This window comes from Crassostrea angulata, chromosome 9 (assembly GCF_025612915.1).
Source record: "Crassostrea angulata isolate pt1a10 chromosome 9, ASM2561291v2, whole genome shotgun sequence".
Classification (NCBI taxonomy): Eukaryota; Metazoa; Mollusca; class Bivalvia; order Ostreida; family Ostreidae; genus Magallana; species Magallana angulata.
Genome location: NC_069119.1, coordinates 20,578,303 through 20,705,038, shown reverse-complemented (window position 1 = coordinate 20,705,038; position 126,736 = coordinate 20,578,303). Strand labels below are relative to the sequence as shown.

General features: G+C 32.8%; 5 protein-coding genes, 2 long non-coding RNA genes and 1 pseudogene across 11 annotated transcripts in view; 4 read left to right on the top strand and 4 right to left on the bottom strand.

Moving 5' to 3' along the window:
* Positions 1-17,525: 17,525 nt before the first annotated feature.
* Positions 17,526-19,171, top strand: LOC128164037 (uncharacterized). Its single transcript, XR_008240891.1, has 2 exons — positions 17,526-18,467; positions 19,055-19,171. It is a non-coding gene; the product is annotated as an uncharacterized LOC128164037 (long non-coding RNA).
* Positions 19,172-20,149: 978 nt separating this feature from the next.
* On the bottom strand, positions 20,150-24,561 carry LOC128164036 (carboxylesterase 1C-like). 3 transcript variants are annotated; one of them, XM_052827749.1, is made up of 4 exons: positions 24,439-24,543; positions 24,094-24,184; positions 20,744-22,323; positions 20,150-20,475 (listed from the first exon to the last, which is right to left on the bottom strand). In XM_052827749.1, the coding sequence occupies exons 3-4, from the start codon at positions 22,288-22,290 to the stop codon at positions 20,301-20,303; spliced, it is 1,722 nt and encodes a 573-aa protein (XP_052683709.1). In that variant the 5' UTR covers positions 22,291-22,323; positions 24,094-24,184; positions 24,439-24,543; the 3' UTR covers positions 20,150-20,300. The 3 variants fall into 3 exon arrangements, with proteins under 3 accessions (XP_052683709.1, XP_052683711.1, XP_052683708.1); XM_052827751.1 differs by lacking the exon at positions 24,094-24,184 and having other exon boundaries at positions 24,439-24,561; XM_052827748.1 differs by lacking the exons at positions 24,094-24,184; positions 24,439-24,543 and adding an exon at positions 23,659-23,678.
* A 12,187-nt stretch (positions 24,562-36,748) lies between these two features.
* Positions 36,749-54,724, bottom strand: LOC128163485 (carboxylesterase 1C-like). Of its 2 annotated transcripts, none has more exons than XM_052827101.1 (4): positions 54,638-54,724; positions 49,941-51,304; positions 37,955-38,139; positions 36,749-37,069 (listed from the first exon to the last, which is right to left on the bottom strand). In XM_052827101.1, the coding sequence occupies exons 2-4, from the start codon at positions 51,300-51,302 to the stop codon at positions 36,895-36,897; spliced, it is 1,722 nt and encodes a 573-aa protein (XP_052683061.1). In that variant the 5' UTR covers positions 51,303-51,304; positions 54,638-54,724; the 3' UTR covers positions 36,749-36,894. The 2 variants fall into 2 exon arrangements, with proteins under 2 accessions (XP_052683061.1, XP_052683060.1); XM_052827100.1 differs by having other exon boundaries at positions 49,941-51,334; positions 54,638-54,713.
* On the top strand, positions 44,640-46,621 carry LOC128163486 (uncharacterized). The gene is made up of 3 exons (XR_008240808.1): positions 44,640-44,725; positions 44,937-45,636; positions 45,750-46,621. It is a non-coding gene; the product is annotated as an uncharacterized LOC128163486 (long non-coding RNA).
* Positions 54,725-70,967: 16,243 nt separating the features above from the next.
* Positions 70,968-93,745, top strand: LOC128163896 (uncharacterized; annotated as a pseudogene).
* On the bottom strand, positions 73,721-85,499 carry LOC128163895 (uncharacterized). The gene is made up of 2 exons (XM_052827578.1): positions 82,866-85,499; positions 73,721-78,268 (listed from the first exon to the last, which is right to left on the bottom strand). The coding sequence occupies exons 1-2, from the start codon at positions 83,773-83,775 to the stop codon at positions 75,855-75,857; spliced, it is 3,324 nt and encodes a 1,107-aa protein (XP_052683538.1). The 5' UTR covers positions 83,776-85,499; the 3' UTR covers positions 73,721-75,854.
* A 19,484-nt stretch (positions 93,746-113,229) lies between the features above and the next one.
* LOC128164044 (carboxylesterase 1C-like) lies at positions 113,230-118,496 on the top strand. 2 transcript variants are annotated; one of them, XM_052827761.1, is made up of 4 exons: positions 113,230-113,340; positions 113,596-113,686; positions 115,892-117,471; positions 117,725-118,496. In XM_052827761.1, exons 3-4 carry the CDS (start codon positions 115,925-115,927, stop codon positions 117,897-117,899), a joined length of 1,722 nt encoding a protein of 573 aa, XP_052683721.1. In that variant the 5' UTR covers positions 113,230-113,340; positions 113,596-113,686; positions 115,892-115,924; the 3' UTR covers positions 117,900-118,496. The 2 variants fall into 2 exon arrangements, with proteins under 2 accessions (XP_052683721.1, XP_052683722.1); XM_052827762.1 differs by lacking the exon at positions 113,596-113,686 and having other exon boundaries at positions 113,256-113,340.
* Positions 118,497-123,995: 5,499 nt separating this feature from the next.
* Positions 123,996-126,736, bottom strand: part of LOC128164047 (ficolin-2-like) — a 13,751-nt gene continuing 11,010 nt past the window's right edge. The window contains exon 5 of the mRNA XM_052827765.1: positions 123,996-125,140. Within this exon, the coding sequence (XP_052683725.1) occupies positions 124,881-125,140 (260 nt within the window). The 3' untranslated portion in view covers positions 123,996-124,880. The remainder of the gene's footprint in view (positions 125,141-126,736) is intronic.

The following is a 126,736-nucleotide window of genomic DNA, read 5'->3' as shown; positions in this document are numbered from 1 at the left end:
TTGTTAAAACGTATAACTTGAACTTGAATTGATCAATTACTTTTTAACAAGATAATGTATATAAGTGAATATGTGTTCTCAGTTTTAAAAAAAAATATATATACCCTAAAATCAGGAGACCATGGTGTAGAAACAGGGATTGTTGTTGTAAAACAGGAAAAAAGCAATCCAGAAGCAAACTATATATCATATCAAAATAAGATTATTTAGACCAATTAATAGAATGAAAAAAAATCAATGGCTATATACATAGCATTTATCAATTTGACACCCTGCCCTAATACATGTACATGAAAAAGGCAAGGCAAATTAAATAGAAACCTCCCTCCATGATCAGGTTTTTATTGCTAGTTTGAATATAAACAACCATAGATGTTTAAAATTAATAGAGAAATTTGAAAGCATATCAAAGATTATACGTTTTTAAAATATAAACAATATTAGGGGCAGATAGGCATTTAACAAAACTAAGTAAAATTATTATAGGTTACATATTGTATTCAGTTCTTTTAAATGTTAAATGTTTTTAAAACCCGTTTTACGACTTTGCAGAAACGTACAACGTGTACTCTAGAATTCAAAACTGTTGCTTTGTTAAAAATGTGGAAACTTTGTGGCTTTTCATATCCGCAACGAATTCTTAACACAGTGGGAAAGACATCTATCTTACAGGTTGATTTTGTTTCATAAATATATCCAGCCCCAATAATTTTACACTTGGGTCATAGTAATTGAATTATTTCACAAAAGAAAGAAAAATCTGAAATTTGATCTGAAGTAAGAATAGACTGAAGTAAATTAATTATTGTACAGGTAGACTTGTAGATCATAGTGCAGCGTTAGTGTTTGTATGAAGTTTGTGAAGTCCTTTAGATGATTACCTGATCATCTAAAATGTCATTAATTAATTTTTTTCTATTGATTTTTTTTATCTCTTTAAAATATGCATTCATTGACAGAATTTTCGTTTCATGTCATTTCATTTCATAATTCTTTAGAACATAAAAAAAATCACTCGGTTAAAAAATCAATTGTTTGTTTGTTTCTTTGGGAAGACAACATGGGAACAGCATTTTGCTGCCTTATTACAGAACTGCATTTACTGACAAATATATATATTTACAAAAAGCTTGAAATGACCAGAAAAAAGCATAGGATAAATCTGGATAATATGAACATTGTTGAATGATTTTGAAAATATAAAATAAAAGACTTTAAATATTACCAAGCTATATATTACCTTAACCAGAGAAAAACAGCTTTATATCGTATGATAATACGTGTATCTATGTAGGTCCACCCTAGTAGTTATCATGTTACCATGAGATGGATGAAGATCCATTCACTGGTTTTTATCCTTGCGAGATTACACCGTGACATTTTTGATACTACATGTATAGATTAGTTCCTCCCAGTTATTATAGGTTCATTAATCTACAGTATCTTGATTTATATTTAAAAAGTGTATATTATCCTTCATTAAACATTAGGGACTTATATGGCGGCGGGTTGGTTTATAGAATGAATTTTAATCTAAAAAGCATTATGTATATTTAAGGAAAATAAAATAATTTAAAACATTTCATATCATTAAAAATTTATTGTAAGTTTTCCTTGAAAATATATCAATTTTACACCCAGCCCTGGTAAATGAAAAGCAATTTTAGTGACAGTGACTAAAAAACCCCTAACCATTAATAAAAAAATTAAAAATAAGTTAGGATATTTTTTAGTTCATTTAGTTTATTTCAACAAATGTTTAATGCTCAAAACCCGTTTTTAGCACTAAAAGTTAACTTTTGCTTTAGTAATTAAAAGGGAAAACTACTAAGATTTTCATACATTGTATTAACTATATATTTTAAAGATGGTGGGAAAGACAATTATCCAACTTGTTGTTTTCGTGTTTTAAAAATATTCAGCCTCTGTTACGGGCTTAAGATCCAACGTAAATATTTCCTCGGTAACGTTATGGCGTTTGGAAGGATAACGTAAAGCGTTTTTTGAAAAACTGTGAAGATCGTCTATCAAATTTCAGTTTCCCTAACTCCATTATCATTTACAACTCGAGTTATTTTCGTGAGTTGTTTTTCCTACTAAAGATTTGCCTTTTTGGTAAAAAATAACTTTGTTGAAGACTGGATGCCGTAATAAGTTTTCTTCTTCTATAAAACGAATGATTGATCATAGATTACATGTGTATTATGTTGTGTTTAGTACGTTATTGCATTATCTTGTTTCTGCTTCATAGTCCTTATTTTTGTTTATTTTGTTTTTTAAAATGAGTTGAATTCATTAAATTTGAAGAAAATACGAACATTTTATGGATCTTTAAACTGTGAATCTACGAATCTTAAACCCTTATTCGTTTATTTTTTAGAATTAATATAACAGATGGTTTTCCAGCAAGGCAAGTGATTAAAATTAAATTGAAACCATTTATCTGAGATGAACGGTAAACTATTAATTATATTGCCCTGGCGATCTTTTGACTCAAACCTTTTCTGAAAACTCGTTCTAGTATGACATCATCATGACTACTTTCTGATATGATTATCGGTATTTATATTCCACTAGTCAATAAGAGTAGTCATTACAGTTATATATTTTATATGTCGTATTCTTTCCGGAGTTTTATACTAATTTGCATGTTTGCCCATTTTACCTGATTAACCATACTCTTAATGAAATGCGGTGAGAACGAACAATATTGCGGAGACGGATTCATGTGTACTTGTCAATTATACTGCTTCTGTTACAAATTTATACCCTTTTTTTTTTTTTTTACAATAAATCAATGAAAACAACTTGTGTTCTGCTTTCTGAACGATATTTATTCAAATATAACACAGGAGGGGTAGGTCTCTCCCTATACATGTAGTTGTACTTTTTCAGCAATAGAGCGTTTGTCGGCTTCTATATCTAAAACAGAAATAAATAAGTGCTTAACAATTTAAAGCATCACATAGACCTCAACACACACAGTAGAATTATTAGAATTTGTGTTGGTTCAACATCAGGGCGTTCAAGAACGAACGTCTCAAGAATTTTTAAACGCAATCGTTATAAATTACCAATAAAATCCATTGAAATACATCCTTACAAAGCGTTAGAAAATTTTAAGTCAACAAAATTCAAATTATTCATCGGTACTTATAAATGAATTCATACACTTTATGAAATAATATAAATCCGATTTCGTATTAAGTTATACTAAAAAAAACCTTGTTAATGCAAACAAAGGCCCTCGAATCATCATAAAATGTAAGTACAATATTTTAACTAGTGAAACGTACCTTTGACTTTCTTTACAAACTCTTTTGCTTCATCCTTCATCTTAGAGCCAAAACTTTTGGCCATGTCTTTCACTTTCTTCACATTCCCATCGCTGAACAGCTTGACTGCTGATGTGGTCATACACAGCTGACATAGCACCAATACAATCAGCACACATGTAATCGGTTTCATGTTTTCGTATAGTATGTAAAATTCTATTTGCTCTCTTTGAAATGGACAAAACAGTCCTTTCCATAGCCCTATTTATACAAATAGATAGTGCAACCGGTTTCAGATTACAATCACTTTTGTCGATAAAAATGTTAGATGCTGTCAACAGCTTTAGTATGGGCGTGCCAAAAAGTATCTATATTTCGATAATACCTCTCCAGATGAGTCAAGGGGCGAACATTTACTAAATAATTGATATTTTTGTATATAAAAACAAAAAACGTTTGGTATTCCATCTAAATGTATACAGATATTTTATCAAAACTCCAAGTTAAATGCATCGAAACTAAAGTAAGGAGAAACTTATAACAACATTTAGTTCAAATTATGTTGAATGCATCTATTGTACCCACAGTGTAGATTTGTTTTACAATATCATCCAAACCTATCGTTTTTTATTACTATAGTGCGTTGCATGTGGAAGGACATGTACACTGTAATAAGTTTTAATCCCGCAATTATGATAGGTCGTTTTGTGCTATCATTTGATTGAATATTACCGCATGAATTCATATATGCAATCATTATATTTTAACTTTATCTTATTAATAGAGTGTTATAGAGAATAGCGATCAATATGCAATTAAACAATTTTGAGACAAATCTATTTATGAAAAAATGAATCATCTTGTACAATGTCATATCATTTTTGAGCATGTGTGTCCAATGTTCAAATTGAGTAAATCTGCCTTACCAGTTTTTTTGCTTTTGTAGCTAGAGTGCGTTTTATGCGATCTTTCATTTTCTTTATCAGATTAATCAGAGCTTTAGATATTAAACAATACATTTATGTTCTTAGAAACTAGATTCATTTTTATCATATCCATGTTTTTCAGCAAAAGTAAAGTAGATCTTGCCTTGAATTTACCTGTGTGAAGCAACCAATACAAGTTGGGTATGTAGGACACCGCTTCTACCTGTATTTACAAAGCACTGTTCAAACTTTCATATTGCGATCTAAATATTGAACCATTATCACATGTGTTCAACATGCACTATTTTTTTATCTTTTGGTTCCTGTTAATACATATCAGGCCGATCCATGTAGATACTATCAATCAACGGATGCTTACACACCAATGACCGTCTTAGTGTTTGCTTAAATCCTTTGATTATGCATCATTTTATTCCACTGTGCTTGAATATTGAAAATAATTCAGTTACTTAATAAAATGTATAACTTGAAATTTTAATGAATTGATTAATTACTCTGTCAGCAAGATAATTTATATTAATAAACATGTGTACTCATTTTTTTAAAATATGTAATTTTTGGTAATTTTTAACGCTGTTTAATTTATTTACCAAGGTCATATTAATTTTGACCGTGCAACACATTTTCACTAGATATTTGTAAAATACATTTATGTATAGCATATTTATAAGTTCATTTTTGAATAAGATATCGATGATGAACATGATAGGAAGGAAAATTACGTGTAAAGCTATCAAATTCTTATCTTTACTTCACTCTAAAATCAGGAAACCATGGTGTAAAAACAGGGATTGTTTTGGTTAAACAGAAAAAATAGCAATCCAAAAAGCAAACTCTAAATCATAATAAAGTTCTTTAAGAAATGAACTCAATGTCTTCCCAAGTTATACTCGTATAACCTGGGTTGGGGCAATTTACGCTGTATAATCCGCGAAGCGGATTATAAAAAAGCGTAAATTGCCCCAACCCAGGTTATACGAGTATAACTTGGGTAGATATTGAGTTCATTCCTTATAATTTAATTTTCTGGAATTTGCTGTACAAATTGAGTCCGTTTTACTTTTAAAAATGATATAAATCTGTTCAAAATTCAAACGTAACGTCATGTGAATTAGTACGTTGGTGCATTGTGACGTGTCTTGTGACGTGCAAACCAGGTTATACAAATTTAACTTAATTTTTCTATCCAATCAAATGCCGTGTTACAACCAGAATTAAATTATATTAAATTATTTAGACCAATTTCATATAATGAAAAAAAAATCAGTGGCTTTGTGTATAGTGTAAGATTTTCATAGCATTTATCAATAAGAAGGTACAGTTTCTTTCAATATTTGCCCTAAAATTCAAGAGTTGTTTAAATCTCATAAAAATACACATATACCATCTTGAACATGCGTGTATATTAAGTACATAAAGTACCAATGTTTCCAAAAAAAATAATGACTTAGATATTTTGGCATATTTCTATGATTTAGTCAAAAATGATGAAAATGGCGCATTTTCTCATAGTTTTTCGAAGAGGAAAATGTGACCGCAGCCGTTGGAATATTTAATGTGATAACACATAATAGAGTTATAATATGAGTTTCATAGTGGGCAACGGCTGCGGACATATTTTTCTTTTAAAAAACCCCCACTAAGAAACTAGTGTCTTTTGCTCAGTTTTATGAAAATTACAGGAAAATGCACTGTTTATGACGTCACAATAAACCTTGTGAAAGTCTAATTACGTAACTAATTATAGATTCTAAATTTATGGGTATTTTTCTGTAAACAAACGTAACATTTCAATTTTTGGTGATATTTTTTAAATTCACTCTAAAACAGGGCAAAATATGTTTGAAATTGTACGTAGTTCTTTGACACCCTGCCCTAATACATGTAAAATGCAAGACAAATTCAATAGAAACCACACTCCATGATCAATGTCAAAAGATTTAGAAATAAATTACTACTTACTGCTAGTTTGAAAACAAAATATAAATAACCATAAATGTTTAAATTTAAGAGAGAAATTTGAGAACACATCAAATATTATACGTTTTTAAAATATTGACAATTTTAGGGCCAGAAAGACATTTGATGAAAATAAAAAATAAGTACGATTATTATAGGTTACATATTTTATTCAGTTCATTAAAATGTTTAATGTTTTTTAACACCCGTTTTACGACTTTGCAGAAATGTACGACGTGTACTCTAGAATTCAAAACTATTGCTTTGTTAGAATTGTACAAACTATGAGACTTTTCATATTCACTATGAATTCTTAACAAAGTGGGAAAGACAGCTTTTTTACACGTTAATTCGTTTCTTATCTAGCCCCATTAATTTTTTATTTTGGGTCATTTCACACTTAAGGTCATAGTAATTGAATTATTTCGCAAAAGAAAAAATATCTGAAATTTGGCCTTGAGTAAGAATAGGCTGATAAAACCAATTATTGTACAGGTAGACTTGTAGATCATAGTGAAGTGTTAGTGTTTGTATGGAGTTTGAGATGTCTTGTGAGATCACGTGATCATGTAGAAGGTCATAAGACTCTTTTTTTCTATTGATTTTTTTTTATCTTTTTAAAAATATGCATTCATTGGAAGAGTTTTTGTTTCATTTCATTTTAATTCATCATTCTATAGAACATAAAAAATCACTCAATTATATAATCAATTGTTTCTTTTGGAAGACAGCATGGGAACAGCATTTTGCTGCCTTATTTCAGAGCTACATTTACTTTCAAATATATATTTACAGAAAATCTTAAAGGTCCAGAAAAAGCATAGGAAAATTCGGGGTTATATGACATGAACATTGTTAATTGATTTTGAAAATATGAAATCAGCATTGGAAAAATTCGGGGTAATATGAACATTGTTAAATGATTTTGAAAATATAAAACCAAAGACTTAAATATTACCAAGCTAAATACTACTTTAACCCGAGCAAAAACAACTTTATATCGTATGATAATAGGTGTTCCACCCTAGCACATGTTACAATGAGATGGACGAAGATCCATTCACTGTTTTTTTTTATCCTTGAGAGATTACACCGAAGCATTTTTGATACTATAGATTAGATCCTCCCAGCTATAGGTTCATTAATATACATTATCTTGATTAATATGAAAAAAGTGCATATTATCCTCCATTAGACATTAAGAACTTATATGGCGGCGGGTTGGTTAAAAAAATGAAATGCAGTAATTGCTGCGAATAAATGCAAAGAACTTTGCGTTTAAACGCATTAATTCGCATTTAATTTACTGTGTTTAAATAAAATATACAATGTGATATATTAACGCAAAACATTGCATTTAACGCAATACTAGTAATTTTAAGGTGCCAGTGACAAAAAACTAAAACTAAACAAAACAAAGCAAAACAAAACAAAACAAAAACGAAAAAACACACTTACTATTGGAAACGTTTTATTTCGAAAAATAATTAAGGATATTTTTTAGTTTGTTAAGTCTATTTCAACAAATGTTAAATGATGGCTTTCTTAAAACCACTTTTTACCACTTTAAGTTAAATATGTTGCATTGGTAAAAGGTGAAAATTAATGAGCGTTTCACTTTTAAGGTGTTGGGAAAGAAAATTATCCAACTTTTTGTTTTCGTGTTTTAAAAATATTCAGCCCCTGTTACAGGCTTATGTTCCAACGTAAATTTTTCCTCGGTAACGTTTTGGCGTTTGGAAAGATAACGTAAGGCGTTTTTGAAAAACTGTGATGATCATGTATCAAATTTCAGTTTCCCTAACTCCATTATCATTTACAACTCGAGTTATTTTCGTGAGTTGTTTTTCCTACTAAAGATTTGCCTTTTTGATAAAAAATAACTTTGTTGAAGACTGGATGCCGTAATAAGTTTTCTTCTTCTATAAAACGAATGATTGATCATAGATTACATGTGTATTATGTTGTGTTTAGTACGTTATTGCATTATCTTGTTTCTGCTTCATAGTCCTTATTTTTGTTTATTTTGTTTTTTAAAATGAGTTGAATTCATTAAATTTGAAGAAAATACGAACATTTTATGGATCTTTAAACTGTGAATCTACGAATCTTAAACCCTTATTCGTTTATTTTTTAGAATTAATATAACAGATGGTTTTCCAGCAAGGCAAGTGATTAAAATTAAATTGAAACCATTTATCTTAGATGAACGGTAAACTATTAATTATATTGCCCTGGCGATCTTTTGACTCAAACCTTTTCTGAAAACTCGTTCTAGTATGACATCATCATGACTACTTTCTGATATGATTATCGGTATTTATATTCCACTAGTCAATAAGAGTAGTCATTACAGTTATATATTTTATATGTCGTATTCTTTCCGGAGTTTTATACTAATTTGCATGTTTGCCCATTTTACCTGATTAACCATACTCTTAATGAAATGCGGTGAGAACGAACAATATTGCGGAGACGGATTCATGGGTACTTGTCAATTATACTGCTTCTGTTACAAATCGATACCTTTTTTTTTTTTTAACAGTAAATCAATGAAAACAACTTGTGTTCTGCTTTCTGAACGATATTTAATCAAATATAACACAGGAAGGGTAGGTCTCTCCCTATACACGTAGTTGTACTTTTTCAGCAATAGAGCGTTTGTCGTTGTCGGCTTCTATATCTAAAACAGAAATAAATAAGTGCTTAACAATTTAAAGCATCACATAGACCTCAACACACACAGTAGAATTATTAGAATTTGTGTTGGTTCAACATCAGGGCGTTCAAGAACGAACGTCTCAAGAATTTTTAAACGCAATCGTTATAAATTACCAATAAAATCCATTGAAATACATCCTTACAAAGCGTTAGAAAATTTTAAGTTAACAAAATTCAAATTATTCATCGGTACTTATAAATGAATTCATACACTTTATGAAATAATATAAATCCGATTTCGTATTAAGTTATACTAAAAAAAAAAACCTTGTTAATGCAAACAAAGGCCCTCGAATCGTCATAAAATGCAAGTACAATTTTTTAACTAGTGAAACGTACCTTTGACTTTCTTTACAAACTCCTTTGCTTCATCCTTCATCTTAGAGCCAAAACTTTTTGCCATGTCTTTCACTTTCTTCACATTCCCATCGCTGAACAGCTTGACTGCTGATGTGGTCATACACAGCTGACATAGCACCAATACAATCAGCACACATGTAACCGGTTTCATGTTTTCGTATAGTATGTAAAATTCTATTTGCTCTCTTTGAAATGGACAAAACAGTCCTTTCCATAGCCCTATTTATACAAATAGATAGTGCAACCGGTTTCAGATTACAATCACTCGTGTCGATAAAAATATTAGATGCTGTCAACAGCTTTAGTATGAGCGTGCCAAAAAGTATCTATATTTCGATAATACCTCTCCAGATGAGTCAAGGGGCAAACATTTACTAAATAATTGATATTTTTGTATATAAAAACAAAAAAACGTTTGGTATTCCATCTAAATGTATACAGATATTTTATCAAAACCCCAAGTTAAATGCAACGAAATTAAATTAAGGAGAAACTTACAACAACATTTAGTTCAAATTATGTTGAATGCATCTTTTGTACCCACAGTGTAGATTTGTTTTACAATATCATCCAAACCTATCGTTTTTAATTACTATAGTGCGTTGCATGTGGAAGGACATGTACAATGTAATAAGTTTTTAACCCGCAATTATGATAGGTCGTTTTGTGCTATCATTTGATTGAATATTACCGCATGAATTCATATATGCAATCATTATATTCTAACTTTATCTTATTAATAGAGTGTTATAGAGAATAGCAATCAATATGCAATTAAACAATTTTGAGACATATCTATTTATGAAAAAATGAATCATCTTGTACAATGTCATATCATTTTTGAGCATGTGTGTCCAATGTTCAAATTGGGTAAATCTGCCTTACCAGTTTTTTTGCTTTTGTAGCTAGAGTGCGTTTTATGCGATCTTTCATTTTCTTTATCAGATTAATCAGAGCTTTAGATACTAAACAATACATTTATGTTCTTCGAAACTAGATTCATTTTTATCATATCCATGTTTTTCAGCAAAAGTAAAGTAGATCTTGCCTTGAATTTACCTGTGTGGAGCAACCAATACAAGTTGGGTATGTAGGACACCGCTTCTACCTGTATTTACAAAGCACTGTTCAAACTTTCATATTGCGATCTAAATATTGAACCATTATCACATGTGTTCAACATGCACTATTTTTTTTATCTTTTGGTTCCTGTTAATCAGGCTTGGGGTAATGCTAAATGTAATGGTAATGCATTGCAATGCATTACATGTTTTCAAAGTAATGCTAGTAATGTGTAATGCCTCAAAATTAGCATTACAAGTAATGCTAATGTAATGCATTACTTTTCAAAATCTAGTGTAATGCTGGCATTACATGGCATTACTTTGCATTACTATGCATATTTATGCATGTTCACTTTTAAAAATGTGATGAATAAATGAATAGTTGAAATTGAATTTGATTAAATTTATTTTTAAAGAAGAAAGAAATAATTCTAATAAAGAAAAAAATGTTTTAATTGTACATGTCTTATTAAAAAAGGTTTTTTAAAATTCATTTTTGAATTGTTTATATTACTAAAAATAACAGCACAATTTCATAACATTTTAAAGAGTGTTGTTATTAAGAGTTTTTATTCATTTAAACAATTTACTCCAATTAGTTTGCACTTCAATAAGAAATGTGTCAACAACACACTATGCCCCCAGGATAATCTAAGTATCAAAACAATCTATTGTTATAAGAAGTGCTAAATACCCCAATCCCCTTCCCTTCGCTATGTCACAATAGAATAGGAGACAGACATGCACCTTTAAAAGCTTCATTGCTCTAGTTAAAATTATAGAATTTTTTTTTTCTATTACAATTGGTAAATCATAATTTTAGTATTATATATATATCTATTGTATCTCACAATATCTTATATGATGTAAACATATATGAAAGCTGTATGTTGTTCTCCATAGCGAGAGTGCACGCTCTGCAGAGACTCTGAAGCCAACTGGCTTCGCATTTTGCGTGCCTCGCATATGTTTATAAATGTTATTAATATGTTTAATGCTGATGAGCTTATTGCTCATGCAAAGTTGAAATAAATAATAAAAGCAAAATGAATGCACTGTCCATCCATGATGAAAATCAATATCACTTCCAATATTATATATTTATTTAGTATAGGCCGGAAGATGGATGCATTTAAAAGATGAACCCTTTATAAAATTATAAAGATTTGTGTAATCTGGGGATATATCTAAATTTAGCTTTTAAAAACCGCAACATTATTTCATAAATTGTTTTTTGTTACGCATGTTATCCTGTGTCTCTATTTCATAACTGATATTGTATCATGCCAAATGTCCATAAATATCATTTTACTTATGTAATATGTTTGTTCATATTGCCACAATATGATTATATATTGAGCAAATAAAGAATGACTCTTGTTTATTCATTAAATTTGAACCTGATACTGAGCATGAAGCTGTAGATATGTTAAAGAGTGTTGTATATTTGAAACATTTGCAAAAACTCTTTATTAGCTTTACTTTAAAAAAAAAAGTAATGGTAATGGTAATGCATTACTTTACTCATGTAATGGTAATGTAATGCATTACTTCAAGAAAATCAAGTAATGGTAATGGTAATTTAATGCCCAAATTAATGAAGTAATGGTAATGTAATGCATTACTTTACAATGTAATTTGCCCCAAGCCTGCTGTTAATACATATCAGGCCGATCCATGTAGATACTATCAATCAACGGATGCTTACACACCAATGACCGTCTTAGTGTTTGCTTAAATCCTTTGATTATGCATCATTTTATTCCACTGTGCTTGAATATTGAAAATAATTCAGTTACTTAATAAAATGTATAACTTGAAATTTTAATGAATTTATTATTTAATAACGCTGTTTAATTTATTTACCAAGGTCATATTAATTTTGACCGTGCAACACATTTTCACTAGATATTTGTAAAATACATTTATGTATAGCATATTTATAAGTTCATTTTTGAATAAGATATCGATGATGAACATGATAGGAAAGAAAATTACGTGTAAAGCTATCAGATTCTACTCTTTACTTCACTTTAAAATCAGGAGACCATGGTGTAGAAACAGGGATTGTTTTTGTTAAACAGAAAAAATAGCAATCCAAAAAACAAACTATAAATCATAATCATGTTATATTAAATTATTTAAACCAATTTCATATAATGAAAAAAGAATCAGTGGCTTTGTGTATAGTGTAAGATTTTCATAGCATTTATCAATAAGAAGGTACAGTTTCTTTCAATATTTGCCCTAAAATTCAAGAGTTGTTTAAATCTCATAAAAATACACATATAACATCTTGAACATGCATGTATATAAAGTACCAGTTTAAAAACTTTAATCTTGTTTTAAAAAAAATTATGACTTTGATATTTTGGCATATTTCTATGATTTAGTCAAAAATGATGAAAAATGGCACATTTTCTCATAGTTTTTTGATGAGGTAAATGTGACCGCAGCCGTCGCCCAAAACAAAATTGGAATATTAAATGTGATAACACATAATAGAGTTATGATATGAGTTTTATAGTTGGCGACGGCTGCGGAAATATTTTTCTATTTAAAAAACCCATAAGAAACTTGTGTCTAATGCTCAGTTTTACGAAAATTACGGGAAAATTCACTGTTTATTACGTCACAATAAACTTTGTGAAAGTCTAATCACGTAACTATTTATAGATTCTTAATTTAAGGGTATTTTTCTGTAAATAAACGTTACATTTCAATTTTGGTGATATTTTTAAAATTCACTTTAAAACAGGGCAAAATATGTTTGAAATTGTACGTAGTTCTTTGACACCCTGCCCTAATACATGTAAAATACAAGAGACAAATTCAATAGAAACCACCCTCCATGATCAATGTCAAAAGATTTAGAAATAAATTACAACTTACTGCTAGTTTGAAAACAAAATTTAAATAACCATAGATGTTTAAATTTAATAGAGAAATTTGAGAACACATCAAATATTATACGTTTTTAAAATATTGACAATTTTAGGGCCAGATAGACATTTAACAAAAATGAAAAATAAGTAAGATTATTATAGAATACATATTTTATTCAGTTCATTGAAATGTTTTAAATTGTTTTTAACACCCGTTTTACGACTTTGCAGAAATGTACGACGTGTACTCTAGAATTCAAAACTATTGCTTTGTTAAAATTGTACAAACTATAAGACTTTTCATATTCACTATGAATTCTTAACAAAGTGGGAAAGACAGCTATCTTACATGTTGATTCGTTTCATAATATATCCAGCTCAATTTTTTGGGGGGTCATTTCATACTTAAGGTCATAGTAATTGAATTATTTCGCAAAAGAAAAGATATCTGAAATTTGACATGGAGTAAGAATAGGCTGATAAAATCAATTATTGTACAGGTAGACTTGTAGATCATAGTGCAGCGTTAATGTTTGTATGGAGTTTGAGATGTCTTGTGAGTTCATGTGATCATGTGGAATGTCATCAGACTGGTTTTTTTCTATTGAATTTTTAAAATCTTTTTAAAAATATGCATTCATCGGCAGAATTTTTGTTTCATGTCATTTCATTCATCATTCTTTAGAACATAAAAAAATCACTCTGTTATATAATCAATTGTTTGATTGTTTCGTTTGGAAGACAACATGGGAACAGCATTTTGCTGCCTCATTTCACAACTACATTTAATGTCAAATATATATTTACAGAAAGTCTTAAAGGTTCAGAAAAAGCATAGGAAAATGCGGGGAAATATGAACAATGTTAAATGATTTTGAAAATATAAAATCAGCATGAGAAAAATTCGGGGTAATATGAACATTGTTAAATGATTTTGAAAATATAAAACCAAAGACTTTAAATATTACCAAGCTAAATGATACTTTTACCATAGCAAAAACAACTTTATATCGTATGATAATACGTGTTCCATCCTAGCACATGTTATAATGAGATGGACGAAGATCCTCCCAGTTACAGGTTCATTAATCTACATTATCTTGATTAATATGAAAAAAGTGCATATTATCCTCCACTAGACATTAAGGACTTATATGGCGGCGGGTTGGTTAAAAAAATGAAATTCAGTAATTGCTGCGAATAAACGCAAAGAACTTTGGGTTTAAACGCTTTTATTCGCTTTTAATTTATTTTGTTTAAATAAAATATACAATGTGATATATTAAAGCAAAACATTGCATTTAACGCAATACTGATAATTTTGAGGTGCCAGTGACAAAAAACAAAAACAAAACAAAGCAAAACAAAACAAAAACGAAAAAAACACACTTACTATTGGAAACGTTTTATTTCGAAAAATAATTAAGGATATTTTTTAGTTTATTAAGTCTATTTCAACAAATGTTAAATGATGGTTTCCTTAAAACCACTCTTTACCACTTTAAGTTAAATCTGTTGCTTTGGTAAAAGGTGAAAACTAATGAGCGTTTCATTTTTAAGAGGTTGGGAAAGAAAATTATCCAACTTTTTGTTTTCGTGTTTTAAAAATATTCAGCCCCTGTTACGGGCTTATGTTCTAACGCAAATTTTTCCTCGTTAACGTTTTGGCGTTTGGAAAGATAACGTAAGGCGTTTTTGAAAAACTGTGATGATCATGTATCAAATTTCAGTTTTCCTAACCCCATTATTATTTGCAACTCGATTTTTTTGTGAGTTTTTTTCCTACTAAATCTTTGCCTTTTTGGTAAAAAAAGATTTTTTGTTGAAGATCGAATGACGTAATAAGTTTTCTTTCTTCTTCCATAAAATGAATTATTGTTCACAGATTACATGTGTATTATGTGTTTAGTGCGTTATTGTATTATCTTGTTTCTGCTCCATAGTCCTTATTTTTTGTATATTTTGTTTTTTAAAGTAAGTTGAATTAATTAAAGAACAAGTGCACTTAAGCTATAGAGAATGGACCCTTTTTCAGTGCCGTTTTTATGAAGAAAATATCAACAAATTGCTTTTTTTCTCGTAATAGTTAAGCACTGATTGATACTTCTGATTTATACGCACGCTTAAATTTACCAAAATTAGCATACAGTTTAAAAAATTGAGGATTTTTAAATGCCTATAAGTAATCTAAATCCGGAAAAATCGAACCGAACCTACCTCGATTGTGTCTATTTAGTTTATTAACTTTTATTGTATTTTTTTAAACGTCGATCTACATTTAATCTTTTAAAACTACACCTTAAATTGTTTTTGTACATGCATATCAATTTTTTTTATTTGAATTTGCCATTTCTTGTTGTTATAAACACAAATATATCTATAATATCCATTTTTATCCCTTTTAAAATATTTACAAATGTTCTAAGAACATTTAAAATTTTATCACTTTGTTTATAAACTTGTTACATGTATTGAGGAATTTTAAAATATTACAGCATATGATTAAGTAATTGATATATTGTAGTTTGACTTAGTTTTTTTTTAAATTTTGTTATGCGTATCTTTTAGACCTATACTATATGAAAGGCACTTGAAATAAGTGGAAGATAAGATATATGTACATTAATGATATTAACATGTTGAGGAATTTTTAATTTTTAGCAATGGCTAGTGTTTTATAACTTAACAGTAGTTAACAGAAAAACATCAATGATGTAGACTGCTTACCCATTAGAAATTGTTACTGAAAACCACTCTCAGGGAATAGAAAGCAAACAAACAATAACTACAACAAAAGTCTGTATATTTAATCACATCACTGAAGTAGCACTGTTTGTGTGGAGAGGAGAACGCGATTAAAAGGTCCAAAAAACAACAGTCTTCCATTTTGTTTTTGTACAAGACTGTATATGTGCAACAACCATGCAAATGCTTTTTGTTACAGTCCATACATATGTTGTTACGGACTTGAGTGTAGAAAATCCATCATGGTTTCATATGTATGTCTTTTATAATTCTTGTTTTAATGAAGGTTATTGTTACTAGAGGGAAAAAAGTGTTTCGTGTTTTGGGTCAATTCTTACTGAAGGTCATAGTACTCGTGTGCATGCTTACTGTAATAGAGGTCAAATCATGGGTTGTCAAATTGGTTGGGACCAGAATTGAATTATTTCATAAACGAAAAAAAAAAGATCTGAAAATTGACCTGAAGTAAGAATTGGCTGAAGTAAATCAATTATTGTACAGGTAGACTTGTAGATCATAGTGCAGCGTTAGTGTTTGTATGGAGTTTGAAAAGTCTTGTGAGATCATGTGATCATATAGAATGTCATTAATCTGTTTTTTGTATTGATACACAAAAATTTTTGTCTTTTTTTTTTTTTAATTTGCATTCATTGGTAGAATTTTAATTTCATGTCGAATCATGTCATCATTCATTAGAAAATAAAAAAAATCACTTGGTTGATTAAATCAATTGTTTTTTATTTTCTTTGGGAAGACAACATGGGGAAAGTAATTTGCTGCCTTATCTCAGAACTACATTTACCGTCAAAATTTACAGAAAGTCACAAAGGATCGGTAAAAAAACACAAGGAAAATTCGGGATAATATGAATAATGTTCAATGATTTTAAAAATATAAAGCAATTTTTTTTAAAAATTTAACCCAGCTATATACCGTTTTAACGAGAACAGACAACATTTTATCCTATGATTATATATAATTGCACCTTAACTTTGTGTTAACATGTATTGGACGAAGTTCCATTCACGGTGGTTTTTATCCTTGCCTGCAGATAACAGCATGGCACCTTAGAAACTAGATTGGGTCCTCCCAGTTAAATTGCGGAAACATCATTGTTCGTGGTGGACCATTCTTTCATTTGATAACCATTGCCGACGAATTTACATCCCCACGAAGGTATAAGCAAGCATATGTCTCATATTCCCTTGCTACCAACGAGACTTCGTCTTCACGAACCAAGAAAATTTTAGCTACCAACGGATATTGACCCGCACGAATAAAGATGATTCCACAGTAGGTATCTTTCATATGAAACAAAAACGAATGCATGAAATCCTCCGTTAGATATTAAGGACTTAAATGGCAGCAGGTTGGTTAAAAAAAATTAAAAAAAAAAAACTAATAGATTTCAGTGGGCCTAAATATGTTTTGAATTTTCGTATATTTGATTTTGTAAAACAAGTTTATTTTGTATGAACATCTTTCAACTATTTTCAGTACAGATTTAGAAAACTATTTGATTAGAATAAGGTGCAACAAAAGAGTAAAAAAAAAACACAAAATGTTTTTTTTTAAGGTTTATTTTAAGCAAATTCAATGTATTTCTTATAAGATACCTCCCAAATACATGTTTTACAACTAATAGGTTCATTGACATTCTGTGTACACGTGTAAACTTGTAATATATATTAAAAGATGCATATGGTAAAAAACTACGGTTAGCGAATGGAAATCTACGCCACAGATATTTCAAATGGAAGAGGGGGAATTGGATGGCAAAGTTTCTACCCAATCCTTTTGTGTTTTGATACAAAGTAAACCTTGTTCAAACAATTACACTGTATTACAGTGAAGGTTTATTTTTGACTCTCTATATAAATGAAAATATGTATGTTCGTTAGTGTTAATAGAAGGTATGGACTTAATTCAACCTCCCGACATATTCCGTAAACGGTCAGTTACAAACCTAGCCAATAAGTACATGTAATAGTAGCGATTCGGCAATATATTATATATTTTTGTGAAAAAAAATCCATATATTTCAAATATAGCCATACCCTTGAAAACGTCAGGATGAAAATGTTAAAGTGCCGAATTCTGGACGGATAGATATTAATCTTCAGTCAATGGAAATTTTTATTTTTTTATTTTTTTGGGCGCGCCAAAAACAAAAGCTGTTGACAGAAATAAGAATTTTATCTATACGCGAATGATCGCAATCTACATGTATATTGTACCAGCAGTTGCTCTATGTGTATAAATAGGATCAAGAAAAGGAATGCGTTGTAAACACCTTAAAGAGAGCGGATCGAGTTCGAAGCTTCTTTACATTACTTACCATGAAACCCATTACATGTTTACTGATTGTATTGGTGCTATGTCAGCTGTGTATGACCACATCAGCAGCCAAGTTGTTCAGCAATGAGAATGTGAAGAAAGTGAAAGACATGGCCAAAGATCTGGGCTCGAAGATGAAGGACGAAGTAAAGGACTTTGTAAAGAAAGTCAAAGGTACGTTTAGCATACATACATACATACATACATACATACATACATACATACATACATACATACATACATACATACATACATACATACATACATACATACATACATACATACATACATATATGTATATATATATAACTTTTGCATTAATATGACATTTAATAAAATTTCTTTACTTCGTTCAAATATTGAACGATTGTCGTGAGAGTTACTGAAAATGGTATATGGTTTATATAAAAATGATTTTAAACAACAAATTATCCCTTAGATCTACATTAAAATAAAACTTTTATTCAGTAAAACCCTCAGATAAAAGTATTTTGATTAGACATTTGTTTTTACATTGTAATACTATTTTTTTATAGAGAGCTTTTTGTTTTTAGGAGGTTCATGTAATCTAAAAATAGCCATTATCACCAAACCTCCTAGAAGTGATAAAGAATCAACAATATAGATAAATAGAAAGATAAATATGTATAATTATCATCACTTTTGTTGATATGTACATTGTATGTATGTTGATGTTGAGTATCTTTTATTTTCATTTCCTAATGATATTTTTTTTTAATATTTGTTTTACTGTGTTGTAGACATAGATGAAAAACGCTCTATAGCTGACAAAGTACACCTGTAAAGAAAAGCCTTCAACTGTATGAAAAAAAGACTTATTGAATAAAGATTGACAAAATATTGATAGCATCCGATAATGTAGTTAATGAGTTTTATTAATAATCCTGTACCGGTAAAACTAGAAGGACTGTTCAGGACCAGTAATCGGATTTACCGAGAGTTCGGATATCGGTACTTAGCCTATGTTTATAAACTATACGAATTTTGCATTAAAATTGCAAATTTTAAAACAAAATTTGTGTATAATAATATGAAGTAGTTATAATAACCTAAGTAAACTTAAATTAAATTATACTTTTATTCACAAAAAAGGTAAACAGCAAAAAGACAAATCATTTTTTAAAAAAATTAAGAGTGTTTATTTGGTCTTGTGAAATAAATCATCATATGATACTTTAACTTACCTCACTTAAATGCGACACGAACGATTGAATATTGTCAAACGTTTTGGAGAAACCTTTTGTTCTTTAGTACACAGCAAGTACAGAGAGATTCATAGAATAAAAAAGAATTTAAAAAACCCACTTGAATAATAACTACATGTTAGTTATAAAACACTTAGTTATTCGTATTGACCACTTCGCTATTCTTTACACTTAGATTATTATGTAAAAAGGTGGTATGCGACATCTGTCGATATTAATGTGGATTAAAGTTCATTATAATTGAAATACTTTCATCGGTTTAGAATTTTCAAACTTTACAATATCTAACCAAAAAAAAAATAGCTTTTAAAAATATTTTGAAAGGTAAAAATTGTAAAACCCACAGTGGGATTCGAACTCATGACTTACAGATTCGTAATAAACCCTCTAACTCACTGCGCTAGGCTGTTAAATGACAATATTGAGAAAGAAACTACTAATATAACTGCACTTAATTTTATTGTTTATTTCGATAAACAATACGTCACAACATGGAAGTGTCCCATACCACCTTAATGTATACCCATTTCTTCTCAGTTACTGACAATATACACTATACTTCAAGGGTTAAATGTCATACTAGATGTATTAGCAAACAAAATACTGAGAAAAGAGAGGTCTAAAACAGCGTTGTTACAATTATATTTTATTTATAAAGTAAAAAAAAAATTGGACAAAAATTTGATCTATATTCAAATCTAACATAAAATAAGCACTGTATGTATACCCGCAATTCTTTAGAACTGCATGTTGGTCACTCCATAACAACTCCATCCAACTTTTATAACTCATCCCGAATTAAGCGACGACGGCCATTTTCCAATATTCTACTAAGAAGAGCAGTTGCTCCGGACTTTAGATTTTCCCCTGTTCTAATTGGTTCATCGAGGATAATGTATTGCTTGCTATTGGCGTCATATGGTGGCCACTTTGGAATGCTCTCTCCATTTGGATTACTTAAAAAGTGACGAAAAAAATAATCTATAATAAATCTAATACATCTATGATAAATTAAAAGTAAGATACAATTACATGTAAAGGTCGTCCAAAAAAGCAAGTCAACCTCTATCGTTCATCTTTACCGATTAAATTAGAAATCTTATATTTTATGGTAAAATATTATAGATACATGAAAAAAAAATGTATAAACCATGTTCGTTAACGAAGGTCTACAAGCAAAATAATTTTTGGATCTGAAAGATCTAAAACGAAGACAAATCTTACCCAAACTTTGCAAAGTTAGTCCAGTATTTGATGATTTTTTCAGATAAGCCTTGATCTTCCTCAACTACTTTCCTTTTTTCCTCCGGAATTTCCAGAATGTCCGAAAAGTCGAAGAAAAAACGTATGTCATCTCCATGTCCGGCTCCTTTTAACCAAGATGGCGGATTTCCTCCAAAAGGCAAGGGACTCGGTTTGGTTACAAGAAATTGATAGGTGTTTGACAGTGTATTGTCTCTGGCGTGAATTGACAGCATTATGTTGCTTGGCACGACGAAGGCCGAATCGCCAGAAAACTCGCAGACTTTATTACTTTGGGCATCTATACTTTCAGTGGTGGTGTAGAAATCACAGATTTCTTGAACTAATTCTGGAACATTTCCCACTGCGTTATTGATAAAGACAGGAGCTGTCATCTCACATAAAACACTTTTTGGTATTTTTTCTGTGACATTAAAGTTATATTTTTCTTGAACTTCAGGTGACAAGCCCATGTACAGCATATTGCCTTCACCGTCTAGAGTACCGGACATAAAATCCAGGGAGCGGAAAAATGTATAGCTTTTATCTTCAGGAGATTTCGGATAAGCCATCTGTTCATCTATTAGCTTGCCATCTGCAGCTGGATATAGTCCCCCAGCTTGAAAAGTCGCATTTTGGGAATCTGTTATATCGAGCATTGTCATAGCATTTGTTATATTTTCAACGGGTAGTTCTTGTAAACAATGTAGAGTTTCTGCCACATCTCCTTTGTCGTTGCAATTTGTTCTTTCTAAAAAAAGATCTTTTGTTCTTATTTCCCATTCCTTCTTTGCAACGGCATAGGTGGACACTACCCCACTTTGAGATATAGCTCGTTGAAACAAACCTTCGTTGGATGGAATCAGAGTTAGCAAACTAACAGCCATACCACCTGCTGACTCCCCAAAGATGGTCACTGAGTTCGGATTTCCACCGAAAGAAGCAATGTTGTTATGAATCCAACGGAGAGCCTCAATTTGGTCCATTATTCCGTAATTTCCCGACAACAGAGGATCATGCATTGTAAAGAAGCCTAAGAGACCAAGTCTGTAGTTGATGGTAACGACTATGACGTCCCCTTTTAAAACCATTGGTTGTGGCTTGTACTGATTAGCAGCTCCAAAAATGAAGCCGCCCCCATGGATCCATACCATCACTGAAAGGTTTCGTGCTGTCGAAAGTTTACCAGGAACATAGATATTGAGATACAGACAATCTTCCTCTGTCTGTGAACTATTAAATCCAGGAAAAGGAAAGTACCACTGAGGACAACTCGGTGATTTCGCTCCAGAAATTCCTTGAACGTTTTCCCATTCTCCAATAGGCTGAGGTGGCCTGAAACGGAGCTCTCCGATTGGAGGTTTGGCAAACGGTATTTTTACAAATCTAAATACTTTTCCATCGTCAAAGTTTTCCTCATAACCTCTAACCCAACCTGACGTTGTTTTGACTTCAACGGCATTAACCACGTCATCTCCTTTCACCAAAGATACTACCAAAATTATCGTAAAAATGTAGAACTTTATCATATTTTTATTGCAAAGATAGACACTTTTCTGAACCTGAAATAAAAGAAGAACCAGAATTATGAACATTAAAGACATAAAGAGTCCAATCGGCATGTTAACAGGGTACGACAAAAATTGTTTAGTCATGGCAGGTAGAATGAGATGCCTTAAATATTTAAAAGGCTTCCTGATCGCCACAGTAAAAATCATAATTATTTGGTTTTTATAATAGTTTGTCAAGATATTTCAAGATAGCCTCCTCCCCTTCTCGTCGTCCATCCTGATTGAAAAACATCGGCAAATTTATGGTTTAAAAAACTAATTTTTATGAAGTATAAAAACAATTTTTGTTCAAAGTTGCTCGGCCCGAATTTTTGGTTATGGCAGTCTCAAATAATTTCCATACAAACTAATTATCTGAGAAAGTGTCTTTTACTAATTAACAATTTTTTTTATTGTCAATGAGTCATGGACTCATTGACAATAAAAAAATTGTTAATTAGTAAAAGACAAAAGTTATGGACTATTTACATCAGCAGAATCGGTATCCTTTCAAAATTAGATATACTCAAAGTAAATAAAAATAATTCCTATGGGCCAACGAAAAAACCAACGAAAATGCTTCATGAATTTAGGAATTTCAGAAATTTTAATATAATTATATATTAAACACGTACATGTACTTAGCATAACCATCGTTTAAAAACGTTCTAAGCAGCCTTCAACACCACCGACACCGTGAAGTAGATCTATGAATTTTAACGACTACAAAACGTTCCCTCGCCATGTATGTTACATATTTGATTGTTTAGAAATGGGAAAACCGTTTGGTGTGTTCACCGAATGATTGAATTTATTCACCCCGCATTTTATGCATCAATTGTAAACAAAGTAAACTTAAAAAAAAATTTGCAAACAAAATGTCCACAGGTTTAGTTTTAATTTGTCTGAACATTATCAATGAACTTTATTTAAAGCGATGTCAAAGTCGTTATTACAAGCATACAGGTGTCCACGCCAGGCGAATTAACGTGATACTGTTTATAATGTTTACATTATTATTTTGCATTGAATTTTTTGGCTTAATTGACCGGATAAACAAATGCAATGTTTATAATTATTAATCACATTCTTAACATAACCATCGTTAAAAAGCGTACACAAAATTTGATACATGACTAAGCTGCAGTGAGCCTTCAACACCGCCGACACCGTGAAGATCTATGAATTTTAACAGCATTTTACCGGTCCGTCGCCTCGTATGTTACATTTTTGATTGCACAAATATATAACCGGAAATAACCCTAGAAAAACAAAATTTAGTTTGACGGTTTGTATGATCTTATCGAGCTGACTAATACTATTAAGGAATTGTTTACAGTGACTTACTGTCATCTTTCCAAACATAAAACGGTGTAACATTCATTTTTGTCTATAGTAATTTGCACCCAGATAATAAATAGTCCATGTGTCCACCGTAAACAAATACTGAACAACAGAAAAAATTATTTATTGGTCAACATTTCAAACTTATGGGTTTCGTTAAAAGCTTTAAATTTAGTCATTTATGTGCGGTACAAGACCTTCCCATTGCCATGATATTTTTCACGTAAAAATAAGGTCTCATTAAATTCTGTTTTTGGAAGGAGCCAACACAAAGTGCTACGATGATTTGATTATTAATAAAAAATTACAGTATACAGTACAGTTTTTTGTTAAACCACATTCACCATACAAACGCTGAGTGCAAGTACAGTCTTTCATATATAGAGTGCACTGAGATGCAAACAACATGAGAAATGTAAAACATGTATAAACTCGCACCTACAATTATATGAACATATATCCTTCAATCCTTCTTGACGCAGCTACATGTAATAAAGACTCTGAAACCGTTTCTGCCTTATATACCAATCTATATGCAATTAAACAATTTTGAGACATATCTTTTTATGGAAATATGAATCATCTTGTACATATCATCTTTGAGAATGTGGGTTCAAAGTTCAATTTTTTTTTGTTTTTTGTTGGATGCATTTTCAGCGATCTATAATTTTGTGCATCGGATTAATCAGAGCTTTAGATATTAAACAATACATTTGTGTTCTTATAAACTATATTCATTTTTATCAAACCCTTGTATGTAAGCAAAAGTAAAGCAGATCTTACCTTGAATTTACCTGTGTGAAACAAGAAATACAAGTTGTGATTGTAGGACGCCGCTTCACCCGTATTTACAAAGCACTGTTCAAACTTTCATAGTGCGATCTAAATATTGAACCATTATCACATGTGTGTTCAACATGCACTTTTATTTTTAGCTTTTCCTTCCTGTTAACACTGATAGGGCCTTTATTGCATCCTTATAAATAATGTCAATCAACTGATACCTGTACATCAATGACTGTCCATAATTTGCTCAATTCCGTTGTTTTTGAATCGTTTGATTTAATTGTACTTGAATATTGAAAATTTGAAATAATATTATATTAAATAATTCAATTATTAGTTAAAACGTATAACTTGAACTTGAATTGATCAATTACTTTTTCAACAAGATAATGTATTTAAGTGAATATGTGTTCTCAGTTTTTAAAAAAATATATATACCCTAAAATCAGGAGACCATGGTGTAGTCACAGGGATTGTTGTTGTAAAACAGAAAAAAGCAATCCAGAAGCAAACTATATATCATATCAAAATAAGATTATTTACACCAATTTAATAGAATGAAAAAAATCAATGGCTATGTATATAGTCTAAATTTTCATAGCATTTATCAATTTGACACCCTGCCCTAATACATGTAAAAAGCAAGGCCAATTAAATAGAAACCACCCTCCATGATCAGGTTTTTATTGCTAGTTTGAATATAAATAACCATAGATGTTTAAAATTAATAGAGAAATTTGAAAGCATATCAAAGATTTTACGTTTTTAAAATATAAACAATTTTAGGGACAGATAGGCATTTAACAAAAATAAGTAAAACTAGACACGATCTCGTTGCGAGCAACGAGGAGGTCTTTTGTGCGATTTTTTGAAGGTTATATGACCTTGACTTTGATATTTGACCCTTTATCTCCTTATCGGGGCAACAAAAAAAAATTGATGGTTGAATTTTGTTAGGAACATCATTCTCAGCATTTAATATTGATTTTCAAAATGATGCTTTTAAAAATATTTGTTCTGTTTGAGGTATGTTATCAACGTTTTGTACTTCTGGCCCCTTAAAACCCATTAAAAACCCCTAAATACGGAACACATGATAAAATAATTATAATATATTGTTAAAAGATGTAAGATGAACATTATTGCTTCCTAAACATATAACAAAGTATTTTTCAGTAAAGTGCTATGGAAGAAAGACTTTAGAGCCCTTTTGGTCCCTACATTGAAGGGCCAGCCCCTTTTTCTTGGCATCATACGAAAGTTCTTTTGATATTTAACATATTTTGTTCAACAAGTGTTTAGAAATTCTTTGCCGTTTTTGAGCTATCTGGGATAGGACGTTCAAGGGGCCGACCCCTAATCTCTATATTGTGGCCAGATAACGAAACTTTTATGATTGAATATTGTTTAAAACATCATTCTTAGCATCTTTTATTCTATATTGCTTTTCAAAATATTTGTCCTTTTTGAGATATATTCGATCGAAGTTTTGGACTTTTGGCCTCTTGAAACCCCTAATTACGTAACGCATGATGAATTTTTTTTATAATGTATAGTTTTATTAGTAAAAGATGAACATTTTTGCTTCTTAAACATATTACAAAATATTTCTCAGTAAAGTGCTATGGAAGAAAGACTTTAGAGCCCTTTTGGCCCCTAATTTGAGGGACCAGCCCATTTTTCTTGTTATCAAACGAAAGCTCTTGTAAATATAAATTTTATTTGCTCTATATTTTATGGTAAAATATTTTCAGGAAAGGAGATAAAGAACGAAACCATTAAAAATTACGTCGTTTTTTTCAAACTTGATTTTCGGGTCCAGGCGAGCTTCGACGCCTTTGAAGCCAGACAACCATAAATGCCATTAAACACATCTACAATCTTTTGTTTACAATCCCTGAAAATTTAAATTCAATAGCTTTTTTCGTTTAGGAGGAGAAAGCAGGACAAAATGACCCTCTAAAAATCACTAAAACGTCAATATCTCCCGAACGGAAATGAAGTTATGAAAATAAAAAATTACATATAAGGTTTTAATCAATATCTACAAGATCTAAAATTTTCACGAAAATCGGTCAAGCCGTTTTCAAGAAATCGCTTGTACAAAAAAGCGTAAGAAAAAAAAAAACTAGACACGATCTCGTTGCGAGCGACATGATTGAGAATAGAAAAATAGAGGCTAGATTCTAAGGGCCAGATACTATTTTGTTACAGGTGTAAGAGCTTTGTTCAACAAGTGTTTAGAAATTCGTCACTGTCCTCGAGATATCTTAGGAAAAAAATGTTTTAGGGGTCGGTCCCTTATCTCCTTATTCAAGCCGCTGAACCAAATTTTAAAGATTGCATGTTCTTAAGTACATCATTTTTAGCATTTTTTCTTCTATACTGCATTTCAAAATATTTCCGTTTTTGAGATATGGGTGGTCATATTTTTGGACTCTTGACCCCTAAAAAACTTTCATTACATAACACATGATAAAATCACTACATTGCTTGGATACATAATTGTAAGATAAACATATCTGCTTCTATTGCCTTTCACAAAGAGCCACAAATGAAAAACTTTAGAGCCCTCTGGTCCCTTAATTTGAGGGACCAGCCCCTTTTTCTTGATATCAAATAAAAGGTCATTATAATCTCAACACATTTTGTTCAACAACTGTTTAGAAATTCGTTACCGTTCTTGAAGTATATGGAAAAGAACGTTTAAGGGGCCGATCCCAAAACTCCTTGTAGGGGCCATTTAACAAAATTTTGAAAATTGCATGTTATTAAGTACATCAATTTGACTATCTTTACTTCAATATTGCATTTCGAAATATTTTTCTTTTCTGAGATATTGTTGATCAAAATTCTTGACTTTTGTCCCCTAAAAGCCCCTAATTACGTAACACATGATAAAATCCTTACATTGCTTGGATACATAACTGTAAGATAAACATATTTGCTTCTACAACCATTCACAAAATATCCCTCAGTAAAAAGCTATAGATGAAAGAATTTAGTGCCCTTTGGTCCCTTAAATTGAGGGGCCGGCCCCTTTTTCTTGATATGAAATAAAAGGTCTTTTAAATATCAACGCATTTTGTTCAACAAGTGTTTAGAAATTCGTTACCGTTCTTGAGATCTATGGGAAAGAACGTTTTAGGGGCCGATCCCTTAACTCCTTATAGGAGCCGTTTAATGAAATTTTGAAAATTGCATATTTTTAAGTACATCATTTTGACTATCTTTACTTCAATACTGCATTTCAAAATATTTTTCCTTTCTGAGTTATGGGTGATCAAAATTCTGGACTTTTGGCCCCTTAAATCCCCTAATTGCGTAACACATGACAAAATCCTTACATTTCTTGGATACATAACTGTAAGTTAAACATATTTGCTTCTATAACTGTTCACAAAATATCCCTCAGTAAAGGGCTATAGATGAAAGACTTTAGAGCCCTTTTGTCCCTTAATTTGAGTGGCCAGTCCCTTTTTCTTGATATCAAATGAAATGTTTTGTAAATATAAACTTTTTTTGCTGGACACGTGTTAACAAAATATTTTTCAGAAAAGAGATCAACTGAGAAAACCATAAAAAAATTACAACTTTTTTTGTTTCAATTTTCGGGACCAGGCGAGCTTTAACGCCTTTTGAGCTAGACAAATATGAATGCCAAATAGCACATCTACAATCTCTTGTCTACAATCCCTGAAAGTTTGAACTCAATATCTTTTACCGTTTAGGAGGAGATCCCTGGACAAGCCGACCCTCTGAAAATCGTTAAAACGTCATTTTCTCAAGAACAGAAATGATGTCATCAAAATAAAAAAAATGTATATTAAGTTCGGATTAATATCTATTAGATCTGAAAGTTTCACGAAAATCGGCTGAGCCATTTCCGAGAAATCGCCTGCACAAATTTTGTAAGAAAAAAAATAATAATAGGGAAAAAGAAACCGAACGAAAACAATAAGGTCTTCCGTTGGAAAACGGAAGACCTTAATAAAAGGGAAAAAGAAACAAAGCAATAACAATAAGGTCTTCCGTTGGAAACGGATGACCTTAATTATTATAGGTTACATATTGTATTCAGTTCTTTAAAATGTTAAATGTTTTTTAAACCTGTTTTACAACGTTGCAGAAACGTACAACGTGTACTCTAGAATTCAAAATTATTGCTTTGTTAAAAATATGGAAACTTTGTGGCTTTTCATATCCGCAATGAATTCTTAACACAGTGGGAAAGACATCTATCTTACAGGTTGATTTTGTTTCATAAATATATCCAGCCCCATTAATTTTACACTTGGGTCATAGTAATTGAATTATTTCTCAAAAGAAAAAAATATATCTGAAATTTGATCTGAAGTAAGAATAGACTGAAGTAAATTAATTATTGTACAGGTAGACTTGTAGATCATAGTGCAGCGTTAGTGTTTGTATGGAGTTTGTGAAGTCCTTTAAATGATCACGTGATCATCTAAAATGTCATTAATTAATTTTTACTATTGATTGTTTTTATCTCTTTAAAAATATGCATTCATTGACAGAATTTTCGTTTCATGTCATTTCATTTCATAATTCTTTAGAACATAAAAAAATCACTCGGTTATAAAATCAATTGTTTGTTTGTTTCTTTGGGAAGACAACATGGGAACAGCATTTTCTGCCTTATTTCAGAGCTACATTTACTGACAAATATATATATTTACAAAAAAGCGTTAAATGACCAAAAAGCATAGAAAAAATCGGGGTAATATGAACGTTGTTAATGATTTTGAAAATATAAAATAAAAGACTTTAAATATGACCAAGATAAATATTACTTTAACCAGATCAAAACAACTTTATATCGTATGATAATACGTGTATCTACATGTATATAGTTCCACCTTAGCACATGTTACCATGAGATGGATGAAGATCCATTCACTGGTTTTTATCCTTGCGAGATTACACCGTGGTATATTTGATACGTCATGTATAGAATGGTTCCTCCCAGTTCTATATAGGTTCATTAATCTACAGTATCTTGATTAATATGAAAAAAGTTCATATTATCCTTCATTAGACATTAGGGACTTATATGGCGGCAGGTTGGTTTATCGAATGAATTTTAATCTAAAAAGCATTATGTACATTTAAGGAAGTTAATTTAAAACATTTCATATCATTAAAAATTTATTGTAAGTTTTTCTTGAAAATAAATCAATTTTACACCCAGCCATGGTAAATGACAAGCAATTTTAGTGACAGTGACTAAAATACCTCTAACCATTAGAAACATATTATTTAAAAAAAAAATAAATTAGGATATTTTTTAAGTTCATTCAGTTTATTTCAACAAATGTTTAATGCTCAAAACCCGTTTTTACCACTAAAAGTTAACTTTTGCTTTGGTAATTAAAAGGTGATAACTATTAAGATTTTCATATTAACTATATATTTTAAAGATGATGGGAAAGGCAATTATCCAACTTGTTGTTTTCGTGTTTTAAAAATATGAAGCCCCTGTTACGGGCTTATGATCCAACGTAATTTTTTCCTCGGTAACGTTATGGTGTTTGGAAAGATAACGTAAAGCGTTTTTTGAAAAACTGTGAAGATCGTCTATCAAATTTCAGTTTCCCTAACTCCATTACCATTTACAACTCGAGTTATTTTCGTGAGTTGATTTTCCTACTAAAGATTTGCCTTTTTGGTAAAAAAAAACTTTGTTGAAGACTGGATGCCGTAATAAGTTTTCTTCTTCTATAAAACGAAATATTGATCATAGATTACATGTGTATTCATGTTTTGTTTGTGTTTAGTACGTTATGGCATTATCTTGTTTCTGCTTCATAGTTCTTATTTTTGTATATTTTGTTTTTTAAAATGAGTTGAATTCATTAAATTTTAAGAAAATACGAACATTTTAAGTATCTTTAAACATAGAATCTAGGAATCTTAAAACCTTATTCGTTTATTTCTTAGAATTAATATAAAAGATGGTCTTCCAGCAAGGCAGGTGATAAAAATTAAATTGAAACCATTTATCTAAGATGAATGGTAAACTATTAACGATATTGCCCTGGCGATCTTTTGACTCAAACCTTTGGTGAAAACTCGTACTAATATGACAACATCTTCATTAATTTTTGAAGTGCTTATCTCTATTCATATTCCACTAGTCAATAAAAATAGTCATTACAGTTATATATTTGTCGTATTCTTTCCTGAGTTTTATACTTATTTGCATGTCGGTCCATTTTACTTGATTAGCCAAACTCATAATGAAATGTGATGTGAACGAACAATATTGCGGCGTCGGGTTCATGTGTACTTGTAAATACTGCTTATGTTACAAAATTATATCATTTGTTGAACAACAAATCAGTGATCGAAGACAACTTGTGTTCTGCTTCCTGAACGATATCTAATCAAATATAACACAGGAAAGGTAGGTTTCTCCCTATCCATGAAGTTGTATTTTTTCAGCAATAGAGCGTTTGTCAGCTTCTATATCTGAAACAGAAATAAATAATTGCTGAACAATTTAAACCATTACATACTGTAAAATTTTTTTAATTCGAGGGGTTATGGGTGTTTTGCCTATTCGTGGGGATGTAATGTCGTGGATGCATCAGCTTCCAGTTTCAGTAAGAAAAGTTACTCTTTCATAATTTGTTATCGTCGATGATGTAAATTCGTGGGTGAGGACTACCCACAAACACCACGAAAATTGAGGAACCACGAATTCTAATGATTTCACAGTAGACCTCAACACACAAAGAATCATTAGTATGTGTGTTGGTTCTATATCAGGGCGTTCAAGAACGAACGTCTCAAGAATTGTTAAACGCAATTGTTATAATCTACCAATAAAATCCATTGAAATATATCCTTACAACGCGATTGAAAAATTTAAGTCATCAAAATTCAAACTATTCCTCAGTACTTATAAATGAGTTCATACACATACGAAATAATAAAAATCCGATATCATATTAAGTTATGCAAAAAAAAACCAACATTGTTAATATAAGCAAAGGCGCTTGCAACGTCATAAAATTCAAGTACAATATTTACTAGTTAAACGTACCTTTCACATTCTTTACAAACTCTTTTGCTTCATCCTTCATTTTAGAGCCAAACTTTTTCGTCATGTCTTTCACTTTCTTTACATTCTCATCGTTGAACAACTTGGTTGCTGATGTGGTCATACACAGCTGACATAGCACCAATACAATCAGTACACATGTAATCGGTTTCATGTTTTAGTAATAGTACGTCAAATTCTATTCGCTCTCTTTGAAATGTACAATGCAGTCCTTTCCATAGACCTATTTATACAAACAGATAGTGCAACCGGTTACCGATAACAATCACTTGTGTCGATAAAATGTTTGATGCTGTGAACAGCTTTAGTATGGGCGTGTCAAAAAGTATCTTTATTTCGGTAAGGCTGTTCAAAATAATTCTATGTTTAACATAACCCACGCGCGAAAGTTTCGACAAAATCGTCGTTTTGAAAAAACAAACAAATCCGGATTTGAAAAAGTCGTTCCGGTTTGGGGTTTCATTTAGCGACTGAATTTTACATTCTGTATGAGAGAAAAACATGCTCAAAGACAGCATTGAGGTATTCAGTTTTCACAATACGAAGAAAATGAGAGTCTATTCCACTATCAAAGTAAAAAAACATTTAAGAACGAACAATAATGGATCGGACAAACACATGATCAAATGTGTCAGTAAAAATCTTATTTCGAGATTGTTTAATGTCAGTTGTCAAGTTACAGAGCCTGAACCATGCTGAACTAACTTCCGCCCAAAAAGGCATAAACGAGGTTTGTTGTATATATTTATTTAAGTAATCCATCAATAACTAAAATGACTACCCATCTTATTTAACAAAAACTTAAAATGTGTACGGTAATTGTTAAGTTATTTTGCATTTTTTAAGAAGGGGAAAGATTAAGCAATTTCTTACCACCACTGTACTAAAAAGATATAAAAAGACTTAAAAATTTTACCTTTCTCCATAGACTTCAATGTTAGCTTCGTGATGTGATAAATCTGTTCCTTTTTAACTTCTGTTCAATTTCAAAGGTGAATGACTCTTTATAATCATACTAATATTTTAGTGTTTGAACTACCAATATTTGGTTTTAACATAATTATGGCTGTAATACCTTGAAGTGAAGCTATCCATTAAGTCAGCATAATTTACTGATTAAGATAAGAGTTTTGACACATTAATGACTGCAAATCCCTTTCATTTGATATGTATCTACATTTTTAATAACATGTTCAGGAATAATAATTCATTCATTCATAATATAAAAAAGGAAGAAACTAACAGGTGGCCAAGCTAAAGTGGAACGGAAAGAAGTGGAATACACTTGTAGGGTGGCAGTTTTTTCAAGAACCCTGTCTTGAGTTCTTAGAAGTAGGTACAGTGAATCTTACAACACAACTCTGATATGAAAAATTTTAAAATGTGTCATTATGAAAATGTATGAAATAATGTCATTATTTCGTAGATAATCTGTGAATCACATGTGTTGCGCAACATTTTCCTTGAAAAGAATAAGTTTTCCCTTCGGTTGCTATGTTTATGTTGATGTAAATCTATTGGATGTACGACTTGATGTGCTTGCAAGTCACTCCACTCCTCGTCCAGTATACATGATGTACCCACAGAAAGGAATAAACATAAATTACACAAAAGTATTTGCTTTGAAAATGCAAAAACTAACATGTACTGAATCCTACCATATGTATTATATGACAGTGTTGATGTATTGATAACTGAATAGGTGACTTTCAAGAAATACACACTTGTTTGAAATTTTTGTTTGTTTATTTTTTTCCTCCCTCCCTCGTAGGTTTTAAATTTTTATGTGACGTTAAACGTAGAATTAATTTTAAAATCCTAATACCTCTCAGGATGAGTCGAGACGCGAACATTTTCTAAATTAATGATATTTTTGTATATGAAATCAATAAACGTTTGGTATTCGATTTACATTACATTTAACATCCAAATATTCTATAAAAACTCAAATGAAGTAAAATAGAACGACACATAGCTTACCAAAACTCAAATAAAGAAAAAACGTATTACAACATTCATTTCAAATTATGCTGATGTTGTATGTTTTATGTTTCCCGCAACGTACAGTGTAGATTTATTTTACAATATCATCCAATTCTATCGTTTATTAATATACTACAGTACGTTGCATGTGAAAGGACATGCACAATGTAATCAGTTTTCATTCAACAATCATGGTAAGTCGTTTGTGCTATTATTTCAAATTGATTGAATATTACCGCATGAAATTGATATATGCAGTCAAAATATTATAATTTTATTTTCTTAGTAGAGTGTAAGTAAAAAACACCTATTTCTGTAGTGTTTGATATGTCGTTCAACTCTGTTGATATATCAGTGAATAAATATTTTTGGGCGAGGCCAAATAAAATCTGTTGACAAAAAAATGGGAGATTAGATAGCGCAAATGCTCTTTGGTAAGGCGTAACATACAATTTCAAAAATTTATTTTTTTCCAATTTAATCTCTTTGATAATGTTACAATACAAGTTTGCAAAAGCACAATTTCTAACTATACATGCATTCCGTTTTGAATATTTTAACAAACGATAAGAAAAAAAATGAAAGTGATGGTGGTATCGGACCAACAACCTTTAAACCCCTAGCTCCATAATGTTACCAATTGTCTGGAGCTATAATCAATAAGCCATAAAAGTCTGAACTAACTCCAGTGCATTTTTAAATGCTATATTAGACTTCGACCACGAATTTAGGGACTTGTAATATTTTTTCTAAAAGGTTCAATTGTTGGGATACAAAATGACATTTTTAAAGTATTATGGGTCATCTCCCCACATTTTTGTTGATTGAAATTGGTTTGATTTCTTTTAAACATTATATAGACTATGACAAAAATTTGGAGCTCAGGCCAACTCTTTGAAAGAAAAGGCATTGAAGTTCTAAATATGACACTATTTGGGGGTTTTTGATACGCATACGCCGGTTTAAATTAACCTATTCCAAATATTTAACATATTTAAGGATTATAAATCGATGTTATGGTAACTATACATTGTTTTCAATAATTTAGAAAAAAAATTATGAGATTTATTAATATTTTAATTTTAGGGTATCTTATCTACCCTCATATAGGCAGTTTACTCGCCTTGTTCACTGTTCTCCTTTGATAATAATCTTCAAAGATTACCTGTAACGGTGGAATGGAAAAAGGTCATAAAGGGGAAAATTCATTCTGTTTAGACAGCATTGATATACCTTTCAATACACATGAAATTAATTGTCAGCTGATTGTCTTGGTACTTCGTCAGCATTATTTTAGCACATTGGCTTCAAAAGAGAATTTAAAGGAAGTAAATACGTGGCCGAAGAAATGAAGAACATAGTTATAGTTAAATGGAAAGATACAATAAAGATAATCAAGTTTGTTTATGTTTAATGACAATGAGAAGTTAAATTGGGTATATCTCATCTGCCTAAAGGTTTGTTACATGTAGTATTATTTTATTTATATAAATATCTAGCCTATTTCTTTTGAAATCAGATTATATCCATACATGTACGGACAAAACCGATAAACAGCACACTAACCGCACACTTGTTTTAGATCAATTTTAGGTATAAGAGGGATCTGCCATCTGATATAATATTGAAATAACTGCAATCTGCTACACCAAGTGTATTTTATTTTTCCTTTATAACGATTGTCATTGAATAGTAGTTTCTTCTCTAAAGGTGTTTCCTGAAAGAAAATGACAAATGCATTTTGTAGAAACTGAGCTTGATATCCTATAAATTCACACCATTTTGCGATATATTCTTACACCAGAGTACAAAGAGTAAGCTTTTTAAAACTTGTTTTGCACAATGTAAAAGTTACGGAACAGGGAACAGAACTACTCGAATAAGAGAGGCCAACTTATTCTGTTTTTATTGTGCATATAAGGAATAAAAAAAAAGTTCCAATTTTATAACTGTGTTCAATATACACTTGTTCTTTAAAATGTATTGCTTGGTTATTTAAAGTAGCATATAGAAATACATGCACGGTTATCATTCTTATTGCATTTCACTACAATTTATTATTGTGCTACTAGCTAAAATTTCGGGGTTTTTTTTACCATAAAGGTAGAAAAAGAATTTTTTGAAAAATTGTGATGATTTTCAGAATTTGATTTTACTGGGTCCATCACTTTAGTACCAAAGTTTTGTTGCTATTATATCAAAACTGCAGTAGAAAAAAATTTCACAAATTTACTTATAATATATATAATTTACTGTATCTGCATAGCAACAATTTATTAATTTATATGCCAAAATCTTATTTTATTGTTATCGGAAGAAATAATTAAGGCAAGATGTACTTATCATCTGGGGTATGATTTAACGTATTTTGAAGAAACCTAATTTCACAATTTATTCCAGTTTATTTATCTAACGTAAAAGTAAAAAGGTATCGTGAATAATTCAAACTGTTGCAAACTCAAAAATTTTCTTCAGATTAAAAAAACAGTTTTTTTCTGAACCATTGTATTATAACAAAAGACATTAATTAGCACAAATACAAGATTGTTTTGATTCTTTGAAATTATTAGCCATTAAGTACACCAACCTATAAATGAGAAGGAATAAACTACTTATAAGTACGTACATAAATAAGAACGTTTAGGCTTCAAATTTGAGTCTTCAATGAAATGAAAGTTTTTACGGAAAGTAAGGTAAAATTGATGCTTGAGGTGAACTCCTATTTATTCATGAACTATTGCAAATAAATTGTACTTGGACAAAGATAATAAAAAATCTTGTCAATCTTGTCAGAGACAAAATTAAAGCCTAGACAATGATTGACCGTTTTGACAAGGCAAGGCAGCTAGACATTGGAGGGTGGGGGTGTTCAGTGCTTTTTCAGACCTCAGAAATGGAGAGAGCTACAGGCGGAAAAACATTTGACGAGCAATCGAACTTACTAATTAATAACTTATGAAAACACAATGTTTAGCCGTGTTAACTACTTAATCATTTTGTGATTTTATAATTAGGTTTTTTTATTGACGGCTGCCCTATTGCAATAGGTCGTGGTGAATTCGAAAATAAGATATGGGATAGATACAAGTAGAATGTTAAACCAATATTTGAATATTATTTCATCTATAAAGTATCCAAATCTGCGTCATTGCGAAAAGCCTTCATAATGATTGAAATGTTATGCATTTATAAATGAAAACATTAAGCATATTATAGATACATTCAAAACTCAAAACAGTATTTTTAAAATTTTTATTTATCTACAAAAGTATACAAAATGAAAAAAACACCTCTAGATCTATCTTTATAATATCTAAAACAATAAAAACATAGTACCCATATTTGTTTTGAGACATAATCTATATCATTCATTCTTAAATTTTTTACAACTCATCACGAGTCAAGTGACGACGGCCGGTTTCCAATATTCTACTAAGAAGATCCGTGGCTTCAGATTTTAAATTTTCTGCCGTTTCAATTGGTGTGTCGAAGATGATGTATTGCTTTCTGTTTATTTCATAGGAAGGCCACAGAGGAATATTCTCTCCATTTGGGTTTCTAAAGGAAAAGACAGGGAAAAAATATTTTAAATATCAAGCAGTTTTCAAGTTATCTCGTTTGTTCTTAGATATTTTGAGTTAAAAATACTCTTCAGATACCAGTTATATTACAGGAAAAATCACGATCAGTCATGGATACTAAATACATCTTGTTTGATTGAAGAATGAGTATCAAGGAGACAAGCTCAAGATTTGAGTTTAAAATAATCAAGTTTTATTAATCCAATTTAAATGTTTTAGTTGCATGATTAACTACATTTTGAGTATTTCAAACTGTCTACCAAAATTGAACGTTGGCTGTCAAGTGATGATCGAGCGTGTTATAAGACTTAGCTTACAATTCTTTGTTTTCTGGACAAGGCTCGTGCCCTTTTTAACCAAAATGCTGGATAAAATTTGTTTTTACCAGAATTGGTCTATTTACATCTACTAATTAGTCTTAAAACAAGTAGTGGACGAAAGTGTTTAATTTCATTCAAATTTGTTTTCAATCTAGTATAATATTTTAGATACTTGGTATGTAAACAGACCTTTGTTTACAAAACAAACACTTGTTAGCTTGTTATCTTTCGTAGAACTCGTCAACTGACTTTTAACTTTTTGTGACAATAGGAAACACCTAAATAAAACATTTTAAAGATCAAATATAAAAAAAAATATTCAGCTTAAACTGAAAAAAGTTTCTTTTCCAGATACTATGTATATACAATTCTCACTTTAATCGACAAAATAATTTACAAAAATACTAGATTATTTACAGTGTTGGATCAAGTACACAATAGTAGATTGATGTACACATTAAGAACAATATGTAAACCCTTGTTAATTTTCGAAGAAGATCTGCAAAATAATAACAATTACGATTATTGGAGACATATCTTACCTAAACTTGGCAAAGTTAGTCCAGTATTGGATGATTTTTTTAGATAAGCCTTGATCTTCATCATATTCTTTCCTTTTCTCATCGGGAATTTCGAATATATCTGAAAAGTTGAAGAAAAAACGCAAATCATCTGCGTGCCCAGCTCCTTTAAACCAAGATGGTGGATCTCCTCCAATAGGAAAGGGCGCAGCTATGTTAAGGCTGTCCACAATGACAAAGCACCCTATATTACATCGGATATTTACACTAAAATTAAATATAAATAACGATAGAAAGGAGAAACAACATGCAGTGTCGTGTTAAGCACATGTTGGGCTTCTGAGGAAATCCCCTGTAAAACGTCACGTGACCATATTAATCACGTGATTCGATATTAATAGGTTTCAATATGCCAATTGTAAATACCCTATTACAGTTGAAAGATGACATTAAACACGTCAAAGAAAAACAGTTTCAGAAAGAACGCAGGCGCATCTACCTGAAAATTGCTGGGGTCAGCTCACCAACTGAGCTGCATTTATGTATAACAGAAAACAATTGGTATCCTCGTATGAGTGGGGGGGGGGGGTTTCCGAATTAAATAGCAATTATTTTGTATGTCCGCCAACTAGGCACCTGACCCCAACATTTTATGAAATCCTTACCATTTAAGCCAACATATTAACGTTTTCCCAACAAGATCCTGCATCATCTTTCAACTGTAATACTTATTTAAAACCAGTGTTTATAATTCTCTCCATTTTTATTTCAGATCCCAAACGCTCAAAGGACTCGGAAGCAGGGGCGACAACTCCCTTTGTTTACTTACTGAGGCGCGCAATTCAAAGTCTAAATGTATTGATATACTGAATTAAACTCTAGAAATTCACACTGCTGTTTTCTTTCTTTGTTCCTCCTTGGATATTTTAAGAGTTTAAATTCTTTCAACTTCTTGGAAATTCTTTTTAATTCACAAATCTTTCAACAGAGATAAAAATACTGAAAGGTTTATAAATATGTCCACTATACTGTACACACCACGTCCATGTTCACATCCACATTTTAAAAAAATACAAGAAGCATTATATCTATATTTTTATTTTGATCAAAATACATTTGAAATTTATAATAACAACTGGTTTCAATCAATTACACATGTAAAATATCTGCTCATCTGCAAATCACGCAACAACCCCCCCCCCCCCCTTCAAAAAAAAAATACAAAACTGGGACAAAGTAAATTCAATTATTAAATATTATCAAAATATAATAAATTTCGAATTTTCTATAGGTATATAATCAGAATATTTATTTTAAAAAAAATTCACGATATTATAATATATTTTTAAATTAAATAAATAAATATGTTATTGGCTATTTTCTTACAAAAATTTCCCAAAAAATATAAAAAATTAATACAATTAAATTTTTTATTTAAAAAAACACTTTTTGGTGCAGAACTTTAATGCAATGGAGGTATATATATATGCAATGGACGTTTTCAAGGGCATCAGTGAAAAATGACAAAATGAACAATCATGGTGAGAAATAGTCATGTGCAAGTTTTTTTAATATCATGTAAATTTGACAGTATCTATGTTTTGAACCAAACAGACCTTTTAATGCAATCATGAACTATTGTAATTTTGCAAAAGTGATTATTGCACGATCCACCAAGGACAAAAATTTGTTGACTTGGTGGGAAAATCATGAAAAAAATGATGCTGATGCCGGTGAAATATCAATTAATCGAAATTGCAGGAATTCAAATGATGTGCGATACAATATGTACCATCAAATTATGCACAGGTTTCCAAAAATGTATGTTCCCCTCTCTGTGTTTAAAAAACGTCTACCAAGAATTCAAAACTATGTAACTGATGCAAAATACTACAAAAAGAACAACATGAATGGAGAACGCAAACAATTTGTTGAATTTTTTTCTCTACAAAACTGGGCAAAACTATCAAAAACTGCAAAACAAGGCCACAGTATAACTGACTGTCGAGCATGTACATATGACTTGCACAGCATGTCATCATTACATTTGTCTTATTCAAGAGAACTAAAAGATGCAATAAACAATTGCCAAGATATGACCGAGAGTTTTTTAAACTCCACTGGTACAAAAACAATGACAGGTGCAATCAACATTGTCAAAGCAATGGTGAACACTATGAAACCCATTTTTGAGAAAAAAACAGGGCAAAACTTTACAGATGCCATATCCAAAAGTTTAAATTTGACACCAAAACTGACAAGCGAAGAAAAAAGAAAACAAAACAAAGAAAAGTTACAAAATTCCCATGAGAAATTAAAAACAACTTTGTCCCAAGATGATTTTGATGTCAATTACTTTTTATCGTCTGGGAAATCATACAGCCAACATGAGAGAGACAGACTGGCTGCTGGGTTTACTTCAAAAGAAGAGAGTGCAGCTGCACAAAAGAAAAATCAAAATGTGAAAAACAAGAAACATCATGGCCCTTTTCAATCATACCACATTAATCAAGAAGCTCTAGAAAATGAATTGGAAAACATGCCATCAAACCGTCCAATAAATTGGACACGACTTGCCAAAAAAATAAATGTTGTAACAAAAAAAGAAAACACAATTCCATTAAATGGTGGTCAGGTCTTGAAACAGTTTGCAATTTCAAAAGGCATAAATCTTAAAAAATTTTCTACAAACGGAACTGAACAGTTGCGGCGCGTGAGGAGATCCAAAAAGAAAATTGGATACAGATTGTCTATCCCTTCTATGAGATCTGCGAAAGTCTTTAAAAGAATTATAAAAAGAAACATTCAGAGCAAAAAATTTGACATCGGCGAGGAAGTTGCTCCTAAATTTTACAAGACAAATTTCATCAACTCAGATGGCGATCTTCAGGAAAAAACTGAAAAAATATATGGCAGAAAAATACCCCTCAAGACCATAATCAGCAATGAAGTCAACAGACTGGAAAAGGGTGGAGTTGTTAGACACTCAGATTATGAAAAAATGACACAAGAACAGTTCAAACACTTTTGCACTAAAATTTTGGAACCAGAACTTGCTGAGCACCACAATGGAAAAGACACAATTCAACAGAAAGAAAAGGAATGGAAACTCAAAATGTGGCATGACCACTCTGATATTCTAAATCACTCATACGTCAGCTTCATGACATGCTTCCTATACGACCCCATCAACTTTTTGACAGATGAGGAATATGCTGAAAGATTTCCTGAGAAGAAAAAGATTGATGTGCAGTCGTTTGTGGAAAGACCCCAACTCTACATATTTGGATTATCTGGTAAGATAAAGAACAAACATGAATAAATAACTTTTTAACATAAAAATGATAGTAACTACATCTACACTGAAGAAGGCTGGATGGTCATGGCTATTTTTAGAAAGCATGTGAACTGAAGAGCTCTGAATATAATCAAAACTGAAACAAAAACTTTAAGGAATTTTCTTTTCAAAATAATAGTTTGTAGCCTAAAGGGTGATACAAAATATTTAGGGCTTTTTGTGACCAGCCAGCCTCTTTCTGATTAAAAAAACCTATTTATCATGCATGAAAATATTTTTTTTAAATTTAAATAGTTCCAAAATTTCCTTTCACCAGGAAAAAAAAAATTTAATATATGACACAAAAAATAATGCTTGCCTGAGCTACAAAATACATCAAATAAAAATTGCAAATGTTGATAAAAAAAAATTCACACAGGAAAAAATATACCTGTACACGCATCATTAATAAAGCTTGTCTGAGCAAAACTTTCTGTAGATTGATCGATCGATCGATCGAGAGAGAGAGAGAGAGAGAGAGAGAGAGAGAGAGAGAGAGTGTTCACATATGAAATGCTATGAGACCATAACTATAGCAATATCTTTTTAATGATTACAGGAAGCAGCGACAAAGAACAGCTGACATACACGGAAACAAGACTGGAGGACCTTGCAAATGTAACAAAGGAGGTGGAAAACATCAAACCCATTCTTAGAGTGTTTACTGGGGATAATCCAGCTCGCCAGTTCGAGAGCGGTCAGCAAAGAGGAGGAAAATTCAGCTGCGTATGTGGTGTACCAGGAAGCGAGCACAGTAATTTTATGAAATGCTACTTCACTGAGCCTCTGACCCTCGAAGAAAGAAGAAAGCATGTTGTTTCAGGGCAAGCATGGCAAAGCATGGCAAGTGGAGTAGCCAACCCATTCCAGGGCCTGAGGAAAGAACACATAATTGAAGAGTTAGAAAGCAGAGGTATATGGTTGCATGATGAGAAAAAACCAATAGTGCAAGACAAACTGACAGAAATTCTCCATGGGATTGTTCGACCACCTGCACTTTGCTGTCTCCATCCTCTAAAGTCAACATCAGAGCTCAACATCAAGTACTATGAGATACTCGCCTGCGAACCTCTCCATGACCTGACAAATGTTATACAAAACCTTATTCAAGAATTGCCCCATCACGTCGGAGAAAACAACAAGCAGGACTTCCTATCTTTTAGTGATACCACAATTGGAAATAAAAATCAAATAAAGGGGTCCGATGCACGACTCTATGTCGTAAAGTTGGCAAAATTTTCGATACAGAAATATGAAGAAGGCAAAATTACAGAATCGATTCCAAATCTGGTGAATTCTCTAGTTGATATAGTTACCATCTGTTACTCTGATTATGACACTCGCTCTCCCAAACAACTTCTTCGGCTTTACAACCAATGTTTTGTATTTGGACTTCTTTGCAAGTCAGTGATAGGGAATCCACAGAAGTTAACCACAAGAAAATTTTACGGAAATCATTTTCATAGTATAACAATTCATGTCCCGGAAACAGCTCGACTATTCTGTATAAAATCTATAGTGCCAGAGCAGGAAGAACGCTCCTTTGGAACTTTAAGAAGAATATCAGAAAACACTACAAACAGGCAACCAAAATTTGTTGTGGACAATGCTATGCTCAGAATGAAGTTCCAAACATCTCTAAATAATCCAACAGAAACAATAGCAAAACAAAACTCAACAGTAAGCAAACAGGCCAAATTACTTCCTGCAAAAAAACGGACAGTACTACAATCAACACTGCTCAAAAAATTTCCCTTGCTTATTCAAAGTCACTTGGAACGTATTGCAGACTTTGTCCTTCCTGGAAAAAATGTCTGGTGGTCGGTTGATGCCGAGGATGGTATGATATTCCATGACGGTCCAGAAGACGATGAAAGAAGACCAGATGGACCACAGCTGCACCACTTTCGCTCCCGATCATTGAAAGAGGAGAGAATGTGGATCAAGCAGAAATGGCAGGAATGTCTCCATCACTTTGCCTCAGGAGAACTGCAGCTTCCATTCCGCAGACTGAAAACATATGAGGACGGCAAAATCATCTACATATCTAAAGGAACCAAAGGTAAACAGAACAAAAATAATGTTATTCAATAAATGTGAAAATCCCTCAATTTAATATTATTCTTCATATTCATTGTGTTCTAGGATTTAACTTTATAATGTTTAAATGAAACTGAATTTTTATATACATGAATATAAAGTAACTTAATGTACCTTTAACAGGAAATGCAGAAAATTGCCAGTCAGAGAGAGATGAAGCGAGTGTTGCCAACACAGGGAATGGAGGACACCAACAAACTATTGATTGTAAGGACTTAAAAAAGTCAAAACAGTATATAAAAAGAAAATCTTTTTAGTCAAGATGTCTAAAAATATTTTTTTTCAAATAAAGAAATTTTGTGCCCTCTGATATTAAATATTTAAGATTTATTTTAGGCAATGGTACAGAAAATTAAATTGCAATGTTTTGGCCAATGATCTAAATGATTCTTGTTACTTTTTTCAGCTCATGAGCAGTACACAGGATTGATGGCAGAGCAGAATGAGGAAAGTGGAGTCCGTCTTGGGCCCGATCAAGAACCAGATGGTGGAAGCTTGGAACCTCTGGATGATGGCAAGTGTCTGGAAGATAAAAATTATGCATGTAAAATTTTTCATGTTAAAGATTCATTGGGATTTATTTTCTTAATCTTATAGGCATAGGTGATGATTATTTTGCCCACCAGAAATTGACACAGACTAAAGATGATGGTATACAAGATTTCTACATTGACTTGAAAGATATATTGCATAGAAAAATCTTGAACCTATTACTTATTTTAATTACCTTTTAAAGCTAAGAAGCGGTACACAGATTTAAGGTCAAAGAATGAGGAGAGTGGAGTCCGTCTTGAGCCAAGCCATGATATGGATAAGGAAAATGAACCTCTGGAAGAAGGTATTATTTACACAGTCATATTCATTTAAAATCAAAGGTTAAGAGATAGAATCATTTCAATACCGGTAGGTCAAATTCATGAAATCATAATGAATGTTGTACAAGCTTGTTGATTGTTTAGATACAATTTACTACTTTTCACACAAAAACATGGTATGTCTTCTGAATCTCTCAGTGTTATGAATGATAAATAATAATGTTAAAAACTTTAAAGGAATATAAATCTGGTTAGTACATGATCAAATTTTCTGAGAATTTGTGTTTTAGACTGGATTTGATCAAGCGGGCAACCAAGTTCATATTTCGGTGAACTTTTTAACATTACCAATTATTTCTTAATTGTTTACACACACTGTCAAAGTAATTAAACCTTTTCATTCAAAAAAGTAACGAGTCAGTGTTAAAATAAAAAATAAACATCTTACATTCCTAGAACAAATCGAAAAGACAGGGCTCACAATACAGACGGCAAGGGCTCCCCAGGCACGGGATATAGGACACAAACAAACTGTTGAAGGTAATCATCTGTAACAAACCAAACATTTTATCTTAACATGATTGCTTAAAATTTGTGTAAAGCCTAATAGAAACGGAAGATGGAGTGTTGGTTCCAAAGAAATTAACACAACACAAACATTGAACACAATGCAACATCATCAACATAACATAACCATTTTCAAATTTATTTAGATTTCTTTTTTTAACATTTGTAGTTGCTGTATTTTTAGGCATAAGGGGAAAACAAGCTGCCAACTATGCACCTTCAGACAATCATGTGGAGATATCCAATCAAATAACAGATAAAGGTGTTAAAAATCATAGCTCTAAAATTTAAAAGCTTCAATAAATGTGTATTTCTTATACATAATATTATTTCAAATAAGAATTATGAATATAATTTTTTTTTCAAATGTTTGCATTTTCAGCATGTGTTGCTAGTGGAAGAAAAAGAGCTTTAAAAGACGAGAATACACTAGGAGGTATAAAAAAGGATGCAGTTGACATTAAAAAATCAATATGTTTCTTCATAATAAATTAGCGGGGTTTTTTTTCTCATCAGATTACTTTTGTAAATATTAGTACTTTAAGCATTGAGAAGCATACCTTTTTAATACAAAGTTGGTTGAAATTGTTTCCAATGGGTTAGATGGTTGATCATTATTGCAGGATAACAATGATCAGCCATTCAAGCCATTTAAATAATTTCATCTACACAACAGATTATACAATTAATAATAATAATAAAAGTATTATTTGGTGATGATAATAAAATATCAAAATACTCCTCAAATCACATATATACTGAAAAAGGTCGAATTTTTTTTTTATTTCTAATTCTAGATTCTCATGTTAAAAAATGCCGGAGACAACTCTTTCAGACCAGTGAAAGAGAAAATGATGAACAGAGCAACTGCACAAAAAATGAGGGTAAGTTTTATTTACTAATCAAACTCTACAGAAAAAAATACCTTTTAACAATTGTCTGCATTTCTACATGCACATGATGTAATGTTGACAGCCATTTTTTCTTTCATTCTTAGCCAAGCGGTACATGACAGATGACCTGGTGCAAATGCTGCTGGGAAAATGTACAGAGGTTGAGGAGTTCCTGAAATACAGACGTTTGTTAGCAAATGATAGGTCTTTTTACCAACAATATGAAACATCATTAGCCAAAATACAAACAAGAATTAGTAGACTACACAGAGAACTGTCAAATTCTAAGAATGAAAAAAATGAAAAGTTCATTATGTATGCAGAATTACTACTACAGCATTGGAGGATTTATTTCTGAAGCTAAATCTCAGTTGTACTATATATATACCAAAATATATCCCAGGTATAAATGAACCTATTGTGTTCAAACTGTACTTTTATGGTAAAATTGATAATTAATACATTTTAAATTGTAAGAAATAAATGTATTTTCCTATTTGAAATTTCAATAGTTGTTTAATTGTATTTTATTAAGTTGGTGTGCTTGGCAAAGACTGCACATGTATTCGAGACCATTTCTACATTATTTAATTTTAGTACCTTGCAAACTTTACTTTCCTTACCTAGGTCATATGGGTATAGTCCACTAATGCATTTCAATATTTTACCAAATTTATTTTGTTCATATTCTTATGAAAAAGCTCAATTATGTCCGATTTTATAAAAATTTCGTCGTAAAAATCATGAATTTTTCTTTAGTTACAAAAAAGAATTGTTTTCAAACACCATGAAAAAGGTAAAATAGAAAAGTAAAGGAATTTCCCTATCCATCAAGGTATTACATGTAGGTATTGGTTTATAAATGATTAAGTTATATGACTCTATAATGTGAGGCCCTCAATTCAGTTTTTGCTCCATGTCAAAAGCAGCCATTGAGAGAGAGAGAGAGAGAGAGAGAGAGAGAGGGGGAGAGAGAGAGAGATTAAGAGACACAGAGAGAATTAGAGAGAGGGGGAAAGATACAGAAAGAGAGAACAGATAGGCAACAATATCTACATCTTCATGCACAACACATATATACAGCCTAAAGAACAACACCCCCCCCACCCCACCAACATTCAATATCAACCCCCACCCCAACATATTGATATATTTTTTCAATAGTATGAGCTAATAAATACTAGTAAATATCTACTTTAAATGATTACTGATAATTTCATTCAATTTTGATTAGGATAAGAAAGATATGTTTTGTGGATTAAGTACTAACCAACATGGTAGGCTTCTACATGTTAAAGAGTGCATACCTACATCTTCGGTACATAGTCATGTCACATGCATGACAAATTAATTTACTCAAATTTAATGCAAATCTATCATCATAAATATAGAATTGGAACCTACCAGACACTAATACAATTCCCTTACAATGCAAACTAATCTTAGATAGCTGGACACTGCTAGAATGAAGTATTTTTCCTCACCGGAAACTTTCTGCTTTTCTACTTTCACTTTTGCTCACTTGAAATGATCGCACTAAAAACCCGAAGTGATATTTGGTCTCAAAATTTATAAAAATGTCTTCTAAACTCATATATAATTAGAAACACAAATACATTTTCATTTTTTTTAATGTAAAAACTCAAAATAAATTACACTCAAGTTAAAATCACAATTTCTTTAATTTAAATTGGTTTTTTTGAAAATCCGGGGGGGGGGGGGGGGGGGGGGGGGGGTTGTGATGGATATTATCTAAGAAGATGTGTTGTTAAAATGATTAAACTTGTTGGAAATTTAGTTTATTCACATAAATTAGAAGATGTACAAAAGAAAAATGCACGTTTATCATATTAATTGCAAATAAACAAGAAATATGCCTTACCAGTATGGAGCTCAATATGGGTATAGTCCACTAATCATTTTCCATAGGCGGTAATGTTAATTAACATTAGGGTTCATAGCTCCGGCCCTAATTTTCGTTCAGCAACGAGGGACCTCTTGAATGAAAGCTCAGCAAATTGTCTCTTTCCTGTTAAAATTTCGTGGTTCAGTTTCATTTTCCAGCAAAATGCTTCAGTATTGAAAAACTCTGAAAATGAAAGTAAAAGAAGGGAATTTCTCAGTTTTGGAAAGGGTGTACATCAAACAGTTTCAATTCTTTACTTCAAATGATAATTCAATTTTGACACTTGTTTTTAAAATTGCAAATCCTCTTTTTCTGACATGTGTCAAGCATTCTGATTTAAAATGTCCCAAAAAATGTATATACACTCTGAAAGTATAGGGACTATTTTGCTTAAAGGCACTACTTTGTTGTCCTACCGATTCTAAAAATAGTTAGAGGAATATACCCATATATGTTGCTATTAGATATACAAATTCAACTTAGTGAAATCTAAATATATCTGAAAAATCTTTTGATGATCACTGAAAGCTAATACATGCATTGATCCAAAATTTAGCATTAATCGAGCAAAGGCAGCTTTAAACCAGCAAAGGCAGCTTTAAACCATAGCATGTCATTGTAAATAAAATTAATATAAAGCATTCTGACCTACATTGAACTACTTGACAGTACTAGTTCATATTTGTATCATTTTACAGTTCCCAATACTGTACAGCATAGTTGCTTCAAAAAGACAAGTGAGCCGTAACATTTCCAAGGCATGTAACAACCAATTATCCCTGATTTTATCCATGTCATGTGTGCACTTGACAGTGATGGAGGAATTTCGGATTGTGTTGGATATTTCGATCCCGACTTTATAAACAGCAAAAAAGAATGTCACAAGATGGCTGTTCCTCAAATTCTAATAATATTCAATCTTTTAAAATTTATCCAATAATTTTTAGCATGTAAACATCTCAAGGTACGGAACTGTACATTAACAGTTTTTATAGAGGTACATACAATTTTTTGTACTTGTAGTGAAATGCAACCTAGAAACTCATTAACTTTTCCTTACAAAACAATTCCTTAAACTTTCAACCAATTTTGGCTCTGGAATATTGCTTAGTATCATGTTGCAAAGATCAGGAAAAAAATACAAAAAAAAACCATACAAAAATTAAAATAAATGGTAAATACATGCAAGTTGTGTCTGACCTTAAAACAAAGATAGGCAATGTATTACATGTCAGGGTTTGACACTCGTCAGAATCTGTACTCGCCATTGGGCAACCAAGAAACAGATCTCTGGTTGCCCAAACAAATTTCAGCTTGCCCTAAATATTTTTTGCACAAAATCAAAGAAAAATGTGTTTTGTAATACTAAGTCTGTTTCATTCTCTCTCCTCTCTCTCTCCTGACAATGCTTTTTTTTTTATGGTAAGAAAGTTTCCTGTCTTCACTAATATCTGCAATGCTATGTGGACTTTGTAAAAATTTCTACTTGCTTTATAATTAATTTATATTGGTCATTTTTGGTACTAAGTGGCTTTGTCAAGGATGAGAAGTGTGCACAGGATGTGAGATTTTTTAAATTTTCATATTCTTGTGTTTATACCATGACTGGAGTCTAGTTCGAAACCGAGCATTCAAATTAGATTGGTTTGCTCCGAGACATATATACATGCAAGTTAAAACCGAGTGGCCTGATCGTACACATCGGCTTAAAACTGAAAAATTGCCACACATCATAATATGACTTTTGTTCACAATTTATAACAGAAGACAAGTTTTGTACTCAAGAAATACTTAAATATTTTGAATTTATCTCATCGTGTATGATCGTATAGCTCTAGAAAAAAGCACATGCCATGTGACATGGCCAAAAAGCGGATACACGTGTGACCAGGCTGAACGTTAAAAATTGTGTTGTTTACATCAATAAAATAAAAGTCAAGCAATAAAAACAGCTGCGGAATGTTACAATCTTTCTGAACATACCATAAAATCTGTCTCAGGTGCATGTTCTTCTTCTACGACTTGTTTATTCTCCATATTTCTCCTCCTTCCACCGCGACACTCGCACCTGCAGGCTGAACTATCACCACGAGATGTCAAGAGCTGCGAAGACACCGATTGACCTCTGCGCATGCGCATATTTAAGTAGCAAATTACGAAAGTAAGAAAATTATGCGTTAATAGATTCATTTATATAGTTTAAATGGTTTACTACGGATGAAATGTTAAATAACGTTATTAAAATATTAATCTTTTGATAATATAACAAAATTTTAATGAAAAGTGCTGGAGCAGAAGTACACCATTATGACGTCACGAACGACGACAAACTTTTCGCGGAATTTTTGAAGGCTCAAATGTCTATGGGAAGCCTTAACACAGCTGCGGGTCTCGTTTTGGTTATAAGAAATTGATAGGTGTTTGCTTGGGGGTTATCTTTGGCGTGGGTTGACAACATTAAGTTGCTTGGCACGATGAAAGTCGAATCGCCATGAAACTCGCACACTTTATTACTTTGGGCATCAATACTTTCAGCGGTAGTGTAGAAATCACAGATTTCTTGAGCTAATTCAGGAACATTTCCCACTGCGTTATTAACAAAGACAGGTGCTGTCATCTCACATAAGACGCTTTTAGGAATTTTTTCTGTAACGCTAAAGTTATATTTCTTTTGAACGTCAGGTGTCAAGCCCATGTACAGCATATTGCCTTCACCGTCTAGAGTGCCAGACATAAAGTCCAGAGAGCGGAAAAATTCATAGCTCTTATCTTCAGGAGATTTCGGATAAGCTAGATGTTCACCTATTAGCTTGCCATCTACACTTGGATATAATCCCCCAGCTTGATAAGACACGTTTTGGGAATCCATTATATCAGGTAACATTATTGCGTTTGTAATATTTTCAACAGGCAATTTCTGTAGACAATCTAAGGTTTCTGCAACATCTCCTTTGTCACTGCAATTTGTTCTTTCTAAAAATAGATCTTTTGTTCTTATTTCCCATTCCTTCTTTGCAACGGTAACAGTAGACACTACCCCACTTTGAGATATAGCTCGTTGAAACAAACCTTCGTTGGATGGAATCAAAGTTAGCAAACTAACAGACATACCACCTGCTGACTCCCCAAAGATGGTCACTGAGTTCGGGTTTCCACCGAAAGAAGCAATGTTGTTATGAATCCAACGGAGAGCCTCAATCTGGTCCATTATTCCGTAATTTCCCGACAACAGAGGATCATGCATTGTAAAGAAGCCTAAGAGTCCAAGTCTGTAATTGATGGTAACGACTATGATGTCCCCTTTTAAAACCATTGGTTGTGGCTTGTACTGATTAGCAGCACCGATTATGAAGCCGCCCCCAAAAATCCATACCATGACAGACAGGCTACGTTCCAATGAAATTTTACCAGGAACATAGATATCTAGATATAGACAATCTTCATTTGTCTCCGAAAAATTGAATCCAGGAGAAGGAAAGTGCCACTGGGGACATACGGGGGATTTTGTTTCAGATATCCCTTGGATACCATCCCATTCTCCAATAGGCTGTGGTGGTCTAAATCGGAGTTTTCCGATTGGAGGTTTGGCAAACGGTATTTTCACAAATCTAAATACTTTTCCATCGTCATAATTTTCCTCGTAACCTCTAACCCAACCTGACGTCGTGTTGACTTCAACGGCATTAACCACGTCATTTCTTTTTACTAACGATGCTACCAAAGTGAGCGAAAAAATGTAGACCTTCATCATCTCTATTGAAAAATTAGACAAATCTTTACATTCTGAAATGATAAAGTGTAAATTAGAAACAAATCGTATCAATTTGGAACTTATAGTTTAATCAGCATATCAAACTTTAAACAAAAATGTTCGAAAGTTAGATCAAGGTATTTAAATTTTGGCAGAAAAAATAAAGGAAAAACAAAACCCCCGTTATTTTTGATTAAGTGGTATCCATCATTGTGAAGTTCAGTAAGGGTACATGTACAGCAAATACATGTTGAGAAGATAAAAACTCTTCATTCTATTATATAAGAAGAAAAGCGTAATACTATAGAGTTAAATTTAATATTATGATTACATAAACAGTTCTGTCCAACGTAGCGATTAAACCTTGAAAAGAGAGAGTCACCCTTGCATTTGCCTTCCAATAATTGTAAAAATTGCTCTTGTACATGTATTTCAGACTTCAGTTCCTGATTAAACTTAAAAAAAAATATCGATGCATCGATTTGATCCTGATATTTTTTCGATATTATTGAAACTTATTTTCTTACTAATTTTTAAAAAAACATAATTTTTTGAGTCGATATTGCGGATATGAAGGAAACTGATCAATGGCAAGGCAATTTTTTGGGTTTTATTTAGGAAGGGGGGGGGGGGGGTAAATCAGTGTTCAAGAGATATTTACATTACTTGTCTCTTTGCAATTTACCTCTAGTCTCCCATATAATGCGTCAATATACTTTTTTTATAGTCACTACGATATTACCTGCAGTTTTATGCCAATAATTCCATATTTGGTAACATGTTTATCATGACTATCATTTGGGGAAGACTATGAATCTCACATACTCTGGAAGCTGAGGCATTGCCGACCTGAGAATCCGTTTTCAGAGTCCAAAACTTTAGATCAGCTGATTTCAGAGGTTCGATCAAATGGTTGTTTCGTGAGAGCTAACAAGACCAATGGTAGGTTCCTATTTGGTGTTAATTGACGTGTGGATGGGTATTTATTAAATAGACCTTTCAACTATGATGAAAGTCCTGAATCTATACCAATACAATTCCCATTTTGATTAATGACTACTATTCCTGACTTATATCCAGCAATCATTTGAGGTTTGCATTTTTTTTTTTTACATTGAAGAGGTATATAAACAAAAGGCCCATGGACTACATCGCTTACCTGAACAACAGTTCCTTGTATCAATTTATATTAGTTTTTTAAAAACTTTAAAAATATATTTCTATGTTAAACTTTAAACAGATATTTTTCACATTTTAGAGAAACTCGTGAAGAGAATGGGCCCGTTCAAATCTTACGGGTGTAGGACTGTAGTTAACTTTAAAGTCAGTGATCAGTTGTTAATGACATTAATGAAGTTATGAATCAACTGCAGGGACCTTGATTTAGCAGAGAGGTTCAACACTATAGTCGTGCTACCGAGTCCAATATTATCAACACGTTTGTGCATGAGATGCATGACATTTTGTTTGAAGGGGTCATGAAAGCTATAATAATACCAAGTCAACTGAAACGCCAAAAATCCATGCCAAAGTCATTTGAAGAATTTTCTTCGGCAAGAATTGCAATGAACGCCACAGGAGTGACATAGGCCATCCCAACAGATATAAATAGCCAGTCACTGGCACACAGTAACAACAAGAGTCGCCAAACAGTGAAGGCTTTAACTTGTGTTGCACCTAATGCTGCTCTTGTGTTCTGTTTCGATCTTTATCCTGGATCAACACCAGACTCCGCAAGTGTGGCCAGTGTGGCATTGGTTTCCTCAGTAGCAAATTTATAATATGACGTCACATCGACAAGTGCATTGCAAACAGTCAGCTGTTTATATTCAACGTTGTTGGCATAGTTATTTTTAATGTAGTGTAATGTGTCTGTAGTCATAAAAATCGGAAGTTTTATAAAATTATTTTGGGGCATATTTGATGACTTGTTGTTTTGTGTTTGTGTTTTGTCTCATAGTTAAAATTTCCCGTACTTTCTGTCGGTGCGACCATAAAGAAGACCCTAACAGTGCTGCATATATAACAATATTTATATATGGAAACATATCTATGTCGATATCACTATAATACATATAATGTTCTATGTCAACACTTCTTTCTTGATATTACTAACACTCATTCTTAAAAAAATTATCATTTAACCCATTATTTTGTTCAGTCGCATCGCAGATAGCAAGAAAGATGGAAAATTTACAATAAAGTGATTTATATAATGAAAACCCACCTCAAAACAATGCAAAATATTTGCATAATTAAAACGACATTATTCATATACATGTATTACATGGCTTCGAAGGCAACATATCGGATATTTGCCCCGAGGTGACAGGAAAGCCTTGGAGTGAGACAGGAAGGCCCTAGAGTGGTATGTCGCCCGATACCGAAGGCAGAGGGCGACATAACACTCCACGGCTTTCCTGTCACCGAGGTACAAATATTCTGGTATTGTCGCCCGAGAAGACATGTTATATATGTTATATAACATCTTTAAATAAAAATCTGTTGAAGAATATATTAATTTTACCTCATTAAAAGGTGTATTTTTATAATTAATCCATCTTCATATCTTACAAATCAATTTTCTTGTAAAATGTCGATTGATGCTTTCAAAAAGATAATTTTTCAAATTAAACAATTAAAGTAAGATTCTCTGAATAGGAGACACTGTCATGACATTTTTTTTCGAGGAATTGTTTACGTTTGCTTTGCTAAATTTCGATCCCGACATAATTAATATGCAGAATTATTGCACGCGAGGGTAATATAACAGTTTCAGGAGGGCAATATAACCATTTCCTGTGAAATATAACTTTTTCCGGAAGGGCAATTTAACTATTTCCGGTGTAAATCAGCAATTTTCAGGGCATAGTAATAAAATCATATCATTTGTGACATAACGAGAAAACTTATTCAAAAATGTTATATAATAGTTTATATGTTGATAAGACGATAAAAAGCATGAAAACGTATAAGTTATAACACAACAAGTGTAGGCCCAGATACGCATCCATAGTATTCAGGTCAATACATATATCTTTAATCCTCTTGGACACATAGAGAAGAGATAAACGTATATACCTGGGTTTATTTTGGTTTAATTATGAGTTAACAAGTCATTTTTAAAGATACGTCTTCTTAATGAGCATAATTTATATAGGGAATACCGCGTACATATATCACTCATACCTCAAAACGAATCACAGTAGATCAAAATTCTAAGGTACACATACTTTTTGCTATAAAGTTAACTACGTGTTTGTATCTATATCCGTGCTAAAAACTATTTTTGTTGTAAACCTTTGTTTAGGCACAAACCTAGAATTAGATCTTACCCTATTACATCGATTGGCACTGCAAATTGTCGAGAGCGGTAAGGCGCCCCACTTCTACTGGCGTTTAAAAACACTGTTTAAAGGGTCGCTATTCTAAATTTTAAACTCTTATCACGTGTGTAAGCATATACTTTATTAAGGTCTTTCGTTGGAATTATTCTTCAGCAAAGTGTTTCGTTTCGTTTATTTTTTTCTTCTAAACGCCAACTTTGATCCTTGATATTTCGCTCGTTTGTTCGCCGATTCTTTCGATATTTTCAAATCTGATCACATGCCACCGCAACGTCATTTTAACGCGTTTTCTTGCTCCTATGTTTCAAATACCTTACACGTACAAACAAACGGAAAACATACATTATTTTTCATTTCTTGTCTTTTGTTTACATTTTAATTTTAGTTCATACTTTTGAACTAATGATATCAGTCTTTGTGTAAAAAGTAATATATATTTAGTACCCTTGTTTAATTCAAGTTCAACAATAAAAAAAAAGCCCCAATGAAATGACGTAGTGAAGCTCTAAAATCCTTTACATTCTATAGTTTTTGTTTGAACAAATGCTTTGCCTGAAAAATTCTTCTCCCAAAATTCCCGCCAATATGATGTTTAATTATTCGCCTCGTCGTGGTGTCAAATTTCTATTGCTTAGTAAATGTAATTCTACTGTCTTCATATTTCAACTGGAACACAAGTGAAATTTGCGTAAAAGTTAGTCAAAATAAATAGATAAATGAACATATATTATAATTTGATTTCATTTGTTATCAATTGTTGGTCTACTGACACTAAGAGAGTAGTTGTTTAAGTTTTTTTAGTCTCCAAGTTTGTCTGCGCCGGGTACCACAACCACCATCGACTAATTATGTACGATCGTATTGTGATGTCTCAATAGTTTCCGAACAATCCTCGTATTATCGGAATCGTTTTTGTGTGCTTTCCCGATTGCGTCATGTTAAAGTCTGTCGGTTACGTAATTTATAAAATACCCCCGCACCATTACCACAAACTTTCTTATTGGTGGACACAGCTTACCACTGATTTGCTGCTGATAATCAACCCACCGATCCCTGCACATCAAGTTTTTCATCAAATTCTTTGATCTTGAAGCTCATCACACAGACTTACTTGGTTAAGAAAGAATTATTCCCTGGGGAAGGGGTGGGTGCCAAATCTCCTAGAAGGATTTACAGAGTTAAACTTCAACATACACGGAACAACGGCTATATATATATATTGAACGGTTGGAATATGTAGAATCATAACATATATTTTTTAAGAACATGGTCAGGATTTAAACTGAAAAAATTAAACTTTAACATTCAATACCGTATGTTTACACTGCTTCATTGGGTATTTCTAATAATTATCTAATATTAGAGGTCAGTCTTCGGTTAATAAGCGAAAAATAGACTTTGCAATTATTTGTAATGTAAACAATTTAATAGCTGAAAAAACATTCTTCTTGTTTTTTTAAAAATGAGTGTGACACACACTTTAACTAGTTATTTTTGTTAAGACAATGAACAAATGTTTTACCAATAAATTTCTACTATTAACTATTACTATATATAAATTCAAAACACGACATATCAATAAAGAAAACTTTGTGCTGCTTTCGAATAAATAATTTATTCACATCAAGTCGTTGTTCTATGATAAATCAGGGACAGGCCTTCCGTTTCTAAAAATTTACTTTATCTTCTATATAGCGTTTCTGAGCTTCTATATCTAAAACACGAAAAAAAAATCATGAACAGAAAGAAGGAATGCATAAATGTTTTTTAAATTATAAACATACTAGAATCTTGACTGATTCTTAGCTGATTTCTTAACACCATCCCTAACGAATCAAAATAATCAATTATTAAACATATCTTCAAAAAATAAAATTTCTTTTTCAATTTTCGTTATTGTAATCGTTGAATTGATTGTTTTAAATCTAAATGAAGTCCAGAAGTGTCATCAGTATGTAGACTATTTATCTTCTTTAAATTTTTCAAATTATAATACAAACCTTTTACTTTCTTTACAAACTCCTTCGCTTTATCCTTCATCTTAGAGCCCAGCTCTTTGGCCGTGTCTTTCATTTTCATCATATTGTCCTCGCTGAACAACTTGACTGCTGATGTGGTCATACACAGCTGACATAGCACCAATACAATCAGCACACATGTAATTGGTTTCATGTTTAGTTATAGTACGTCAAATTCGATTCGCTCTCTTTGAAATGTACAATGCAGTCGCCTCAATATTCCTATTTATACAAATGAAAAGTACAACATATTGTAGATTAAAATCATTCGTGTTGATTACAAATCTTTATGACGTCAACAGCTGGATTTTATTTTAGCATTTACAATAAAACAATGCAATATTCATGTATTTTGATAATGTACTTCTAAATAAATTATCTCTGAATGAAAATCTTTTTAAAAACAAGAAAAAAATCAACGTTTTTATACATAACTAATTATTCTATTTCTCTTTCTAAACTCAAGAAGAAAAAAAAATACAAAATCTAAATATATCGGATTTCCTCTCTCTCTCTCTCTCTCTCTCTCTCTCTCTCTCTCTCTCTGTATATATCCATTTACAATTTTAGCATTCTCGATTGTAAAGAGAATACATTATTCTTATTGCATGATGTATATTCAGTCTTATATTTACATATATTGATAAGCAAGTTTTGGCAGTTGTCTGGACTTTTTTTAGCTGAATATCATCAGTTTAAAAATAACTTTTTGGATTGTAATAGAATATAATGACTATTTAATAAGTTGTCAATTAAGAAGAATGAGGGAAGCAATGGAGATAATATAAATTTCTGAAAGGTTTCTCCAGTATTGTAATTCAAATTTGGTGATCATGAGCTCTTAATGGATAACGTTTTGGGCGAGGCAGACAACAACCTGTTGTCAGATGAATACGTAGTTATCAGTAATGAGTTAAAAATTATAATCTACAAACAGTCATCATGAAAAGTATTGTTTAAAGGATCAAAAAAGGGGAAATTATATCATTTCTAAATAAAAGATCTAATTCAAATTTTCTTTGTATAACATGAAAGCAGTTACCTGCCTTCTGATTGTCTTGGTGGTACATGTATATCAGCTTATGATAGCCATCTCAGCTTAAAAAATGTTCCGCAAAGATAATGTGAAGTAAATGAAAGATGTGGCCAAGGATATGAAATCCATGATAAGGGTTACGTGGAAAGACATTATTAAGGAAATGATAGGTACCTAAAGCATTTTATTTTGGAGTGAAATACTATTTCTACCTACATTTGCATGTTCTTAATTTAAGGAGGCCGGATGGTCATCAATTTACTAATCGCATCTACCTTGCAATTTAAATATATAGATTAGCACAATGTGCGTGACATTTTTGGGAGTTGATTTAAATCAACTCTCCTATGCAGTTACTCTGGCAAACCGAAACTGAAACAGTGTTTGGACCTAAGCACAAATTATCACCGCTGACAAGAGTTAGTTCTTGAAAATAATCGAAAGCTTCGATGTAATGTCCGCTGAAGCATGTTTTAAAAAGAAAACTTATTTATAAATACCTCAGAAATAGTCAGATCTTAAATAGTGCGATTAATTTAGACGTTTTTAGCAGTCGTATGTATTCCTACGCCAGAGTTCAATAGAGTCTCGTTCAACCATCGGCTGTCTCCGTACATCTCCGACAAGCAGAGAGTCAGTTTATATCTAGAGGTCGCATCATTAAGCTATCACGTGACCTAGTATCTCTTACTTGTCGGAGATTAACGGAGACAGCCGAGCATCTGGTTGAACGAGACTAGAGTTCATTTTTTTTAATATAACACAACATGATTCATAAGAGGTTTTCTCGAAATTCTTGTCGGAAAAGTCCGAGAATCCATATTATAAAAATGTGCGTAATTCAAATAGAGATTATAAATAAACTACTTGCCAAGCAAAATAACATATCGTTGATTTAAAGATAAATAATAATCGATAAAAATCAACCCCCGTCAGTACTTCAGTACTTTGATTCATACTGTATCCTAAATATGCCCGAGGTCGCTGTTTATCCACACGAGAGACCTCAGACTCGAAGGTTGATTTACAGAGACTTCCAGATAATTTAACATAGAATGCGATATGAATAATGTCATGTCATGATTTTTATATCATTAACAAATATCAAAGAAACAATTAAAAACACCACGTAATGAATTATTATTGACAAATTAATATGTATTAGTGCAGATATACTGATAAACTTTGGTGTAAATCTTCGAATTCGCCAGCTGTTTTTATTTCAAGTTAACGTCGACGTAATTATTTTACGTCGTTCACGGACATCGGAACTTATCGACGCATATCGATGTCTACGCGACTATAACTGATGATTAATGGAAAGGGATCTGTAAAAACAACCAACCACTGCTGGACAGGGGTGTGTGTTTTTTCATAACACTTCCCTATGGGTTTTACACACGGGTAGGCAAATTTCCGGTTTATATCGCAAAGGTTGGAAAGGGCATATTTTCTATAACTATTCAACATAGTCTTAAATTGACTATGTTCATCAAGTCGTCTAAATAAGCTTTTAAGGAGTCTTTGTTTTAAGTATATATGTATTTATTATGTGTATTGTTTCCTTTATCATGAACTTCATATTTTTCTGTTTAGATATGGACGCCGTCAAACGCTCTGTTAGGAATGAAGTGCACTAACAGCAAAAAATCCTTCACATTTGTTGAAATGTTATGGCTGGACGAATTAAATTGAGTAGATGACATTCAACAAATTAGTTGTTTTTCTTATTCTACAGTATATTAAGAAATACTCTCACATTTTGCTACTTCAATAAAAACCCAGATTATATATTTACATTTTCAACTGTCTTTGTATGTGATAACATTACGAATCAATTTTGAACCCTAAAACCCAATAACTTCATAAAATACGAGTGACATAAAATGGGCGTGTCTTATAGCATAGACGAAAAACGGCATTTCTGTGCCGCGTAGTAATACATAGCATGTGCAACATAAAAAAAATACTGCTTTAAAAATAACGCTGTTTTAAAGAGTACAAATTGGAAATAATATAAATATAAGTAATAAGGAATCATCCTTTTAATATTATGAGGTGATAATTTCGGTCGGAGCGAGGTCAAATCTATCATAAAGCCCTTCGGGCTTTATTGGATTTGACCATGCCCCGACCAAAATTATCACCTCATAATACTCAAAGAATGATTCCTTAAATAATTACCCGACTACAGACTCGACTAAATCCCGAATACTCCACGCTTATTTTTACTGCACGCTTATTTTAAACTATTCTTTTTTTGTTCATGGAATCAGTAATTTGATATCAGATAGAAATACATGTTATTACAATATCATTGTATGTCGTCATTTGATATCAATAGCAGAAATTTCTCCAGTAATTTAAGACGATTGTTATTTATGATCACTATCTTTTTAAAGGATTTACTCTGGGTTATATGTCACATACCCTTAGTCACCGTGAAGTTACTACATGAATTTTTAGTGTTTGGTTCATAAACACATGCCATCTGCATAATACTAATTCTCATTTTGACGAATTTAACGATTTCTTATTCATTCTCCGGGTACATCCGGGCGGATTGTATTTGATTGAAATTGACATTCAATTAGTTCGTATTTTTCCAACTCTATCTGAACTAAAGATAAATAATTCATGTCTTTTTGTCAGACTTGTTGTATGTTCCATAGAGAGTCTCACGCTTCATAACAAAAACACCCTATTCATGGATAGAAATGTACAAGTATATCTATCTTATTTCATCATCTTTTGTTGTCATTAAAAACCGATTTTTTTTTATTGCAATCGCATATTTAAGAAAAAATCAACTAACTTTAAGCTTGCAAGTAATGTCATAAAATATTTTTTTCAAAACTTTCAATCATTTTTAAAAAAAAATATTTCTTGAAGGGTCCTAACTGCTAGGGGGATAACATCATCAACATTCTCCTGGAAGCGTTCCCATTGAGCATGCATCCATTGACAGTAACTGCAGCCCCTCAAGGTAGTCTACCGACATCACAACCACCAGAGGACAGGTCATTTGTTGACATTCGGGAGAGGCCATCAGCGTTCTGGTGTTTCTTTCCACTTCGGTGCTGGATGGTAACATCATATTGTGATAACTCTTCTAGACAGCGAGCTAGTTGCCCCTCAATATTTTTGAACCCAATTAACGATGCCAGACTGTTGTGGTCTGTCCGCAAAATGAAAGGTCTGCCAAGTAGATAGTATCGGTAGTGACGAATTAATGCTACAACAGGTAGCAACTCCCTCCTAGTAACGCAGTACTCCCGTTGAGTAGATGTCACGGTCTTGCAATTAAAACTGTTTAGGCTTCCTTACCACACTGAATTTGGGAAAGTTCTGCTCCAATAGCCATGTCCGAAGCATCCGTGTCCAATATCAACATGCCATCATCAGTGGGATATCCCAGAACTACAGGGTTAGTCTTTGCCTCTTTAAGGGAAATAAATGCTGTGTCCTTCTCTTTATTCCAGATAAACCTTGTCTTTGGCCCTGTGAGAGTGTACAGAGGTGCTGCTATCTCAGCAAAACTCTTTATATGCTCTCTATGGTAGTTAACATACCCAAGAAATGCTTGCATTTGGGTGTCGGCCATTCTGACATACATTTCACACTCTCGGTAGTGATGCTGACCCCTTTTTCTGTAACCACGCGACCAAGGAACTGAAGCTCCTTCCTGAAGAGATGACATTTTTTGGTTTTAGTTTGAGGTTATGGGTCCTAAATCTTTCAAATACCGCTCTTAGATTTATGAAACGTTCCTCAAAATTCTGACCTAAGACTATGACATCGTCTAGGTAAGCAAGGCATTCTTTCCAGTTAAGACCTTGTAAAAATAACTGTATCACCCGTTGAAAGGTTGCAGGGCTATTGCATGTTCCAAATGGCATTCGTACAAATTCAAATAGGCCATACCTTGTGATGAACGCCAACTTGTGTCTATCATCAGGGGCTACCTCTATCTGATAATATCCCTGTGCCATGTCAAGGGTGCTCATAAAGTTGTTTTTTCCAAGAGTGTCTAGACATTCCTCCATGTACGGGAGTGGGAAAGCATCTTTCTTGGTGACTTTATTAACTCCCCTAAAATCAATACAATACCTAACAGTCCCATCTTTTTCCCGCACCAGGACCGGTGCTGATGACCACTCAGAATCTGATGGAACGATGATTCCTTTGTCCAGCATACTTTTCAGATGTTCCACTTCCTCTGATTGGAATCCTAGTGGTGTGCGCCTCAATTTGGATTTCACCGGGTGGGCATTTCCAGTGTTTATCTTGTGTTGGATCCCTTTAAACAGTCCCAAGTCAAAGTCTCCTTTAGAAAAAATGTCTTGGAATTCCAGAAGAAGGTGTTGAGCACCTTGACTTTGCTCGGAGGTTAGATCTCTTGTTGATCTATCTGCTAGGTCTATCAAGTGGTCTGGTAATTCGACAGGAAAACGTTCATTTGTCTTGTTGTGGTCTTGTAGTTTTCCACCATTGGCGACTTGGTCCACTTCAGAAACAGTCCCAATCACTACATTTTTCTGAAGTTTAACTGGTCTTGTTGACAAGTTGCGCAAGAGGACTGCCACTTGATCGCTGTTATCAACTAAAGAATGTGGTGAAAGCAATCCCTTCACATTATGACATGGTTTGAAAACCAAGGTACCAGCTATGTGTTGGTCCAAATGGCCAAGAACCTGCACTGATGAAAATGGTTCAACTCTCACTTTTTGACTTAATTTCACTCTAGCTATTTAAAGTTGTTTACCTCCTGCATCTAGTAGAGTTGCATTCACCTGTTTGCCACCAAGGACAATCTGTATTGCATTAAGGTCAATGGTAGCGTTTTGTGCCTTTAGAAAATCCAGACCTAAGATGACGGGATCAGATATGTCAGCTATAAGGGCAGTCCAGGTGATGGGGTCTTCTTGTGTGTTCCCAATACAAATTTGAATGTTTTTACAGTAGTTAGCCTCAATAAAGTCAGAATTCCCTGCACCCCTCATGGTTACTTTTTCACCACGAACTAAGGGTGGGGTGAAGGTGTTGGCGAAAGCATGGCTGATAACTGTTATCTGGGCTGCAGTGTCAACAATAGCTTGAACAGGTTTTCTGTTAATAGAGATCCCTAGCATCAAGTTGTATGGATGTGTTTGACTGTTGTCATACATTCGTATGTCGTGACTGGTTGGACTAGTCCTGGTTTCTCTCCTCGGTGATCTAGGGGATGGGGAACGGGACCTGTGTGGCCTTTGGCAGTCTCTAGCAAAGTGACCTGGTTGTCCACAGTTGAAGCACTGTGCTGCTTTGAGTGGTAAAGAGTTGGAAACAGAACTAGAAGTACTGTCTGTTTTCCGTGGTGGAGATTGTGACCTTGTGGAAAGTTGTTTATTCATAAGGGTTATGATTTTATCCACTTTAGCGTTTGTCGCCTCCAGCCCACTTTTGAGTTCAGCTATTTCTTCTGAAAGTTTGTCTACTCTCCTTTGGGGTCGTATTGGTCTAACTTCAAATTCATTCAACAAGCCCAAGTCACTATCGAAGTCATCCTCTTTAAAACGAATCTTCCTCACCTCCGGCTTCTTGGCGCCTCAGATTAATCTCTGATTATTGAGTGCAGCCTTAACCAGTTGTAAGGCTGTCTCAAGGTCAGGAGGATCTTTGTCCATTGTTGTAAGTGCTGCTCTTTTATTTTCGAGGCCCTTCAGGAAAGTGTCAGTGGCTATAGTTTCTTTTACACAGTCTGGAGCCTGTGGGTAACCTTCACTTACCATCTCGTGGATTTTTTCTGCAAATTCATCAACAGATTGGTCACCTTGCTTGATATCCTGGAGATTCCTCCTAATTGTGTGAGGGAGATCTCGCTGGCAAAATCTTGTTTTCATCTTTGCTCAAAGTGATGAGAAATTGCTCTGTACTTGGGCTGAACATATACAGTAATACTTTAATGCTTTGTCACGCAAAGATTCAACTAGGAGTTCCAGTCGTTGTTCATTGGCCCACTTATATCTTGTCGCTATCATGTTGACCTGCACAATGTATGGATTCCATTCCGATTTTCCATCGAAGGTAGCCATCTTTGGTGGGGGAGGACCCATAGTTTAATAACTGGTCATGAAATTGGGCTTCTGTCCACTTTTCACTTTTTGTAAATTTCCATCTGTGGTTTCCTTAGCAGCAGTGTTCCCACTGGGCGGGCCAGACAAAAGTCAGCCACAATTAGCAGTAGCACTGTCACTAGGTAACGAGGTGTTTTCCTTTATGACGTCCATTTTAGGTTTCATCCATGGATTACCACCACCATAAACACCACGTGGAGCCAAATTACCGACAGCATTTTCATTTATTTTCAGTAACTTTTCTTCATATGTTTTTCTCAGGTTTTCCTCAAACTGTGTTTGCATGAGTTCGTAGTGTTCTTGCGAAGTCATCATTCGCTCCTTAAAATCTCCCGACATTTTATCAATTTGGTCATCCCATTCCTTTTTAAGTGCCTGAAGTAACTGTGGTGGTGTGTCTAGAGAAACTTTTTCTTCATCCAATAGAGTTCTTATGGTACTATAGGTGCCCTGTAGGAATTGGCGTATGTCATCCTCTGTTATAAAGCCCTTTTCCTCCCGTACTTTAAGGATATCTGTGGCTCTGTGCTGACCAATTCCTTCGAGTTCAATTAGGTCCTCATAAAACGCAGTATTCAAGTTTATAGCAGGCATTATTCTATTGATTTTAAATTCTCCTCAGATCCATGTATGTCCAAAGTGTCTTCGGGTAAAACTCTGAAACAACTTCTGATAATGTCCTCAGTCAACCTTCTGCTCCAGATCAAGGCCAATTCTGTACCTGGATGGATGCCGTCGTAAAAACAAAATTTTTAAGAAATCCTTACACCGTTGTTCTTCTTCTTGCGATTGTCTGTGTCCTTGCGTCTGCGTGCTATGTCCTTATTAAATCGCAAAGTAGATTGTCCAATTTCTGAATTTATTGCACGAATAATTGCATTTAGAGCTTCCACTTGCCTGCAAATATCAATGTCTTGGTGTTTAAATAAGTCTGGATTGGGATGACCTTTGTGCCGATTATATGCCACAATTGAGAAGCACTGTATTTCAATGAATTTCACTTTGATATCTTGGAACTTCGATACAATTGTTATGGCTCTTCGATATTGTGCCGTAATGGTATCTACGATGGTATTGTCCCAGCAGCGAACTTGAGTAATTTTCCCCTCTTTTCTGGTAATGTCACAAGTCCCAAGCCAAATATAAATCAATGCTGAACCAAAGTCTCTGGATTCCAATCTATGTTCAAGTTGATCTATGGCCTTTTCAGTTTGCAAGCCACTTTGGCACCAAAACTCGACCGATCTCAGGGGGGGAGGGGGTCTTATTTTTAAGAGCAAAACCTTTGCTGTCTGACAGAAGAATTGGTGTGTGACACAGTGACCCTTGAGATGTTGTTGGTGGCTTACTGAGAAAATCTTGTATTTTTGGTCCAGACAATGACATGAACAAAATAATATGCAATATGATTATATGAAGATTGAAGGGTTGAATACAAAAATAATATGACGTATGAAAGTAGAAATTCAAACAAAAACTCCAAAAAAAAATTTCTATCGTAATCAAATGATATCGCAAAAATTTGTATGTAATTGTATATAAAATTTCGAATTGTGACAGTTATGGGTTTCCGTACCCAAGATAACAAATTAAAAATCAACACTGGCGCTAAATGGAGAATGAGAGAGAATAACTAGAGCAGAGCTCGTGGCAAAGCCACGATTAGGTCTTCCGTTGTTGCTGCGAGTTGAAAATGTGATATGGTGTCAATAATTTAGAATGACTCAACTTTCAGTTCTGCTTTTGTTATAAAAATGTGTTGTGATTGAAAGCCTGTATATAAAACGTGTTTTGAAAAAGAAAGAAAGAAAATGTTTTAGGAAAACTATCTGTCGAACACAGTTTATGTAATCGTTTCAAACATTCTTTAAAAAATGAGATGTTTAATGGCGAGTTAAATTTTCAGAGGGTAGCAAGCATTGTTACATGTACTCATGATTCATGTGAGGAATTGTGTTTTTTGGGAGTTGATTTTAATCAACTCTCCTATGCAGTTACTCTAGCATACCGAAACTGAAACTGTGTTTGCACCTAAGCACAAATCATCGCCGCTGACAAGACTTAATTAGTTCTTGAAAATAATGTAGCATTTTTTTAAAGGAAACCTTTTTATAAATACCTTGGACATAGTCAGATTTTAAATGGTACGAACAATTTGAAGTTTTTTTAGTCGTGTGTATTCCTACGCCAGAGTTCAATATATAGTCTCGTTCAACCATCAGCTGTCTCCTTACATCTCCGGCAAGTAGAGAGTCAGTCTATATTTAGAGGTCGCATCATCAAGCTTTCACGTGACCTGGTATCTCTTACTTGTCAGAGATTAACGGACAGCCAAGCATCTGGTTGAACGAGACTAGAGTTCATTATTGGTTGGAGCCATACAATTTTTGAAATATTTGGAATACCTGGAATTTGGAAACATAGTTTGATGAAATCAATTCTATTGTAAAATATTACACAACATGATTCATCAGAGGTTTTCTTGAAATTCTAGTCGGAAAAGTCAGAGAATTCATATTATAATCAAAGTACTGAAGAACTGACGGGAGTTGATTTTGTCGATGTTTATTTATTTTAAAATCAATGATACGTTATTTTGCATGACAAGTACATGAATACCTAGTTTCTAATTTGAAATACGCATATTTTTATAATATGAATTTTTGTACTTTTTCGACTAGAATGTCGAGAAACCTCCATAGGAATCATGTTAATTAATATTTAAAGATAAAATTTATTCAATCAAACTATGTATCAGTGGTAGAAATATTTCTCGAAAATTGTATGGATCCAAGCAATTATTTTATATTGAACTCTAGTCTCGTTCAACCAAACGCTCAGCTGACACAGTAAATCTCCGACAAGGGTTTACGGAGACAGTCGAGCGTCGAGTTGAACGAGACTTTATTGAACTCTGGCGTAGATTTCAGTTAGCAATCATACTGATTTTATTTTTGGTATTGACTATTGAGTTACGGTAACTTTTTTTCTGGATGATTTTATTATTTATTATTTTATGTAAAAGACCATTCCAACAGTTACTCAATTATATAACAATTGATGACCTGGGGCTATATATGTTCCGAGCTGTGTGTGCTGAAATGACACAAGATTCTCGGTCGCATGTGGCGATTGAATTTACACAGACTGACCGAATAAACAAACGGGTGGGAGAGTGAAACAAAATGTTACACATGAGAAGAAGCCACCAAAAATGATTTTCGATAGATCTTGATATCGTTTTGACAATTAAAACAGTCCAGCGCAGCTCCTGTCAGCGGGGCGGGAGGGGGCAGCAATGAGTTCGCTTCTACAAAGAAACGAACGACCATGTAGAAAAACTACAGAAGTGATTAATATGTGTCCGATAGAATCTAATCTAAAGTTGTTTAAAATTCATGTGAATTTTTTTTTTAAATCATCGAATGCCTCAATTCAGGACATTTTTTATCGTGCTAGCACCTACTGCAAACATGTTACATGGAGCTTTGATTATAATTTGATTTTTAAACTACCATGTATGCTATCTATAAATCAAAGCTTAATCAACTGTACAAGTTTGATGAATTTATCTTTTCATCTTAAACGAATATAATAGTTGAAAACATAATAAAATATAGTCGTGTCCGTGCAAAATATGAAACATGAACGCGCGAAAAGGTACATGTAGAAGAACACGAACCGACCCCGGATTACTTGTCCACTCGCACCGGTTCTCCTCAACCATGTGCGAGGGGTGATCATCATTTAAAGGTTTACTATTTGTGTGTGTGTGTGGGGGGGGGGGGGATTTAAAACATTATTTGTGCAGTTCCTAAAATATTTTACATAAACAAACTAACCATTAATTTATGTCTTACATGTACGATGTTTACGATTTGGAGTAATATCGCTCATTAATATTCATTTACACTCAAATGTTCAATTGAATAAATACAAGATGAACAAACTTTTATAGGATTAAATTAAAACAGTTCCTGTTTTTACGGCTTTATTAACTCAAACACGTTCATATGCTTAATATTACCGCTAGGTAGAGAAGCCGTGGCTGATCTCATCGGCCGTTGGCGAAGGATATATTACGGAAAGGTACATGTACAACGCACAGACAGGCATAGTTCAGAACCCAGGAAGATTTGAAAAGTTTGCAGTATAATGACCATACTCTATCAAATAGAAGTTATTTATCTTAAACTTAAAACCCACAATTGATCTGTGTCTATTATTGCTTTAGATTGAGAATGACATTGCTTTTATTAATTAACTGAACGATTTCTTAATTGACACCCAATCGTTTAATCCATAAAAAAATTATGTGTAATCGAAACGAAACCAATTATCGAATTCGTGGCTAAATAAACTCATACATGTATATGAGAGACACAGCTCTTGTGTATTAGATAACCGCTGACCGCTACAGCCGCGAGCTTGGTGACCGATTTTCTCGGCCACGGGCGAGGGAGAGCTTACGTAATGGTACACACACACACAGCTCTGATTCAAGGTAAATTTTAAAAGCATGGAGTTAATAAATAAAATGTAATGCATAGAGTTTTTTAATTCCATATTTTGTGGTTAAATAGAAAAGAAAAAGAATGTTTTGTTTTCCAATTGCCGTTTTTAATGATTATGCACTATAAGAACTTAACAACAATGACTTAAACTCCTAATAAAAGCATGTACTCCAACAACAACAAAAAATTCTTATAAATTAATGCCTCCTGTATAAACCAGCATACTTTCTGCGGCAACTTTATGCCAGTTGTACGCACAAAGACTTTCGTTAACTTGTCAAATGAAAACAGGTACATGTCAACATGTAAAGCTTTTTACACTCATACTACACAAATCACTTACAAAATAATATTGTTACGACCTTTATGAGATCCCAACAAACAACTTTTCCAGCAATATCCATATCAAAATCCAAACCGTTTTTGAGTTATTAAGCAAAAACTTTTAGGGGCTATTGGCCCTTAATTGAAGGAACCAGCCCTTTTTTATTGGTGTCAAATGAAAGCCCTTGATATTCTGCACAACTTTTATTCTACATGTCTTAACAAAATATTTTTCCTTAAAAAGATATAAAAGGAAAATATGTCTAAATTTTTGCACTTTTTGGAATCCTGTTTTTTGACCCCCTACCTTTTCCTAAATAAGGAACGTAATCCAAAAATAAAAACCGATGTATACAACTTCAATGTCTTTGTTATTCAAATTCGTTGGATTCCCATTCCCTGCTATCATAGTCTCGGAGCCTTTGTCTGGAAAACAAAGGCCCTAAAAAATTTTAAAAGGGGAACAACTCGTTAACGGAAAGGGAATTCTAACTTTTATGAATTGATGAAGATAGTGTTTTGTAAAGTCCATTAGCCCTGAAAATTTGAGCAAAACCCGTTCAGAAATGAGCACGATATGAAGCCTCAAAGTTCGCGTCTAGGAAGAAAAAAAAAAAAAAGAAAAATAAGAATAATCTTAACCCGCACAATAATAGAAAGGTCTTCCGTTGGAAACGGAAGACCTTAATAAAATTTAAAAAAATATTGTCAAATAGTAGCGTAGCAATATTGTCACACTTGATCATTTAATTTGTCCTATACTGCGAGAAACCAAGTTTGTTAAAACGCGGGAATGTCCGAGTTTCCTCGACACTATTGCCATACGCTAATCAAAATACAAGAAGAACTAAAAAAAGGATATGTATATATTTTTCAACTGGACGTAGAATCGGTCACTTCTGACACCAGTTGTAGTGACCTATAAGTCTGCGAGCTCAGCTACAGGCCAATACAGGGGCTCGGGAACCACGAGGGATCAATAAGCCAGTATCCGGTTGCAAACTCATTTTTTGTTAGATCGTACCAAATTGTTTCGTACCACAGATATTTGATATTGATCTATTCAAGAATATGCATGTATAATAAATGAACATCAGTACACATCAGTAAATGAAAAGTTCAGGAATGTGTCAATGCAAACAATGTAAAACACCTGAGATATCATGCATAAAACTCTATAAATATTTCATTAATCATTAAATTGAATCATTGGAACGTTTCTATATTTTGTTAAAAGCTCATATATTTTAAATGCTCTGTTATCGATTCTTAAAGTAACAGTAAAATTGTGTTGTCGTGTACTCGTCATGATCTTTCTTACATAAAACAAAAGAACGTTGACTGCTGGGACCAAAAGTGCTGAATTTGTACTGGTTCCTTCGGGATTTTCATGATTTGCAATATTTTTGGTACTTTTTTGGCATGTCAAAGTTTCAAGAAGGATGAGTCTGTATCCCTCTTTTTACGTTAAAAAAACAATACTACTTGCCTGTATCGTGCATTTATTTGATGTACGAGGTTGTGTAAAGAATGAAACAAACAGAAATGTACAAATATTTAATGAATGTTTATAAAATAAGTTATTTCATTACACAGGAATAGTTTTAAAACTATTTCAATTCGTATTACGATTTCTTCTGCGTTCGTTTTATTCAGAGATTTTTTCCGGGTTACGTTTTCTAAAGGGTACGATTTCTTCTGATACCTTTTTGCACGCCATCTAGCGTTAATTCAGTGCATGACTGTTAGTTTTGCATCGGTACTTGTTTGTTTTGCATTGGCGTCTGTTGATTTTGCAAAAAAGACTGTTGATTTTGTTTTAAGCTGGTCTGTTTTGTTTTTTAACATGTTTCAAAAAATAAGTTGTTCGTTTTGAATTAACGTCTTTTTTGCCTTTTCCGCCGCCCATAGTTCTTGTTAATATAATATCAACATCAAATCAAATATATGAATTTTGATCGTTTAGTTCATAAACACATTCCATCTATATCCTATCATTATTCTGATTTCGACTAAATAAGCGATTTCTCTATAAATTACAAATCGATATTCATTCCCTCATAGATGCTGATGGATTGCATTTGATGGAAATGGTCGTTCAGTTAGTTCTATTTTTCGAAGTCTGTTAAATAATAGATAAATTATACATCGATATGTGAAAAGGGTATTAATGCATCAATACAAACAATGTAATACACTTGATATCTCTATAATTATTTTATAAATCACGGAAACGGATCAGTGGAAATATTTATTCTTTTTTAAAAAGAATATCCAAATCTCACAATTTTCTGTTACCGCTTGCTGAGGTGTCATGTTTTATAAGACTGTATACATTTCAATGAACGACCTGCACATTTTCGTATTATTAAGTACCTGTGGAATGGTTACAGGAAGTTTATGTAAGTTATTTTATTTTTTTTTAAAATAATATATTTTACTGTGCGACCGTTGAGACGAGCGCAGCAAAAAATTAAATACTGTTAAGTAGATATTTTTCTTTCTGATCAAATTAAAATTTAGGATGATTTACTGTATGGATCCATCAACGTGATGAAATACCGTTTTCGTCTGTGTTTTAGCTTACCTGAATCGAGGGCTTTTCTGCTCACCTGTTGTTTGTTGTCCATCTGTTCATCCGTTTGTAAACCGTTTCACAATTTTTACTTCTTCTCTTGAACAACTGGGCAAAATTTAACTTGCCAGAACACATCCTTATGAAAAGGAATTTCTTCATTGTTAGGACGACATCCCGTTAAAAAGAGAGGTGAATACGAAGCAGTGAAAATTGGGTGTGTGTCTTAAATAATCTTCTCAGGAATCACTGCACCAGAAATATAAAATACATGGTAACTGTATTGAAATGTAAGCTATAGTTTGGCGAGGGTGAGAGTCGGCGAGGCTTGCCGAACGATTTTGTTTATCGTGCAACATTATTTCACATTTTACGCCTCATACGAGCTTTTTTGATAAATTTCGCTCCATATTCGTAGTTGAAACCTAGACGCCATGGTAATCAAACCACGAAGATGCATAATGCATCTGAATGACGGATAAATGCACGGGGTTATATTGGGGCTTTGGCCGAATATATATCCTTGATTTATTGGGCTACCTTTATTCGGTCAATGCAAGAGGTAGTTGCAGGATAAAAACCAATATTTACATTAAAGTTTATTTACATAGTAAAAATGCATGTCTGTATTTATAGCTCACCAGAACCGAATTTTTAAGTGAGCTTTTCTGATCACTTGTTGTCAATATGTCTGTCTGTCTCTCTGTATGTATGTCCGTATGTCTTTATCTAAACTTTTCCAGGTTTTTTACTTCTTCTCTTGGACAAATGGGCCAAATTTAATATTGTATAAAACATTCTTATAGGAAGGGGATTATAAATTGATAGAAAAAAAGATCAATACCCCTTTTAAATGAGAGATAATTACAAAACAGAGAACATATGGCGTGTGTCTTAAAAAATCTTCATCGCAATAATCACTGCACCAGAAATGCCAATATTTACATCAAAGCTTGTAAAAATGAATATTCCAATTTTATTATTTCCTGGGCTAATTCTACGGCTCAGGAGGGGTTCAAATTTAGCAATGAAATATATAAATAAAATGTTTTAAAATCTTCTAAAAAAAATGCAATTCTACAATTTTGGGAATACTATGCAAGTATCCTCAGGTAGTGTAGATGCTAGATTGTAAAAAACAATGACCCCCGTACTTAAACTTGGGCCTCAGGAGGGTTCAAAGTTCAACATAGAACGATTCAGGGAAATGTTTAAAAATCTTCTTTTCAAGAACTACAATGCTACAATTTGCGAGGCTATTATGCAAGCATCTTCAAAATGTGTAGATTCTAAATTATAAAATTTGTGACCCTATGCAGACATCCTTAGATAGCGAAAGTTCTAAATTCTTAAAATTGGGACCCCTCCCCCTCCCACACATGCCAATATTTGAGCCCCGATAAGTTCAAGATAGAAAAATGGGGAACATGTTTAGATATTTCTTAACAACTACAATTTGTGGGATTATTATGCACGCATTTTCAGATAGTTAAGATTCTAAATCATAAAAATTGTGACCCCAGGCCAACCCTGAGGAACAAACAGCTAGGAGTTTTATTTTACAACAAAGAATTTTATAGGGGGAAGTGTGGAAAAATCGTCTTATCAAACACTACAACGCTACAATTTGAGAGATTACTATGCAAGAATTCTCAGATAGCATACATTCTAAATTATAAAAAATTGTGATCCACTGGGGCACGAGGAGGGGTCCAAAGTTCAACATGGAAAGATATAAAGGGAAAATGTTTAAAAATTCTTCCGAAGAACTACAATGCTACAATTTGTATTATTACATTATTACGCAAGTGTCCTCAGATAGTGTAAATTCTAAATTGTTAAAATGGTGACCCCCAATACTACGGCCCCAGGATTGGATCAAGGTTTAACATGTAGTCAAAAAAGGGGAAAAAGTTAAAAAAATCTTCGTATCAAAATGCTACGATTTGTGAGATTACTAAGCAAGCATCTTCAGAAAGTATGGATTTTAAATTATTAAAATCTTGACCCAGGAGTGGTTCAAAGTTCAAGATAGAAAGACATAGGGAAAATGTTTTGAAATCTTATACTTAATAACTATATAGCTACTATCTCTATAATTATCAAGCAAGCATCCTTATATATTGTAGATTCAAAATTGTTTAAAACCGTGCTCCGGAGCTATTGTCATGTTGTAAATTTTGAATTTACTGGGTGGGTGTAAATACAAAATTTACAACATGACAACTGTAAGTTAAAATGAACTTATGTTGTGATGGGAGTTGTTCAACTCTTAGGGGAATAGCTTTTCTTCAAGCTGTGAATTCGCTAAGTGGGGAATTAGCGATTGATGTGCAAGGGACAGGAAGTCTTTGTGCACTGAATAATAGAAGAACGCAAGTCGGAATTAGAGTTGTCGATACATATATTTAGGAAACCCGCAATAGAATGAATACAAATGTTATGAACAATTGCGTAACATACATATAACAAATTTGAACATGAGACATATCATATAAATGAATAACACTTGTTTTAGTGTCTCAAAATATTTGAAAAATAACTACAATCGATAACTGTAATGGTTTTCAATTCAGATCGTTATATGTATAAATGGAATATCATTTCATCGAGTGCCCAATATAAAAATATCTAAACGTATAATGATAAAAGAAACAAATAAATCTAAAACTACTCGTTCCGGACATGGACACATATACTATGACAGAGTCCGTATTGAACAAAGATTCCTAACTGATCCGCATACATTGTGATGTAAATATCCACGTTTTAAAACTTTACCACTAAACTAACCGAATGTGAAAGTAAACAAATTAACTTTATTAACTTCCGGAGTTAAAGAGTTAGACTAAATTTAGAATACGCGCCAAATTCAAATGCCAAATTGGAAATTACATTAAGGATCAATTAGAAATCAAAAGAATTACATACAAAACCTAAACTAGTCTAAAACTAATAAACTACAACGCTATTCATTAAAATGACCGCCATTACCAAGAATATCATTTCTATACAAAAAAAAACGGCTAAACAATTATCAACTTTGCTATCAAGAGCAAAGTTGAAATACATTAAAAAGGAATTATATTGAACCAAAGGAAATAGATAAGGGCTTGTTAAAACTCTAGTTCTAGTTAAAAAAACCTAATAAAACAAAACTTAAACATACCTGAATAATAGAAGAACGCAAGTCGGAATTAGAGTTGTCGATACATATATTTAGTAAACCCGCAATAGAATGAAAGATGTGCGGTCCCAAGCGCTAATTCTAATTCCGACTGCTTGATTAAACGACCAATCGAATTCAGGGATTGTTAACATGTGACCTTATCTTAATTCGATGTCTTTGTCCGAAAGAGTAAGTAAAATTACATAATCAGGGGTTTCGAAAAGGAATACTAAATGGCTCTCGGCTAAAACGTCTAACAAGCTATCACCTTGATAATCCCACGAATAAACAAATGTAAGGCAAAATTTGGAGATCAAAGGTTATGAAATGGACATGTGGGATTACTCAATTAGTGTCATCTTTTGTTAGCGGGGGAAGTGAGAAACTCTATTACGATAAATAAAAAAACTAAATTTACACAGTACCGAAAAAGGGGACATGCCAAACAAGGTGTTTTTCTATTAGATTACCTAGTTAATTTAACCACATTCATTATGCAAGAAATATCTTACATGTAGGAATGTACTAAAGAAAAATAAATAAACATCATTTTATACCGAGCTCAAATTCTATAAAATAAAAGGTATACAACTTGCTAAAATGATTATGATATTGATATATAATGCTTATACTTATAAAATGTTTAAAATACACGACTTGATATAAAAATGAACAGTGAAAATTGTATCCAAGTAGGTTTAAAAGTTTTGAATTTACTGGGTGGGTGTAAATACAAAATTTACAACATGACAACTCCACCCTTCTCCAATTGGCTTTAGACCCTAAAGCCTGAAAAATGAAAATAGAGTAATACACATAGAAATAAGACATAAAAAGTAAGTGTTTTAACCAATATCCACACACATAAACATCAAACACAACTAATAAACATATATACAAAGTACTGTACATGTAACTCACTAATATGATCAGTTATATGAACAAGGATAAAATTATGAGTACAAAAATGGAAAATCCATGATTCAGTCCATTAAATGCATCACCACAGTCCATAATAAATGTCCATGAACAAAAGATCACTGGTTGGATTATTGTGGATGATTCATCCTTTGAAATCGCAAACGTTATTTCATGTGAGAGTCTCTGATAACTTCAAATAGAACATACAGTCTTTGAGAATACCGAAAACATCCTCATTAGGACGCGGATGGATAAGCATTGAATTGTGACGCGATCTTGTCCAATGGAGACTCCTATACTGAAATTTAACTAAATAAAGAGTCAATAACACATACACACACTTGCATTTAAACAAAATTAAAAATTCAAATGGAGCCTTGTATTTCACTCATAAATAGAGTTCACATAAAAATGCAAGTATTGCGACAAAGTTGAATAAAAGAGTAAAAATAAGAAAAAATATTAAATTCTAAAACAGAGGGGAAAAAAAAATTTGTACGGTAAGGGGGGGGGGTTAATCAAATTACCAGCTTTATATCTCAATATCATGAAAGGAATTAAGAGGTGTGAACATTCTTTGATGGCCTAACAAAACATATGCACAGAAAGGTTGATGAAGGATGTTTTTGAGTGAGAAATATTGAAGTAAAGAAATATTAAAAGATTGTTTAACCTGAATAGTTTTTGAAGTCAATTTGTTTGTAATTTCAAAGTTTTCCCAGATTACAATCATTTTGCAAAAAGAGAGAGAAATATCCTTAACTGTGGGGTTGGTAATTGTCCAATAAGTAGGACACAATGGTAAATGAATCACTGGTATAGTAACACATGTGCCACCAGATGTAACCTCAAGATAAAGTGTTGTTTCTCTGTGTTTCTTTCTTGAACAGAAAATCATTACAAAAATAATTATGATAATAATAAAAATTAATATGGCTAATGCAGAGAATCCATGAATCCATTGAAATTCTGACAAAAATGAGTTATTAATAGTATCTTCTACTTCTAATTGTTTATCTACATTCTCATAAATGAAAGATGGTAACTTATCAGAATTAACGTTGACCACTCTTTGTAAAACAACAAGGGCAGTTGCTAACTTTCTGATTTTGCAAAATAAAAAGATGCAAGCAAAAATGGCACAACAAGCAATGATCATTGTAACATACAACATCACAGATTTTGTGTCTAGCCAGTCAGAATCTAAAACAATATCACCATTTAAAAGTGGTTCTGTAAGAGATTTAAAAGCTACTGCATCCTTTTTAGCAGCTTTTGCCAATTTCTTAAGACTTAAATGATAAGATCTGTCATCAACAAGAACATTTGAAAAGGTGTGATTATAGATTTGAAATTGTGGTACAATTGATTCAATGGGATTTGGATACAGGGTATCTCCTAAAGTTGACATCAATCTTGACTCATTGAAAAATTCTTGAAGCAGAGCTAAATTGATTGGATATGAAATAGATACATTTTTGATATGTTTTTGACAATCTACCAGTTTTGGTGTAAAAACAAGGTTTTCTGACAGCAATGAACACTTACAAGGCAGATCATAAATGCAAAATTTACAACCACTTGTGGTTTTCTTGTAATCTTGACAATCAATTTTCAGATTTTTGACATTGTACACTAAAATGGAGGTGGATGTTAGTTCAACCATGTCAGACTTCAGAATACTAGGAACAAAGCGAAAGTTGCACAAGTTTTTAGTTTGGTTTTTGTTATTTGAGAAAAGTGCCATCATGCAGTTTGGGACTTTTACAGGTGTTAAAGGGATATTCGAGGAACAAATAATATAAGGTGGATTTCTGGTGCAATCAGACAGTTGTGCATTTGAAAACGTTGCATATTTATGATGATAACTAGTGACAGCGAAATAGTCTGGGGTGTCCAGAAGTTGAGATGCATGAGTTGAAGTGCTGTTAATAGGGACAGGCAAGGAAATGACTTTATAAAGTTTTAATGGGTACCTGTGTGAGGAAATTGGAAATTTAATGGTGATAAAAAGAGATGACCCTTGTCTAACATACAGAAAATCAGAAGATTTGTAATATTGCGCTGGATGTTTCTTAATTAAGAAGAATTGAGTATAAGATTTTGATAACTTTCTTTCAATTTGCTGAAGAGTTTGAGCCAAAACTGTTTCCTGAATCAAAAATGGTGTAATTTTTCCTTGAACTAAGCTTTCAATTGCATTTTGCAGATTTGTCAAAGAATTTATGATTGAACTACTTTTATGAACTTGATCTGCAATAATAGTAGAAATGTTAGAAAACGAGTCCTGAAATTCAGAAAAAGTGGTATTAAAAAGGTTTGTTAGTCTTGTTATTTGTTGATAGTTAGTTTGAATACCTCTCATCAAATTAGTTGTACGCTGATCCATCACCTTCATAAAGGAAGAAATATGAGCTGCATGCTGGTGAAGTGTATTAACCATGTTATTTGAGACTTTGGTGAGGGAGTTGATGTGACTGGCTAGAATATTTACATCATTCATAGTAGCAGTTCCAAATAAACCACTAAACAAAGAACCAACAAATGGTAAAAGTGCTCTTGTATAGCGACTTGGTTTCAATTCCCTAAAAGAAGTTTGGGGAATGAGGGTGTGAATTGACTTTACAGTGTGATTCACATGAATCATAGTTTCCATATGCAAGGAATGAACATAATGCATAGTATGATTAATTAGGTGACAAAAAGAACTTCCCGTGCACGTAGGAATGTCCTTAACCGATGAGAAAACTGGTAGCCTTATTTGAAAAGTGTGAGTCCAACTTTCCTTGGATAGAATAAGTTTGCCATCTTCCTTGAAGATAGTGCCGTAGTTAATCCTCTGAACAAATTTTGAGTCAGTCGAAATTGATGCTGATGTCAAGGGGATGCATATCAAGAAGATAACCATCATGGAGAACAACCAGTTTGACCTATCTGCTAATGAACCTACAAAAATGCCAAAGAAAAAAAAAAAAAAAAATGGTGGAATGGTCGGTGGCCATATGAAAACATGGGATCCTACATGTAATCACGCACTATTAGACAACAGTCAAGCTGTTAGGATTTGGCACTTAACATTCCAATTCAGATATAAAACGTTTTTAGAAACAAAATAATAATACACCAAAATAAAAGTGTAGGATCAAAGCAAACAGAACTACAAGTTGAAAACCTAGTGTTACCCGTTCCTAAATCTGGATTAGTTGATAATGCATCAAAAGTGACAAACATGCAACATGTTTTGAAAAAAAAAATGGTGAAATGAACTGTTAAATCATACAGCAGTTGAATAAATAACCAGAATGGAACAAAAAAAACAAGTTAGAGTTCTAAGAAGTGTACTTCCTTCTTGTTCCCTTGAGAGTATACTCTCTGTTAATGTCTCTTAACATATCATCAGAAAACACAGAATCTGGTTCCCAAGTTCTCTCTCCAGTTTCCCATTCAATTCTGAACTCTCTTTGCCCATTTCTGAACCGACCTTTTATAATACGTTTGAAAACATATGTCTTATCAGAAACTGGTTTGCGTCGTTGTGTTTGGGGCAAGGGTGGATTTGGAGCCGGGGGTAAAGCAATTTGTTGAGATTGGTCATTAGATTGGGAGTCTAAGGGGGCAGGTTGATTTGGCTGATTGTTGAAACTAAGGTCTGCTCGATGTACATCAGGATCATAGTATGGACGTATGATAGCAGCATTGATTAAAGATTTTAGAGGACGCATATTAGAAACCCTGATGAGTTTGTAAGTATAATTTGGTCCCTTTTCTGAAATGATGAATGGTCCTCCAGATTTGTCATAGAGTTTTCGAGAAACACCTTTTGGAACTTTATGAATTTTTAGAAGAACTTTATCGCCAATTTGAAAATCTGGAATTTTGGTTTTTTGATCGTATCTTGCTTTGTTTCTTTGCTGAAAGTGTTTCTCGTTCTCTCTAGACACTTCTTGACCGACTTTGAGGTTTTCCAAAATGTGTTTTAAATATTGTTTGGCATCAGGAGCTAAAGATTCTTTTGGAATGACTGATGTGTCAAATGGCAGGTGCATATCATCACCAAACATAAGGTAAAAGGGTGCAAACTCTGTAGACTGATTGCAAGGAGATTTTCTGAAAGCCATCATAACACTAGGCAAATATTTGGGCCATTTTTCTGGGTGAGACTCACAAAATGCTCTTAAGGACTGTGCAATGACACTGTTTTGTCTTTCACAAGCAGAGTTAGTTTGAGGATGATAACTAGATGTTTTATGCCTAGTTATGTCAAAGATTTCACACAGAGCAGAAACCAATTTAGACAGAAAATTTTGACCTCTATCAGAAACAAGAATTCTAGGGCTACCATATCTACAAAAGATTTCTGCATACAGAATACCTGCAATTTCCCTTGAGTCTATTGTCTTTAAAGGGAAAGCTTCAGTCCAACGGGTGTGACCATCAACACACAAAAGAATATATTGAAAACCCATATTTGTTTTTGTGATTGGGCCAAGAATATCAACATGCCATCGCTCAAACTTAGTAACAAGGGGCATGTTGGTCATTGGGGGTTTTGCAATATGATTTGTTGCTTTGGCACGTTGGCAACGGTCACAAGATCTTACATATTCTGCAATATCTTTATGCATTTTTGGCCAATAATATTTCTGAATGAGTGACGACTTTACCTTATCAATGCCTAAGTGTCCTCCGCCAGCGAGACTGTCATGATAAGAAATAAGAGCATCTAACCTGAGTGGGGTTGGCAACGCTACCTGTTTTATAAATGCCATTTCCTTTGGAACCTTTTTGCATCTACGTTGGTACCAATGGTAAAGTACTCCATCTACCAGACTAAAATGTTTTGATTCAGCAACAATGACATCATGAAGTTTCTTGTCTTCAGGAAGGGTTTGGTCGTTAAGGTACTTCATGATATCAGAAAAATCTGGGCACTCACCTTGCAATTTTGAGAGAGTCTCTGAGTCATCTACTGTTGTTTGAAGCTGTTCAGCATTAAGGGCACTTACCTCATATACAGGTTCTTCTTTGTAATACAATGTAACCATTGCTGCTTCAGGATTTTCTTTCATGCCTTCATTACAATCTAATTTGACTTCACATACCTGTGCAGTGTCATTTTCCTCATACTGTCTGCGACTCAGAGCATCTGCTACAACGTTTGACTTACCTGGTCTGTGAATGATTTCAAAATTGTACTCCTGCAGGCGAAGTGACCATCTCTCAAGTCTACCATTATGTTTTGCTGTCATTAGCCAAACAAGCGATTTGTGGTCTGTCACAACTGTAAATTTGGTATTTGCAAGATAAGTGTGATAGTGTTCTATACCTTTCAATACCGCGTAGCATTCCTTGTCTGTTGTGGACCATTTTCTTTCCTCACTCGTTAGTGACTTACCTCCATATGCAATAACATGCTCTTTATTGCAAGTATCTAACTGTGATAGAGTATAACCAATTGCATAATCTGAAGCATCACAGGTCAGAATGAAAGGTTTCTCTGTATTGGGGTAAGCAAGGACAGGCGTAGAAGTTAGAGCTTGCTTGATGGAATCAAAAGAACTTTGACAAAGTTCAGACCACTCAAATTTTACATCCTTTTTAAGGAGTGATGACAAAGGTGAGGCCAATTTTGAATAGTTTGGTATGAATTTCCTATAATAATTTGCCATCCCAAGAAAAGATCTAATTTCCCGTTCAGTTTTTGGAATTGGGTAGTCTTTAACAGCTTGCATTCTCTCCTTGTCAACCACTACACCATCAGCACTAAGGATAAAGCCAAGATACTTTATTTCATCCTTACCAAAGTCACACTTGTCAGGATTCAGCTTGAGGTTTGCATCTCGAAGTCTGCTGAAAACCTGTTCCAAGTGATTCAAATGTTCCTCAAATGTTTGACTAAAAACTAATATGTCGTCAACATAAACAAGGCAAGACTTGAAATTTAGACCTCTTAAGACATGAGTCATAACTGTCTGAAATGATATGGGAGCATTCATGAGTCCAAAAGGCATACGTTTCCACTCATAGATACCCTCTTGTGTGATGAACGCTGCTTTGTGTTTGCTGTGATCACTCATTTTGATTTGCCAAAACCCAGACCTTAAGTCTAAACTTGAAAAGTAACGTGGCTTTGCATGACCAATGGCATCAAAAACAGTATCTAAATGGGGAAGGGGAAATGACAAGGGAACAGTTATTTTGTTCAACTTTCTATAATCTACAGCGAATCTCCATTCACCAGACCGTTTCTTAACCATTACTACAGGAGAATGCCAAATACTGTTGCTAGGTTCTATAATGTCATGCGTTAGCATTTCATCTATATGCTTCCTAATCTCTTCTTGAATATTTGGATTAGCACGATAAAATGGCATACGTACAGGACGAGACTCGGGATGTGTATCTATGCTATGTTCGTACACATTTGTCTCCCCTAATTCTGACAGATCTTTAGCGAAAATGTCCCTATTGCTTTTTAGAAAATTGGTCAATGCGGTTTTCTGTTTTGAAGTGAGTTTGGAATTAGTCATGTCAAATGAAATGTCATCCTTAGTATTCCCATTTTTAGATGTTTGAATATTTGAAACTTCAGCATCAAAATTGTTTATTGATTTTGAATCAATTTCTGAAACAACAGCCAAAACTTTGTTTTGAGGAATTGAAATATCTTTGTCTGTGGGATTGAGAACTTTCAAATACCCCCTTAAGTTTTTGATATGAACTAGGGATTTTGCAGCACTTAATTGTAATGAGGAGAGATTTTTGGATGGTTCTAGAAGCACTATATCATTTGTTTTTCTCCTGCTAACTTTAACTTCAAGCACAGTTTCTGAATTTGAAGGAACTTTGAAGAATTTTGAAGCCCTAGCATAGCCAGCATTTGTTTCCAATGAGCAGACAAGAGGTTTAGCACTGTCACTGTTAATAGACAAGGTATTAGTAGCAAAATCAACTACAACTTTGTTAGTTTCCATGAAGTCTACACCAAGAATGAAAGAATGATGAAGATCTTTGATAACATGCACAGAGAATTCATAGACATGACCTGAGAATGATATTGGTAGCACTAATTTTCCTAAGACTTTAAGTTTTTGCCCTGATACACCTTTTATAAATAAAAAATCAGGTGATTCTAATTTGGAATTTGAAAAATCTGTTTTGCTAATAAATGACTGGCTGACACATGAAATGCTTGCCCCTGTATCGATCAAAGCAAATGTTTTTGTTTTGTTAATTGAAATTTGAATAGTATTCTTTTCAATTCTTTGTGTAAAATTGACAGAGGCACAATCACTTTTATCTTGATCTTTAGAATTTTTTCTCTGAGATTTACTGGTAGCACTATAATTCTGAAAGTTTTTGCATCTACCAATGTGCCCACTCTTGGAAAAACCTCGAGCAGGCTCGAGTCCCTATTTCTCTAAACCTAAGGCTTTACGAAATAAGTAATTCTTACACACACGTTGACGGTGACCCTCTTTGCCGCAATAGTAACATTTTTCGTTTCTAGCTCTACAATGAGATTTTGAAATACAGGACTCACCACATCCAAAGCACACTCTCTTTCTCTCTCCTCTGCTGTCTTGTAGATTCATAGGCTGTTGTTGTTTTTGCTGGGGTGGGCGGTGGGGGACTCGGTTGGAGGGGTTCGGTTCCACCGCTGCAACAGGCGTCATCAGCTGTTGCATGGAGGCCATAGCAGCATTGACAGAGGCTTGGATGGTGGCCGTGATGTCTTCTCCCATCGGGTTGGACATGCTGATACCACGTTCCACCAGCCTTGCTTCCTGACGTAGGTCCTCCATTGTCTTTGGTTTTCGCATGTAGACATGGCCCCGAAGTGCTTGCCGTAGTCCCTTGACAGCCTTTTTGGTTAGTTCCGCCTCAGTGATGGTCAGATCGGATGCTGCCTGCTGAAATCGAAAAATATACGAATCTAGGTCTTCATCAATACCTTGTTTGATCTCATCAAGGTCAAGGTCTTCTTCTGTTTTCCTGTATCTAGCAAAGAATGCTTGCTTAAAATTTGTTAAGGAGGCTCTTGTCGTCAACTGGAGCTGGTAAAACCAGTGCTTGACTGGTTCTGTAAAATAAAAAGGCAAAATATTAAGCGCCTGGTCATTGGTCATCTGGTACAGTTGGATGTACGAAATAAAGTTCATCCACCACTGCACCACTGAAGACACTCCATTGTATGGCGCCAAATGGACAGAGACTTTGGGCGGCATGGCGGTTACTGCTGCAGTTGCTTGTGAGGCAGGTGGTGCAGGTGGGGCTGTTCTTTGTCCTGTGGACATCTGCGTCCCTGTAGTTGCTGTATTTATGCTGGCTGAGGCACCTGTTGAAGTTGTTGCCGTTGACGTGCTGGATCCTCCAGTAGTTTGCGAAGATGCCATACCATTCTGTTCTGACATGGCCCTTGTCTGAACTCCTGTATGATTATCAGGTCTCATGGAGGTTGAGGTTCCGGTGTCTTGTAGACTCTCCACCAGTAAGTTAAAATGAATTTATGTTGTGATGGGAGTTGTTCAACTCTTAGGGGAATAGCTTTTGTTCAAGCTGTGAATTCGCTAAGTGGGGAATTAGCGATTGATGTGCAAGGGACAGGAAGTCTTTGTGCACTGAATAATAGAAGAACGCAAGTCGGAATTAGAGTTGTCGATACATATATTTAGGAAACCCGCAATAGAATGAATACAAATGTTATGAACAATTACGTAACATACATATAACAAATTTGAACATGAGACATATCATATAAATGAATAACACTTGTTTTAGTGTCTCAAAATATTTGAAAAATAACTACAATCGATAACTGTAATGGTTTTCAATTCAGATCGTTATATGTATAAATGGAATATCATTTCATCGAGTGCCCAATATAAAAATATCTAAACGTATAATGATAAAAGAAACAAATAAATCTAAAACTACTCGTTCCGGACATGGACACATATACTATGACAGAGTCCGTATTGAACAAAGATTCCTAACTGATCCGCATACATTGTGATGTAAATATCCACGTTTTAAAACTTTACCACTAAACTAACCGAATGTGAAAGTAAACAAATTAACTTTATTAACTTCCGGAGTTAAAGAGTTAGACTAAATTTAGAATACGCGCCAAATTCAAATGCCAAATTGGAAATTACATTAAGGATCAATTAGAAATCAAAAGAATTACATACAAAACCTAAACTAGTCTAAAACTAATAAACTACAACGCTATTCATTAAAATGACCGCCATTACCAAGAATATCATTTCTATACAAAAAAAAACGGCTAAACAATTATCAACTTTGCTATCAAGAGCAAAGTTGAAATACATTAAAAAGGAATTATATTGAACCAAAGGAAATAGATAAGGGCTTGTTAAAACTCTAGTTCTAGTTAAAAAAACCTAATAAAACAAAACTTAAACATACCTGAATAATAGAAGAACGCAAGTCGGAATTAGAGTTGTCGATACATATATTTAGGAAACCCGCAATAGAATGAAAGATGTGCGGTCCCAAGCGCTAATTCTAATTCCGACTGCTTGATTAAACGACCAATCGAATTCAGGGATTGTTAACATGTGACCTTATCTTAATTCGATGTCTTTGTCCGAAAGAGTAAGTAAAATTACATAATCAGGGGTTTCGAAAAGGAATACTAAATGGCTCTCGGCTAAAACGTCTAACAAGCTATCACCTTGATAATCCCACGAATAAACAAATGTAAGGCAAAATTTGGAGATCAAAGGTTATGAAATGGACATGTGGGATTACTCAATTAGTGTCATCTTTTGTTAGCGGGGGAAGTGAGAAACTCTATTACGATAAATAAAAAAACTAAATTTACACAGTACCGAAAAAGGGGACATGCCAAACAAGGTGTTTTTCTATTAGATTACCTAGTTAATTTAACCACATTCATTATGCAAGAAATATCTTACATGTAGGAATGTACTAAAGAAAAATAAATAAACATCATTTTATACCGAGCTCAAATTCTATAAAATAAAAGGTATACAACTTGCTAAAATGATTATGATATTGATATATAATGCTTATACTTATAAAATGTTTAAAATACACGACTTGATATAAAAATGAACAGTGAAAATTGTATCCAAGTAGGTTTAAAAGTTTTGAATTTACTGGGTGGGTGTAAATACAAAATTTACAACATGACACTATACTTGGACCCCAAGATTGCTTCAAAATTCAAAAAAGAACTATATAGGAAAAATGTTTCAAACTCTTTTTCTCAAGAATACAATGCTATATTAAGTTATTTTACAATGAAAGCATCCTCATATCCCTGTATCAAGGTCACAGTAACCTTCATTCACTTTATTTTCATAATTATTTATATTCTACCTTACAATATTTTTATCTTTAACACGTTGAGGTCTAGGATAATACTTAGTTATCATAAATTTGATCAGTTGATGCATCTTAGATCTTAGGATATGATCTTCAAAACAGTAGGTTTCTTTTTATATATCTTTTAATATATTGTCAGATTTTGGAATATATGAGGGTTTTAATTATTGTTATGGTACAAGAACTAATTTTTCAGGTGAGCCATGTGGCCCATGGGCCTATTATTTTAAAGATTATGTTTAACTTTTACGTTCTAGTATATAAGCATTAACTAGTAAGACGTTTTGATTGATAAAATAGGAAAGTATACATTTTACTTTCCTGTGGCATGTTAATTTGTATTGTACCGGAATATTTCTTCCTTCTCAATTTTGTACTTATTTTGAAGTCTTTAAGACACAAACAAATACTGTTGTACATGTATGCTAAATGGCGAAATGAATTTATTCTTAAAAATACACACAAGCACAGATTAGTGAAACGAAAAAGGTCTATACATAGGATGTAGTGCAATTTTGGGGGCGTCTCTCCTTACGGTATGAATACAAAGGGTGTAATAATAAAATAATATTGCTACTCTGGGGATTAAACAGTTTGAACATTATGAATAATGGAAGTTTGTATCATTTTAAAAGTGCATGTTATTAAATTTTATTTGTTTTACGTCGCTGGCAAGTGATAAAGTTTTTTCGTTGTTGTGGCAACATTAAACGCCGTTTTCGAAAATCTGTTATTGGCAATAAACATTACAAAACAGATTGCTAAATCTGTATTTAATGCCATCCGCTAGATGGCAGTCAGTTATATAATACTGTGGAATTATTTAAATTCGTGGGTGTCAATTTACTTGGATTGTGGGTTTTTTGCTTAATTTGTTGGTATGCTATTTCGTGGATGCCTCGGTTTTCAGTAAGAAAGATCGCTTTTTCTAAATTTGGTTCAACCAGACACATAAGAAACGCAGCTTTGCTTAGAAAAGCATGTGGTTGAACGAGACCATAATTGTAAAAGTGATAAAAAATGCTTCAGAAAAAATACAATGTAAATTGTATTAGTAAAATAAATGAAATGAAATTATGTACTTTCTCTTGTTTATTATTTTATGGAACAAAATTGATACATATTTTTGCATTACGTATTAAGTAGGAACAAGTATTTGGAATCGTCTAAGTTATTCAAAACAAAAATGTAATGTTTTGTGTGCTTTGATATTTGATTTATTATATTCTAATATTATTTTAAAGAAAATATCAATTGATATTTTCTTCAAAATAACGATATTTTGATATTGAAAACTTGCAATATACATGAGATATGAATGTGTGTAATCATATATTAGGGTAATGTACACAACTAAGTCAGTTTGTCTGGAAATGATTTTATGCATACCTATTAAAAAATTCGATTTTTTCTCTTTTCAAAATGATTTGCTAAACAGTCGTACTTTTGACGCTTGAGTCAATTTTTTTTTCTGGCATTAGTAAATTAATTTGAAACTCATTTGAATTGATTTTTTGTTTTAAAACAGATAGTTGTCCAAACCAGACAAGTAAATCAATTGTTTTCGACGATCAATGTTTCTGGATGATAAATGATGCATTGAGAACATTTGACGAGGCGCAAGCCGAGTGTCGAGTAAATGGTGGAAATCTTGCACGTATACCTAATAAAGAGACGGATGAAATATTAACGCAGTAAGACGTAAATTTAGTGAATTTTTTTTTCACAAGACAAGATTAAAGCCAGTTTAAAATAAATCATCTCTTATTCAATTCTTAATGGAAACCAAGGAATATAATTTTGTTTTCGTTATTGGAGTTGCTAACAGATCATGATTAACGAAATGTCATGTATATTTCAGGGTTTCTTAAATAAAACTTTTCAAAACATTGTGTTTTTATTTACTTACGTTTTAGTCCATTACATTTATTGGATGTTTTTTATGAGACTGATGCCTTATTTTAACAAGGATAGCTGGATTCACGAAAGGCTCGTTTTGTTTATGTAAACGTTTCCCACTTTTGATGATCAAACTTTTTAAATGTTATCAATTTCACCATTTAAGGATTTCGTTCAATAAATTGATATAATGTTGGATAAGGCTGATGGCATTTCTAAATTTATAAAGCATAAAACTTAAAGATCTGTAATTTGAATTTGGTTCATAACTCGATAAATTTTTGCTATAAAATAACATCAATGTGAATGTTAATATACTCATTAAACTCCGGTATATAGATCATTTATACAAATTCGATTAGTTTTTATAAAGGTTTGCAAATTAATTCTGCATAATGTAATAGCACACACACATGATTTCATTTAAAAAAAAAATAAATGAAACCTGTAACAAATGTTTCAGATTGGAAACATTATCCATGCTTAGATATGTGTGTTATAGTTTTGCTGTTTTCAATATTTCTGCTTCATTTTGAGTTTTTCAATGGATTCTTATTGTTTGTACGATCTGTCATTAGGTCATTTAAACCGCTTACGTTATATGATTACTATCTCTGTCACTTGACTGAAACTACTCCTAAATGTTATACTTTTACATGTAACTGAACTATTGTCAGCTGTTGCTTTCACATCCATTACATTCATTTTGTTGCAAACCCATCTTAGTTGTGGAAGGGCGATACTCATATTTATAGATAAATTAGTGAGGACATTTTAATTGTCATGTCATTATCCGATTAGAATACGCCTATTGTGTACAGGAGATAAAGAGCGGGGTTATAATCTTTCCATTTCTTGAGGCTGTATCTCTCATAGTCTGAAAATTTGTTCTTTGAAGTTTGTTTTTTTAAATGGTTCTTATATATGTAACAATACTTGTCCAAAAATGTTTTAGACATGACTGCAAGCAAAAGTCAAAAGCTTAGTTAAATAACATTAGGTTTTTAATCTAAAGATATTGATCTGCCCTGCTTCATTTTAAAAGGCACATTTATACATCTCACAGACGAAGTCCTCAATCATAGTCAACATGTTGTTTTAAAGATTAACAGAGTATTTTTTACATGATGCTGCTCTTTATAATGATGAATGATATGTTTGCTTAAGTTTTATGTTAATTTTTCAAAGGATAGTAATCAAAGGTAAAATTTGCACAAAAGAATTGTCTTCAGGTTATAATCAATCCTTAATCCTAGAATCGAATATAAATTACAAACGGAGAAGTTAATATGTAGTGCCTAATTGTGTTATATGAACAAATAAATCAAAAGTTTTCGAAAACCCTATTTTATTTTTTCTTTCTACGGACTACAAAATATCATTACAGAGAATTTGGAAATAGTTACTGGATCGGTGTTAATGACATATCTATCGAAGGAGTTTATGTTGACATGGAAAACACCAAACAAACGTTTCTTCCTTGGACTAGCCAGGAACCGAACAATAAGGAAATATTTTACCCAGCAAACTGTTCAGTTATTGTATCTATTGGAATTGTCTTCGGCGCCAGATGCGACGTTAAGTTTCCCACCTTCTGTGCACATCAAAATGGTAACAAAATAAAATTCAAAGTTTAAATGTAATTTAATGTTTTGTGTACTGTAAACGAACTACATTTGGCTGTGTGCGTGGTAATATATTCCAACCACAAATCAGTCTAATATAAAAACATTCATTGGTTTAAGATTTGAAGTGGTCATAAAATATTTTATTAGCGTTCAATCGGCAATATAATTTGTCGCAAATATCAATTGGAACACACGAGGTAGCAAAAATACAATACTTATTTTTTCGCTTTTTTACCCATGTATTGCGTTCTTCTCACTCGCGCATCAAAGATTTGCAATGGTTTTTTTTTTTTTATTTTTAGAGATATTCTTTTTGGATGAAAATGTAACATTCACCGACGCTTTGAAAAATTGCAAAGCTATGAAGTCAGGAGAAGTACATGTAGCAGGCCGAGATCAAATTACAAAGGATACTTTGAAAAGGTCTTTATATTTCTTCCAGCTTTCAGGTTTTGCGTAATGATGATCATTAGTAGGTAATTGGGATTTTCTCAGTTTTAGGTTCGACTTCTTGCATTTTCGAATTCAAAAAGCCAAAACCTCACATTACATTCGAACCAAAGCATACACGCTTTTTATATAATGTTGGCGGAATGCTTGTTATAAAACTGAAAAAAGAGAGGCTTTCATGATGTGCATTAGCATAAATTAAGCATTGTGTAGATGAAAATGTGTAGTTACAATTATCATTTAAACATGACGTCGATGATACATTGGTTTTCACCGTTTTACATACAAGAAAGCATACAAAGTTGAATAAGGTTTCATTTCGTTTAAAATCTGCTAAATAACTGCTAAATGTTATTGACCGTAAAAATTAATTTTCTATTTCGAAAAAAAATTTCTATCAATATTTTGATTTACTCAAATGAAGATATCTCATAGTGTAACCACATCCTTTTTTGTTGTTAAAAAATGTAAACATAATACATGTATAAGTTTAAAATATTCTCAATTGATGTAGACATGAATATAGATATTAGCTATATTTTCCTTCGAATATCATCGTGTGTGTTCTGATGGATTTTTTTTTATAGATATCTCAAATCATTTAATGAATTGGAACAAGAGGGGAAATGTTTGCATGGGTTTATATGAAAGAAAACGATATCAAAGGAAAAGGAAGTTTTTTTGAGAATGCTGATTGTGTAGAGAAGGGATCATCGAATGACTGGCTGGACCGATGGTGCACATCAACCAAACACGCCCTTTGCTCCAAAAGACTTTGTAAGTATTAATTTTACGTACATGGTAACTATTATTACAAAATATAATCAACATTTAGTGCTGTAGATTTTGTGGTGGAACTCTAGTTGTTTTGTCGCGTTCCTCTATACTTATATTTATATATACCCGGAATTATTCTTTTTGATTTTTATAATTTCAAAAAAAGAAAGAAATTTCCTAATTAGATTACTGAGATAACTAGTTTGTTTATCCTGATCTTAAAATCAGTTTTATGTCATTTAAAAAAAGTCTAACATAAAACGAACCGAAGACAGTCGGATTTAAAACGTTAATTAGTAACTTTACGGATATTTCATGGATTTGTAGCCCTCTCTAAAAACTGCAAAATTCAAAGAAAAAAGGCTACATTATTGCAATTTACTTTTGTACAGACAAACATAAATCTTCTATATCTGTATGTAAAAATCAAAAAAAGAATAATGACATCAATTTCATCATCTGAAAACGTTGACTTCTGGTAAACCATTATAATTATACAAGTACATGAAGCTGTACAAGATAGAAATGGTCAAACCTGTAGAAAACATGTCTTGCTGGTCTCAGAAAACAAACACATTTAACAAAATTAACAGATCCCTACTTTTTAAGCGTTTCTAAGATAAATTCGGAAATGAAAATTGAGGTCGTTTTTATGTGTAGAAGTTGAAATATCATACCAATTTCAGACTGTTATCGCGATGAACTGTTGTTGAGGTTTGACAACAACACAACAACTCTACTCAACATGTCCAGGATTTCGGACGAAGTAGCGGTGAACACAAGTGTTGGGCTTGAGTGTAAAAGTCAGCATCGACTCGTTAGCGGTAATCTGAATGTAGCTTGCACCTCCTATGGTGGTTGGACTGGTAATTTTCCAATTTGTAGACGTAAGTGTTCGTTCATAGGTTAAAAAAAAATATTTATTATATATCAAGTATACAACTGAACCTTGCAGATTTTTTATCAAGGCACGTTTTATGTCGACGATACCAACGCACTTTTTTAAGACTATATTGGTGTCTTTTAGTAGAAGAGCTTTATATAAAAGTACATGTATTGGAAAATTTTTTAAATGACAAATTCTATTGATTTTTTTACTATATAATAGTTAATAGCTAACAAATCTCATCCTACAATTTTAGATAGATTTATAAAATATCAATGTTACATGAGTATGGTCATAGAAAATATTATGTTTAAATATCTTCTTTTGCTAAGCTGTTCTGATGAAGGAGAGAATGAAGCTGTCTATCAAAGTTAAAATGAGTCATGATAGCCAATAAAGTAATCATGCAAAAACGAGTGGGTGGGGTGTGGGGGTCGTTGCCATATTTAAGATTTTTGATTAAATGGAGGTAAGGTTACTTTGTAAGCATGTATGAGACTCCCTGACAGCTCTGTGAATCAAAGCACTGAAGAACTGACGGGAGTTGAATTTGTCGATGTTTATTTATTTTAAAATCAATGATATGTTATTTTGCATGACAAGTACTTGTAATAAAATGTAATTTCTAATTTGAATTACGCACTTTTTTATAATATGAATTTTTGGACTTTTTCGACAAGAATATAGATAAACCCCCATATGAATCATGTTAAATAATATTTAAAAATAAAATTAATTCAATCAAACTATGTTTCAGTAATTCAATCAAACTATGAATCAGTAATAGAAATATTTCTCGAAAATTGTATGGATCCAAGCAATATTAAACTCCAGTCTCGTTCAACCAAACGCTCGGCTGACACCGTAAATCTCCGACAATGATTTACGGAGACAGCCGAGCGTCAATTTGAACGAGACTTTATTGAACTCTAGCGTAGGAATACATACGACTACAAAAAATATTTTATTTGTTCGTACTATTTAAAATCTGACTATTTTTAAGGTATTTATAAATAAGTTTCCTTGAAAAACAATGCTTTAGCATACATTACATCGAATTTATCAATTATTTTCAAGAACTAAGTCTTGACAGCAGCAATGATTTCTACTGAGGTCCAAACACTGTTTTACTTTCGGTTTGTCTGAGTAACTGCATAGGAGAGTTGATTAAAATCAACTCCCAAAAAGCTGTGGTATTCGGGTAAACGTTAAGGCATGTGAGACTCTTGTTAGAGAATTCATTCAATTTTACAATATTTGAAAGCAATCATGTACGCCCATGAGCTGATCCCGAAAATTTTCCATAGGGGTCCTTCGGTTATTTGAATTTGCGCGGGGGGTCCGAAGCATATTCTTGGTAACTTCATAATTTAATTCAAAGAAATTTTAATTTTTCAGGGATGGGGGGGGGTGTGACCCCCTGGACCCATGCATGACACCCGAACACCGTTAAATGTGTCTGTTAATATACTGGTAGTGACTTGCTTATCACGACCTTATACTTGGATTAGTAGGCTAGATTGCTAGATGCCCTGAAGTGAAAACTAAAAAGATGGTTCGTTTTGTTAAGTTTTAGAATTTCTATTCATTACAATTATGGTCAATGTGTATGGGGAAATCATGAATCCACAGGTGAATTGAATTTCACAAATTTCCATCTTCAAATGGTGCGACAGACCAAATGTGTTTAAACCATTTCGTCTGATACATGTACAGAATGAACGACACAAAGCAACATGTCACCATTGTGATGACCCAGGTGACCATTCGACAGTGCACATGGTACATTCAATACGTAACCCATGATTCTTCAACTCAAAGTAGAGTTTTAATGTTTTTTCAGGATGCAAGTGTCCATGTGATAGAGTTAAAAATCAAGTCATCATTCATGATACGAAGGAACTAGAACTCAAGATTGCCGATTTAAAGAAAGACCTAGAAATAAAGAAATCAACAGTGCTTAGTAGTCAACTTCGTAAACGTACATCTGCCAACGATGATCGGGTTTCAGCGAAGACAGTTGGAGGAATTCTTGGTCCTCTACTGATTGCAATGATTCTTGGGTTTATTGTTATCAGTGACATACCGATTCTTTTAAGCCATCTTAGACGTGGACCGTTTGCTGCAGTCGAAAAAAAAAGAACAAAAGGTCACTAAGAAGAATCACAAGAATATGACAGCAGATGCATGTGCATGACTACAAATCGTGGAACACTATCTTAATCAGACGGATGATTGTACATTTAGCATTTTTAAAGTATTTTCTAATACAATGTGAACTAATTATATGACTGGAGTTATTAAAATTTATGAATTATACCGTGGCCATTAATATATACATACTCATTTCTTTTGAAAAAAAAATTACGATACATAATGTAGCTTCGGACTAAATGTTAAATGGCTTTTAACACTATGGATAGGATTATTTGTGGAACAGTTTCCCAATGTATGGAATCAGGGTGAAACCTCTAAGGATTTTACGATCACTTAGTTTCGGTGGGGGGGGGGGGGGGGTATCATGGAAGTTTACAATGAGAAATTGTTCGCCTTTTTTTTCCCTCTGTGTCAATGATAGCAAAATGGCATTTTTACGTAAGGAAATACACAGATTGATAAACACGAGCTCTCCAGAGTTTTACAGATGTACGATGACGGTATCGATGGTTTACTTCTCAGTTACAGTCATTGTTGACATCTTTGTAACATTACACGCAGAAATCTTCATTAACGGATAATGTAAACAAATCAAAATTGATGGTTTTCAGATTAGGAGCTTTTTACGAACAAAGTGTACTTTTATAAGCTTATTAGAAGTGAACGACCGGAAGTAGTGAGCTGTTTCTGTTATCCTGGATTAAAACGTTTAACTTCTGTGGGTTTTTTAAATTTTATTTTATGCAAAAAGAAATATCACTGTGGTGAGGATACACCTTTTGCTTTAAAGCACTTTAAAGTATGGAATAACGAATCATTCCATGAGTATTATGAGGTTATGCTTTTGATCTAGTCATTATCCAATCCAATAAAGCACGAACAGCACATCATTCGCCTCTTTGATGAAATGTATTAAATATTTAGATTTTACGTTACGAAATTGATTCGTAGTGTTATCAGAGACAACGGCACTAGAAAATGTATATAATTTTGGAATAACGAATCATTCCATGGGTAAAGTTTTGCATCTGCATATATTATACAAAATCACCTATATACGATTGTGTTTTGTCAAGTAAAAACCTCTTGAGAAATTTTTTGTGCTTAAATGACAATAAAAGCGACATTTATGATGAAATAATATTCAGTATTCCGGATATGAATATTATGAGGTGATAAATTCGGGCTTTCTTGGATTTGACAATGCCCAAACCAAAACTCCAATATAAGGATAAAGTAGTTCCTGTTTGAATATATTCCTACACCACAAGGGAATGTTATAGATAAAAATCTATCAGCTCTCCATAATTATATAGTAATGTGGACGGTAAAGTTTACTTTTTTCCATAACGTTTCTAGTGTCGACCGGGGACAGGTCGACGGTTGACAGTTGACACTTCCAATAAAGCGTACATTTAAATCTTCCACCAGATGTTAACCATAGATGTTAAAAGTTAATAGAGAAATTTGACAACACGTCAGATATTATACATTTTTAAAATATAGACAATTTTAGGAGCATAGAAATTTAACCAAAATAAGTAAGATTATTAAATGCTACATATTGTATTTAGTTCATTCAAATGTTAAATGTTTTTTAAAACCCGTTTTACGACTTTGCAGAAATGTACGACGTGTACTTTAGAATTCAAAACTATTGCTTTGTTTAAATTGTGGAAACTATGAGACTTTTCATATTCACTATGAATTCTTAACAAAGTGGGAAAGACAACTATCTTACATGTTGACTCGTTTCATAAATATATCCAGCCCCATTAATTTTCTTTTTTTGGTCATTTCATTCTTTAGGTCATAGTAATTGAACTATTATGAAAAGAAAAATTTTCTGAAATTCGACTTGGAGTAAGAATAGGCTGATAAAACAAATTATTGTACAGTTAGACTTGTAGATCATAGTGAAGCGTTAGTGTTTGTATGGAGTTTGAGAAGTCTTGTGAGATCACGTGATCATGTAGAAGGTCATAAGACTGTTTTTTTTTCTATTGAATTTTTTTTATCTTTTTAAAAATATGCATTCATTGGCAGAATTTTTGTTTCATTTCATTTCATCATTCTTTAGAACAAAAAAAAAAAATCACTCGGTTATAAAATCAATTGTTTGTTTGTTTCTTTGGGAAGACAACACGGGAACAGCATTTTGCTGCCTTATTTCAGAGCTACATTTACTGTCAAATATATATATTTACAGAAAATCTTAAAGGTCCAGAAAAAGCATAGGAAAATTCGGGGTTATATGAACATTGTTAATTGATTTTGAAAATATAAAATCAGCATAGGAAAAATTCGGGTTAATATGAACATTGTTAAATGATTTTGAAAAGATAAAACCAAAGACTTTAAATATTACCAAGCTAAATTCTACTTTTACCAGAGCAAAAACAACTTTATATCGTATGATAATACGTGTTCCACCCTAGCACATGTTATAATGAGATGGACAAAGATCCATTCACTTGTTTTTATCCTTGAGAGATTACACCGAAGCATTTTTGATACTATAGATTAGATCCTCCCAGTTATAGGTTCATTAATATACATTATCTTGATTAATATGAAAAAAAGTGCATATCATCCTCCATTAGACATTAAGAATTTATATGTCGGCGGGTTGGTTAAAAAAATGAAATGCAGTAATTGCTGCGAATAAACGCAAAGAACTTTGTGTTTAAACGCATTAATTGGCATTTGATTTATTGTGTTTAAATAAAATATACAATGTGATATATTAACGCAAAACATTGCATTTAACGCAATACTATTAATTTTAAGGTGACAGTGACAAAATACAAAAACAAAACAAAACAAAACAAAAAACAAAAAAAACACACTTACTATTAGAAACGTTTTATTTCGAAAAATGATTAAGGATATTTTTAGTTTATTAAGTTTATTTCAACAAATGTTGAATGGTGGTTTCTTTAAAATCGGTTTTACCACTTCAAGTTAAATCTGTTGCTTTGGTAAAAGGTGAAAACTAATGAGCGTTTCATTTTTAAGATGGTGGAAAAGACAATTATCCAACTTTTTGTTTTCGTGTTTTAAAAATATTCAGTCCCTATTACGGGCTTATGTTCCAACGTAAATTTTTCCTCGGTAACGTTATGGCGTTAGGAAAGATAACGTAAAGCGTTTTTGAAAACTGTGCTGGTCATGTATCAAATATTTTTTTCCTAACTCGATTATCATTGGCAAAATCATAGTCTCTGTGGGTAGTGTGGGGCCATAATAGGGGGATCAAGTTTTACAAAGGAATATATAGAGAAAATCTTTAAAAATATTCTTCTCAAAAACTATTAGGTCAGAAAAGCTCAAATTAAAATGGAAGCATCCTCAGGTAGTGTAAATTCAAGTTTGTTCAAATCATGGTCCCAAGGGGTAGGGTGGGACCACAATAGAGGGATCATGTTTTACATAGGAATATATAGAGAAAATCTTTAAAAATATTCTTCTCAAAAACTATTAGGCCAGAAAAGCTCAAATTAAAATGGAAGCATCCTCAGGTAGTGTAGATTCAAGTTTGTTCAAATCATAGTCCCTGGGGGTAGGGTGGGGCCACAATGGGGGGATCAAGTTTTACATAAGAATATATAGAGAAAATCTTAAAAAATCAAAAACTATTGGGCCAGGAAAGCTCAAATCTGCGTGGAAGCATCCTCAGATAGTGTAGATTCAAGTTTGTTCAAATCATGGTAACCGGGGGTAGGGTGCGCCACAATTAGGGGATAAATTTTTATACAGGAATATATAGAAAACATCTTTATAAAATTTTCTTTTAAAAACTATTGGGCCAAGAAAGCTCAAATTGGCGTGTAACCATCCTCGGATAATGTAGATTCAAGTTTGTTCAAATCATGGTCCCTGGGGGTAGGGTGGGGTCATAATGGGGGATAAATTTATATATGGAGAGAAAATCTTTAAAAATCTTCTTTTTAAAGACTATTTGGCCAGAAAAGGCTTAAACTTGTGTAGAGGCATCCTCGGGTAGTGTAAATTCAAGTTTGCAAGACAGTCCCTAGTGATAGGGCGGGGCCGTGATGGCGGTTTGAATTTTTACATAGGAATACATGTATATAGAGAAAATCTGTAAAAATATTCTCGGAAAGTTTTCGGTCCAAAACTCAGTACTTAGTGTGAAAGCACAGGTTATGCAGATTTAAGTTTGATGAAACAATGATTCCCTAGAGAAAAGTGGGGCCACGAAATGAGGGGGGGGGGTATATAGGAATTGAGAATAATCTTCTTACAGGTACAACAACAAAAAGGGCTTGGTATTTACCAAAAAAAAAGATGTTGATAAAAATTGGCAGATTTTCAGCTTTTATTTTTTTTTTTTAGCAAGATCTATTGTACTTAGTTGTCAAGATATTTTGATACTGTAATGCTAATTTGATCAGAATTAAGGCAATTGTTGCTCAGGTGAGCGATGTGGGCCCTGGGCCTCTTGGTTTCTAATTGTACCACTTGAATTATATAATCGAAATCTAGGTTTTAAAAACTGCTAATTTATACTCATGTTTTTGCTTTGTAACTTTTTAGTTTGAAATATTTTATAAATGCATATAGAACAAAGTTGAGCAGAAATTAAAGTGCTTTCATTTGAGACCTGAAAAATGGGCTGGCCCCTTAAATAAGGGATCTAGGCGCCTGGAGAGTCTCTGCTGTATAACTAAAAAACGATACATGCTACGATAATGATGTCGCTGGAAAAGTTGTTCTTCATTATCTTATCAATCTAATTGTAATATAGTATTGTTTGGATATTGCGTATGAAGACATAAATACCCGCTTTCATTTTGATTATAGGAATAACCCCCTGTGCGGAATACTGTTTTAAAGTCGCAGTCAATACTTTTCTTTTCTAAATATATCCCCAACTTATCACAGACATACCTTTATATGTTTTACGAGAGGTCTAACTCTTCAATACTCTGCAGTCTGGGGGTTACATTAATACATAGAAAATAGACATGAACTAATTTTCAAGACTTCAAATTAATTTATAATGCCCTGATTGGTCAGAAGTAAAGGTAGTGTGAAAATGACCTCCTATCAATATCTGTCAGACCCTGCCAAGTGTAAGGAGAAAGGGGAGGGGGTATTAAGACTGATTGACAATTCTTTCTTGACTTGAAGCTGTAACGGAAGATCTTCTCGCAACGAGCTCGGCTGTAGTTTTTTTTTTTTTTTTTGCTTTTCAAGTAATTGACTGAAACCTTTTAAAGCCTCTAACTCTCTGAATGTAGTGACAAGCCCCAGTTTTTCACATCGAATGAAAGGTCCTGGTAAGACTAACAACTTTCGAAATTCATTTTTTAACAAATCATTATAAGGTGGAAAAAGTAAAGGGAAATGCGTGCAAATTTTGCTAATTTTTAACAGACATTTCAACATCCATATCATCCCTTTTAATTTCATTTTAATAACAAATTGATAGCATCTTGCTTTTTTATGTCTCCCCTTTCAAAGGGGAGACATATTGTTTTTGTCGACTTTCTTATTCTTATTCTTCTTCTTATTCTTCTTCATCCAAATTTGTCCAGGCCGTAACTGAAATACCCTTTGACATTAAGACTTCAAACTTGGAACATAGGTACATGGTATTGAGAAGGACTATGGTGTACTATTGAATAATATTTGACCTTGACATTGTTTTACTCATGGTAATATAAAGAAAAAAAAATTGTCTGGGTCATAACTTTAATACCCTTTGACATTAAGACTTCAAACTTTGAATAACGATTCGACTTTCATCGTGCCAAGCAACATAATGTTGTCAATCCACGCCAAAGATAATCCTCAAGCAAACACTTTTCAATTTCTTATAACCAAAACGAGACCCTTTCCTATTGTGGGAGATCCACCATCTTGGTTTAAAGGAGCTGGACACGCAGATGATTTACGTGTTTTCTTCAACTTTTCAGATATATTCGAAATTCCCGATGAGAAAAGGAAAGAATATGATAAAGACAAAGGCTTATCTGAAAAAAATCATTCAATACTGGACCAACTTTGCAAAGTTTGGGTAAGATATGTCTCCAATAATCGTATTTGTTATTCTTTTGTAGATATCCTTTAAAAAATCAGCAAGGGTTTACATATTGTTCTTGAACGCAAATGTGAACATCAATTTACTATTGTGTACTTGATCAATAACTATAAATAATCTAGTATTTTTGTAAATTTAGAATAATTTTGTCGATTAAAGTGAGAATTGCATATACTTAGTGTCTGCGAAACATACTTTGTTTTTAGTTTAAGTTGAATTTTTTTTTCATTTTTGATCTTTCAAACGTTTTACTTACTAATAGGTATTTCCTATTGTCACCAAAAAATTAATAGTCATTTGACGAGTTATACGCAAGATACCGAGCTAACAAGTATTTGTTTTGTAAACAAAGATCTGTTTACATACCAAGTATTTAAACTATAATACTAGATTCAATACAAATTTGAATGAAATAAACGTTTTCGTTCATTGATGGTTTTTAGGACTAATTAGTACATGTCAATAGACAACAACTGCTAAAACTGATTTTTAACCAACATTTTAGAAAAGTTAAAAAGGTCAAGAGCCTTGTACAGAAAACAAAGAATTGTAAGCTAAGCCCTATAACTCGTTATTTTGACAGCAAACGTTCAATTTTGATGGACATTTTAAAATACTCTAAATGTAGTTAATCATGCAACTATAACATTTAAATTGGATTAATAAAACTTGATTATTTAATCTCAAATCTTGACCTTGTCTCCTTGATACTCAATCTTCAATCAAACAAGATGTATTAAGTATCCACGACTGATCGTGCTTTTTCCTGTAATACAACTGGTATCTGAAGAGTTTTTTTAAACTCAAAATATCTAAGAACAAACGATATAATTTGCAAGCTGCTTGATATTTAAAATATTATTTCCCTGTCTTTTCCTTTAGAAACCCAAATGGAGAGAATATTCCTCCGTGGCCTTCCTATGAAATAAACAGAAAGCAATACATCATCTTCGACACACCAATTGAAACGGCAGAAAATTTAAAATCTGAAGCCACGGATCTTCTTAGTAGAATATTGGAAACCGGTCGTCGTCACTTGACTCGTGATGAGTTGTAGAACATTTAAGAATGAATTATATAGATTATGTCTTCAAAACAAATATGGGCACTATGTTTTTATTGTTTTAGAGATTATATAGATAGATCTAGAGGGTTGTTTCCATTTTGTATACTTTTGTAGATAAATTATGATTTAAAAAATACTGTTTTGAGTTTTAAATGTATCTATCATGTGCTAAATGTTTTCATTTATAAATGCATAACATTTCAATCACTATGAAGACTTTTCGCAATGATGCGTTTTGCATACCTTATATATGAAATAATATTAAACATTATTTTAACATTCCACTTGTATCTACCCCATATCTTATTTTCGAATTTACCACGACCTATTGCAATAGGGCAGCTGCCATTTAAAAAGATAATCATAAAATCACAAAATGATCATCTAGTTGCTAAGACTTAAGACTTTTTTTCCATTCCAGCGTTACAGGTAATCTTTGAAGATTATTATCAAAGGAGAACGGTGAATAAGGCGAGTAAACTGCCTATATGAGGGTAGATAAGATACCCTAAAATTAAAATATTAATAAATCTCATAATTTTTTTTCTAAATTATTGAAAACAATGTATAGTTACCATAACATCGATTTATAATCCTTAAATATGTTAAATATTTGGAATAGGTTAATTTAAACCGGTGTATGCGTATCAAAAAACCCCAAATAGTGTCATATTTAGAACTTCAATGCCTTTTCTTTCAAAGGGTTGGTCTGAGCTCCAAATTTTTGTCATAGTCTACATAATGTTTAAAAGAAATCAAACCTATTTCAATCAACAAAAATGTGGAGAGATGACCCATAATACTTTAAAAATGTTATTTTGTATCCCAACAAATTATTACAAGTCCCTAAATTCGTAGTCGAAGTCTGATTTAGCATTAAAAATGCACTGGAGTTAGTTGAGACTTTTATGGCTTATTGATTATAGCTCCAGACAATTGGTAATATTATGGAGCTAGGGGGTTTAAGGTTGTTGGTCTGATACCACCATCACTTTCATTTTTTTTATCGTTTGTTAAAATATTCAAAACGGAATATAGTTAGAAATTGTGCTTTTGCAAACTTGTATTGTAACATTATCAAAGAGATTAAATTGGAAAAAAATAAATTTTTGAAATTGTATGTTACGCCTTACTAAATGGGCATTTGCGCTATCTAATCTCCAATTTTTTTTTGTCAACAGGTTTTATTTGGCCTCGCCCAAAAATATTTATTCACTGATATATCAACAGAGTTGAACGACATATCAAACACAACAGAAATATGTGTTATTTACTTTCACTCTGCTAAGAAAATAAAGTTATAATATATTGACTGCATATATCAATTTCATGCGGTAATATTCAATCAATTTGAAATAATAACACAAACGACTTACCATGATTGTTGAATGAAAACTGATTACATTGTGCATGTCCTTTCACATGCAATGTACTGTAGTATATTAATAAACGATAGAATTGGATGATATTGTAAAATAAATCTACACTGTACGTTGTGGGAAACATAAAACATACAACATCAGCATACATTGAAATGAATGTTGTAATACGTTTTTCTTTATTTGCGTTTTGGTAAACTATGTGTCGTTGTATTTAACTTCATTTGAGTTTTTATAGAATATGTGGATGTTTACATGTAAATCAAATACCAAACGTTTATTGATTTCATATACAAAAATATCATTTTTTTTAGAAAATGTTCGCCTCTCGACTCATCCGCAGAGGTATTAGGCTGTTTAAAATTAATTCTACGTTTAACGTCACATGAAAATTTAAACCCTACGAGGGAGGGAGGAAAAAAATAAACAAACAAAATTTTCAAACAAGTGTGTATTTATTGAAAGTCACCTATTCAGTTATCAATACATCAACACTGTCATATAATACATATGGTAGGATACAGTCCATGTTAGTTTTTGCATTTTCAAAGCAAATACTTTTGTGTAATTTATGTTTATTCCTTTCTGTGGGTACATCATGTATACTGGACGAGAAGTGGAGTGACTTGCAAGTACATTAAGTGGTACATCCAATAGATTAACATCAACATAAACATATCAACCGAAGGGAAAGCTTATTCTTTTCAGGGAAAATGTTGCGCAACACATGTGATATACTGATTATCTACAAAATAATGACATTATTTCATACATTTTCATAATGACACATTTTAAAATTTTACATATCAGAGTTGTGTTGTAAGATTCACTGTACCTACTTCTAAGAACTCAAGACAGGGTTCTTGAAATAACTGCCACCCCAAAAGTGTATTCCACTTCTTTCCGTTCCACTTTAGCTGGGCCACCTGTTAGTTTCTTCCTATTATATATTATGAATGAATTATAATTATTCCTGGACATGTTATTAAAAATGTAGATACTTTTCAAATGGAAGGGATTCGCAGTCATTATTGTGTCAGAACTCTTATCTCAATCAGTAAATTATGCTGACTTAAAGGATAGCTTCACTTCAAGGTATTAGGGATCGCTTCACTTCAAGGTATTACATCCATAATTATTATATGTTTTAACCAAATATTGGTAGTTCAAACACTAAAATCTTAGTATGATTTTAAAGAGTCATTCACATTTGAAATTGAACAGAAGTTAAAAAAGGAACAGATTTATCACATCTCGAAGCTAACATTGAAGTCTATGGAGAAAGGTATTATTTTTAAGTCTTTTTATATCTTTTCAGTACAGTGAGGGTAAGAAATTGCTTAATCTTTCCCCTTCTTAAAAAATGCAAAAATAACTTAACAATAACCGTACACATTTTGAGTTTTTGTTAAATAAGATGGGTAGTCATTTCAGTTGTTGATGGATTACGTAAATAAATATTTACAACAAACCTCGTTTATGCCTTTTTGGGCGGAAGTTGGTTCAGCATGGTTCAGGCTCTGTAACTTGACAACCGACATTAAACAATCTCGAAATAAGATGTTTACTGACAACTTTGATCATGTGTTTGTATGATCCATTATTGTTCGTTCTTAAATGTTTTTTTTTACTTTGATAGTGGCATAGACTCTCATTTTCTTCGTATTGTGAAAACTGAATACCTCAATGCTGTCTTTGAGCATGTTTTTTCTCTCATACAGGATGTAAAATTCAGTCGCTAAATGAAAACCCAAACCAGAACGACTTTTTCAAATCCGGATTTGTTTGTTTTTTTAAAACGACGATTTTGTCGAAACTTACGCGCGTGGGTTATGTTAAACGTAGAATTATTTTGAACAGCCTTACCAAAATAAAGATACTTTTTGACACGCCCATACTAAAGCTGTTCACAGCATCAAACATTTTTATCGACACAAGTGATTGACGGTTTTAAAAAGAAATTTCGATCATGTAGGCCAGATCCTAGTGAAACATTTTTCCCAGTTCGCTGTTCGGTTGAGTAGTTATATTGATAGGTGGATTGAAATGGCAAAGGTTACCAAATCATTTGAAGAATTGTATGATCTTATGTTACGTGATCAATTTTTACATGTGTGTAGTCAAGATTTGAAACTATATTCAAAGGAAAGATTACCTGAGAATTTGACAAGAATGGCAAACTTGGCTGATCAGTATAAAGATGCTCGTGACCTGAATGCACTCCAAGCTACGGGTAAGGGTAAGATGCCTTTAGCAAAAAAAAAAAAATAAGGAAAACCTTATAGTTGGTAAGAAAGAGACTTGTATTTTAGCAGATGGTTCTAAGGTATCTGTCCCGATTGCCGAAGTGTCCATCGATACGCCATTTCTGAAAGGTCAGTATGAGGTATGGTGTATGGAGAATCCTGTGTACGACTTGATAGTTGGTAACGTTCCAGATGCCAAACCAGCAGATCAACCAGATCCAGATTGGCAGGTAAATGCTGTTGAGACTAGGCAACAGAAACGTGACAAGAGTAAACCATATCCTCAACTTATGGTTCCAGACATGATTACTGAAGATATCAATCCGATGACAATCAGGGATGCGCATGATCATTCTTTGAAAAAGGTACGTGAAAATGTAGAGAACAATCTCTCTCAGGTTAAGAAAAATGGTAAAGTGAGTTGGTTTAAGAAAAACGACCTTATGTTTAGACAGTATAGTACTCATGTGGGAGATAGGGAAAAGAGTTATTCTCAACTAGTTATTCCCGATAAATTGCGAAACCAGGTTATGAAACTTGCACATGATTCATTGCTAGGAGGTCATTTAGGAACACAACGTACTTTAGCGAGAGTAACGTCAGAATTCTGGTGGCCAGGAATCCAGAGTGATGTGCGAAGATTTTGCCAGTCTTGTGACATTTGTCAGCGCACAGTTCACAAAGGTAAGATTAAGAAAGTACCTCTTGAACGAATGCCACTCATAGACGAACCGTTCCAGAGAGTTGCCGTTGACCTGGTGGGCCCTCTTTCTCCAATCACAGACAAAGGTAATCGCTATATTCTCACTTTAGTGGATTATACTACTCGCTATCCTGAAGCCATTGCACTTACAAGCATCGAAACAGAGAGAATTGCAGAGGCTCTATGAGAAATGTTCTCGAGAATTGGTATACCTCGTGAAATGTTGACAGATATGGGAGCTCAGTTTACTTCCGCATTAATGTCAGAGGTAAGTCGCCTTATTTCTCTCAGTCAGCGGACAAAAACCCCGTATCATCCTAGCTGTAATGGGTTGGTGGAACGATTCAATGGGACCTTAAAGCAGATGTTGAAGCGACTCTGTTCCGAGAAACCAAAAGATTGGGACAAGTACCTAAGTGCTGTGCTGTTTGCCTACCGAGAAGTGCCACAGGAGAGTCTTGGATTCTCACCCTTTGAGTTGGTATATGGTAGATCAGTTCGTGGACCTATTTCCATATTGAAGGAGTTGTGGACAAACGACATACCAGATCCAAACGTCAAGACAACATACCAATATGTGTTAGATCTCAAGGACAGACTCCAGTCTATGGCTGAACTTGCGAAAGAGAGTCTAGAAAAGTCGTCTACCAGATACAAGAAACACTATGACAGGAAAACTAGAACTAGAAGTCTAAAGGTAGGAGATAAAGCTCTTGTTCTTTTACCGACTGATAATAACAAATTATTGCTTCAGTGGAAAGGACCATTTGTGGTCGCAAAGAAAGTCAACAGAGTTGATTATCAGTTAGATATGCAAGGTAAGACAAAAACCTTTCATATAAATCTTTTAAAAAAGTACATTGAGAGACCAATTTCAGATGTTGCTTCAGTGACGGAAGATGCAGGTGTTCTTGGTTTAGTGAACGCAGCAGTAGTTGATTGCGTGGATGATGAGGACCAAGATGGACAGTTAGATGGGTATTCTCAATCACAGGTTGTTGTATTAGATGAGCTTTTTCAGCGATTGCGGACAGCAGGTCTGACAGCAAAACCAGGTAAATGTTCATTGGCCTATACAAATATTGACTGTCTCGGACATGTAGTGGGTGATGAGGAGTTGAAGCCAGACTTTGACAAGGTTGAAGCTATATGTAATGCCCCTATTCCTGTTACGAAAAAACAGTTAAGGTCATTCCTTAGTTTAGTTGGGTTTTACCGGAAATTTGTGCCCAATTTTGCTCAAATCGCGTCACCATTGACTGACTTGACCAAAAAAAGTTTACCCACTAAGTTGAAATGGGAAGATGCTCACAATTTAGCATTTCAGACGTTAAAAGCTTCACTTACTAAGTGTCCCATATTGAAACTTCCTGATATCAAGGAGACTTTCATTCTACAGACGGACGCTTCAGACAGAGGTCTAGGTGCAGTTCTTTTACAAGAAGAACTGGGTCAGAAATTCCCAATTGCTTATGCTAGTAGAAAGCTAAGAGAGAGTGAGTGCAAGTATGCAACTGTTGAGAAAGAGTGCTTGGCAGTTGTGTGGGCAATTCAGAAATTCCAGAAGTATTTGTATGGACATGAGTTCATTTTAGAGACAGATCATAGCCCACTTGTGTACTTAAATAAGGCTAAGGTCACTAACCCTAGACTTATGCGCTGGGCGCTTAGTTTGCAACCTTACAGGTTTACTATACGTGCAATTAAAGGTAAAGACAATGTGGGTGCAGACTTAGTCACCTAAGTCGTTTGATGTAAATATGTTTAATTACAGTATTTTAAATTTTAATGGGTTTTCCAGTACTTCGTACTTCTCTAAAAAGGGAGGTAAATGTCACATTAAAATTCATCATTGTATATATTTAGTTTCGTATTTTAACTTAACCACGAATCCCTTGGTGAGCCCCTTAGTGTTTTAGTCTTACGTATTTGTAAATACCCATATTGAACCTCAGTTCACCGGGCTTTAAACCCGCCAGTCCGTGCAGTATCAGTTTGGACGCGGCAGTCCAGAGGGAAGGACGCACTTATACTTCTCTCGTGCATACCATCCAGTCACTATGTATTTTGTTAATTGAAATAGCTGTGTGCTAACTCTGAAGTGAACCTGGTACTGGCTTTTTCTGAGGTGAGGTTTATTAATTGTCAATTTTATCGTCATTTCGTTCATTACTGTTCTAAAACACCCAGTCATGGTATTCCAATCGTTTTTATGCTTATTTGTTACGTTTGAATTTAAATGTCTATGTTTAGATACACGTGTTTGAATCTATTATAGGTATGGCGGGCTATTATGGTCATATTCCTTTTGTAGTCATGGGTAGTATTATGCAACACTGCATTTAAGTAATTCAGTTAGTATTTTGTGAGTGTAAAAGCTAACATGCTTTATAGTAAGTCTTCTTTAAGACTGAATATCAGTATTTTGTGTGTAATAAGCTTCTATGCTAAGTGTGTCATTCATGACCGTATAGCCTGTAAGTAAAGTATGGTGCGTATTGGTGTAAAAGCCACAGTTGCTTTTGTCATGTACTTAATGTGTTTTTGTACTATGTTGGCGCAGGTCCCTTGTTCCATCTTTTGTGTAAACCACTTTCATCGATGGTGGCCGAATATTGGTGACGTCTTGTGTAGACCAAGTGGCCAGTAGAGAACAGTGTCTATTGGAGGACCTCACCAGTCCATTCTTGTCAAGACCAAGTGGCAATAGACAACAGTGGAGGACCTTAACAGTTCCCATACTAGGACAATTACTTTCAATGTGTATCAATTCAAACTATATTAAATATGTAAAAACAATGTAAAAATATTGTCTTATTCTTTGTCTTACAGTAAATATAAATTTTAATTAATTCCGCTCGAAAATCTGTGACACAATCAATTTCAAATATAGCACAAACGACCTACCATGATTGTTGAATGAAAACTGATTACATTGTGCATGTCCTTTCACATGCAACGTACTGTAGTATATCAATAAACGATAGTATTGGATGATATTGTAAAATAAATCTACACTGTACGTTGCTGGTACAACATAAAACATACAACATACACCATTAGCATAATTTGAAATGAATGTTGTTATACGATTTTCTTTATTTGAGTTTTGGTAAGCTATGTGTCGTTCTATTTAACTTCATTTGAGTTTTTATTGAATATTTGGATGTTTACATGTAAATCGAATACCAAACGTTTATTGATTTCATATACAAAAATATCATTTATTTAGAAAATGTTCGCTTCTCGATTCATCTGGATAGGTATTACCGAAATAAAGATGTTTTTTGACACGCCCATTCTAAAGCTGTTGATAGCATCAAACATTTATTTTTATCAACACAAGTGATTGTAATCTGAAACCGGTTGCACTATCTAATTGTATAAATAGGACTATGGAAAGGACTACATTGTACATATCAAAGAGAGCGAATAGAATTTGACGTACTATTACTAAAACATGAAACCGATTACATGTGTACTGATTGTATTGGTGCTATGTCAGCTGTGTATGACCACATCAGCAGCCAAGTTGTTCAGCGATGAGAGTGTAAAGAAAGTGAAAGACATGACGAAAAAGTTTGGCTCTAAGATGAAGGATGAAGCAAAAGAGTTTGTAAAGAAAGTGAAAGGTACGTTTAACTAGTAAAATATTGTACTTGAATTCTATGACGATGCAAGCGCCTTTGCTTATATTAACAATGTTGGTTTTTTTGCATAACTTAATATGATATCGGATTTTTATTATTTCGTATGTGTATGAACTCATTTATAAATACTGAGGAAAAGTTTGAATTTTGATGACTTAAATTTTTCAATCGCGTTGTAAGGATTTATTTCAATGGATTTTATTGGTAGATTATAACAATTGCGTTTAACAATTCTTGAGACGTTCGTTCTTGAAAGCCCTGATATAGAACCAACACAAATACTAATGATTCTTTTGTGTGTGTTGAGGTCTACTGTGGAATCATTAGAATTCGTAGTTCCTTAATTTTCGTGGTGTTTGTGTGTAGTCCTCACCCACGAATTTACATCATCGACGAAAACAAATTATGAAAGAGTAACTTTTCTTACTGAAACTGGAAGCTGATGCATCCACGAAATTACATCCCCACGAATAGGCAAAACACCCATAACCCATGAAAATTGGACCCCTCGAATTTAAATAGTTTTACAGTATGTAATGGTTTCAATTGTTTAGCAATTATTTATTTCTGTTTCAGATATAGAAGCCGACAAACGCTCTATTGCTGAAAAAAACAAACTGCATGGATAGGGAGAAACCTACCTTTCCTGTGTTATATTTGATTAAATATCGTTCAGAAAGCAGAACACAAGTTGTCTTCGATCATTGATTTGTTGTTCAACAAATGATATAATTTTGTAACTAAGCAGTATTGACAAGTACACATGAACCCGACGCCGCAATATTGTTCGTTCTCACTACATTTCATTATGAGTATGGCTAATCAGGTAAAATGGACCGACATGCAAATAAGTATAAAACTCAGGAAAGAATACGACATATATATAACTGTAATGACTATTTTTAATGACTAGTGGAATATGAATAGAGATAAGCACTTCAAAAATTAATGAAGATGTTGTCATATTAGTACGAGTTTTCACCAAAGGTTTGAGTCAAAAGATCGCCAGGGCAATATCATTAATAGTTTACCATTCATCTTGGATAAATGGTTTCAATTTAATTTTTATCACTTGCCTTGCTGGAAGACCATCTATTATATTAATTCTAAAAAATAAACGAATAAAGGTTTAAGATTCCTAGATTCTCAGTCTAAAGATCCATAAAATTTTCGTATTTTCTTATAGTTTAATTAATTCAACTCATTTTAATAAAAAAATAAACAAAAATAAGGACCATGAAGCAGAAACAAGATAATGCAATAACGTACTAAACACAACATTATACACATGTAATCTATGATCAATAATTCGTTTTTTAGAAGAAGAAAAACTTATTACGGCATCCAGTCTTCAACAAAGTTTTTTTTTCTTTTTCTTTTTTTACCAAAAAGGCAAATCTTTAGTAGGAAAAACAACTCACGAAAATAACTCGAATTGTAAATGATAATGGAGTTAGGGAAACTGAAATTTGATAGACGATCTTCACAGTTTTTCAAAAAACGCTTTACGTTATCCTTCCAAACGCCATAACGTTACCGAGGAAAAAATTACGTTGGATCTCAAGCCCGTAACAGGGGCTGAATATTTTTAAAACACGAAAACAACAAGTTTGATAATTGCCTTTCCCAACATCTTTAAAATATATAGTTAATATGAAAATCTTAATGGTTATCACCTTTAAATTACCAAAGAAAAAGTTAACTTTTGGTGGTAAAAACGGGTTTTGAGCATTAAACATTTGTTGAAATATCCTGAATGGACTTAAAAAATATCCTAACTTTTTTTTCGAAATAATATGTGTCTAATGGTTAGAAGTTTTTTAGTCCATGTCACTAAAATTGCTTTTCATTTACCAGGGCTGGGTGTAAAATTGATATATTTTCAAGAAAACCTTCCAATAAATTTTTAATGATATGAAATGTTTTAAATTAACTTCCTTAAATGTACGTAATGCTTTTTAGATTAAAATTCATTCTATAAACCAACCTGCCGCCATATAAGTCCCTAATGTCTTATGATGGATAATATGCACTTTTTTCATATTAATCAACATACTGTAGACTAATGAACCTATATATAACTGGGAGGAGCCATTCTATACATGTCGTATCAAATATACCACAGTGTAATCTCGCAAGGATTAAAACCAGTGAATGGATCTTCAGCAATCTCATGGTAACATGTGCTAGGGTGGAACTATATAGATACACGTATTATCATACGATATAAAGTTTTTTTGCTCTGGTTAAAGTAATATTTATCTTGGTCATATTTAAAGTCTTTTATTTTATATTTTCAAAATCATTAACAACGTTCATATAACCCCGATTTTTTCTATGCTTTTTGGTCATTTAACGCTTTTTGTAGATATATATATTTGACAGTAAATGTAGTTCTGAAATAAGGCAGCAAAATGCTGTTCCCGTGTTGTCTTCCCAAAGTAACAAACAAACAATTGATTTTATAACCGAGTGCTTTTTTTATGTTCTAAAGAATTATTAAATGAAATGACATGAAACGAAAATTCTGTCAATGAATGCATATTTTTAAAAAGTTTAAAAAAAAATCAATAAAAAGAAACAGTCTTCTACATGATCACGTGATCTCACAAGACTTCTCAAACTCCATTCAAACACTAACGCTTCACTATGATCTACAAGTCTAACTGTACAATAATTTGTTTTATCAGCCTATTCTTACTCCAGGTCGAATTTCAGAAAATTTTTCTTTTGTAAAATAGTTCAATTACGATGACCCAAAGAATGAAATGACCCAAAAAAGAAAATAAATGGGGTTGGATATATTATGATATATTATGAAACGAATCAACACGTAAGATATAGCTGTCTTTCCCACTTTGTTAAGAACTCATAGTGAATATGAAAAGTCTCATAGTTTCCACAATTTAAACAAAGCAATAGTTTTGAATTCTAAAGTACACGTCGTACATTTCTGCAAAGTCGTAAAACGGCTTTTAAAAACATTTAACATTTGAATGAACTAAATACAATATGTAACATTTAATAATCTTACTTATTTTGGTTAAATGTCTATCTGCTCCTAAAATTGTCTATATTTTCAAAAATGTATAATATCTGATGTGTAGTCAAATTTCTCTATTACCTTTTAACATCTATGGTTAACATCTGGTGGAAGAATTGAATGTACGCTTCATTGGAAGTGTCAACTGTCAACCGTCGACCTGTCCCCGGTCGACACTAGAAACGTTATGGAAATAGGTCAAATTTACCGTCCACATTACTATATATGAAAAGCTGATAGATTTTTATCTACAATATTCCCTTGTGGTGTAGGGATATATTCATACAGGAACTACTTTATCCTTATATTGGAGTTGAGCCAAAATAATTTTGGTTGGGGCGTTGTCAAATCCAAGAAAGCCCGAATTTATCACCTCATAATATTCATATCCTGAATAGTGAATTTTTTAAAGAGATAAAAATAATCAATAGAAAAAAAATTAACTAATGACATTTTAGATGATCACGTGATCATCTAAAGGACTTCACAACCTCCATACAAACATTAACGCTGCACTATGATCTACAAGTCTACCTGTACAATAATTAATTTACTTCAGGCTATTCTTACTTCAGATCAAATTTCAGATTTTTCTTTCTTTAAAAAAAATTAAATTACTATGACCCAAGTGTAAAATTAATGGAGTTGGATATATTTATGAAACAAAATCAATCTGTAATATAGATGTCTTTCCCACTGTGTTAAGAATTCATTGCGGATATAAAAAGCCACAAAGTTTCCACATTTTTAACAAAGCAATAATTTTGAATTCTAGAGTACACTTTGTACGTTTCTGCAAAGTCGTAAAACGGGTTTAAAAAACATTTAACATTTTAAAGAACTGAATACAATATGTAACCTATAATAATTTTCCTTATTTTTGTTAAATGCCTATCTGCCCCTAAAATAGTTTATATTTTAAAAACGTATAATCTTTTATATACTTTCAAATTTCTCTATTAATTTTAAACATCTATGGTTATTTATATTCAAACTAGCAATAAAAACCTTATCATGGAGGGTGGTTTGTATTTGATTTGCCTTGCTTTTTACATGTGTTAGGGCAGGGTGTCAAACTGATAAATGCTATGAAAATTTAGACTATATACATAGCCATTGATTTTTTTTTCATTCTATGAAATTGGTCTAAATAATCTCATTTTGATATGATATATAGTTTGCTTCTGGATTGCTATTTTTTCTGTTTTACAACAACAATCCCTGTTTCTACACCATGGTCTCCTGATTTTAGGGTATATATTTTTAAAAAAAACTGAGGAAAACATATTCACTTATATACATTATCTTGTTGAAAAAGTAATTGATCAATTCAAGCTCATGTTATACGTTTTTACAAATATTGAATTATTTAATATAATATTATTTCAAATTTTCAATATTCAAGCACAGTTGAATCAAACGATACATAAACAACGGAATTGAGCAAATTGTGGACAGTCATTGATGTGCAGGTATCAGGTGATCGACATTATTTATAAGGATGCAATATAGGCCCTATCAGTGTTAACAGGAAGGAAAAGCTAAAAATAAAAGTGCATGTTGAACACATGTGATAATGGTTCAATATTTAGATCGCACTAAGAAGGTTGAACAGTGCTTTGTAAATACGGGTGAAGCGGCGTCCTACAATTACAACTTGTATTTCTTGTTTCAGACAGGTATATTCAAGGTAAGATCTGCTTTACTTTTGCTGACATAGAAGGGTATGATAAAAATGAATATAGTTTATAAGAACACAAATGTATTGTTTAATATCTAAAGCTATGATTAATCTGATGCACAAACTTATAGATCGCTGAAAATGCATTCAACAAAAAACAAAAAAAAATTTGAACTTTGAACCCACATTCTCAATTATGATATGTACAAGATGATTCATTTTTCCATAAATAGATATGTCTCAAAATTGTTAAATTGCATATAGATTGGTATATAGGGCAAAAACGGTTTCAGAGTCTTTATTACATGTAGCTGCGGCGAGAAGGATTGAAGGATATATGTTCATGTAATTGCAGGTACGAGTTTATACATGTTTTACATTTCTCATGTTGTTTGCATCTCAGTGCACTCTATATATGAAAGACTGTACTTGCACTCAGCGTTTGTAAGGTGAACGTGGTTTAACAAAAATACAGTTTACTGTTAAAAATTTTAAATAATCAAATCATCGTAGCACTTTGTGTTGGCTCCTTCAAAAAACAGGATTTAATAAGACATTTTCACATGGAAAATATTATGGCAAAGGGAAGGTCTTGTACCGCACATAAATGACTTAAGCCTCTAACGGAACCCAATACGTTCGAAATGTTGACCAATAAATAATTTTATCTGTTGTACAGTATTTGTTTACGGTAGACACATGGATTTTTACTAGGTCACTACTTATTATCTGGGTGCAAGTTACTATAGACAACAATGAATGTTACACCGTTTTATGTTTGGAAAGATGACAGTAAGTCCTTAATAGCGTTATGTCAACTCGATAATATCATGCCAACCGTCAAACTAAATTTTGTTTTTCATGGGTTATTTCTGGTTATATATTTGTACGATCAAAAATGTAACACACAAGGTGACTGAACGTTTTGTTGTTGTTAAAATTCATAGATCTACTTCACTGTGTCGGCGGTGCATGTTCAAGGCTGCTTGGTCCAATTTTATATCGAATTTTGTGTACACTTTTAAACGATGGTTATGCTAAGTATGTGTTTAATAATTATAAACATTGCATTAGTTTTACCGGTCAATTAAGCCAATTAATGTAAACTTTATAAAGATTATCGCGTTAATTCGCCTCATGCAAAAATTCGCCCCGGGCGTCCAGACCTGTACTATGGTTGTAATTACGACTTTGACATCGTTATAAATAAAGGTCATTGATAATGTTCAGACAAATTAAAAATAAACCTGTGAGCATTTTGTTTGCTAATATTTTTTAAGTTTGCTTTGTTTACAATTGAATGCATAACTTGCGGGGTGAATAAATCCAATCATTCGGGGACGACACCAAACGGTTTTCCCATTTCGAAACAATCAAAAATGTAACATACGAGGCGACGGAACGTTTTGTTTGTTGTTAAAATTCATAAATCTACTTCACGATGTCGAAGGTGTTGAAGGCTGCTTGGTGCGCTATGCTAATTACATGTACCTGTTTAATATAATTATAATCATGCTAAAAATTCTGAAATTCCAAAATTCATGATGCATTTTCGTTTGTTTTTTCGTTGGTCCATAAAGGAATTTTTATTTACTTTGACTATATCTAACTTTGAGCTGATGTAAATAGGAGAAAGTCCATAACTTTCTTAGAAAATTAGATAGTATGGAAATTATTTTAGACTGTCATAACCAAAAAATCGGACCGAGCAACTTTGAACAGAAATTGTTTTTATGCTTCATTAAAATGAGTTTAAGGTAGCTCCATACTCGTAAAATTCTCTGAGGAAAGTTGAAAAACCAAACTGATTTCGACTTAATAGACTTAAATGTCATCAATTGTTAGAAAAAATATACATGTCATCACACTTTTTGAGATGCCTGATAAACATAAACTAAAGCATATTTTAGCATTAGAAAAATGTAGTTTTTTTTTCTTAAAAGTAAAATCTTGTAGGCAGAAATTTGGTTTTCTTGTTTAATTTAAATGTCAACTTTATCAGAAAACTAAAATTACAAAAATATTTTAAAATTAATCGTTGGAATAAGAAAAACAATAGCATTTAGACATACAACTGAGAGAAAAGTCAGAAAAAGAGTTATTTCCCCTTTGTATAGATAAAATATATAAAAATTTGGTAATTTAGAATAAAATTAAGTGCGAAAATATCTTGAACCTACCAATAATTCTAATTAAATCCATGTGATTATATTCACATAAAATAAATAAAACTATCTTGCACAATTTTTAAAGAATTTAAAGTTTTACAAAAAAGTGTGACGTCACAGAACACTGGATCTACTTTAAAACATAAAATTACAAATGTTCTTCAATCAGGATGGACAAGGAGAAGTGGAGGAGGCTACCTTGAAATATCTTGACAAACTGTTATTAAAACCAAATAATTATGATTTTTACTGTGGCGATCAGGAAGCCTTAATATTTAAGGGATCTCATTCTACCTGCCATGACTAAACAATTTTTGTCGTACCTTGTTAACATGCCGATTGAACTCATTATGTCTTTAATGTTCATAATTCTGGTTCTTCTTTTATTTCAGGTTCAGAAAAGTGTCTATCTTTGCAATTAAAATATGATAAAGTACTACATTTTTACGATAATTTTGGTAGTATCTTTGGTGAAAGGAGATGACGTGGTTAATGCCGTTGAAGTCAAAACGACGTCAGGTTGGGTTAGAGGTTATGAGGAAAACTTTGACGATGGAAAAGTATTTAGATTTGTGAAAATACCGTTTGCCAAACCTCCAATCGGAGAACTTCGTTTCAGGCCACCTCAGCCTATTGGAGAATGGGAAAAAGTTCAAGGAATTTCTGGAGCGAAATCACCGAGTTGTCCTCAGTGGTACTTTCCTCTTCCTGGATTTAATAGTTCACAGACAGAGGAAGATTGTCTGTATCTCAATATCTATGTTCCTGGTAAAATTTCGACAGCACGAAACCTTTCAGTGATGGTATGGATCCATGGGGGCGGCTTCATTTTTGGAGCTGCTAATCAGTACAAGCCACAACCAATGGTTTTAAAAGGGGACGTCATAGTCGTAACCATCAATTACAGACTTGGACTCTTCGGCTTCTTTACAATGCATGACCCTCTGTTGTCGGGAAACTACGGAATAATGGACCAAATCGAGGCTCTCCGTTGGATTCATAACAACATTGCTTCTTTCGGTGGAAATCCGAACTCAGTGACCATCTTTGGGGAGTCAGCAGGTGGTATGTCTGTTAGTTTGCTAACTCTGATTCCATCCAACGAAGGTTTGTTTAAACGAGCTATATCTCAAAGTGGGATAGTGTCCACTGTTACCGTTGCAAAGAAGGAATGGGAAATAAGAACAAAAGATTTATTCTTAGAAAGAACAAATTGCAACGACAAAGGAGATGTGGCAGAAACCCTACATTGTTTACAAGAACTACCCGTTGAAAATATTACAAATGCTATGACAATGCTCGATATAACGGATTCCCAAAATGCGACTTTTCAAGTTGGAGGACTATATCCAGGTGCAGATGGCAAGCTTATAGATAAACAGATGGTTTATCCGAAATCTCCTGAAGATAAAAGCTATACATTTTTCCGTTCTCTGGATTTTATGTCCGGTACTCTAGACGGTGAAGGCAATATGCTGTACATGGGCTTGTCACCTGAAGTTCAAGAAAAATATAACTTTAATGTCACAGAAAAAATACCAAAAGGTGTTTTATGTGAGATGACAGCTCCTGTCTTTATCAATAACGCAGTGGGAAATGTTCCAGAATTAGTTCAAGAAATCTGTGATTTCTACACCACCACTGAAAGTGTAGATGCCCAAAGTAATAAAGTCTGCGAGTTTTCTGGCGATTCGACTTTCATCGTGCCAAGCAACATAATGCTGTCAATTCACGCCAGAGACAATACACTGTCAAACACCTATCAATTTCTTGTAACCAAGCCGAGTCCCTTGCCTTTTGGAGGAAATCCGCCATCTTGGTTAAAAGGAGCCGGACATGGAGATGACATACGTTTTTTCTTCGACTTCTCGGACATTCTGGAAATTCCGGAGGAAAAAAGGAAAGTAGTTGAGGAAGATCAAGGCTTATCTGAAAAAATCATCCAATACTGGACTAACTTTGCAAAGTTTGGGTAAGATTTGTCTTCGTGATCCAGATCTAAAAATTATTTTGCTTGTAGACCTTCGTTAACGAACATGGTTTATACATTTTTTTCTATGTATCTATAATATTTTACCATAAAATATAAGATTTCTAATTTAAGCGGTAAAGATGAACGATAGAGGTTGACTTGCTTTTTTGGACGACCTTTGTATCTAATTTTTAATTTATTATGGATATATTAGATATAGATTTATTATAATTTTTTTTCGTCACCTTTTAAGTAATCCAAATGGAGAGAGCATTCCAAAGTGGCCATCATATGACGCCAATAGCAAGCAATACATTATCCTCGATGAACCAATTAGAACAGGGGAAAATCTAAAGTCCGGAGCGACTGCTCTTCTTAGTAGAATATTGCAAAATGGCCGTCGTCGCTTAATTCGGGATGAGTTATAAAAGTTGGATGGAGTAGTTATGGAGTGACCAACATGCAGCTCTAAAGAATTGCGGATATACATACAGTGCTCATTTTATGTTAGATTTGAATATTGATCAACATTTTGTCCAATTTTTTTTTACTTTATAAATAAAATATAATTGTAACAACGCTGTTTTAGACCTCTCTTTTCTCAGTATTTTGTTTGCTAATACATTTAGTATGACATTTAACCCCTGAAGTATAGTGTATATTGTCAGTAACTGAGGAAAAAATAGGTATACATTCAGTTTACATAATAATCTAAGTGTAAAGAATAGCCAAGTGGTCAATACGAATAACTAAGTGTTTTATAACTTACATGTAGTTATTATTCAAGTGGTTTTTTAAATTCTTTTTTATTCTATGAATCTCTCTTTACTTGCTGTGTACTAAAGAACAAAAGGTTTCTCCGAAACGTTTGACAATATTCAATCGTTCGTGTCACATTTTAGTGAGATAATTTGAAGTATCATATCGGAAGATGATTTATTTCACAAGAGCAAATATACACTCTTAATTTTTTTTTTAAATGATTTGTCTTTTTGCTGTTTACCTTTTCTGTGAATAAAAGTATAATTTAATTTAAGTTTTCTTATGTTATTATAACTACTTAATATTATTATACACGAATTTATTTTTAAAATTTGCAATTTTAATGCAAAATTCGTATCATTGTGGTGAAAAGGATAGGCGTCCAGACTGGTGTATTTTATCCGAATTGGTTTAAACAGAGATAACTGGTTTGTTTATCCTGATCTTAAAATCAGTTTTATGTCATTAAAAAAAAGTCTAACATAAAAACGGACCGAAGACAGTCGGATTTAAAAGTAATTTTGTAACTTTACGGATATTTCATGGATTTGTAGCCCTCTCTAAAAACTGCAAAATTCAAAGAAAAAAGGCTACAAAATTGCAATTAACTGCGTAACAGACAAACATAAATCTAATCTTTTAAACTAGCTTTAATAAATAAAAGAAATGTATATACACGTAAGTAAAAATCAATAAGAATATTAACATTAATTTCATCATCTGAAAACGTTGACTACTGGTAAACCATAATAATTATACGAGTATACGAAGCTGTACAAGATAGAAATGGTCAAACCTGTAAAAAACATGTCTTGCTCGTCTCAGAAAGCAAACATATTAACAAAATTAACAGATCCCTACTTTTTAAGCTTTTTAAGATAACGTCGGAAATGAAACTTTTTGTTTAAAACTTTTTATGTGTAGAAGTTGAAATATCATACCAATTTCAGACTGTTATCGCAATAAACTGTTGTTGAGGTTTGACAACAACACAGCAACTCTACTCAACATGTCCAGGATTTCGGACGAAGTAGCGGTGAACACAAGTGTTGGGCTTGAGTGTAAAAGTCAGCATCGACTCGTAAGCGATGATCTAAATGTAACTTGCACCTCCTATGCTGGTTGGACTGGCAATTTTCCAATTTGTTGACGTAAGTGTTCGTTCATAGGTTAAAAAAAATATTTATTATATTTATAAGTATCAAGTATACAACTGAACCTTGCAGATCGTTTATCAAGGTACGTTTATGTCGACGATACCAAACGCACTTTTTTAAAGGCTATATTGGTCTCTTTTAGTAGAAGAGCTTTATATAAAAGTACATGTATTGAAAAATACTTTAAATGACAAATTCTATTGATTTTTTTACTATGTAATAGTTAATAGCTAACAAATTATATCCTACAATTTCAGATAGATTTGTAAAATATCTATGTTACTTGAGTATGGTCATAGAAAATATTATGTTTAAATATCTTCTTTTGCTCAGCGGTTCTGATGAAGGAGAGAATGAAGCTGTCTATCAAAGTTAAAATGAGTCATGATAGCCAATAAAGTAATCAGGCAAGAACGGGTGGGTGGAGTGTGGGGTCGTTGCCATATTTAAGAATTTTGATGACATGGGGCTAAGGTTACTTTGTAAGCATGTATGAGAATCCCTGACAGCTCTGTGAAAAGGCTGTGGTATTCGGGTAAACCTTAAGGCCCATGAGCCTCTTGTTAGAGAATTCATTTAATTTTAATATATTTCAAAACAATCATGTTCGCCCATGCGTGGATCCCGAAAATTTTCCAGAGGGGTTATTTAAATTTGCGCGTGGGGGGGGGGGGGGGGGTCCGAGGAATATTCTTGATAATTTCATAATTTAATTCAAAGAAATTCTAATTTTTCAGGGATGGGTCCAGGGTGTTGTGACCCCCTGGCCCCCCTCCCCATGGACCCATGCATGACGCCCGAACACCGTTAAATGTGTCTGTTAATTTCATTACACTGGTAGTGACTTGCTTATCACGACCCTATACTTCGATGAGTAAGCTAGATTGCTTGATGCCCTGAAGTGAAAACTAAAAAGAAGGTTCGTTTTGTTGATATTTAGAATTTCTATTCATTACAATTATGGTCAATGTGTAGGGGGAAAATCTTGAATACACAAATGAATTGAATTTCACAAATGTCCATCTTCAAATGGTGCGACAGACCAAATGTGTTTAAACCATTTCGTCTGATACATGTACTGAATGAACGACACAAAGTGAAGAGCATCATGTCACCATTGTGATGACTCAGGTGACCATTCGACAGTGAACATGGTACATTCAATACGTAACCCATGATTCTTCAAATCAAAGTAGAGTTTTAATTTTTTCTTCAGGATGCAAGTGTCCATGTGATAGAGATAAAAATCAAGTCATCATTCATGATACGAAGGAACTAGAACTCAAGATTGCTGATTTAAAGAAAGACCTAGAAATAAAGAAATCAACAGTGCTTAGTAGTCAACTTCGTAAACGAACATCTGCCAACGATGATCGGGTTTCAGCGAAGACAGTGGGAGCAATTCTTGGTCCTCTACTGATTGCAATGATTCTTGGGTTGATTGTTATCAGTGACATACCGATTCTTTTAAGCCATCCTAGAAATGGACCGTTTGCTGCAGTCGGAAAGAAAGAAAAAAAGGTCACCAAGAAGAATCACAAGAATATGACAACAGATGCATGTGTATGACTACAAATCGTGGAACACTATCTTAATCAGACGGATGATTGTACATTTAGCATTTTTAAAGCATTTCTTAATATAATGTGAACTCATTATATGATTGAAGTGATAAAAGTTATGAATTATACCGTGGCCATGAATATATATACATACTCATTTCTTTTGAAAAAAAATTACGATACATAATGTAGCCTCGGACTAAACGTTTAATGGCTTTTAACACTGTGGATAGAATTATTTGTGGAACAATTTCTCAATGTATGGAATCAGGGGGAAACCTCTAAGGATTTTACGATCACTATTTTTCGGGGGGGGGGGGGGGGTATCATGGAATTTTACAATGAGAAATTGTTTGCCTTCTCTTTTTCCCTCTGTGTCAATAATAGCAAAATGGCATTTTTACGTAAGGAAATACACAGATTGATAAACACGAGCTCTCCAGAGTTTTACAGATGTACGATGACGGTATCGATGGTTTACTTCTCAGTTACAGTCATTGTTGACATCTTTGTAACATTACACGCAGAAATCTTCATTAACGGATAATGTAAGCAAAACAAAATTGATGGTTTTCTGAATAAGAGCTTTTTACGAACGAAGTATACTTTTATAAGCTTATTAGAAGTGAACGACCTGAAGTAGTGAGCTGTTTTTGTTATACTGGATTAAAACGTTTTACTTCCGCGGCCTTATTTTATTTTATGCATAAAGTAATATTACTGTAGTGAGGAAACACAGGGTATGAAGGCACCTTTTGCTTTAAAGCACTTTAAAGAATGGAATTACGAATCATTCCGTGAGTATTATGAGGTTATGCTTTTGATCTAGTCATTATCCAATCCAATAAAGCACGAACATAATTTGCCTCTTTGATGAAAGGTAATAAATATTTAGACTTTATTACGAAATTGATTTGATAGTTTTATCAAAGACAACAGCACTAGAAAATGTATAATATTGGAAAAAGGAATCATTCTATGGGTACAGTTTTGCATCTGCATATATTATACAAAAACACCTATATACAATTGTGTTCTGTCAAGTAAAAACTTCGTAAGAAATTTTTATGCTTTATTGACAATAAAAGCGACTTTTCAGAATAAAATAATATTCAGGATATGAATATTATGAGGTGATAAATTCAGGCTTTATTGGATTTGACAACACCCCATCCAAAATTATTTTATTGGTTAAATGAGTCGTATAATGAAAGAATAATTTCTGGGATAATTTTTCCCCAAATACGATTATTGTACTTCTTGTATATAGCTACTTAACTAAAAATCAGCTGCAATAATTCTATACTAGATGCTCATTGTCATAAATGACCTCAAGTTGCGAAAAGTTCTTTTTTGACATTTCAAAAATATTTGATTTGGATGATTCATCCATTTTAAAAAATAACAACAATATTAATCAAAGTACTGAAAGTACTAAAAAGCGCCAACCTAGCTTGGTTCTAAGAAAATTTACTGTGTGCAAGCGTAGGCGGAAATGAGCCTTATTGAAATTTTGGTTTATGTTTAATGAATATCAATTTAAAGTATCGAAGGCCAGATTTCTTTAAATATATGTTACTTTCTGAAGATGATGTGAATTAAAGCTGAACACGACTTGTATATGGATACTTGCCTGAAAAAAGATATGTTAAAATCACAAATTATACCTTTTGAACAGTAATTTATCACAGTTTTAGACATTTTCTTGCAAAGAATCGATTTTATCTTTCTATATTTTAGCTTCTGAATACGAACTATATTTTTTCATCACTGCGTAGCATCCCGTGCTGATGTACGTAAGCCCCGCAAACCAATCGTATCTACTCGGCCATTTCCGTAACCCAGATAACTGGTTCCCTATACCTCTTACCAGTTTAAATGATGTATATTTCTGCTCATAGAGGGCAGTTATTCCTTGCACCGGAAATAGAAGTCTAACGACAATGAAGCGCTGAGCTATGCTTAGCGCTTTAAAAAGTAATTAACAATGAATTTATCTGCGTAAGTTCCATGAACCGTATTGTCATCATTGTATTGATTATGCACCTTGCTCCATCACAGTCTGTTACGCTCGACCACACCTCAAAACATCCAACTACTTTCCACCAAATATATGGCATTCATGTATGAATAATACGTTTAGAAACATGCTTCCTTACTATATATTCCTTATTTTACTCGAGTACTCAATCCCGCGATTTAACGGTTTCCCATCAAATCGCGAGAACATAAAATCGCGAATGCCGAAATGGTCTTAGAGTTTCCTGTAGTTTATGTTTCTGTCCGAAAAGCAAGAAATTTAAAATTCACGAGACGGGCTTCTAGCAATTTTACGCGGATATTAATTCCTCGCGTTTAATTAGGAATATACAGTTTACACGTATAAACCCATAGAAAAGCGAAAATATTCAAGCCCTTCAGGCTTCACAGAATTTAATCACGTGACCAACCATGTTCGAACATCGTCAAACTTATTTAACTTGCTGTTTACTCCTTAAATACGATTGGGAAAAACGTCGCTTGTTTTTGGAAAACAAGTTAAATAAAAAATTAAATGATAATTAAAAAAATAATTACGTATTCATGCCCTGCAACTCAACGCCACTATTTAAATTTAACCTCGCAGATTCATGCTCAGTTGAATCCCAAGATCACTAAGCATGGGAAACACTTATCAAGTTCATGCGGCAAGGATACAATACAGACTGTTAATTCTTTTCTGACATAAAAATTAGCAAACACTTTGAATAAATCACCGCTCAAACAACCCAATGGATTTGACAATTAACTATTCGTTACACCTAGTATGCATGCCGACTAAACAAGATAAACGAGTGCAAAGTATTCAAAGCTTTATTAACAAATAATTAACCCTCGGTCTTACTTGTAAAACGTTCACATTTATAATGATATGATAAAATAAAAATCAAGTATATATATATATATATATATATATATATATATATATATATATATATATATATATATATATATATATATATATATATATATATATATATATTCTCATATGCTTGATTGCTATCGTGACAGGAATGACAACTATTTCTGGTCATGGACGAGAAAATTTTTACATACATATACACTGTAATATGTATACAATCATTTACTCGGAATTAAATTATTGGGAGTTAATTTTAATCAACTCTCCTATGCAGTTACTCATACAAACCAGAAGTGAAACAGTGTTTGGACCTCAGCACAAATCATCGCTGCTGACAAGACTTAGTTCTTGAAAATAATTGATAAATTAAATGTAATGTATGCTAAAGCATTGTTTTTCAAGGAAAATTATTTATAAATACCTTGAAAATAGTCAGATTTTAAATGGTACGAATAATTTAGATATTTTTTGTAGTCGTATGTATTCCTACGCCAGAGTTCAATATAGTCTCGTTCAACTCGACGCTCGGCTGTCTCCATAAATCTCTGACAAGCAGAGAGTCTCTCTTGCTTGTCGGAGATTTACGGTGTCAGCCGAGCGTTTGGTTGAACGCGACTAGAGTTCAATATTGCTTGGATCCATACAATTTTCGAGAAATATTTCTATTACTGATACATAGTTTGATTGAATTAATTTTATCTTAAAATATTATTTAACATCATTCATATGGGGGTTTCTCGACATTCTTGTCGAAAAAGTCCAAAATTCATATTATAAAAATGTGCGTAATTCAAATACAAATTAGAAACTTGTCATGCAAAATAACATATTATTGATATTAAAATAAATAAGCATCGACAAAATCAATTCCCGTCAGTTCTTCAGTACTTTGATTCATGGTAGGCTTACTCTATCATGTTTATTGTTATTATTTGGTTAATTAACGACCACTTATTCAACATAAAGCATTAGATTGTTTGGTTCAGGGAATTTTTTAATTAATTTTAAAAAAACCCATAGAGCAAACTAAACTCTTCTAACCATCAGCCGAATTGTTTTCAAAGAATAATAATTTGTTAACCAATGAAAATAAGTGATTCCTTCTCCATACAAATTCGTATTTCCCACCAAATACAGTCCATTAGGATTTGCACAATGACAGTCTTTATACCACCAAGCCCCTTTGAAATCGACCGCACAATTTCCGGTTGAGCGAAGGTCATTATCCTGATCCTTTGTTGTAAACATAAGTGTGTTAATACTATCAGAACTGGAAAGACAATCCGCTGAAAATAAAACAAATATTAACACTGCAAACAACTTCTTACTTATTTATCCTAATAGAAAAAAGTGGTGTCAATTGCATAATTATTCTATCCCAACACAGTGGCTTACATATACAACATATACATGTGTAGTAATTAACTGCTATAGTAACTTTGTATCACGTGTAATAAGAATGATTTCTAAAGTTGATAAAAATTAATATTTTCTATATTGATAATTTTATAGTGGGTGCTTTCTAAAGCCCTTCTTACAATTGGCACAAGAGCACTTTACAACACTTTGCCAACGGAATTTTTTGGCTTCGCACGAGATATCACATACGTTGCACGAGCTCTCACGTTCGTTGCATGTGTTTTTGTGGTCGCATCAAGTCTCTTCAAAATAGTTGACACATCCACACTATTTAGACGAGACTAAATGGGATCCAAATTATTGCAATGCAACGCATGAACATAAGTACGAAAGTTTTACAACGTTTTTGGCAAAATTTATCGGTTTTAGTTTCCATGCTTTGCCACCAGTATGTACTGGATACAAGGTTATTTTTGCCACCTGGCATTTTCGCCTCTACTTACGGTATTGGCTCGTCTTGAATTCGTCCTAACAATGTTGTCGTTAAAGAAAGATAACATGAGACATTGGAATTCGTAAAGTATTAATTAACTTACAAAAACGAGCGAACTTCAAGATATGTTCGCTATCAGCAATTTTTTGGTGAATGTTAATCTACCGTGAATATTGAGCTGTGTATTCTCAAATGTTATAGATGGGATGATTAAGATCAGCTAAAATAAAAATCATAATTATAAATATAATGTATGATTTAATTCAATTAAAGGGACTTGGACACGATTTTACATAAACATTTTCTTTTTCTATGTATAAAATTGTTTACTTGCTCATTTTGAATGATTGACCAAAATTTGAATGTTAAAAGTCAAGTTATAAGAGGGATTCAGAGGAAAGAAATCATTGTTATGTAAACAAAGCTCGAGTCTTATATTTGTTTAAAAATAATGTTAAGTATGGAAATACCAATTGTTTTGGACCAAATGACTCGTGGCAAACAAGGTAAACTGGTTCAATGTGTTCATTGATAATATGGTAAACGAAAAAAAACAACATTTGATTTAGACTTATTCCAATAAAACACATATGTAAACCATAACAAAGTTCGAGCTTTGTTTACAAAAAGATTTTCAAACTCTGTTTCTTGCTTATAACTCAATATCTGACTTTAAAATTTTGACAAAGCATTAAAAGTACCAAACTTAACCATTCTAAACATTAAAATTGGAAAAATAAAATTTTAAATTTAAGCTCAAATCCTGTTCAAGTTCCTTTAAACAACTATATAAAGATCCTTTTCACTTTATCTTTTAACACCTCTGCAGGGCCATTGTTGAAAAAAAAACGGGCGCTAATTGTCATTGATCATCTCGGATGTCTTCTTTGAAACATCCATTTGACCAACGTTTTCTGCGATCAGTATTCATACTTAGCAGTTCTATTTTTAAGATTGATATTTCATAATGAAAAATAATGATATTATCGATTATCCGTAAAATTATAAACTTAAGGAAATGTACTAACAC

Coding starts and splice junctions, on each gene's coding strand:
- LOC128164036 (XM_052827748.1), bottom strand. Junction 20,476..20,743: donor ACTAACTTTGCAAAGTTTGG/GTAAGATTTGTC, acceptor TCACTTTTTAAG/TAATCCAAATGGAGAGAGCA.
- LOC128163485 (XM_052827101.1), bottom strand. CDS start 51,302: ATGATGAAGGTCTACATTTTTTCGCTCACTTTGGTAGCATCGTTAGTA. Junction 38,140..49,940: donor TTCTTATAACCAAAACGAGA/CCCGCAGCTGTG, acceptor AACATAGCTGCG/CCCTTTCCTATTGGAGGAGA. Junction 37,070..37,954: donor ACTAACTTTGCCAAGTTTAG/GTAAGATATGTC, acceptor CTTTTCCTTTAG/AAACCCAAATGGAGAGAATA.
- LOC128163895 (XM_052827578.1), bottom strand. CDS start 83,775: ATGAGACCTGATAATCATACAGGAGTTCAGACAAGGGCCATGTCAGAA. Junction 78,269..82,865: donor GAGAGTGTGCTTTGGATGTG/GTGAGTCCTGTA, acceptor GCATTTTTGTAG/GTTCATTAGCAGATAGGTCA.
- LOC128164044 (XM_052827761.1), top strand. CDS start 115,925: ATGATAAAGTACTACATTTTTACGATAATTTTGGTAGTATCTTTGGTG. Junction 117,472..117,724: donor ACTAACTTTGCAAAGTTTGG/GTAAGATTTGTC, acceptor TCACCTTTTAAG/TAATCCAAATGGAGAGAGCA.